The sequence below is a fragment of the Vigna angularis genome, chromosome 1, assembly GCF_016808095.1.
Source record: "Vigna angularis cultivar LongXiaoDou No.4 chromosome 1, ASM1680809v1, whole genome shotgun sequence".
In the NCBI taxonomy this organism is placed as follows: Eukaryota; Viridiplantae; Streptophyta; class Magnoliopsida; order Fabales; family Fabaceae; genus Vigna; species Vigna angularis.
The window spans coordinates 2,092,835-2,196,620 of NC_068970.1; the positions used below are offsets into that span (position 1 = coordinate 2,092,835).

The window sequence follows — 103,786 nt, forward strand, 5'->3', positions numbered from 1 at the left end:
GGTCTGAGAGTTTGCAATCAAAACCCTATCTTATCAGTTAGCATAGCACAGCATGCCCACGCTCACAAAATCAGAATATATTACTACTGCATGATCTTGTGTGGAGTCCGTGTTCTTAACAGCAAAAATGTCACTGTTACCAAATTTATTTTCATTATTCTGCAATACTTAAAGTCAATTATTCATCCCTAAACTGCAACCTTTTTCTTCCCAAGTGGCTCACTAAATCAATTTCTTGATGCGCATATAAAAACCAAATTGACTGCTCCAAAGGATAGCTATACTATGCTTTTTCTTTTTCTCTCAACATATACTTTACCAGTAATCTAAGGTTTAAAGGTTGAATAACATTTGTAATGGTAAATATGTTACTTTTTTTATCTAAGCAAAACAAAAATACATAAATATTGTATTAGGAATCCAATTATAAATTTAAATCTCACATTAAATTAAAATTAAACAAATTTACAAATTTATTACCTTGAGATTTTAGATTAATTATAGATTAAAAAGAAATCGTAAGATAATTTTGCATGTGTTAAAACATTGCAATTGCATTTGTTGTGGATTAAGATAGATGCTCTGCCGCAATCAAAGACAAATCGTAATGCTCGTGGGAATCATAGTCAGACAATCTTGTTAAAATCTCCGAATATTTTTTTCTTATAACTATGGAATAAATAAGTGTTATAAATTGCAAAAGTTCATCACCCATATGAGTATTTCTGTGTGTAAATATATATACTTTTGAATTATTTTATTCGGCATGCGAAAAAAAGAGAGAAACAAGAGAATTTTCCTTTTGGATTGTGCTTTCTGGAGGGATTTTCGATGCTTCGCGAGAGGCTAAGCTATTCAATTCTCTTTGTCTCGTATCTTATAAAGCAATAGCCAAGCCAAAAAGGTATATATATTATATCACTTAAACATGGCTCTTTCATTTTTTATTTATTTTTTGTAACATGGCTCTTGATTTGATCCTTCTCTTTTTCCTCTGTTCAGAATGTATATCTTATATACACGATTATATTAATAAAATAGCAATATGTACAGTTGTGTACTTCAACTCTCAAAATCACAATTTTGTGTCACTACATTTTCTCTATCAATCCTTTTCCAACTATAAAGTCAACATTCTTTCTTCTTTTTTCTGTTCGATATCTTTCGTCGTATATGTCCATCTCTATTTAATTATATATATATACGTATATTATTATATAATATTTCTTAAGTTATATAATGTTTTTTAAAGATAAAATAAATAGATAATAGTTTTTTGACTTTTTTTTTTAAAATAGAGATGGAAAACTATTCTTTTTTCGACTCATAGCAGTATAAAGTGTAGTTTGAAATAAAAGTTAAAATTGATGCGAAATTTAACTCTTACTTTTTAATGTTATAATATATATAAGTACATGAGCATATTCAGGTGACGTACGGTGAAATGAACGGGCAAGAAGAAATGGCCTTTGGGTTCTTAGTAGAGGCAATATGGAGAGACTAAAGTACCTTAAATCGTAGGGAGGAACCCTAAAGCGTGCCCCTAACATATATATATTATTTTGTTTTTTAGTGTTGGATGAAGTTGGTATCAAAAGAAAACGTGGCGCCATGTTAGATTAGAGAAGCAGAGAAGGGTATATGTAAAAGAGAGAAAAACCCTAACACCTTGCACCACACAAAGATTCCTTTAGTCACAACCAAGCATGTTGCATGCATGCATTATCTAGAAATTTCCCAGAATATTTTTCGTCCTTATTATGTACCACGTACAAACTTCAAAAATAGTTCTGTATCGAATTGCTGCAAAAAGAATTTCTTTTGTTTATTGCAACTTTCTTTCCCATACTGTAAGGTCGTTGTAAATCTACGTCACTGCCACCAATAATTCTGATTCACAATCATCTCAAATCTTTGTGGTTCTAGCATTACCATGCATGTATGCAACTACAAACCATTATTCAATTATTATTATTTCTTAATGTAATCTCAAATGCTAAAAGATGTATATATAAAGTAAGAGAAATTATATATACATGAAAAAAAGTATATGACTATCAGTTTTCTTGTTCTTGATTGCTGATATCATTCTACAAGTTAATTGAGCAAATGTTTGATGAAATATTTATCCTCCAAAACAGCTATATATGTTTGTACATTGATTTAGCATCTCTCAGTCAATGGAAATATTGTATGAATGTGTTTTGGCAAAATTAATATTTCCTTTTTAACTGTTGATATTTTATTTATCTATCATTTGTAAAGTTTAAGAGAGTGTTTGTTAATTTACCAAATATATCGTTGAAAAGTTCAAAAAGAGGTTAAAATGCTTCTTATATAGACTTTAAATGAATTGGATTTTGTACCTAACTACGTTAATATAATAATGTAAGTATATCATATTTTGTATCTAACTACGTCAACGTGTATAGTGAAGTTGTTAAGTGATATTAATTCTTTTTATGGGAAGAAAAAAAATCTTCCCATAATGTTTCATATGAAAAAAGAAATTGGGATAAAAGTTTTAAAAGATTAAAAACGTAGAAAAAGAAAGTTGACACGTTATTGCAAGGAATAAAGATACATTATTCTGAAATATTTTCTGCATTAACGAGAATGTCAAAAAAATGATAAAGATAGTGTTGAATAGAAATTATTAAATTTATTGAAAATTAACACTTTATCGGTTTATGTATTCAAACCTTGAAACGCATTTGCAAATACGCGAAGTGTTTTTTTTTTATAATTAATTTTAAATTATTTTTAAAATAATTATATCTCTATGTTTTATTTTGAAAATTTGCAATTACCACCCGTTTTTTAACATGATTTGATTGATAAACAATTTACAATAACGCATAATTAAACATATATAAGTAAAGTTATGTTCAAAGAGTTTACTCATCAAAATCTCATAAGGTATTGGTTTTCATAACATGGAACTGAAGGTGCTAGAAAGACCAAGAAATGTCATATATCTTCCATTTGGAAATTTTATGCTAAAATCATTAATTGTTTAAAAACTATATATATGTCTGCCAGTTTATTATGATGATTAATTGGTTCAAATGGTAAAGTATTTCTTTAAAAAAATAAAAATGTTCTATATAAGTTAATTTTAAAATTAATTGCTCTAGTTAAAAAATTTATGTCATTGCAAGTCCCTTCTTATTGAAGAACTAATTTCAATGATTGAAAATTATAGCTGACAAAACAAAATAAATCACTATGAAAATCCCTTCTTATTCATGCAAAATGTAATTTTGAAGCTATCTGATTAATATAAATAAATGACCCAGAACCTCAATCCTTGAATGATCTCTGTCTCCATAGCCTTCTAGTTGAATTATAAATATTCGATTCGATTTAAAAAAATATTATTATTTTATATCTAGTTCTCCGATAAAATTGAATATTATTTATAGTTTTACTTGCCCCATAAATTTTGCATATTAATCCCGAAAATATGAGAGGCTTGACAATCACAGTACAAATTGCTTTACGGCGAAACAGTTTTAATAATGGTTCATGGCAACAAAAAAACATGTGTAAAAATAATCGCAAAAATTATCATAAAAAGTATTTTGAAAACAAATAAAATGAAAAAAAAAACAAGAACAGCAAAAGGTCATAAATAATATTATGTCAGAAATATTTATTTTCCAATAACTCCAATACAGCTTGAATGATCTTTCCCTTTCTAGAATTGGATGCGAATCTAAATAGCACAAAAAGAGGTCCCAATTGGATAAATTCAACTTTTCTTCCAACGCAGCAGATGCCTCAAAGATAGATAAGGCAGAAACTTCACCATTAGCATCACAAACTTAAATAATAAGTACTTAAAAGAAAAAATAGATTTTTACCATGATTGGAAAATTAATTAATTAACAAATTCCATGCACAGAACATATATATACTATTCTTAATTCCAGAAACAGGAGTCGTACGTATATATGCAATCGTGAAAAAACAAAACACGAAAACTGTAGATTATGTCCCAAGAATCAAAAAACTGTGTGCATATGAAACATAGAAATAGAATTGTGAAAGAAGTGATATAAGCATAATTTTCTTTTGAAGGCATGCCAAGGACTCGTCCTTGTTTTTCCGTATGCATGCATGGATAGAGAGATTCGTCTGTAGTAAAAGGAAGAGTTGGATCAATCACTTTCAACAAATGATCAAAGAAAATTTCGAAACCGACCCAAATATCTGATCGATGATTCTCCACTTTTTCTCCATTGTCACCCTATCTTTTTCTTTGCTTAGCGATGCCAATCCACCACACCACCACCTAAAAGCCTTCAAACCACTATATAAGAATGCCACATTTGGCTCAATCTCACATCAAAAACCTCATCAATACCACATCCTTTGCTTTCTTTTCCCTTCAGATTTCAACCCATTTGGCATTGTCTTGTAATGGATAGGGTGAACAAGATGGTTTCAGAAAGACCAGTGGTTATCTTCAGCAAGAGCTCTTGCTGCATGAGCCACACCATCAAGACCCTCTTCTGTGACTTTGGAGTGAATCCATTGGTTCATGAGCTTGATGAGATACCAAGAGGCAGAGACATTGAGCAAGCTCTTTCAAGGCTAGGTTGCAGTCCCTCTCTGCCTGCTGTGTTCATTGGTGGTGAGCTTGTTGGTGGAGCCAATGAAGTCATGAGTCTTCACCTTGATCGCTCCTTGATTCCAATGCTCAAAAAAGCAGGAGCTCTTTGGGTTTGATCAACGATATTATGCATTTGATCTTCACCCTACTCATCACTCATCATCATGCACACTCTAATAAACATCTTTTCGCTATTATATATAACTATATATATGTATCTAATCATGCCATTACATAGGTAGGGGCAGGATATATATGTAATCAACAAGCTATATATCCATGCATGCATCTGCTATTATTAATTAGTATAGAGTTATCGCACCAGCTATGTAATAATAAGGCTAACTTAACTCATGCAGCTCTGGTTTAGCCTTTTTTTGATGGCTTAGATGTAATCTTATCTTTTTGATATATATTTATATATATTTATATATATTGTTCTTATAAATTACATGGAGTTGTGGACTATAACATATATATCAGTCTAACCTGAGAAAGATAATTAATTGCTCTTAGAATGTATTTTGAACCCTTTAAGGTAGCTATTTTTTCAGTGTTGAAGAAGGAAATATGACAGTATTTGTTTAAAGAACAATAATTGCATAAAAGATTAAACGAGAACAGAATCTTATACCAGTAAAAGGTGGAGTATTTATGACGTGTGATTCGGCTACAAGCTGCGTCTTCTTCCAGCACTTAATTACTTGAAAGAGTACGTGATGTTGAAGTTATTATTAAAAGATGAAATAACTTTTTATAGATACTTTTACCCATTGTTTTCTAAATTCTAAAGTTTGAAAAACTATAAACTTTCTATTGCTGCAAACAACTCGAAATTATTTATGCTTTGAAGTAACTTTGGAAGTGTAGCAATAAGTGATTATCTTAACAATAATTTTAAATTTATTTTTGTGTGTTTAAGCTATCGTGTAAAGTCTTTTAAATACATAGGGATGCAATGCAAAATATTGAGCTTTGGGTATTACTTCTTAATACATTATATGGTTTGGAGCATCCCAAATGTTTTAATTAAAATTTTTTGCTGATAAAAAAAATCTTAACAACAAAATATTCTGATATTTTAATTGTTTTCTTCAAATTCATTATATTTTTAAACTTCAGTTCCTTTTTCTATCTTAGTCTCTTTGATTCTCAGCTAGTAATTCAATTTGAAATTGTAGTGTTGTAGTTTCTCCCATAATTAACAACTTACTCTTGCTGAATATTGAAAACAAACAAAATTGCATTGCTTAAAGTAATGTATATATACAAATATAATTGAAATTGTACACAAATATAATCTACAAATATTTTTATCCAAAAGAACTATTCCCGTTGAAAATGGAAGAGGGTTGTTGACATTTGGGAGTAACCACAAACAAATTATTTTGATATGTATAGCCAAATTATAATTAGAGACATTAATTATTAGAAAAGAAAAACCATATGAAACAAAATTTGCAATGTGATGGGTTTTCTAGAAGGAATTAGCTGACAAGACACAACAACGAAGTCAAACTCATCAAAAAAAGTATATATTATTTTTAATTTAAAACATAAAATTAATGAATTTATAAGTTTTCTCTCATACTCAATTTTCTCATTTTTATTTAATATAAAATTTAACTTCATTTAAATTTCTAATATGATAAAAAAAATAGATTTTTTAAAGGAAAATATGTAAACAAATGATATTTTGTTATTTAATATAAGATTTAGATTCACTTAAATTTTTAATATAATGAAAAAAAATTAAGAAAATATTTAAATAATTGGTAATTAGTGAAATAAGAAAAATAAAACTGGAGAGTAGATATGATATTTTGGAAACTAAAAGAGTGAGTTCCAGTTTTTATAATGATGGATATGGAAAAGGAAAAACAAGAGAGAAGACAATGGATGTGGAAGAAAGAAAAAAAAATGTGTAGAAATTATTTGAAAGTTAGCATGTAATAGCATTATCCTAGCTAAAAAGAGACACAGCATGCATATGCACAAATTATAATACAAGTAAATTTGACCTCTCCCTTTTGCTAACATCATCAAATAGTTAGATCTTGAACAATGAGACAAAAACACAAAAGTGGAGCATAATTATATATGATGATGTTTTTTTTTCTGAGTAGGAGAAAAGTTAGCATGGCCTCATGGAGAATAATGCAGTTTGAGAGAGGACATGATGGAGACTGTTGGAGCACCTGCAACACTGTCTGTTTCCTCCATTTGTGTTCAGAAAAATAACATGAAAGAAATTGTAATACCCTGGTGAACATCAAGTATACAGGAAAAGGATAGAGATGTTATTAACTAGGTCATGTGGGTGATACTTTTAGTTATGTTATTTTATTTACAAAACTAGAATTAAACATGTATTTATTTACGGGTTAATGTTGGTTTGTGTGTTTATTAGAAGAGAATTACGTATCGAGAAAAAATAATAAATATTTTTAAATTTATAATTAAAGTTTGAATAGAATTAATTTTAAAAATAATTTATAGATTTAAAAAGTTAATATGCTTATAAAAATATAAATAGTAGACTTTGTAAAAATATAAAGGATAAAATATATGTAAAAATGGAATATACTTTCTAAAATTAGAAAAGATACGCAGAAATATCTATAGTTGACTAGTTAAAAATATAAAATATAAATTAGTGTATGAATAGACTGATGTAATGTGATCTGTTAGAGTTGTCTAATTAATGTATTAACAAACTCATTCAATATATCTTGTTAGACTCATCTAATCACCATCTAATATGTGTATGAACAGACTTTGTCTAATATTGTTAGACTAGTGTAATAATTAGTGTGTGGACAAACTCGTCTAATGTGTGTTACAAGATGAAGTAAATGAACATACTTTTCTAATATGTTTATTAATAGACTCGTCTAATTTATGTGTTGAAAGACTTGTCTAATGTAGATTGCTAGAGTAATTTAATAAATATATGAATGACTCGTCTAATGTATATTGTTAAACTGATTTAATCAATACATCGACAATCTCCTCTAATGTTTTTTGCTTTGCTTATCTAATCAATATATTCTTAAACTTGTCTACTTTTTGTTATACTCGTCTAATCAACGTATAAAATGACTTGTCTAATATTTTTTATTATACTTATCGAATTATTGTATAGATAATCTCATGTACTTTTTTTTGCTATATTCTTTTAATCAGTGTATGGAAAGACTCGTTTAATGTATATTATTAGGCTCGTGTAATCTACATCAATAAATTCACCTAATATATATTGTCAGACTTGTTTAATCAATATACAAACATGCTCATATAATGTTTATTTTTAATTAGTGAGTAACCAAACTTGTCTAATGTGTATTAATAAACACGTCTAATTTGTGTATAGACAAACTTGTCTAATGTATACTACTAGATTTGTCTAATAAGTGTATAAACATATACCGGTCTAGTGTTTGTTCCTGAAATTGTTTATTTAATATATTAACACAATCGTCCAATCAATGTATTTATAGACTCATTTAATTGTGTTAAGACTTGTTTAAGCAGTGAATGGACAAACACATTTAATGCGCATTAATAAAGTCCTGTTGCATATTGAGAAACAAACTTGTACAATGTATATTGTGTAACTCTGTGAATAGATTCATCTAATGTATTATTAAACTTGTCTAAATAATGCATTGACAAAATCATTTAATATTTTTTGTATACTAGTCTAATCAATGTATGGAATATCTCTTATAATATTTTCTGTTATACTCATATAATTAATGTATGGTTATACTCATTTATTATATATTTTTAGACTTGTCTAATGATTTTTGTTATACTTGTCTCATTATAAATGTATCTTTTTATTAAATAATATTAATTTAATTTTTATTTAATAAAAATATGAAGAATATTTAATAATAAAAATATTTAATATAATAATGATAAATTTAATTTTTTTAGTTTTTATTTTATAGATGGAAGTATTACATAACAATTTTTTATATGACAATGTAAAACTTTGTATTATTAATAAACATATATTATTTTTTAAATAATATTATTTTAAGACTTAGAACTAAAATATATATTTTTAAATTTAATTTTAATATATGACAAAGTAATTAAAAATCATAAACGGATAGAATTAAAAATTAAAAACTAATATGAAAAAAGAATTAATACTGTAAATATAACTTAATCATTAATAACGTGTTAAAAGATCAACTGATTAAAAATTAGGAGAGGATAAAATTAAGAATGAAAGAAATAGCATAGAAAAAAATTAATATTTTAAATATAAGCTATTCTTTAATAATAAGTAATACATTAGATAAAAGCTTTTAATTATGATTAAAATGTATATAAAATTAAAAATTAAAAAAAAGTAATTATTTATTTATTTTAAAAATTAACTAATTTTTAAAATAATTTTTAGGAATGGCTGTCATGATTTAAATTGATTAAGAAAAAAAATCATATGGAAGATCATTTTTTATATGGCAATACAAACAATTTGAATTATATTATTTTAAAAAATAAAAATAAAATATATTTTTCTAAATTTTATTTTATTAAATGACCAACCAAGTAAATAGAAATCATGAAAATAAAAATGAAAAAAAAATGTAGAAAATAATTAATACTGTAATACTATTTCTTAATATTTTAAAAATATTAAGAAATAGTATAGAACAAATGGTTAATATATTTAAAATATTAATTCATTTGTTTTATATTTAAAATAACAAAATAAAGATGATTGATTGCTTTTAAACTTGATGTGTCAATTAAAAGTAAATTTAATACTAGCACATTAATTTGAGCTTGGTCTCGTTTGTGAGTAATTAACATCAATCAACCCATTGATCATTAAACTTGGTCTTCATGCATCAAAGGTTAATTGGGTTTTTGATATATTTTGTTAATGTTGTAATTTGGATAAAGAGGTATGTTGTGTGATCCTTAAGATTTTCTGATCACGTGAAAAGTCTTACGAGGGTGAGGGTAAGGGTATAAGTGGTCCACATTAGATTAGCTTGGTCTAATTTAAAATGGTAAAATATATTTGATTTTAAAAGATAATATTTTTAAAATTAGAAGAAAAATAAAAAAGTAGTGGTAGGGTAGGACTTTCCAACCAAAATCCTTGTTATACGGAACCCAAACAATGACTTGACACTGACATCCACGCTGCTAACGTGCGCATCCTCTCTGTCTCTTCCCTCTGCATTATGTCTCTTTCTCTCTCATTGCACCTCTTTCTTCACCCTCATGCAATTAATTTCATATCTAGGAATCATTGTGCAGCAAATCTTTGGCCACCATTACTTTCTTTATTTCACAGACAGTAATTTCAAAACTACTACTATTAATGTATTCTATTGAACTTCACCCAAGGAATTATTTACCTCAAATATAGATAGAATTATTAAATTAAAATATTATATTTACATACACGATGCTTCTTGATATAACAATGGCAAAAAAACAGCACTTGTATGGTGTGATTCACTGGTTCGAATATATATACACATGAAATTTTAAAGTGGAATGAGCTACTTCGAACATTCACATCACTGGACATGAAACGGTTTCCTGGGTGTAGTAGATGCTCGGTTTTCCATTGTTTGCAATCTCTGTTTGAGATGAAAAACTTCATACTGTACAACACGGAACAAAGATAAACATTGTAGCAACACGAACCAGATACAGATGAATGGAAACATTAATTGGGACAAAAAAAGGCCTTATCTTAAACTAATCGATCCAAAGATGTACCTGTAGTTGAAATGCCCTTGCTCTTTCTCCTGCAATGACTCCTCTTGTAGAATGCAGCTCCTACAGCAAATTTTAATTGGTCTATAATAATAATAATAATAATAATAATAATAATAATAATAAACATATATGCAGAAGCTCCAATCAAATGTGTCATGTATGTACTACCTTCTGAGTATCATCTAATACAGCCTTAAGGAAGGCCACATCATGCTCAAGCCGTACATTGTCAGAATGCACAATGTTTGATAGGTTGTTGGCCTCTTCCTGGGCCAACTCTAGACTGGCCAGCTTCTCTCTCATCAATTCCATCTCTTTCTGTGCATCTGCCAATTTCCTCTCCATTTCCTGCTTACTTTTAAGAACAGACGTCAAGCTTTTCTCTGCAGCTTCTTTGCTTGCTAGGGAAGCTGCAAGTTGTCCTTCCAGAATTCCATTTTTTCTTATCAGGGAAGCCACTTTACTTTCATAGTAATGATAGACATTTGAAGTAGACATTGATGCTGATTTATTGTTTTCAGAAAATGACAAATTATCACTATCTGGCGGCATGTCATTTTCAAATACTAGGTTTTGTTGGTTTGAAATCCCGGATAACATGGCCTGTTCCTCTATAATGGTCTTGGTTCCACCAGTGTTCATCTGTTTGCCATGGTCATTTTCGTTTGTTCTGTGATCACCAGCCTGAAATGTGTCAAATAAAAACACCGTGTTCGATTTTTGTTTGTCAGAGATATTAGCACCAGGATAGGAATAGGAATTATTGCTAAAATTAGCATGAGTTTAGATGTTTTAACACTAGAATATCTGATTTTGACAATGGACTCTCAAATAAATAACATTTGATCTACATGCAGTGAAGGGTGAGGAGGGTTAAAGATGAAAAAATTGGGCAAAATACCAGTAGAGATATGGCCTTAGAGGAAACCTTACACCATAAACAGACCACTACCGACGTTCTGTGCAATTCATGAAAATATAAAATGGAACTGCAATGATAAAATGTTTATTACAATTTGCACATCACAAAGACAGTTCTGACATCTGAACGCTTAAATTACGATTTAACATCTGAGAGCATAGTTCATATGTTATGGCCAAAACCAAATTTCATGACATAATCCGAAAAGAACCCTATTACATAAATGTGTTTGGGTGTTACATACATTTTGACAATGGAGGGTTAACAAAATCATATAATCTGCATACCAAATACATGATATAAACAAATCTCATTTACATTAATATTATTTGTATGCATGTTGAAACAAGATGCATAAAGCTTTTTAGATGTTTCAGGTAAATGCCCAAGGTGGGTTCAACATTTTTTCGAGATGTCCACCAAGATTTTATATATTAGAACACAAGGCTAATGAAAGAAAAATGTTTTACCCGAGGGAAAGAACTTCCATCTGAGTTCTTGTCCATCTTGAGATCAGTATTGTATTCTTCATCGTGATCAAATTGTTTACGGAGGGAGGTGTTGGTGGGGGGGAAATTTGGGTCAACAACCAGGGATTCTGACAGAGATCTCCTGCCAGAACCATGTTCAATTGCAGAAGCTAGATTTTGTCTAGCAACTGAGTCAACTAAATGCTGGGAGCAATCTTTAAGTTGGGAGGCAAATCTAGCAGATGATGAATGCTTTTCAAGTAGTACAGACGCTGAACATTTACTGGGGGCTGATTGTCTCCCTACTGCTGAATCGTTCTTTTCCATTATCAACACTTCCACCTGTTATGTCAAGAAAAAAAACATGTTAAATTCAAATAAGAATGAACTCAAATATTAGCTTCATATTTCCTGTCAAACCTGATTTGATGGCTCTTTCTTGGAACCCCCAAATGCAACAAGAAAATCCTTTTCTTTGTGCTGCACAAGTACCATGCTGAAACCCTGGTAATTCAATAGAGATCTTGTTCAATTTATCAGGAAGAAAGGATGGTCGTGCATATAAAATATAAGACATCTAGAAATAATAATTATATTATTAAGGTAGTTCTTAATAAAGGAATGAAATGATTTAATTCAAAAAGTCATTGGCTGGAACAATCGATGAAAATATAATATTTGATAGATATTGAATTCACACTTAACCACCTCGCAACGTGGAGGTATAACTAACTGATTCTATGAAGAAAATGTTACCATATCAAAGCTAACCATGAAACGAGAAATATATTGACTCATTTGAATGCCCAAGAACCTTTGGCAATGAAATATAATCAGCATATCATAATAACTTAATTAGGTATTATTCATTTAATAAGCTTTTAATTAAATAATAAAAGAAATAAAAGTTGAAAAAAGTGAGGCCAGTATGTGACATCAGATGAATGAGAGCCATGCCTTGTTTGTAGAGATAGAAGATGGAGGCGAAGTGATTGCAACAGACCATTCATTTTTTACGATATCAAATATTACAGTCTCTCCATGTCCTGGAATAGGAAGAAAGGAATATTGAAGAAAAAAAAGAATAGAATAAGGCAAGTTTATAGATTGTGAAATAATGTACAGGACGCAGTAAAACGCATATAGAAGGCAATATTAAATATAATTAAAACTACTTTAACAATATTTGCTTGCTACATAATATATTGCATATAACTTCAGCTAGGTCGCTTGAGCCAAGGGTAAAAACTTGCAATGCTTCCTTTATAGTCAGAATTCACTACACAATAAGATGCTTTTCAGATACCCCTAATACATCAAAACTCATTGCCCCATGGATAAACAAAAACCGTTTATATAAAAATATTGTTTCCGGTTAAATAGCCCAACAAGCTTGAAGAATAAAGTGAAATGCTGACAAAGTTTAGACAATCAACAGAAATGACACCAGACAAGAAAGGCAAGAGTAACAATTATGACCCGGTAAGCAGAATGAAACACTTCAGGCCAGTGTATAAATTATTACTCTACAGTTATAAGATAGCAGAACTTCAAAACACACAAACAAATAGTAGGGTTTAATATCATGAACAAATGCTTCTTCCATTGCAAAACATACTTTTTTTCCTGCTTCCACCCCCTGTAATAAACCATTTAGTGCCACATAGGACACCACAGCAACCAGCTCTTGGTGATGGATGAAAACCTCGTATCTTTACTCGTGACCATGCCATCTGAAGAAATATATACTTTGATCAGGTTAAATGGTCGACGAAGAATTCATCCGCATGGTATTTCAGTATAGAATACAGACACATATATGGACCTACCGAACTTACTCACCGTTTCGAAGTCAAGTGAATATAAATCATTCAAGGTCCTGGACTTTGATGATCCTCCAAATATATAAAGAATTTTATCATCATAAAGAGCAGCTACATGGTTAAATCTGGGAGAAGGTGCTGTTCCCCTACAATTCATATAATTGCAAAGCAAAATAAATCAGAATATTGGGTGATTATTATGATTACATAATCACAACTAAGTCCAACTTTTTTCTTTCAAAAGTTCCTTTTTCTTTCAATCACTTACGTGTAGTGAAGTGGAAGCCATGTAAAGGACTTGAGATCGAACATGTGCAGATCATTCAGTTTCCTCCTTTTTGAATCCTCACCACCAAACAATATTAAAACAGTGCCCGCTCTAACAACACTGTGACCACTGCGAGCAACCTACCAAGAACAAACTCGAAGTGTCAGAGTCCATATATAGATTTTAATTCAAGGAAAATGATGATACATCAGTTCTAGTAAATGTGCAATTACAGGTTGTTACTGTAACTAAACAGCATTGAAATGCAATATGACATGAACATTACATGCTTGTTGAGTGTGAAAAATATCAATTTGATTGCAAAACAAAGCTTTTCCATCCACTGGGAAATCATAATTTATGATCTGGTTCAATTTTTTTTTTTACGTTCTAATGATCAAGATTTAATAATATGATGGAGCAATATATGTAACATAATATCACTGCTACTAGCATTTGGTTCAACATATCAATAAAGACAATGCCCAAGAGCAATTTATATCACTGCAGCATTTGCAGTTATGAAAGGGATATCCCTACTGGTATGTCTCCCTTCGCCTCCATCAGTGACCAGCACTCTGTCTCTGTATCAAATGCCCATACTATAAAAATACAAATAATTACAATCAGAATCATTTCACAACATTAAACAGCAAAGAACCGTTACAGGTAGATAACATGAAATTCAACCTGAAATTCTGTCACTCCCCGGGTCTGTTTTCCCTCCAATTAGAAGAGCCTTTTTCCCCCAGGATACCTTGTCAGTTTATCATCAAGTGTAAGAGACTCGAAAACAGACACAAATCATATCGATTATAACAGTAATTTATACAATTGATACAAAGCTCAAGTATAAGAGTACACTGAAGTAGTCAACTAGCTATGGTACTTCTCTTGTGCCCACATCAAGCTACAAGTTACTACCGTGAAACATATTCTTGATGGATTTTCCTTTAGTTTTTAAAATTGAAAATGCTGTCTTTTCCATTCTAAAATCTTCTCCCAAATTTCTCTTTCTATGAACATCGTAAGTTGGAGGGCCCAGACTTTCTACATAGTGTATAATTAATGATTCCTTCAATTGCTTCATCATACCAAGGGGTCATGCAACGAGATATGATTGATTATCATTATTAAGTAGAACATTCATTTGTTGCAGACAAAATTTGCTGACGAATAGTGTGTATATGGACACTCAGCGGGCCCCTTATTTGCTTTGTCAACTTGTTTGAGAAATTCAATTTTATGACCTTTACACACATTGAGAGACATGTTATCCCATGTATTGCACAATGAAGCAAGGTCGATAAGAATATGTTGCTAATAGGACATAAGTACCAAACTATGGCCCTTGCATGCTGGAATCTTCAGTGGCAGACTGCTTGGTGATAAGTAAAGCTTTGACGATGCCTTCGTCCATGAAAATCTATCAAAATTCAGCACCTGAAAATAAAAAAGTATAGCACCAGTTGAGATGGCCAACAAACAAGCTAGTAAGTAGTAAATAATGTTCATGTTTCTGCTCACAATCTCCCACTTATACCTGGACATCATCCAACAAGCCAGTCCCAGATTCACCGCCTACCACTACCATCTTATTCCCAATGACTGCTGCTGCATGCTGCACATATTTCACAATGAAAATGACGGTTCAGTCCTTTCCCCTTCACTGCCACTATATATGAGGATTCAGCTACTTAAAAATGATCAATTCACTTCAGTGAGTAAGTGAATAAAGTAAGTAATGTGAGTCTTTGATGTTTATCATCAAAGACTGATTTTAGGTGCACATTTAAAACAAATCATGAATGTATTACAATATCATTAGTTGATACTCACTTTACCATTGTTTAGTTTAGAGGAGCCAAATCCCTGTATACTACTACTAGTGGAATAATAAAACTTGCAGTCCAGAAAAGATGAGAAGTAAAAGAATGGTAAGATTACAGACATTGGATCTAGGAGTGGGCTTATCCCCAGCAATAGATAACACCATCCAGTTCTCTGAGCTACCTGATGCACAACTACTTATCTCAGCTGAAGGCAGGCAATCAACTTCATCAGAATGGCCACTGGACCCTGCATCTCCTTCTCCCTGGAACAACCTTTAAACTTAGGAAACATCCCACTGTCCAAACTCATATTTTGTGTGGAGATGAAAATATGTTGGAAACCCCACCCATATTGACTATGACTAAAATAGTGTATATAAGTGAAATTGAGTTAGCTGGAAAAAAAAATCTTACATTGGAGTTTCCATTTCTTTTGGGATGCCTGACAGGAGTTCTGGTTCCTTGGTTGGCCTCAGAAAGCTGCACCTTCAATCTGCCACAACACAAATGTCACACTATTACATCACCAAAAACACACTCTCAAAATGCAACTCAGGTTAGCAAATCAAGTGACTGAAGAAAGAAAGTGTTGATGTACCTGCCAAGTTTCATGCGACGACGAGAGAAGCCAAACATGATGATAAAAGGACGAGAGAAAAAGAAAGGAAAGAAGAAGAAAAGGTGAAGCAGAGAAGGATGAAGATTGAATAAGTGAGCAAGTAACCCTAAAAAGGCAGAAAAGGAAGACACATTGTTTGATATGAGTCTCTGAAAGAGTTTCTTTGCTTTGCTTTACCAGTGTTTGTGCCCAGAAAAAAGTGGGTAATAATAGTAATCAGATTGACAATAATGAGAGAGAAAGGGGAAAAAGAAAAGGGTAAGAAGATAGTGCAGTTTTTTATAATAGATTGTGCTGTGGTTGTGTTTGGAAGAAGAGAGAAGGAAAGAAGTTGGGTTGGGAGTGATGGAGTGCAGACAGAACATAGCATTGATGACAATGAAAGAGATAGAGACAGAGGATGCGCAAGTTAGCATGCTAAATAGTGCAGTGTCAGTGTGAGGTCCGCAAAAGAGGGATTTGGCTGGCTACTTTCCTGCTTTATTAATAATTAATTATGCATGCATATGCTTTACAACTTACCGTTCATGAGACAGCAAATTAAAACTATTTAATTGAAGAAAATGAATAAAAGTAAAAGAAAATTACATAAAAAAAATTAAAAGATGCATATGTATATATATATATATATGTAAGAAAATAAAAATATACTAAAAATTATTTTATTTCTACACCAATTTTATTCTTCCAAATAATTGGTATTCTTTTCATTCTTTATGTTCCTCCAATTCCCTGTATAACAATAATAATATGTAATTATTTTAACTTTCTAGGGTTTCTTTTATTTTTACTATAATAAAAATATTTTTATTTTAATATAAAAAATTTAAATTTCATTAATTTTGTTTATGTTTTTTTAATATCTGAAATAATTAAACCTGTGTTTAATTGTAAGATGTGTTTGTTAAAAAAATAAATATACAAATTATAAAAAAAATTGTGAATTTTATAGAATATGGGATATAAAAAGAATAGCAAGAATACAAGTATTTAGATGTATAGTTTAGTTAACAAAGGGAGTAAATAGAATTGATAGTTTACCAAGTTTTGAGTTAGTAGTATTTTTCTCTTTGTTGAATACCTAATTAATCTAGTATTTTTTTTATCTTACATTATTTAATTTATTTTTTATTTCTATCATCCTAAAATACTACCTGTAAAAATTGAAAGTATATTTAGCTTATAACTATAATCATAATTTTCAAAAAAAACTTCAAATTTATAATTGTACATTCTTTTATGGAAATTATTATATAACTATAAGATTATAAAACAAATTCGTATACATAAATATATATATATATATATATATATATATATATATATATATATAATTGTCATAATTTTAATATAAATGTTAGTCTTATTTTTAATTAACTTTTTTTATAATTTTATTTTTTTAATTTAATTTTACTTTTATTATCATAAAAAATTGAAAACACATCTTTCCACTATTTAATAAATTTAATAATTTTATGACAATTATCTTCAAAAACATAACAAGGATGATTTCTAATTTATTCATGATATAAACATTTTACATTCACAATAAGTAATATTATTATATTTTTTAATAATATTTCTAGGATTTGTATTTCTCTTGAAAAGTTGATGTTGTTAGGTTGATAAGTTAGTAATTTTATATGAGAAGCATAGACCATATCACAAGTTAGTGTTTGTGATTTTGGACCCACCACACATGCAGTAAAGACAAAATCCATTATTGTTTTCAATTGCATTTGTTTTTGAAGACTGAATCCCTAACCCTAACACCTGTTTCTAACACTGAAAATAACTGACACATGGGAAAATAAAGAAAACAACTACTCAGGCCATGATTGATCACAAAAGTAAAGAAGATGAAAATTGAAGAATAATAAATTAAGAAAAATATATAAAACAAAATAAAATGTTATGAAAGTTTTGTAATTTGATTGATTCAATAAAAGATAAAAAAGAAATAAAACATATGTAATTATATTTTGTAATTTAATTGAACATTATTAATGTTGGCAACTGTCAGTAAGGTTTGTGCTTGGACTGAGTGATTGATGTTTCTTCTTTAAAGCAAACCCAAGAAAGCTTAAATGGTAGTTACCAAATTGGTAACCTTGATGAAACAATGTTCAACTGTGAAGCAGGCAAAGCAAATTCATGCCCACATATTGATCAATGGTTTTACTTTTCTTCAACCCCTTTTAATTCATCACATGCTTCTTTGGGATGTCCCTAACTATAGAACTGTGGCACACTATGCCTACTCAATGCTTCACTATTTGCACAATCCAGATTCCTTCTCGTGGGGTTGTGTTATTCGGTTCTTCTCTCAAAAGGGTCTATTCACCGAAGCTGTTTCTCTATATGTTGAAATGTGCAGGATGAGATTGTATCCAACTTCACATGCTATCTCCTCCGCACTCAAGTCATGTGCTAGGATTCAGAACTTGTTGGGAGGTGTATCAATTCATGGGCAAGTTCATGTGTTTGGATTTCATACTTGTGTTTATGTACAAACAGCCCTTCTTGATTTGTACTCGAAAATGGGTGACATGGTGACTGCTACACACGTGTTTGATGAAATGGCTGAGCGAAATGTGGTTTCTTGGAATTCTTTGTTATCTGGCTATCTAAATGCAGGTAACTTGGATGAGGCCCAAGATTTTTTTTATCAGATTCCCAAGAAAGATGTTATATCTTGGAACTCTATGATATCTGGGTATGCTAAGGCAGGAAATATGGATCAGGCGTGTACTTTGTTTCAAATAATGCCAGAGAGAAACCTGGCCTCTTGGAATGCAATGATCACTGGTTTCATTGATTGTGGAAGCATAGTGTCAGCAAGAGAACTTTTTGATGCAATGCCCAGGCGAAACTGTGTATCTTGGATAACAATGATTGCTGGATATTCGAAGGGTGGGGATGTTGATTCTGCTCGTAACCTCTTTGACCAGATGGATCACAAAGATTTGCTCTCGTATAATGCTATGATATCTTGTTATGCTCAAAATAGCAAACCCAAGGAAGCCCTTGCACTATTTAATGATATGGTTAAACCCAACATCTACATACATCCAGATAAAATGACTTTTGCTAGTGTTATATCAGCTTGTTCTCAATTGGGGGATCTGGAACATTGGTCCTGGATTGAGTCACGTATGAATGACTTTGGAATTGTTTTGGATGATCATTTGGCTACTGCTTTAATTGATTTGTACGCAAAGTGTGGAAGCATTGGCATGGCATACGAGCTATTCCATGGCCTGAGAAAGAGGGATTTGGTTGCATACTCTGCAATGATATACGGATGTGGAATAAATGGAAAGGCCTCTGATGCAATCAAGTTATTTGAACAGATGCTTGCTGAATGTATTATTCCTAATCTAGTCACCTACACTGGACTCCTAACTGCCTATAATCATGCTGGATTGGTTGAAAAAGGTTACCAGTGCTTTAACTCCATGAAGAACTATGGACTCGTGCCTTCAATTGATCATTATGGAGTCATGGTTGATCTCTTAGGGAGGGCAGGATATTTGGATGAAGCATATAAGCTTATAATAAATATGCCAATGCAACCCAATGCTGGTGTTTGGGGAGCTTTGCTTCTTGCTTGCAGATTACACAATAATGTGGATCTTGGGGAAATAGCTGTTCAGCATTGCATTAAACTGGAGAGTGATACAACTGGTTATTGTTCTCTTCTTTCTAGCATATATGCTTCTGTTGGAAAATGGGATGATTCCAAGAAGATGAGAAAGGGTGTGGAAGCAAAGGAAATCATCAGGATACCTGGATGTAGTTGGACAAGCAACTTAACTGCTCCATGATTGGCAGTCTTTGAGGGATTGAATAGTAGCAATGAAGCAGTGACGGGAGGTGACGAGGAACGTGATTTGGTTACTGACTCAATGTCATAATTTTTCCATTATGTTTGAGGAATTTGAAGCTCATGGTCTATAGCCTTCCCTTAACCTTTTGCTCCCCTTCATTGGCAATCTAGAATGCGTTCGGCCTAGACTTATAAGTCAACATACAGGAAACTTGAATGACATACTGGTAAAACAATTGACATGCTTGCTTGTTTTTGTGCAATTGTCATCAATTATTGACTATCAATGTTGTGATTTGGCTAATATTCCCCACTGTCCTCTAGTTATCATTTTTTTGACAAAAACTGGTTCATTTTTATTTGTCATTTTTTAAATTTTAAGATAATAATTTTTTTCAATTATACCCTTAATTTAATTAATTTGGAGAGAGATAAATTACTTATGATTACAGAAAGACAAAATGTAATGACACATAAATGTACTTTAAAATAAGAAAACTGAAAGAGTATAATAGCTAACAAATTTAAATTGCGTTAAAAATAAAAAATTAAATGATTTCCTTGGTTTTGGTGAAAAAACCTTAAAACTATGAACATATACAACTTTTTTTTGTTAGTAAAGGGTTGAAACCGTAGGTGTTGTGCGCCGGGATGCAACAGCTGTGAACTTGATGGTTTGAGATACACGCTGTTATTTGATGCCTAACTGCCCATGGTTGGTGTTGAATTTTTAAGTTTTAGGGGAAAAATTTGCCTTCACCTCTCACGTGGGATAGAACAGGCTTGTGGTGTTTAGCTATAGGCTATTTTAGATTCTTTATTGTATATAGACGTTGTTGAACATTTTTGTTTGTTCTGGTTTTTAAATTTATAATCTCGGGTTTCTTCTTCAGAGATATTTTGGAATATAATTTATTTTAAATTATTTTAGAAACACCCTTTAGTTTAGATTTAATATATTGAATCGTATTGAATCTCTTTATAGGTCATTTTGTCTATAATTGCAGATTGTATAAGACAGTTTATGGATTTTTGGACTCTATATTTGGATTTCTTTGGCATTCATGTGAGACCCCTAATGTGATCCAAACATTGATAGACTCTCATCATCATCAGAAACATGAAGATGGATCAATCGGTTATAGAGTCCAGAGATTGGCAAGTATCAGTTTTTGAGGGTATCATGTTCTGTCTTACCCCTTTCTTAGTTATACTTGATTAAACAGTTGATATTTTCTTAATTATTAACCTTTCCCGTGTGTTAAACCCTCAGCCTCTTAAGTCTTTTATTGGAGATGATAAGTCATTAGACCTTTATGTTCTTATCATGTTAAATAGTCTCATATTGCTTAGAGTCAAGAATTAAGAGAGTTTAAATACTGAGGCACCTTAAGGACCAAACAGTATCCGTGGCTGATAACATCTCGGATGTATGGTGATTAACCACGAACTTGGGATCGAAACATTGACATTTACTGAAGCCGACAACGAAAACTTCCCTTAAGCCTTCATTGGTATGACCAGTTATTCTCCTTTACTGAAGCCGACAACGGAAACTTCCCTTAAGCCTTCATTGGTATGACCAGTTATTCTCCTTAGACATTGTCTACAGGCTTATGTTTCTATCATGCGATTTGAAATCGGAACAGATAAATTTCCCAAACTTATGCCACATTGCTTCTGAATATACAGAACAAATAGGTCCTAAAGGCCAACGGTTTTTTTCCTTAAGACTTTATGAAGTTTGAGAAACAACATGGCGGCTTCCTTTGTTCAGATGTATAGTTGTATTGCTGCACACAAATTATTCTTCTTCTTTGATCCTCCTAGACGAGGTTTACATGGGTGATATCTTTTAGTTTAGTTTAGATGTTGACTCTTAGTTGTATTTCCTCTATTTGAATTTCTGTATTGGTACAAAAGATATTCTTTTAAAGTTTTAGAATAATAAATAATAATATATTGAGGGAAATCCAATTGTGCATCATAACTCATACAGCAGCTTTCAGTATGTTCTTTAAATAACAGAAAAAACAGATACGGAATATATAAAATAATCCTCTTCATTTTTTCATGGTAGTTTGCAAATTGTTACAACTTTCAATCCTATCATTTTCAATATTCATCTTCTAATCAATTATTCAAATATGGGATGCTGTTAAGCAATTGTCATTGAAGTTAACTGTTGACGTCAGAAAAAATTTAGTGTTTTTCATATAGGAAAAGCTTGCATCAAGAAAGTGTTGTTTAGTAATGTCTCGAGAAACTCATTGAGATTCACCAAGTAGATTGTTTAAAACGTTCTCTTAATGTCTTTGGAACTAAACACCATGTTATCCTTTTCTCTACCTCTCTGCGTGTTGATATTATCATGGAACTTCCGGTGCTTTGTTTATAATAACTGTGAACTGTATTTTGTTCTAACTCTTCATAAGCTTGAATACTTATTTTTTATTATAATGGTGTGTATTTCAGGAAAGTGAAGTCAGACACAGAGCAAGCCGAAAGTTGCTGAACTGCATGTGGTGGGTGGGTTTTCTGTATGGTTTTAGGATTCAGAGTCATTTATCCAATGCTTCTGGTCCATTCTTATCCATAAGTCCATCTTTGCTTGTTTATATATACGATTTTAAATGCAATGAGTAGTGTTAAGCAAGCAGAACCTGCGAAATATGCAGATGGGATTCTGACTGATATTTTTATTGAGGTAAAAACGCTTTAACATCTATTGATAGGTTTTTTTCTTTTGAATGTTTAAGTCAGTATTCAGCAGAGGAACACCTAGTCTGCATGAAAGGAACGAGGAATAGAATGTGTACTTGATGCTGCTAAAAGTGGGAAAGAAAAGAACTTTGAGCGGTCGTTTCTTGCAATGTAAAAGTTGGCTTAGTATTTTGAACCTGGTAGTACTTCAATTTTATCTTGCTGAAGTCTGCTCTACTCTTGACAGAAGAAGACTTTAGCAAATCATGGCTAAACATTTGCATTATCTGCTTAAAGATAAAGAGGAAACAGCTTAATATTTCATCCTTTTGACAACCACACTATTCAATTGGTAAGCAGGACTTGTAGAAACTATCGTACCTTCATCTATTAATTGTATTCACTTGGGCACCTATTTTACTTTACTCGCTTCAATAACATGAAAGGATAGAAAGATCAGATACAGAGCAGCATACCGTGAATACATAGGAATATACCTTTTGTTCAAATTGATCATATATAAAATGCGATATTACCAATATGTTGATTACACACATTTAACACACTAATCAAAATTTAATTAAATTTTAAAAGTGTAATAATTTACATGTGGTAAAGATTTCCAAACCTAAGCGCTCATAAATGTTTCTTAAATTACAACATGTAAAATTTTCAAACAATTCATGAATTAGAACTTCAGTTTAATTATCTCCTTAATTGTAATTTAATATCTATTTGTGACGTAATGATCTAACAAAAATGTGGATAAAAACTCGATTAAATTGTTTATGAATTCAATTACAAACTTTTACAATGTTAAATAAAAAAATTTACCATTAAAAATTCTCAGTAAAGATTAATTTAATATAACCTGTTTACAACTTTTCAATGAAGATTAATTTAATCAAACAACCAGAAAAAAGCCTTGCATGCTCCAATTGAATGCGCAATTGAAGGAAAAGAAAATTTACCCAAATAATTTTGATTTATTGTAATCACAACGAATTTTTTGTCGTGGGGTGTGAAATGTAACATTTCAATTTACTTTAAGAATCCTCTTAATAGTATCAGACATCTTTTACATAGATAACAAAGCAATATCATTACTTTTTATATCAAATCATCACAAGAATTTGGCTAAAGTTTAGGACCGAACTTTGAACCCATGGCTATACTACATACACACTAATTTATGATGTTTTTACAGTTAAGATGTCCAGAAACACAACTAATTCAACATTTAATAATTCAAACATGAGCAGTGTTTTACATCTTGTGATTGTGAGGAATCCTAAGTTGAAATGTACCCGAGGCAGAAGTTTTATGTTAGCAAGTCCCTGATCAGAGTTATTCTTCTTCAGGTTCTTCTTCCTCCTGGAGAAGATTCTCTCTATTGTCATGAGCCCAGAAACCACGCACATCTATGAGCATGCTGGCTACAGTTCCACCCTGTTTGCAGGCCAGTAGGTCTGCCAATGTTATCTTGAGAGGATCAACTGGCTTAACCATATCCCAGATTTCATCCCTCACATCTTCAATACAAAGTTCATAGTTGCCACCCTCAATCCATTTATGGTGTACATCTCTGTTTTTTTCACAAAAAAAGGGCTAGTCGGTGAAAAGTTGAAATAACAATGTCAGATTATGAGTATTACATCTAATTGCCAGTTAAGGGAGGCCAACGATCTCCGTGGGTTCCATCTTACAATTAATAACTAATATGTGACTGTCTATTTGAGACTTACAGCACTTGCTCAAGCACTGCAAGCAGGAAAAAACAGCTCTTCTTTATAGGAAGATTGTATCAGGCAACATCTGACCATCTAGATGCTCCCCTTCTATTCTTCCAATAATAGCATTAAATAATCATTTCTGGTTTAAAAGTTTGTTAACTTATTGTGCAAGAAACTAATATTATCACCACAAATGGAAATAAAAAAGCCCAAGAAATATAGTAAAGAAAATGAATACTAGCAAAAAGACGAGGAAAATAGTTCATAAATACTAGTATACCAACGGAATGACAGTTTACCTGAAAAGGGAGTGAATGTCAGCTGTAGTGAGGTAACCCCTCCCTTGAAGATCAAGGCAACGAAACAAGTATGTCAAGCCTTCTGGAGTATCTTTGTTTTCTAAAGCCAGAACAAAGTCCAGGAAACTCTCAAAATCCATCTCTCGAGCATTCCCACCACCACTCTTTCCATGACGAATATGTTCATCATATACTGCAAGAAGTGCATTTGTTTTAGTTCATTTACAAATGAGTATCAAACTATGAATCACATAATCACGTTAAACATTGCTAAACTAAACCAAGATTATGTTCCAATTCAGCACTAAAAATTAGAAACACGCACAATAGGGAACATATAAGGCCATCAACCACAATTGTTATTATAAATAGGAAATTGGAGGAAACCAGCATTTTGGAGTTCAGAATATGTAAATAGTTGTCAGTACCAACGGTAAATATGTGCCAAAAATTACACCATATCTGACAAGGGTATTGCCATAGTAAAATTTACCTCTCTCGATAAAAATATCAGTCAGAGTCCCGTCTGCATACTCTCGCAGCTCTTGCTTGCTTAATGTACCATTTGTATCTTTATCAAGAGCAAGAAACATGTCTGCAGAAAAATTCAGAATGAACAAAATCACAAATCAACAGGAAATAATTTTAACCCTACTTATATTCATGATTTCTATTCATCATGAAAAATGAAATTCAGGCCATTCAATGAATGAGTTTAATAAGAAACTCGGTATAATTTGATAAGAATGTTGCATTCAAAATCGTATATAAACAAGCAAAGATGGATTGACAGACAAGAATGGAGCAGAAGAATTGGGTAAATGAGTCTGAATCCTAAAACTATACAAAAACACACCACATATGCGTTGAGCAGAAGTCAAAGAGAACCAGTTTTCGGCTTGCTCTGTGTCTGTGACTTCTTCTTCACTTTCCTGAAATACACAACATTATAACAAAAAGTAATTATTCAAGATTATGCAGAGTTAGAACAAAATACAGTTCACTGTTCCTATAAACAAAGTAAATTAATCATGTGAGGCAATGCTTTTAAACACCAGAAGTTCCCATGACAATATCAACCAGCAGAGAGGTAGAGACGTTTAGTTCCAAAGATATTAAGAGAACATTTTAAACAACCTACCTGGTGAAGCTCCATGAGTTCCTGGAGACAGTTACTAAGCAACACTTTCTTGATGCAAGCTTTTCCTGTACAAGAAAAAAAACTTCAATAATACTGGATAAAAGTAATCTGCATTAGCTGAAATTCAAACAAGCAAAAATGGTTGAGCAGAAGCACTTAAAAGATAAATATAATTAAGATATGACTAAATCAACATTTTATTGAGCGCTAACTAATTATTTACTGACCCTAACTACTTAACTTGTAAACCAAAACCACCAATTGGAACAATTTTTCATTTCTACATTATAACATGAACAAGGTACGTTAATGCATCCCACCCTGTGCTCAATGCCTTATTAGTAGTAAATTATTTGCAACATAGTATCTAACTGAACATTCATGAAAGAAACTGATCAAATTATATCCTTTAGGTGCTTGAATGAGCAGTAATTTTTAGTGGTATTCAAGAAACTAAGATGTAAAATTCAACGTTGTCTCCGGAATAACAAACAAATAAGAAACAGGCAACAGAGAAGATGACAGCACCAATATTAGTTATTAACTAGATTCCTCAATAAACCAGCCAACGCTAGTTCAACATGTTTTATGGTCCAAAAGTTTATAACATGGCAATCAACTTTAGTGGCAATTGAGTTGAGGTTAGAATATAAGCATCAACTGCTTTTATTTGATAAAACCCTGTATAGAGACTGGACATTCAGTGGGAACATATTTGGGAAGATTGTGTTTCATCAAGGTGTGTCATTTTGTCATCAGTAGTACCACACGTCAGATTCTGAAAATAGAAAAACTCGGATGGAGAATGGCAACATATGCTAGCTTGAGTGCTAAATATGACAAGCAAAGTGTTGATTAAATGCAGATTAGATGCTCTATGAATCTCAAACAATAGGTTTAAATATTGGGAGTTTCTCCGTGTAAATGAGTTTAATGATTTATTGATAGCTTTCTGGGGTCAACGGCTCACTTCAACTACAATTGCTAAACAGCATCTCCGTATCTGGATAATTGATTACAAAATGAATATTGAAAATGATAAGATTGAAAGTTGTAACAATTTGCAAACCAAAACGAAAACATTGACGAGATCTACTTTTTATATTCAGTACTCCAATTTCAGTCTTTTTCTTCTCTTATTTAAAGAGCATACTGAAAGCTGCTATGAGTTTTGCCCCTCCGGATTTGCCTCAATATATTTCTATTTATTATTCTATATTCTAAAAAGAATGTCTTTTGTATCAATACCGAAATTCAAACAGAGGGAATACAACTATGAAGCAACATCTAAACTTAAAAACAAAAAGATTTCAGCCATGCAAACCTCGTCTATGAGGATCACAAAAGAAGAAGAATTTGTGTGCGGCAATACGACAATACATCTGAACAAAGGCAGCTGGCATGTCACGTAACTGCGCCAAGTTGGGTATCAGACCTCGGATATAGGCCTCCATTTCCTGAAGAGCAAAGTAAATAATAACAATAATAATCATGAAGGTTAACATAATAAGAATGTAAGAAATTGTTCAAATACAATTTGCTTTCAAGCTTCATATACATAAAAGTAAAAAATGAATAAATGAAATAGTGAATTTATGGTTCAATTTAAAATGATCGAAAGCCTAACAGCAATAAGAATTCATACATGTGGCTGAAGAAAACCATCAGAATCCTCATCAAGCTCACTCATGTCAATTCTTGCCTGTGTAAGTGAAACCTGCATAACCATAACCAGTACTCAGTAGCTTTCACAAACATTAGATAAATTCATCATGTTCAGGTACATGCAAACAACACAAAAAGTTTTAATGAAGAAACAATAATATAGCGGCATTTATGCTGAAGTATGCAGAAGAATTAAACAGCAATGCCACTGAAATAGCACATTGGCAGGTGACATACCGTTCGCATCACATAAAGGTAAAAAGGTAGAATAGCAATTCTTCCCAGTTCATCTTTCTCAAACTTCATAAAGTTTGAAGGACTGAAAAATCTTCGGCATTTAGGACCTATTTGTTCTGTACATACAGAAGCAATGTGGCAAAAGTCTTCATAGTTCATCTATAAGAAACGAATTGAAGTCTGCATTAGGATTGCTATGAAAATAGCGTATAAAGCTAAAGAATATTCATATAAACAACGTTACAGTAACTTTGAGATTATCAAGGATAAAATCTTGGCTAAATTATAAATTAGGTGAATAAAAGCAACTTATATCACCCATTTAACAGGAAAAGAAATAATTTAGATAGACAAATAGGCATCTTTGGAAGTAGAGCAAATTTAACTCATCACTGAAACATATACGATTGTGCCAACAAAATTCCATTAAGGGTTTTGTGGTAGATTTAAAAGATTAATTATAAGGCGAATCTGGTTTAATATGCCGTAAAGTTGGGAAATATGGAGAAGCAAAACAAAAATGTGAAAATGTCAAACCTTTTCTGCACCAGTAGCATCATCAATCACACAATTCTCTCTTAAGCACACCCACATAGCATCCAAATCATCAGCATTCAGCAAAAGATCCGATTGTTTCTGTGCAACACACACTGGGAATGTCAAAAATTAAGAATAAACCAACTGTTTAAGCAAGTATGACCAAGAAAGTGGTAAGACAGAACACGATACCCTCAGAAACCGATACTTTGCCAATCTCTGGACTCTATGACTGATTGATCCATCTTCAGGTTTCTGAATGAAGATGAGAGCGTATCAATGTTTGGATCACATGAATGCCAAAGAAATCCAAATCTAAAGTTCAAAAATCCACAAACCATCCTATATAACCTGTAATGATAAACAAAATGACCCATAAAGGGATGTAACACAACACACAAGGGTGTGTTCTGTCTGTTCTAAACATCAGGGCACTAGTAAATGAAAGTTATCTTATCGATTTGAACTCGTTCCATAAACTAGTCAATCTACATGTTGTTATTTTTGTGACTATAACAAACATATTCATACGGAAATACTGTGAGAAAAAATGAAAAGGCAACCGTAAAGGTGCCCATCCTTAAAAAAACAAAACACAGCGATGTCTTCATGAATCCACCATCGGTAATAAAGTATAAGAATGTAATAAGTGTACTTAGTGCAGGCAATTCGTGCATAAAATATACAAGAAAAATGAATATGATGAAGCGATGCTTTATTTCACGTGCCTGCTTGTAGAAACTTGGAATTGTACCAGCTTCGGCGCTTTTCTTCTGCTTTTCTTTAAAAATGTCAAGCAGAATTCTCTTCGTTTCGAGTTCTGCGAAAGGGGGAATACATTGAGCAATCATTAGGGTTTGAAAAAAAAAACGGTACTCAATTAACGGATTCCTGATCCTGACGACGCCGACACAATTCATCAACAATAACGAAATGTAACCACGAAATGGGGCGAATACTGACCCATCAAGGCTTCGGATCCGAGACCGGCGCCGGATCCGATGAAACGGCGAAGATTGCGGACCCATAGCATGGAGGACGCCGGAGGAATTTTTCGATGAGGGGCGTCATGGGTTTCGCCGTCGCTGGAGCCGCTGTACATAGCTAAGTGAAGTCGTAACTCGTAAATAACTAATTCGTTAGAGAAAGGATCTGAACGAAACTCAGTGAAGTTTGTTCTCTTTCAGATTCAGCTTTTGAATTCACCATAACATAATCATCTCACTCACACACACACTTTTCCACTTCCTCTTCTTTTCATCCCTAACCAAACTAATTCTTCTACTTTTTACTTTCATTTTCAGATTAGGAGAAAATTAATCTACAATTAAAATTTTTTTAAAAAAAGATACAGTTACAAATTTAAATTTCAGTGTTACATTTTTTTTAAGTATTTTATATGGGCAAATTGCATGCAGGAATAATCATATGAAAATACAAAAATAGTTTTAACTAAAACAATCACATCACTGAATTCACAAAATTTCTCATCAACCTGGTAAACCAGTAATTCCATTTCATTTCTACCGACAAAAAGAAATATAAAAAACTTATCGATAAAAATAATAACAACATAGCGCGATGCTTAAATTATTTAATAAATTAGTTCAATAAGAAAATAATAAATAAAAAACTTAAATAAACTTGTTTAGAATAAATATGAAAAAAAAACTTACGTGATGAAAATAAGCAAATGAATCAAATTTAGTTAAGTGGAAGAATTCAATTTTTCTTAGATAAAAAAAATTTCGATAAATTTGGGTCTGAGAATGCTATGAAGAAGGAAAAAATATATATGTTCATGTTACATGTACCAATATCTCTCAAATTCTACATTTTATTTTTTAAGTGTATGTTTTTATAATTTTTTAATTTTATATATAGAGAGAGATGTTCTAAAATACAATACTACTAATGTATACTAAATAAAGATAAATAATAATACATTTTGAATTGACATAAGATATTTATTTTTCACATATTTAGAATTAAATAAATTTGGAAAACATAAAATAAATTTGGAAAAGTAATATGAATGATGTTTGCATTCTCACAAGTTACGGAAACAAAGGAGACAAGAATAGAATTAGCTTAAAAGATGATACCTTTGCATTTATTTATGATATGACGAATAGAAGAATAATTGTCATTGGTGAGAAATAAAGATGTATAAAATTGTCAATGTCATATTTATAATAAAGCACAGAGAATATTGAAATTTATAATTTTCCAGAATACTTTTTCAACTAATCAGAAATAAAATGCAATGGCCGACGTATTAAATACCGCTGATAGGATTCGTACAAAGATCTAATGAATGTGGTTGAACACATTTAGAGAAGATTGAAAGAAAGTGAAGGAATTTTAGTAAATATGGAGTGCATAAAGAAAGCATGGACGTGGAGGAGGAAATTACGAGATTGAAGTCACATCCACAGTTGTAACTTCAAAAATAGGGTACACAAATCTTGAAATTAGTTCAGAGAGAGGGTAATTCTGGAAATTTCACGGAGTCATAAAAAGTGAGGTATAATAATAAAGAAAAGGGGGTTTAAAGAACAATAATCTAGATTAAAATTTGATTAGACGAGATAGCAGCTCCCTACACCAGATTGCTTTCTGCACCACACATTATTATTTTTTTTGAAAAATTTCAAAACTAACCTTTATATTTTAAAAAATCCTACACATCCACTTTTTTTCTTCACTCACATCCGATGTGCCCACGTCCGTTTAAGACTTATGTTTTTTTTTAATTTTTAGTTAATTAATTTATTGTATTAATAATAATTATTTATATAAATAAAATTAAATTAACTTATGTAATATATTATAATAATTTATAAATTAATTAAAATATAATATTTAAATAAACTAAAAATTAAGAAAAAAACTTAAACGGCATCCCGCTGATTATAATTAATTAAAAACTTTTATAATTTAATTAAATTAATAATAATTATTTAATTAAATAAAATAAATTAATTTATTACGTAATTATATATAAATTAATTTTATTTAATAAAATAATTATCATTAATTTAATTTATGTATTATTATTTAATTAATTATTTAAATATTTTTTATATAATTACTTAAACGGATGTGTCACATCCGTTAAGGCTTTCTTTATTTTTTTTTTTAGTTTTTAGTTTATTAGTTTATTGTATTTTAAATTAATTTATGAAGTATTTAATTTTTTTATTTTTTATAATATATTATGTAAATAGAAATATTATTAAAATAAAAACAATAAACTAAAATATTAAAAAAGTTAAAATATGTAAACGGATGTCAACGTCCGTTCAGGAATGTCAACATTCGTTGAAGGTGAAACAGATGTTGACTAGGGATGGCAACAGGTCGTGTCGGGCACGGATAGTGCTTACCCACAACCCGACCCGACAAAAAAAAATTCACCCGCTACCCGCACGGATACCCGCTTAAAAAATATTCGCGAGTATTTTAAAACCTGCAGATACCCGTGGATATCTGCAGATACCCGTGGATATCTGCGGATACCCGCAAATATTTAAAAAATATATATTTTAATAAATTATTAAAATAATTTAAATAGAATTACAAAAAATATATAAAATGTAATATAAATTAAATTAAATATAAATTTAAATTCAATTTTAATTAAATTTAATCTTGTAAAATATAAATTAATGTTAATTTTAATTAAATTTAACTTAATAAAATATAAATTAAATTTTTATTTTTATTTTTTGCGAGTAGCGGGTATCCACGAGTACGGATAGTATAATACCCACACCCGACCCGTTTATAAGCGGGTATTAAAATATCCACTACCCGCGGGTTGCGGGTAGTAAATATTCGCAGGTATCAACTATCTGTCGCGGATTTTATCCGCGGATATCCGCGGGCGCAGATTTTTTTGTCATCCCTAATGTTGACATCCATTTTATAGCAAGCGTAAATTGGATATGGGTAGTGCAAGGAACATTTGGTGGTGGTGGTGGGAGCAATACTCCAATAAATTTGGTTAAAGTGTGTTTCCTCAATGGGCTCCCAATCAGCAAACAGTCCACTTGCTTTAGAGTTCGGCTATTGCTTTCTGCACCCCATAGACTAAAATACCTGTTTTTCTTTAAATCACACAGTTGCTATGACTACCATGGTCGTAATTACTTCCACCATCGCCACACTAAAGAGTAAGATGGAGAAAGAAGAGAGAGAAAAAAAACTTATTTCAAAATATACTTTAATGTGTTCTAAAACCTTGTTTTACAAAACTTATTTTGGAAAGCTCGTTTCAAAAGGTATTATATATAAGTTTAAAATTCTATTCTAAAAAACTTATTCTATGATATATTTCATGTAATATGAAAATTATATTTAAAAAATCTTATTCTAAAAAACTTATTTAAGAAAATTTTATGAAATAAGTAATCTAAAAGTCACTTTTTCAAAAATAGTTTTTTTTTAAGTTTAGGAATGCATGAAGAAATTATAGGCGTGGAGAAGAAAAAAAAAGACAAAAATATATATTTGGTTAATTTATTTTCGAATTTACATCTCACTTTAAATTAATTATCGAAAGGGTTAAGTATACTTCGTAGTTAAGACTTTGTTTTAAGGAAGTTGTGGAATATAAATGCGAAATATAATAAAGATTATTTTCTATAAATGCGAAATAAAAATATAAATTATCGAAATAAAGAAGTTGAAAAGCGGAGAAAAAAGCTATCATCTTCTGTTATATGTGAGGAAAATGCGAAAATTGAAAAAGAAAAATATCTCATGTTTTCTACACAGATATAATAAGAAATAAGTTCAAATTAATTACTATCATAACATTTTAATAATATATATATATATATATATATATATATATATATATATATATATATATATGTTAGTGTCATAAATTTTTTATTAATATTTATATTTTTGTTTACTACAATTAATAATTTAAATATTAAATAATAAATAAAATTAAATTGTTAACGATAAAAATATTAATCTCACTTTTCATCGTTTTAATGTTTTATATTTGATTTAAAATTTCATTTTTCCCTTATTTTTACTCTTTTTTCTCTTTCTGTATATTTACTCTTATTTTCTATATCACCTAATGAGGAAAAACACAAAAGAAAATTATTGGAGTTATATAAAGTAAAAAGAGGTGATGTAACTTGTGAGGGCCACACAAATAAATTTATACAACTGAAATAAGTATCATTAATAAAGACACTAATTGGTTTATGAAGGCATGTGACTTTGGTAGACCCTAATAAACAATGACAAACGCAGCTAACCAATCCCCCACAGATATTTTTAAAGAATTAAAAAGTATAAAACACGATGTTTAAAAAAACGTATTAAGAGACTCCTACGTACCATTATATAGTGGCAATATTTGTATTTATATTTTTTAATTAAAAGGTTTTCAATTTTTCATTCTAATTAGAAAAAAAAAACACTATAATAACACTTGTAATTTTTATCTTTTCATTAAGAAAATGATTAAATAGAGAGAAGAAAAAGGGGCTTCATCTTCATAGGTTTTCCCTTTCTCATTATATGCTTAAACTTTGTGCTATTCCGAAGGGCTAAGACCAATATCAAAATATTTAATACAACCAATCATACACTTTGTCCCTATTCTTCAACAGAAACAATAATATATGCACGTCCTTATACTTACTACAACGTTAAACAAGTTTAGGTATTACGAAACTGGTTTTGGTTAACATTAGCATCTCAAAAAAAACTCAATGTTTTAGCATTTTTAAATTTACACATAACTTTATTATTTTTTAAAAAATAAATATCATGTTAAGAATTGGATTTTAAGTCTAATTCAATTCATAAGACCAGTTTTTAAGATGAATTTTATTTCACTTATATATTATAAATTGATCTTATATATAGTGATATAGAATTTTCAATAATATTAATGTCCTTATAATTTATCACTTAAAAGTTATGTTCAGCTTAGCGAAGGGTGTAATGTAGAATTTGATTACTTTAAACCTAAGTTTTGATTTGAAAAGTATGATTGTTGTCTCCAATCACGTGAGAGGCTTGCATGTTATCATGTCACTTTGACTAAAGCAACAATAATGCATAATTGGATGGCAAGGTTGCGAAAGAAGAGGGTTTAAAATTCGAAAAAAACATTAGTTTGTGGAAGGACACGAGTGTGGTTGTTTTTGAGCAGAAAGAAGCCGAAGCATCAAAAGCTAACATGGGACAGCTTTGAACCAAAAGTGCTTCCAAGAACACTTGTCACTTAATTAAACATCATTACTTAGTTTCTTCTTCCGTCAAAATCCAAGTCCTAAAAAACATGTTTATCTTTTTCCCTAAATCCCGGACGACCTTTAACATTAGCAAAAAAGTGTGTGCCACTTTTGGAGAATGTGCACAATTCCATTCTGACCATAAAAAGTTACGTGCTAAAAACCATCTCAGACAAAATAAAAAACAAGGCATAATAAACAATCAGAGCTACCTTTCTTTGCGGTCTTGTTTGGTCATTATGGAAGAAAAACATCTATTTTAGGGATGTCTAAAGCACCTTGTCAATATGTACCCTTTGCCAACCCAACTTCAAAGTCACATCTTTTGAGACACCCATTGACTAACCTTTTTTCTTTCTTAATGGTAACTTCCAAAATCTTCCATTGCATTTCATTCTTCTTCCTCTCTTCAAATCAACTTCTTTCCTTAATTACCCACCACTGTAATAATCTATGTATACTTTTCCAATGAGGCTCTTTTTTCTTTCCTTTTTATCAGATATTATTCACTTGGCTTATAGCACTCTTCCTCGTGAAAAAAACTAAGACAAGAGAAAACTCCATGTCCATTTTCTGAATTTTCTATTGGTGTGTGTTCTTTTCTTTCATATTAGTAGTCATTAAGTGGTCTTGATGCACGAGAGCACTATGATACCATGCTAATATTTTGCTCTTTCTCTCTGGGGCCCAAATGGAGCTAACATACTATCTTTCTGCCTCTTGGAATCTTTAGTGGATGAGTCAAGCTTATTGGATTCAAACCCCAATCAATTAACAAACACAAACGACTAATCAATCTTAAACAAATGTTGTTGAGTCCGTGTGACATCTCTATCTTTTTATGAGCCTACATGGTTGCAAATTTTTTTGGCACTGTTAATCAGTATCCTACTGGTTAAGAAATTTTAAACGGGATTTTTCAGTTGAAGTTCATATTAGAAACTGCATTGAAAATCATTGCAGAGATATATTAGTGATGTTTTTTCAATGAAATGCTTTTGTTTTGGATTTCTTAACCAGTAAGATGATAGTCAAAAAAGAGAATTGGCACTAGGAAATAATGTGCTGAGAACAACAAAACGGCTTGACCCGTTTGTATGATTAGCATTGTGCTATTTCCAATGCTTATAGGCATGTGATTACAGACTTAGTTAAGGCAGTACTAAATTACATTTTCCTGGTAGGAACTGTGAACTAATAAAAATGTGCCCACTAGCTTTAGCTTTGTGGGGGCTGTTTAATCCAACCCAACTTGCTAATCTCCTTTAAACTTTTCATTACCCTTTTGACTACACCCTTTTAATATTGGCTTTTGGAGATCAGAGATAGTAAAGGTGATTAACAAAAAGGCATTTTTTTTGTTATCTTTTTCAATTTTATGCCATTAGTCATTTCCTCCACTAGCCTTAAAACTCTGCAGTGTAGATTCATAAGTTAAGTTCATCTCAGCATAAACACGACTACCACCAAAAATTGTTATGATCTGTGTAATACACAGTTGTAAGTATCCCTGAAAAAGGTCAAAATACAAGCATAATAATGCAGTTTCATAATAAACCGAAATCTTCTGGAATGTTGTTCAAGGATATGAAAACTGAACAGTGTAAGTTAAGTGAAGTTGTAATTAATTCCCCATCCAAAACCCTCGGATTTCCAAATTCTAGTTCAGTAATAAAAGAACTGATCTACAGTTTTATCTAAGAGGTTTAGCTTACCTGACTGAGTCACATAATCATAACAGGGCACTAAGCTAAGACCATGGTCAACAGCTATGATCAGTTTGGCCCAAATAAACTCTTGTACTGGAATTAGAAATTGTACAGTTGAACTGCCAAAAAGAAAATGGGAAAATCTACTATTTGGATGTGAAACATGATGTGCATATATAAATATAGAACAAACAAAGTTGAGAGTTTGTCTTGTGGGCCATTGAAAAGGGAACTTTTTAATTTTGTAATCGAGTGTGGGGTTGTTTCCATGACACAAGACAGGGAAGGCTCAGACAATATAAAATTGTTTGATAATTTTGTGTGTAGTTAGAGATGATTTTAACTGCTCCCTTTGAAAATCATGAAGCAAACAAGAACCTCCGATGTAATTGGTTGGTTATTTTGCATAAAACGCGGATTCACATGTGCATAATAATACATGCAGCTAGTGAATGTCATGCTAAGATTAGTACCTCCAAATTCAAATGTTTGAGACTCTCAAGGAGTATGTACGTAGACAAAACCACGCAGTTGTTTTTCCCTTTCTGGTTTTTGTCAGGGACTGATTCCACCATAATAAAATTTCAGATTTCATTTACACCAATCATTCAATCACCCAGGAAAGTTCTCTAAAAACAGCAGCTTATGTATTATCTCAAAAACGTAACCTTATAGGTCAATATCTATCAAGTCTAGAGCAAAAACTGAGAGAGAGGTTTTATGTTAGATCTCTCTGTACTGAAATTAAAAAGTAAAAATAGTAATTTACTGGGAAAGCTTTACTTTTTGATGCTTAAACATGCCTCTTTTTTCATTATCTTTTTCCCTGTGTTGGAAATAGCACAATAGAGCTTAGCAGGTCAATTCCAGGTAGTTAGTTGATTAGCTGGGCCTTTACACGTGAACTGATATGAATAGAGATTTAATTTTTGTCAATTCTTATCAAATCCCAATAGCTTGCATGGTCCTGATGTAATAATTACCTCACTAACTTTTACATTATTCAACTCCAATGTAAATTGTGTATTTTTTCAAACTCATTGTATGTGTCTGTGCTTGTTATTGCTAAGAAACAGAAAACACATTTTATGCTGTCGTTGGAACTAGAAAGAAAGTGACTGTTGCAAGGAAATAAGATCTCAAAAGTGCAGTGTGTAGAGCCCCATTTAAGGTACTTGACAAGTGAAGGGAATCTTTATTTTCACTGTTTAGTTGAGAGTCTTAACTAAATGGGATGGAGAAGTAGAGGTTTAATAGAAATAAGAAAAAGAAAGACTTTAAAAAGTAGGTGGAAAGGGGAGGATGGTCTCCAAAGAATGACATCTGCAAAATGTCCTTTTTTCTTCCTTCCATGATCAAGTCACAGTCTTTAAAAGACTTCACCATTCATCAGATCATATCATAACATAACATAACATAACATAACCTTCACTGCACTGCACTGCTCCTAAGTCCTAGTCCCCATTCTCTTCTGTCCTCTCTTCATTTGGCACACTATTTAACTCCCCCTAGCCCACTCACATTTCCTCACCTCATTTCACTCCAAATTTTCTTTGCCATTTCCCTACCCATGTCAACCTCTAGAACCTCAGATACACCCTTCAAAGGATATGATCCCAACCAAACTCAAATGTGTCTCTCTCTTCTCCAACGCAACACATCTCCTTCTGGTGAGAGAAGAGGCAGAAGGAAGCAAGCTGAGCCAGGAAGGTTCCTCGGGGTCAGGAGGCGTCCTTGGGGTCGATATGCTGCTGAAATCAGAGACCCCACAACCAAAGAAAGGCATTGGCTTGGCACTTTCGACACTGCTCAGGAAGCAGCTCTTGCTTATGACAGAGCTGCTCTCTCCATGAAAGGAAACCAGGCAAGAACCAACTTTGTTTACTCCGACAACATCAACTTCCACACTATACTTTCTCCTGCCGATGTTCAAGTCCAACTTCAACTTCAACCTCTCCTCCCACCTTCACAGTTCCTCTCTAACACCACTCACACCAAACAGCCAAACAACCAGAATAGCCTCCCCAAGGTTGTCCACACTTCAAACACTGGAAACCCCTCCCCATTGAACAATGACGCCTTTGTTGAAATTGAAACCACGTATGGGTCGGCTGATCAGGATGATAGTTTCTTCTTTTCCAGTGATTCCAACTCAGGCTACCTTGAATGCATAGTTCCTGATAACTGTTTCAGACCTGCTTCCTCCAGAACAAACAGTTCAAACTCCAGAAAGAGCAATGTGAGCGATCAAAAGGCTAACACAAACTCCAGTGAGAGTACTAATCATCATGAACAGTACTACTACTCTCAAGAAATGGCAGGAATGGCCTCTAACTTTTCAGAGTTTTGTTATCCAAGTGAAGTCATGAGTCAAGGATCATGGGATGATCAACAGTCATGGGATTGGAACTGCAGTGAACTTTCAGCCATATTTAAGAACCCATTAAGGGTGGAAAATGGGTGCATGGATGCATTGTACCCGATGAGTGATGATCAGAGTCCAAGTCCAAGCTATGGAGTAATGAATGAGTGTGCTTCTTCTACTACCTGTTCTCCATCACTTCCACCCTTTGGGGACGTAGACTTGGGATACCCACTCTTCTGAGTCTCAGACTGAGGTGCATTTATCAAGGAGTGTCTTAGTTAGCCTCTTCTGTACTTGCATTGCATGCACTTGTACGTTTTTCTTTTTAATTTTCCTTGTAACTTGGGTCTAGCAACCCTTTTTCCTTCTTCTAATGTAATTACTAAATTGCACACATGATGATGATGATGGGGTGAGTGATTGAGCTCTTTGGCTTTTGAGCTCCACTACCACCTCTCACTTTCAAATCAATGCAAACCCTTTTCCTCTTATAAATGGCAGATTTTTCTTTCAACATGTTAATGTAATAGCAATAGCAATAGCAAGCTTGTCATTCAAAATGAAAGGGGAGCAACGATTCAAAATAAAGTTTGAGAAAAAGAATGTAAAGAAGAAAAGTACAAGAAAAGTGATTATTTATATTGATGCATATTGATGGCATGATTTTATCCTTCTTTTGGGCTAGTTGCCTAAACTTTTGGGTACAATAAAGGTGGTGATGGCACAAGCATATCCATCAAACAGCATATATAGCTTCACAGAAAGACATATTGTGAAGCCAATAACCCGCGATTCTAATCTATTGCTTGCAGTACATTCCCTTTTTCTGACTATTGATTGATTAGATAATGAGTTGTTTTTCCTTCTTTTCCTCTTCCTTTTTCTCTTTTCTTTCATCACCTTCTAAAACAGGTTTAACTTTCAAACCATAAATCAAACTTCTCTGCTTTATTAACCAATATCATCGTTAGGTATGGGAACATGGCAAGCAGGACACCCAGGATCCCAAATAAATCTTATCACTTCCATTTTCTTTTTCGATCAAATTATAACAAAATACTTACCAAATAAATTGTAGACATTTTATTAGGATCAATTTCTCTAAAAAACTAAAAGTATAATGTTCTTCATAAGCAGAAATTTATTTATATATAAATCAAAAAACACAAATCTTAAAAAGTTGTGTAAAAGAAGTTTTACAAATTAAATTTATTTTTAATCCCGAAATTTATTTTGCATACATTTATCCAAAAGTAATGTGTTTGGGTTGAGTTTCACGTTTTCTACTTGAAATACCACAGCAAACATGTAATGTGTTTGGGTTTATATTAAAGAATTAACTCTCTTTTTTATAATGATAATACTATATTAAAACTTCATATCATGTGCTAACCTTTTGAACTCTTTTAATTTTATTTTAAGTTAAATAATTTAATGTATGCTTTTTGTGTCATACAAACACCTCTAAACATTATCTCTGCAAAGGGGCAACTTTCTTTAGATGTTTTTTAATAACCACATAAAAAGAACCTAAATCATTAGTTTTATTGATGATATGCAATTTTCATGTTTGTCAAATTTTAAAACATGATATTTTGATAATAATCATGTATATTTTTTAGAAAACATAGAAACATATAGTACTTAGTAACAGATATTTATTTATATTTTAAATAACACTACAGTATAGTATGATGACATTTTTTATTAACTTTTTAGCTTATAATTTTTTAAAAAAACTTATATACTTTATCAAAAATTTTAACTTGGATTGATATAAATTAGTTTTATGGAAAAAAAATTACAAAATTTGATGCTGAACTTGTAGATCATTGATATTAAGTGATTTATAACAATATATTAAAGAAGTTCCCATTTTTTATATAGAATTTATATTTATATTTTATTTTAAATTATATTTTACCATTATGGAAAAATGTTTAAATATTAAAAGTAATTGCAGGTTCATTTTAATTAAATAAATTATAAAACAATCATATCTTTCAATAACACACTATATTATAAACTATTGCATATTTTTGTGTGGAGATGACAAAGTAGATAAGGTTTCACGTTTGTATTTAAAAAATAATTATTTTTTTCATACATTATTTAAATATATCATAGTATTTAAAGTTAAATCATTAACTTTACGAAATAAGTTTCCACTATTATTTATAATGATGTAAATATATTAATTCTTTTTATTTGTCTTTCTAATATATAAATATACTAACACGTTGCACTAACAATAAAATTTAAAAAGAAAAGTAGCAAGTGGATTAATATGGTAAAGCAAATTATACTGACATGTGTTACGAGTTATAATATTTTGTGTAATGACACAATATTATAACACCCTCAATTGTCATATCGAGTTAGTTCGTTATAACTCACCTGTGATATCCTATAGGCTAGAACCTTCTGATATTCTCACGACATGATTTACCTATTTCTACTTGACACTTGGTAATCATTAGAATGTCAGGATGAACGCCGTGGATTTCGCTATCCATATTCATACTTTACCACCATCTTGATACCAAATCACTGAGAGATTCGTCCTTGGAATTCTCTTTCACATCCATATTACAATTATCATACAATACTTTCATTTTTACACCATTATAATAATGCTTACATAAGTCATCAAAGCAATTAGAACAATTAGTTAAAATAGCACACGGGAATAAATATAAATATAGGCCGAACAGAAATCACCAAACCTATATGAACAAGACCGGATTCCCTGTGAATGTTGGAGACCGATCGTTCAATACTAGGTACAGCTGAAGAGAGGGTCGAGCACCTATAGCTTAGGCCAAACGCTTAGAGTTGATACCGAATACTTATATAAGACTGATTACTCTTATGAGACCGAGCACTAGTACAAGACCTAGCACTAGTATATAAAACTTAATACTACTAAGAGACCACACACACCCACCAAGACCGATCTCTACTAAGAGGCCACACACCCCACTAAGACTGATCGCTACTAAGAAGTCACACACCCCACTAAGACCGATCGCTACTAAGAGGCCACACACCCCACTAAGATCGATCGCTACTAAGAGGCCACACACCCCACTAAGACCTAACACTCTGGACTTAGACAAAATACTCAGGTAGGACCGATCACTAAAGTAACCGAAAGGTCATTAAAAGGTAAGATCCATGAGAGGCCGAACACAGTTAAGAACGAATACTAATACAAATACTAGACCGAACACCTTTTAAATCAACTACCAGTACAAGACTGATCGATCATTAACTGAAGTCCCACCTAAACAGAACTTAGTTAAACACAAGAAGAAAGTCGGACGGTCAACGAAAGACCCTCAGCGAACTGCATAATTCTGCAGAATGACTGTAGAATTATGATCAACACCACTCTACCAATTTCCTTCATTCTTCCCAACTTCTAATCCTCCCAATTTATATTATACAGACCAAACTCACACCGAACATAATTTCTCCATCTTTACTACCACACTTCCTCCCAATATCACTCGGCCACTAACCAGAATTATGCAGAATCACAATCAACATGAATACAACACTTAATAGTCTTCAATAATAATACCAAACACACAATCATTCAGTTTCACACACATGCAAAGCCATCAAACATCAATTTCATACATTATCAACCAAGTAATTAGATTATAGCTTCCCTTACCTCAAAGCAACTTGACAGATTTTCAACTTCTTCACCGTTCTTTTAAACCACCAGTGATCCTAAGACAGCCTACAAACTTTGGATCGGTGAAAGGAAACCAACCACCGAACCAGAAACAAAATCAGAACCAAGATGAAGAGCCAATGACACATGCAAACCGAACAGTGTTTGCATGCACTAGAAATTGTAGAAATTTCAAGAATCAAAGAGAGACAACTTATCGGCTCTAAAACAAGAAACTGATCAGTGTAATGGAAGCTCTTGACACCAGGATTGTTTAAGCACAGTCTGATTGTTGAACAATTGGAGTGAGATGGAAGAAATCTAGAGAAAAGAGAAAGGAAGAGTAGAGAAAATGGTTCTAGAGAAATAGACAGTTTTAAGATAATGAACTGAGTGTTTAAAAATTCCTATTTATACTGTTGATATATTTTAACACCAAAAAACTCATTTCCTTTATTTTAATACTTCTCTATACTCAATTACCATATTTCCTAGGTTCTTACAAGTATATGAATGACATATTAATATATCGAATTATTATAATTGTTACATATTACCTTCACAATCTATTCTTCTTCATTGGATAATTTAAATTAATATTTACATTTTTATTGTTGCATTCATAGTAAATTATAACTTATGTTTGGATCTCTTATATTTACAACTTCTTTTACGTCTTGACAAGATTTCCTTCACATCTTAACAAAATATATATTTTTCTTGTTGTGTTAAACCTTCGTATCATAATTATCAATTCAAGTTTAAATATTATTTTATACATGTATTTAAGTAAGTGGCAACTACCTTTATAAATATATTACAACATATAAGCATACATCAAGCCTTTTGAAGAGGCGAATTGTTAAATCACAGTTGATAATACTTCTTAGTTGAACATGAAGATCCATGAGTAGGACTTGAGAACAAACTACAAAGAAAAATCAAACCCTTCGAAAATAAGAATTACGAGATCATGTCGATCATACCTCTTAATTCAACATGAATATGGAGATAACTGAACAAATTCCTCCCACATTGATTTGAACTTGTAAACTATCTGTTGACTATGTTAAACCTCTTCTTGAAGTTCAAAACACTTGTGGAAGCTTTGATACTATGACAAAAAACTTTAGAAATACAAGAAAAACAAACTTAAACAAAATACGGGTCAATGTACATTTATATTTATCATTACATCTATAAAAACAACACAAATTGAATCCATAAGAAAGAGAGAAGGATGGAATTTTTGTGTGCATAATATAATACCAAAAAGGCACCATTTAACATAATGAAAAATAGAATGGAAGCACAACTACACAAGGATGATTCGATACTGAGGAAAGAAAAAGGCTTCAATATTGAGCTTCAATTGAGCTATGACAATTTGGACCTCATATTAAAAATACTTATCCCACTCAGTATTTTTCATTTTTTTTTTCGAATACTTTTTTACTAATGAAAACATTATTTAATACATTTAATAAAAAAAATGAAAACATTTTTCTGTAAAGTTAAAAAGTTTATTTAATATATGTTTTCTCAATTTTAATGGACTCATGTTCGAAGAACCCAGAATACGTATAATATTTTGTTAATAAGAACCCTAAAGGGGACCATTAGAAATACTTTGAAGTCCTCCATCAAAACTACTCCCATCTGATTAATTTTTTTCATCTTGTCAGTTGTCCAGTATCGTTGATAAAAATCCTGCCATCCAATTACAGAGATACTGAGTACAAGTAGATACCTTCGTAATAGAATAAGGAAAAACCAAGTTTGATTAATTAAAAAAAATTGGAAAAACAACATAGTTTTCTAAAACAAATAATTGGACGACATTAATTCTAGTTCAAAGGCTGACCTAGCTTTTACCAACAGAACCACCAAAAAAAAAAACACCATTTAGACAGGATGATAAACTCTGAAGAGACCAGTTTCATATTTGATTAATTGAGGTTTTTTTCAATGTTACGGCGGTTCGGTTGGTCAGGGAAGGTGCAGTACACCTGTCCTTCAACTTTGAAGCGGCCAAGAAATAAGAACACGTGTACCTTATTTCGGACTCTGAACTGCGTTGCATGTTCTGTCGCGTGCTCGTTAGCTCGACTAAAGTGTATTCTATTGATAACTACAATCATCTTACAATAAACATATCCGAATCTAATGGGGGAGGGGTGATCAAAAGAAAATCCGCCAGAAAGATACCTGATCCCCCAGGAAAGCTCGACCAGGTAAAATGACAGTGAAAAAAAGATTATTGGACTTTGAAATGTGTTAATTTAAATGTCTTTCTTCATATATGTATTCTGTAATAAACTTAAGTACCAAGTCAAGCATTTTACTTGTCACAACATCACCGTGTATCTAAATTCATAAAAGATAGCAATGTGAAGCCTCATTGTAGTCTCCTGATTACTACTCTTCACGTCAAACCTTGGATAACTTGGGAACGGTGGCAAACAGGACCTTCCAGGAAAGGATTTGGATATATTCCCAAATGCAAAAGGGGTTCATGTGAAGAGGGATTACACATGGTCAATGAAACTCCGAGCAGAATTTTTCTCATCAAAAAAGATTGAAGCATAAATAAGCACCAGAAACTACTAAAATTGGAGATGTGAATGGACATGTGCATGATGGAGTTGCAGATACTTTTGAAGTTATCCAAAAGCAAGGTGCGTGTATGGGTTGCTAAAACTCTCAAGGTTGGCCATGGTTTATTCAAGATAAAAAGGATGGCCACAGAAAGATTATATGGACACAGACAATTGGTGGGAAAGTGTGTGCTAGACCTGAATGCGGAACTGGATTAATTGAAAAATAAAACCTATTTGAGAACCTCCTTGAGTGATGATCGCCGGTTGAAAAATTGAGATAAAAAGGAGTGATAATGAGGAATTCATTCACATTGCTTAGCTTGAGGTGTGAGAGACAGTGCTACTTGTGGTAGCACTGGTAGTTGCTGAAGAACTGGAACTCTGAGCAGATGGTTGGGTGCTTGAATGAGAAATGGGTCCAACGCTTGACAAGGTCAAACCAACTGATCCGGTTGATGTGCTCATTGAAGACATTCTGGACGAAACAGACTCCTTACTGACTCCTGCACCAAGTTCAGGCCGCAACTCTGAGGATGAAGATGACGGAGCAAGAGTACCGATTGAGGAACCCACAGGATAGGGTGCAACTGGCATGTCAGCCAGGGAAGAGGCAGATGGACTGTAGCTAAGTGATCCCATAGGATGATCGAATTTGCATGCAGAACCAAATTTGCAAACTCCACGCTGTGTATAATGAGTGCAAGGCGGTGCCCCCTGATTATCAAACACAAAGTCGAACAATTAACAATTAAGAATTCAGGAAAGCAGTCAGACAATTTAAAATTAAAACAGAATAGGCAGATTTATCATTGCATCAACAGTCCTTTAAACAAATAAATTCATAATGAGTACACACAAATACTTGTATATTCTTCAACCGCTCCAGAAAACAAAATAAAATGCTACAGCACTTCAGACTGAAAAATAATAGCCAAAAAGATCATTAACGTCTAGCCTACGAAGACCGGAATATGTTCTCGTAAAATAACACGAGGAAGCATGCCATCAAACATCAACATCTGTTTTGTGCATGGAAAATAGAGATCGCCCCTAATCCAAAATCACAAGAATGAAATATGAAATTACCAATAGAAATAAGGTTGGAACACCTCAAGCTAGCATGAGAACATAGCTCTAAGGAGGAGAACCACAGATAACAGAGCACATAACCAGAAATTTGTGGCATCGACAAAGGTTAAAGGAAAATACAAACAACGTCAACCAATTCCACACAAAGCCAAAGCCCACACAATACTCTTATGGTTCTTGAATCACAACTTAATATTAGAAAGACATTTCATAATATAGATAAATTTCAAGCATACAAACAAAGAAAATAACACGGAATACTCCAATAGACCGAAAAATAGCTTCAGAGAATGTATATAATAAACATCCAATAAGAATCAAAATAAGTAAGAAATAGCACGTGACATATAAATCACACAATGAAAACATTGATGTCATGGCGGTGTATAAGGTCTAATAAATTATTCTGCATTTAGAAACACCATGTCGAACATGTAACTGAAAAGAACTTGATTCTATATTTAAACTAAGTAAAAAAAAAAGGTGTAAAATGATAATGTTCATTGAGTTCTAATACATTATAAGTTCCAAAAACTTTTTTAGTTTTTAATTGAGTCCCTCCTAATTATAAAATTTTGTACTTGGTGTCCCTGAAACCTGTATAAGTTGTAACAGCAAAATGGCTTGCACATGACCGAAAAGATCCACAAACAGAGTCTAAATGCTGGCAACTAGCGGAAAACCAATAATCTATTCTGAAATTTTAAGTACAAGGACTATATTTAAAATTCAATAAAACTATAAACAAAATAATCGAACCTATTAATAAGAAATAATTTTGGCATATATATTAATATGAGACTAGGGATTATCTGGTTATTGATCCTTGCTGCCCTGCCCACTCTCTTTTGATGAAATAAAATTTTAGCGCTAGGTGTCAGTAGGCTTTTGGTTCGTCCATTCTTCAAGGACAAGTAACTCATCAAGAGAGACTAATCAGAGAAGTATTACATTATCTCAATTATAAGTGTTATGTTTTAGTACATACAATTTTAAAGAGGAGAACAAAAGTTTCAATCATTCAAGAGTTTGTATAAGAAAATATTCCTTGGCCAGTCAAAGATCATATCCCTAGAACGAGAATTGAAAAAGGAGTTAACATACAGATATAAGTGTATTACGGCGATACACTACAATTTAACAAAACCTAAACCTAAAGAAGGATCCAGAAGCACACTTGTAATGGATGTTGTACAGAGTAGTCCAACATGAATGCATAATGTATAGTCCAACATGAATGCGATTCTAAATATCAGCAGAATGTGTAGTCCAACATGAATGCATAATATGCATAATACATTAAAATAGAAAGGTGTCCTAAAAAAGAGCTAGCATAAAATAAGAACGAAAAAACGGTTCCTACTGTGATCCTTTTTTTATGACAACCCAGTATAAAGCACCAAAGAACAAAGAACTTGAAATTACCGGACGCAAAGGAAGACCCACAGGACTAAGGATTACATTTGCTTTAGGTGCTCCCTTGTCTGGTGGATGATGATATCTGCAAGATGGACCAAATTTGCACTCCCCTGTTTTCATGTAATAATGACATTCTGGTTGATCAGGTCTTTCTGGAAATGGATGCTCCTTCTGAATAGCACCTGAAGGACCAACTGAGGAACCAGAAGGCTGATAAGGTCCAGTGAAAGTAGCTGCCGACGAAGGTAGTGGGGTTATCCCATAAAGCTGTGTTGAACCAACATTAGACGCAGAGCTAGATGGCATTACAGGGGTTGTTGCAGGAGCCTGCACCAAGTGCTTAAGAGATTTAGTAAATGTGCACAAAACTTGAGTAAGCAGCGCATAGTGGACCTACCTGATAAGGACCCCAGCCTGAAAAAGGGACCATGGCAGGAGACACCACCATAGGCCCATACGGACCCTGAACTACTGAGCCAGGCAGCATAGGAGGCCTTGCAACAAGTACACCATATTGTTGTTGCGAAGGACCAGATTGGGGCTGTACAGTTGGATATACCGGTGAAGGTACCGGAACAGGCAGATGTGAAACTGCGGGAACCGGTGATGGTGCAATAACTTGGACACCTGCAGGCTGGGGATGGTGGAATTTACAAGTTGCACCAAATTTGCACTGTCCAGTTTTCACATAATAGGAACACTCTTTCTCTCCCTGTTATTAATCATGAAAAATAGTTTGAATCAAACTTCCATCCTCATTAAGAAAATATGATCCCAACATTCACAAAGAACACATAATATTACGCAATAAACATAGACCGATACAGACCACTCGCAACGGATATCCATAATAATTTAGTGGCACAGGGGTAGCATTGCCTGCCGCCTGCCTAGGATGGTGGTACTTGCAGGATGCACCAAACTTGCATGATCCCGTCCTCATATAGTACTGCAGTTCAACCACGAGCATATGCAATACAACCAACACATAAGGAAGGCCACCAGCATTGAAGACAACCAGAACAAAAATAGAAGTCAATCTCAATTTTCACCCAAACCTCGACATTTATTATAAGAAACACCAGAACACGTCATTTTGTAAAACATAAAGTAATTGCATTTACAGTATCACCAATCAAATGTAACCATTTAATACAGGTGCAGCAAAGAATCTATGAATGAAAGCCATATTAAAAAACCTGGCACACAGGCTGCCCCACGCGCTCCGGAAACTCCCCTCCAGTCCTCGCCGCAGCTCCAATGACCTAAGTAACAAAACATGCAGAAGTATTTTCAACTTAAGAAACATCATTCGATCACAGTGTCCAATGCAGACATCTAAATCTCGCCCAACCGAGTTCGATTAACCCACAACACAAGTAAAATTCAACAAACCGAACTGCACAAAGCCAAGATCAAAGGCGAAATTGGAGACACGCACTTACACAGGAGTAAGCAACGAACCAGAAACCCTGAGAAACTAGAAAGAAAAAGAAGAAGCAGATTTATTTATTACCGCAGCACGGTCACGGGGATGGTTGAAACGACACCGTGTGCCGTAACCGCAAAATCCCGTCCTCAGATAATAGATACAATCAGCCTCATCGGGTCGCAGAGGGTACGATTCGGCAGCTGCCAATCCGTGTTGCCACGAGGACTCTGCATTATTAGCGAAATCAAGATCAAACCTACTTCCATTATTACCACACTCTGCATTATTCAGCGCAAATCGAGAATCGTGAAAGGAATAACAGATAATGTAGATAGAGTCACCTTCGATGCCGGCGTCGGCGCCGGCCACGGTCCATTCCGGCGACGGATCAGACTGCGACCCTTCGCTGGCCCGGCCGTACCGCTCCATTGTACGGACCAAAGAGAAGAAAAAAGGGTCTCAACCTGAAGGCAGGAATGAGAGGTTCCGATCAAAAGAGTGAGAAACTGGTTTGGATTTTCTCTCTCTTTCTCTCTCAGTCACTCACTCATACACTGCCTCTATGTTTCTTCCACAGTATTAGTTGCTCTCTTTCTCTCTCTATTTTCTCTCTCTTTCAGTTTCTAAGCTTCTTTTCTTATTTATTTTGATTTTTTTCCCTTTGGGAGACTCTTCTCATTGGTAAGAGAAAGGGTGGGTTGGCTTATTATCTGTGTACCCGCCAAACATGCCATAAAATTACCCAAATATAAAAACTGTAACATTATTAACTATTAACATTTGAAAATTACTTTTTTAGTAACCAATATTCTAATATTATTATTCTTTGAGAAAATAGAAAATAGTCCCACCACCCACAATATAAACAAAATTATTATCATAAATTAATACAAAATCTATTAAACAATGTTGTAAATTATACAATATTAGATTAAACAAGAGTAAATGAAGGATTTTTTAAACGTGCTTATGTTAGTGCAGATTGCATAAGTGGTGGTAAGAAAAGTGATAGAATATAGTGAAGACATTGTGTGGTGGAGACTATGCATTTGTCCTATTTATATTAAACAGAAAAAATAAAAAATAAATTTAGTGAGATAATTAATTAGTTAATCTTGTTCATGGTTGTGGGCAGGCGTTGTCGCTGAGGAAAAAAAGAAACATGAGTAGATGTCATTGGCTCCACGTGGCCGAAACATGTTAGATCTTCCTTAAAAGTGGTAATAAAAAGGTTAAAGGAACACACCACTATGCTATGATGTTACTGTGGGATTTCGGGATCTATTCCCATACATATTATGAAGTTCCAACTAACTGGTTTCTTCTTTACTTTCTTCAGACTCGGAGTTATTGAATTTCAAAATGTTTTGTCGGACAGTGTATGATAACAAAAACTTCCAACACTCGCGTGAAGATTGGTTCGTTTCAACTTTGGCCGAATCGAACGAAAACAAATTATTCATGCATTTTCATTCGCTTCCACTTAGATCTTGTCGCTGCTTAATTGTGTAATGAAAATTCGCTTTATCGTCAAAGGTGATTGGTTAGCACCGAGTAGGTTTTGCAGCATTCCTACACTCTCGCAGAAACACTTCAAAATTACTTCTTACTCCCTCAAAGTGTACTTTGAAAGAAAACCTAATGTCAATGTTTTTTTTTTCTTACAACATATATAATTTTTTTATTCTTTGTATTGTATAAACTTGCTGGCATTTAACTTTGTACATAACTAAAACCATTATTCTTAATTAAACTTCAAACTTCTGTCTCCAGGGATATACAATTGTTATAAAAATAATAATTTAGAGAATGTGCATTAGGATGCTCATGTTTGTGCAAAGTTTACCCTAAACTTAACTATTGGTTTTTTTCTTAAATTTGATTTTGCCTCTGAAGTTAAATTTAAAGTGAGTTGAAATAAATTAATTTCTAAATATGGACTTTTATAATGAATGTAGTTATAGGACTCTTTCATGTTTGTAAAAAAGTTTGAGGACTCTTCTGAAAAAACAGAATGTATTTTAAGCACAAAAAATTAAATATAAATTTCTTTATTTTCCCCTTTCAATTAAATAATACGTTAAAAATACTATAAAACAAATACTATATATTCTACATATATCACAAATTTTTTACAAGTTTTCTAGATTTTTTATAAAGATTTCTATCTTGAATATTTTTTAAAATGTGTTTCAATTATTTGAAATTAAGTTTTTCGGACTTGTTTTATTATAAAGAAGATTATATCCATTTTGTTAACTAAAGGTTCATTCTTTTCTTTTTCATATTTTTATTATAAAATATGTCATCTCTTATGTATAAAATAATTGTTCTTATCATAATTATTCTTAACTTAATTGAGACACGTCTTTTATATTTATTTGACAATTATCTAATTATTATTTGATATATTTACATGATTATAATTTCAATCTTGATGTTTTAAAATAAAAATATATATAATTTTTATATTGATTACTTAATAATATTATGTTTTATTTATTATGATTTTTATTTAAAAAAATTGGTTTGTAAGGTGACGTTTGCATTCACTAGACATTAATAGGTTATCCGATAATGGTCCAATAGCGGGTGAAACAACATGTCCAACAAATAACAAATATCGATAGGATAGACTCTAATCATAGTTTTGATACTATGTTAAGAAATGGACTTTCAACATAATTCAATCTCATAAAACCGGCTAATAAAGTGAGGTTTACATCCACTTATATATTATAAATTGACATTATCTATAGTCGATGTGAGACTTCTAATAAAACGATAAAGGGATAATAGGAACATAGATACAATATGATAACAACGAGAAATGAAATTTCAAATTAATGAGTTTGAAATTATATATAAAATAAATAAATTTGACTTACTTAATAATTTGATCACAATATTTAACTCTATGATTCACATTGCTCTTTATATTTTTTTACTCAAGTGAGTCACAATACTTATTGAATAGAATTAATTTAATATCTTTTTTAAATTAACACTAACACCATTCAAAAATATAACCTATTAAAACTTATGTAATTTTTTTTCCTTAAAACTTGTTGATATTTTTTTCTCATCGTTCATTTATCTCTCTCCACCTCCACCACCTTTTAAGCCTTAGAGAAAAACCCTAACTCAACTCCACCTCCCACCACCTTCTAAGCCTTAGAGAGAAACTCTAACTCATATTTATTTTTCACCCTTGTGCAATCCAAAACTCTAACGTTTCCAAAATGCACTTACTTTAGACATAGCTTGTTTTTTAATGTTTATTTTAATTTCATTATTTAAGGAGTACCAAAATATTTAAAGAGGGAAAATAACTCAGACACATACATAATCACCGTCATTAAGTGTATGTAATATGTTTTTAATGACAATATTTTGGTTTAAATGATTAATGTGTAGTATAATAAGAATAAAAAATGATAAATAATATTCTTAAGATATATAATTTTTATTTGTATCTGTGTTGTTACTTGTCATCTGATTTTTATTAGTCAAATTTTATATTCTAGTGTTTAATGTCCAAAAAAAAATTCCATCGCACTTAACAAAAAAATAGACAGACAATATTATAATATTGTTTATAACTTTTCATAATTTAAAGACATCCTTGTTACTAAAATAGTCTATTCAGGAGGTAAAAAATGAAATTAAAAATCTCAGACCTTAGAAAATTGTATAAAAGTGAAGTTTTATACATAATTTTTCATTAACATTTATTTTGTTTTTTCCCTTTTCAAGTCAAGCATTCACTTCACTACCTATACACTATGATTGACTGTAAGTACTGTGCCATGTATTTAGGTATTTGTTTCACAATTTTTTTAATTTTCAGCTCTAAATTTGTCAACTTGAGTGTAACAACTTTTTATTATGGTTAAGGTAAGAGATTCAGTTTACATGACAGTTAAAGTTTGTATTTTATTATATTCTTTAATTCATAAAATTTTCTTTTTGTATTTAATTACTTTTGTGTTACTATGCAACAGATTTTCACTGCGTGACTTATATCATCCCATATCTTTTACCTTAAAAAAATCAATTATGTTCCCAAACATCATGGTTTAAAGTTTTTCTATCATAATGTTGGACCTTTCTATAGACAGAATGCCTTAAGACAACTTAACTGTTTTGATGCATTCTTTGTCTAGGAACCCAACTTAATTATCATAATACAAAGTGTTAATGGTCAATTATATAACTTTTTTAAATTTTTTCCTTATTTTCACAAACCCATATGAGGAGAACATGAACATTATTGATGACATTTAATTATTACAGTTATGGTTAATTTCATTGCAAATAAACAATGTGTGCACCTAATTTTCAGTTAGTAATGAATTTTGTATGTTATAATTTAAGGGTAATCGGATGATCGAAAGGTGTTATCATCCAGTTATATATATATATATATATATATATATATATATATATATATATATATATTACTTTTTTTAATATAATAAAATAATTAAAAAATTGTTCAAAAATATAATTAAACTTATAAAACATATTTATAAAATAAATGTTTTTTGAGTTTATTAATATTTAGTTTTATAGTAAACAATTAATTAAATTTAAATACTTAAAAAGATGATACAATACAATGAGCTATATTGATAAGAGTAAATTATTAGTGAATTGAGTAGTTATAAATAATTGATAGATTTATTTAATGTTTTTAAATTACTCTCTATTATATTTATGGAACTCTTGTCATTATCTAAGAGTTCTAAAATAATAAAATTCATTTATATTTAAGTATATAAAACTTTATTTTCTTTTCGTTTATCTTTTAAGTTAAGTGGGAATATTTTTTTTTCCTTTTTATGATTACTTTTTGAAATAAAATCATTAAAAGATAAAATTCCAAAGAGGAAAAATAAATTATAGAATATTAATATCCATATCTATTTAATAACAAATTTTCATATATAATAAATTTGTCAATTTGTATGCATTATTTTAAAAGTTGGATACATACAAAGTTTCTGTTCCGTATAGCATACCTGCGCCATGAAGACAAATTAGTCACAGGAATCTCTTTACAGGTAGGCTGTAAGATATTGGACTCACAAAAAAATCAACTTTTTTCTAAAAAGGGTAAAATTGTAATTTTATTTTGATAGATCCAATATTTTGAAAATATATGTTCTTTTGGTAAAGAAAAAAAAAACTATTGTATTCAGAATTTTTTTTATTACATAATAAATACACTCAAACTTCTCGTATTGTTTTTGCACAATACAATTTGGTTCATAGATTAAGTCATAAAAATTAAACTGCATGTTGGACATAAGACATAAAACATATTGTTGCTTCAATCTTTCTAACAACAAATGAGCATATAATGTACATGTTTAGAGCCAATGAACGAGATATTCTAACTTTTAGTATTAACCTAAATCATATAAAAGATATCTGAGGTAAAAATATTTAAGGATACCGAGGAGATCCTGTTAGGATTGTTGCAAAGTGAACTATTTACTTTTGACAAAAAAAGTTAAAAGGGATAAATTGGTTTCTTAATAGAAATTTATGTTTTAAAAAAAATCTTTTAAAATCAGAATTACAAAAAAAAAATATTTATAATAAAAATAATTAAATTAAAAAGGTAGAGAAAAAGAAAGTTATATAAATTATTTGATACTGATTAAGATTATAAATGAATAAGATTATAGATGATAAATAAACTCATGGTCTAAACTAGATATAGATATGGATAATAATATTTAATGTTTTCAATTGGGCATGGAGATAAGGATTTGTATTTACATATTTGCTTCATCTCCGTCCTAATTCTCATCTCCGTTTATGTTACTAAAATACTAATATTTCATCATGTGAATATATATATATATATATATATATTACTTTTAGTTTTATAACCTTTTTTGTTTTAGTTACACAATTTTTTTAATTGTTGAGCTTACCATCAAATTAATGCATATATTTTCGAGATATTTTCCGTTCTCTTATAACTTTTATACTTTTGTTCAAACTATGTAGGTAAATTAAATATTATTTATGTCTGCTATTTTAATATTTTTATCCGTATTTAATATTATTATTTATTGTTTATTTTCTGCATGAAAATATTTAACTCTAAGTGAACAATAGTATAAACTCTTCATAGATAATATAAAATTTTTATCTCTTACATTCTTTTATTTTTAATTTTTGTTTTGCTAAAATAATTTTCATTGTTTTTCAATAATTTTACTAGTTACAAAATTTTGGAATGTATATCTAAATATTTGATATTGAAGAAACAATAATATCTTTTTTGATGTTAAATATTTAATAATATTATACTTTTTTTGTGAGAATGTTTTATAATTTTATGAAAATTAATTAATTAATATTAAGAAAATATGAGTATGGGCACAAGTACACGGGTATATTCATTATCTAGTGGGGATGGGGATTGTTCAATATAGTAAAACTAGATATAAGTTTAATCTATTTTGTGTTGAATATATGCATAGAGTACTCTATTTATGATAGAAGAAATATGTGTTAAGTCCAAAATATAAATAAGGAATAATAACAAAAAAACTAAAGATAAAAGATAAATATAAGACAAAGATAATATATCTAACATTCCCTCAAACTAGTGCATACAAATTGTATGTATAAAGCTTGTTACTAATATAATCAATAAAGACATGGTGAAAATATATGTTTCTTCACTTGAGTGACACCAAATTGTTAATGATTTGTAAATACGACATAGAAGACGAAATACCAAATCAGACGACTCCCCTTGAGCAACAAATCTGCGAAGTTGCTCCACATAAATATTTTCTTACAAATCGCTATTGAAAAATGCATTGTTGACATCTAGTGGATAAAGAAGTCTTCGTTGAAGAGTCATCACAACTATAAATAAACTAACAAAAGTCATGTTTTTCATTGGAAAAAGATATATGGATGGGTCAAACGCATCAATGATAAAAGATAGGTCAGAAAAGACAGTGAAAGAAACCATGAATGAACATAGAACAACTCTAAAAATCTAAGATTCTCCAATCAAAGGACTTGAAAGAGAAAATAACGACTTTGATGCTCTAAATCATTGCATGAGAGGAGACGAGACGTGTCACCACGTACAACAACAAAAATGAGCAAATCCACAACTTTAAAAGACGTTAATAACAAGTAAAATCTCAGATGAATGAGTCATTGAAGACACGATGGCCGCCTAGCTGAGATAATCAAAACCGTGTGGTTGCCGATCGAAAGTGCAACTCCGACAACGACGATAGACGATGCCAGTGTTGACATCAATAAATGGTGCCACCATCAGCGACGAGTGCAGTGGTAGAAGCAATAATTTTTTTTAAAAAAAGAACTTGATTCTGATACCATATCCAATATAGTAAAACTATATATGAGATTAATATCTCATGTGTTTAATATACAAATACATTATTCTATTTATAATAAAAGAAATATGAACTAAGTTCAAAATACAAATAAAAATAATAAAAAACTAACTAAAGATATGAGACAAAGATTTCATACCTATTGGATTTAAAGATAAAGATAAGAAAATAAAATAATTGAATATTATATATAAAAATCTATTAATAATCGTAACTCTTACACTTTGTTCACTTAAATAGATTTGGAGGAGAGTGATTGAATGAATTTGAGAGGATTTAAAACTAACTTTTATTTGAGTGGATTTAGAAGTAAGTGAGTGTGAAAATATTAAATTAATTATAGTTATTTTCTTAAAAAATATAATGGAACCTGAAAGAAAAAAAGTCCAAACTTCTTATAATTCTAATAATGAAAATAACTATAATATAATTAATTTAATATTTTCATTTCATACATTAAAGTCATTAAATTTTTTGAAATATTTATTTATTCATATATCTTAAATTGGTTATAACCCGGACTAAATTTAAAAAAAAAAAGATGAGAAGTGGAAAACTTGAAATAATAGTGAAAACTAGACAAAATATTCTCTTTTTCTAAAAGTAGAAAAAAATCAAAGACCTTTCAAAATAAGAAAAAAAAAAGTTTAAAAGTATAATTAGATTATATTTGATGGTGGTCCAAGAAACGCGTTTGGGGGTGGAAAAATCTACAATAAGGTGATAAGAGTTGGTGACAATGAATTAAGGGCCAAGATGTGATTTGATCGACAAATCAGACGGGTAAAGGTGCGAAGGATTATTTAGAGAGTCGTACAGGTGACACATAATACAATATTTGACCAACGTGCAATTACTCATGTTTTTTTGGTCGCAATTTCCAAATCCAACCATTTTATTTCACTTTCACTTTCATACCCACCAAAATGTCGGTCAGATTTTTCTTCATATATTTTTTTTTCTTAAACATACTTTTTATTTTTTACACTTTTTTAGACTTCAAAAATTAAACCAAACCTGTATATCATGTCATTTTTGTTCTTGATAAAGAAAATTAAGAAATGTTAACATAAAAATGATAGATATTTTGAAAACTCTGAAATTCGTTGAAATCTGATTAAAAACCCAACATGTTTTAAAATATTATTTATTAACTTAAATTTTAAATGTTTATAGGCTGTAGATTCAAGATAGAGAGAAAAAACATTTTTAGTTCTGCAGAATATTTTTAACCATGCCAATTTTCAAAATCAACATAATTTAATTTAAATTCTGAAGAGTAAAAAACACTTTATAATTTAGGACTTCAAAAATCACTTTTAAAATTATAAGGTTAAATAAAAAAAATATTAGAGGTTAAAATATTTATTTTTAAAATTACTCTGCTATAGTAGAATTTAGTTCACTTTTCAGAGACTACACAAATATTTTAGTGAACAAAGATTAGTTTTTTTACACTGTCCTTTTATCTGTGTGTTAGAGATAAAAGCTGATATCTTAGTTTTTGTAACAAAAAAAATCTTTTAAAACAAGAAAAAAATTAATTTTGAAGATAAAATGTGTTTAACCATAAAATCGATTTATTTACGAAACCAGAAGTATAAATACAAATAAATATACTAAGAGTATCACTACATTAACCAATCTAATTATTTAATTCTACACAATGTAACAATAATTTATTTTCTTTCTTTTAACTTCATATATTTCATTATCTTATATTACCTGAAATATCTATCTATAATTCTTGTAAAGAATATTTATTTTAAAACTTCAATTCTTAATTCTTTTTAAATTTTTAATATGTATTTCTTAACATATTTTTCAGCTTCATCCTTGTGCACCTTGCCTATTATATAAACAATAAGGAAAAATGGGGTCTATTGAGTTTTAGGGGTACAGATAGTAATATATGGGGAGCATAAAGCAAAGAAATCCTTTCTTGTGATTTTATTGAAGTTTTATTTGGTCGTAATCTTATTGGGCTTGAAGTCCAAATCATAGGGCTGGATCCACACACAACACTGTAAATAAAGCCTGTTATCTATTTTCTTTAGTTCAGTGCACCCTGGTTATTACTAGAAAGAGAGTAAAAAAATGTAGTTAAATAAAACATGGAATAGACAGCTAATTTCATGGTAGTTACTAATTTAAAAATAAATTAATTTTATGTAATTAAAAGTGTAACTAAAAATGGGATATTCTTTTAAATTAGTTGATGATGTTTTTTAACACAAATATGTGTTGATAAATATTCTATTAATTATAAATTTAATTCAAATAAAACCTATAAATTATAGGATGTACCAAGTTGTATTATGCTATTACATTTTCAATCATATTAAAATGTTTAATTTTAACTTTTTATATTATAATTATGTTTACATACGTTGTTTTAACTATAATATGTTTAAGTGAGACTAAATAATGTTAATTAAATTAATTAATTAAAATCAATTTTTAAATTCTTGATAAATACTATAATTAGATAATCTCATTAAATAATCTAGACAAACAAATATAATTAGATAATCTAATTGACTATATTGGTAATCTCATCGTATCCATAAGTTTAGTTTGATTAAATATGTATTTAATATATACTTTTTAAATGTTTTAACTTGTTTTGAACAACCTTATTGGTCGTTTATAGCTAATGTAGTTGATAGTTTAATGGACTTATGAACGATATTATCATTGGATATTTTTTGATGATTATGATAAACTATGACCATAAGCTTAAGAAATATAGTCTTTGAAAGATTAAAACACTAAGACGATTCATGACAAATTCATTAGAGTAGATGTCCACTTTGTGAAACTACTGACATGTCTATACAATAAAACACGTTTGATACATTAAACACAATCTCATATGAAATATGGATCAGTGATTCATTTAACCATTGGTTTGTTTGATCATTAACTTGTCTCATATGTATACAACAAGTATGTATAATGTGTGTGGATCTCAACTTCGAGGAAAATTGTACCAATTGTCTAATATGCCAATCACCCATACATGTGTTGCATGAATGATTGGATTTGGATTGTATATATGTGATTAGATCATGTGATGTTTTGAAAATTAATAAGATCATTTGCCCGTATTGAACATTTCTAACATAATATGTCACCTTAAAGTAATTTTTGTCTTAGATTTTTTTTACCACAATATATTATTTTGCGTCATCTATCATACTCAATTTTGTGCAACAAAATTAGTTAAAAACTTGATTAACTTTATTTCAAACAAAAACTAATTAAATCAATAGCAAATTTTAACCGTATATTTTTTTAAGAAAAGTTTGGTTTTACTCAGCACCCTTAAAATATCACTTAAACTTAATTTATGATAAAAGAGTTGAGTTCAAGTAAAATTCAACTATTCTAATAAGAAAAAAAAGTAAACAATATATAATATTTATTTTATCATTATATATTTAGAAATTATGAAGGTGTTTAAAATTACTTCAATTTCAATTTCGCCACCGTTCCCCACTCTAACTCCTTCGTTGTCTCCTACCTCGTCTCCACCTGCGGCTTCTCCCCGGAATCCGCCCTCTCCGCCTCCCGCTACCTCCGTTTCCAGAATTCTCAAGGGCCCGACTCCGTCATAGCCTTCCTCTCCGCGCATGGCTTCTCCGTCTCTCAAATCCACACCATCGTCAAACGGCAAAGTCGCATTCTCCTCTGCAACCCCGACAAAGTCCTCCTCCCCAAGTTCCTGTTCCTCCGCTCCAAAGGTGCCTCCTCTGCCGACATAATCCACATGATCACCACTGGACCCCGATTCCTCTTAGCAAACCTCAACAGCCACATTGTCCCCACCTATCAGTTGGTCAGAAGTTTCGTCGACTCTGACAAGCAAGTCATCACCTGTCTCAGGCGAAACATTTCCTTCATTGCCAACAGTCGCGTTATATCTCCCAACGTCCAACTTCTCCTCGATAATGGCGTCAAACGCTCCAGCATCGCTATGATGTTCACCAGCTGGCCCTCTATCTTCTGCTCCTATAACCTGTCCCACACTATTTGTGAATTGGAAGAAATGGGGTTTGACACTTCCAAAACCTCCTTCCCGTGGCCATGATGGCCAAAATGACTGTGAATAAAGCCAAGTGGGTTGACAAGGTTGAGGTTTTTAAGAAGTGGGGGCGGTCGGAGGAGCATATGCTTGTGGCGTTTAAGAAGCATCCTCATTGCATGATGAACTCCCGTGAGAAGATTGATGCCGTATTTAGCTTCTGGGTTGAGGTGTTAGGGTATAGCTCTTTGGAGATTGTCAAGTATCCTGTTATTTTTCAGATGAGTCTTCCTAAGAGGATTGTTCCGAGGTCTTTGGTTCTGAGGTTTCTTGACAAGGAAGGATTGAGGAAAAAGGGTGCAAGCTATGGCTCGCCTCTCCTCCGGACGGAGAATGTGTTCCTGAAGAAGTTTGTCTATGGTTTTGAAAAGCATTCTTCTCAGTTGTTGAAGATATATGAGAAAAGTATGAACCAAGGGAATACTACAGAGTAGAAGAATGTTTACTTGTACCATTTGTTACATGTGATTAATGCATTTTATTTAGTGGCTTATTTCTATGATCACATTGTGAATGAATAATAAGTGATTATTTTTTTAAGTTTTATAGATTGTAAAGTTTTCTGATTAAATAATGTGAGTTTTTATTGTTATTCTTTAATATTTGTTTTCGTTCATTCTTATTCCATGTATTCTTATTCCATGTGAAGGGAATTCTCCGTTATTACAAAGTTTAATCATTTTGATAATTTTTATTTATGGTGAGTTTTTTTAAATAGGCCCTTTTTTATTGAATTTATGTTGAATCTTGTAATGTGCAACGGAAGCCAGGAAAAACTTGCTAGTTTGAAGAAAAATATGGTTTTTCGGTGGTGGTTGTGTATGGAGGTTAGTGGTGACGTTTTCCAGTGGCTGCTTTGGACGGTTAGGGTTTCTAATTTTGGGAATTCTACATCATTACAAAGGTTTAATTATTTTGATAATTTTTATTTATGTTGGATTTTCTCAAATAAGTCTCTTTATGTTGAATCTGATAACGTGCAATGGAAGCAAGGAAAAACTTGCGATTTCTGGTTGGTTCGAGGAAGAAGATGGTTTTGCGATGCTGGTGGTTGTGTGGTAGCGCATGGAGGCTAGATGTAACGTTTTTAGGTGGCTGTCATGGACTGTTAGGGTTTCTAATTTGGGGAAAAGTTAAAGATGATGACATGATAAAATGTGATGACAACTAAAACTTAATGTGATGACCTTGCATCTGCCATGTCAATTAATGAATCTAGTTCACAATTTAACAGAGAGAACCAATTGCATTGATTTTTCATATTTAGGGACTTAATTGAGACACACAAAAAAAAGAAAGTGACCTATTTGAGAAGACTCAATATATATACGGACTATCAGAATGAAACCTTCTTATAAATTATAAACAACTATAAATTACCAACAATTGGTATTAAAACCCTTTTCTTATGGGACCTTTAAAATCGATTCTGAAACAAACTTTTCTCAAACAACTTTTCCAATTTTCAATAGGAAATGTATCGTAAGGCCGGACGGCCCTGGAGTGGCTGGACGACCCAGAGACGTAAGATACCAGGATAAAAGAAATACCTCGACAGATAAGCCCGGACAGACATGAGCATTACCGGACAATCTAACTTGATAATCAATCCTCTCAGAGCAAATATCAAGGTAAGTATTGATTATGAGTAATGGGCTTAGGTTGGGCTGAAATTAAGGTTTCACTAATCTCAAGCCCATCTAAAATACTATAAATAAAGGTCATAGGTAAAAGGTATGTGATCGTATTTACTGTGCATTTAAGACTATTGCTCTGATCTCGTATGCATGTACCCGTGGTCGGTTAGAGTGAAAACAAAGACAAACTCGAACTGCTTTGGAGAGGAAATAAGGTGTTTGAAGTTACTTGACCCTACACCTGAAACAAGAAAAATTATGATCTTTGGACTGTTAAAATGGAGGTTTACCTAGAAGCTTTAGATCTTTGGGAAGCCACAAAAGAAAATTATGAAATCCTTTCATTGCCAGACAATCTCATCGTGACTCAGATGAAAAACCATAAGGAGAAGAAAACCTGAAAAGCAAAAGCAAAGTCATGTTTTATGTTTTATGCTGACATCTTTGTAGTCATCTAAAGATAGAATATATTGGAGACGAAAAGATTCGAAGCATTCAAGTGTTTAATTTAATAAGAGAATTTGAACTTCAAAGGATTAAAAAGTCTAAAGAAAAATTGTTGAATATTGTCAAAAAAATAAAATTAATCGAAAATAATTTTGTAGATTTTAGAATTGTTAAATTTTTTTTAATAATGATATAAACATTGCTTATTTGGATAACACATATAATATTCATAAAATAAATTTTGTGCAACAAAATTTGTTAAAAACTTGATTAACCATATTTCAAACAAAATTAATTAAATCAATAGCAATTTTTAAGCGTTTTTTTTAAGAAAATTTGGTTTTACACAGCAACACCCTTAAAATATCACCTAAAGTTAATTTATGATCAAAGAAGTTGAGTTCAAGTAAAATTCAACTATTCTAATAAGAAAATATAATCACCAGTGATATATAATACCTATTTTATCATTATATATTTATCATCTCATAAATGAAATAATAATATGAATTTATATATACGACAACTTATAAAAGATCTTAAAAGATAAATCTATTTAACCTTTTGTATTTAATTTATAGAAAATATTGTTTTATGTATTTTTCTTCTTCTTACAGTATAGTTAAAGAAATTGTTGAAACATTCGGAGCTTAGAATACTTAAAAAAAAAAAAAAAAACCCACATTCCGCCCTTCCCATTCTCCAAATGAAGAAGTTCTCAACCCTAAGAATCCTTCACCATCATCATTCTCTTCTCAATCTCAATCTCAATCTCAATCCACCCTTCTCCGTCTGCTTCAATTTCAATTTTGCCACTGTTCCCCAATCTCACTCCTTCGTTGTCTCCTACCTCGTCTCCACCTGCGGCTTCTCCCCGGAATCCGCCCTCTCCGCCTCCCGCTACCTCCGTTTCAAGAGTTCTCAGAAGCCCGACTCCGTCCTAGCTTTTCTCTCCGAGCATGGCTTCTCCGTCTCTCAAATCCACGCCGTCGTCAAACGGGAAAGTCGCATCCTCCAGTGCAACCCCGACAAAGTCCTCCTCCCCAAGTTCCAGTTCCTCCGCTCCAAAGGCGCCTCCTCTGCCGACATAATCCACATGATCACCGCCGGACCCCGATTCCTCTTAGCCAACCTCAACAGCCACATTGTTCCCGCCTATCACTTGGTCAGAAGTTTCGTCGACTCTGACAAGCAAGTCATCACCTGTCTCAGGCGAAACATCTCCTTCATTGCCGACAGTCGCGTATCTCCCAACGTCCAACTTCTCCTCGACAATGGCGTCAAACGCTCCAGCATCGGTATGATGCTCTCCATGTGGCCCTCTATCCTCTGCTCCCATAACCTGTCCCACACTATTTGTGAATTGAAAGAAATGGGGTTTGACACTTCCAAAACCACCTTCGCCGTGGCCATGATGGCCAAAATGACTGTGAATAAAGCCAAGTGGGTTGACAAGGTTGAGGTTTGTAAGAAGTGGGGGTGGTCGGAGGAGCATGTGCTTGTGGCGTTTAAGAAGCATCCTCATTTCATGTTGAGCTCCCGTGAGAAGATTGATGCCGTATTTAGCTTCTGGGTTGAGGTGTCAGGGTATAGCTCTTTGGAGCTTGTCAAGTATCCTGTTATTATTCAGCTGAGTCTCCCTAAGAGGATTGTTCCCAGGTCTTTGGTTCTGAGATTTCTTGAAAAGGAAGGATTGAGGAAAAAGGGTGCAAGCTATGGCACGCCTCTACTCCCGACGGAGAATGCGTTTCTGAAGAAGTTTGTCTATGGTTTTGAAAAGCATTCTTCTAAGTTGTTGAAGATATATGAGAAAAGTATGAACGAAGGGAATAATAGAGAGGAGTAGAAGGATGTTTACTTGTAGCATTTGTTAGAAAAATGCTTCACAACTGAAACATAGTTCTGTATTTCCCATAATCCTCTATTTCATGAGAATACTAAGCATGTCAACGTCAAGTTCTCAAGTTATTTTTCTTAAGAAGAGTGCATAAAAATGAATTTGTAACTTTGATTTAATGTAAGTCTGAAAATCAACTTGTAGATTTATTTACAAAACTATTTTCAATCAATATTTTCTTTCATTTCTTTCATTGTTTTTCTAGTTTTAAGGAATTAGTTAGGGAAAAAATTGATGTTTGCTCCTCCTCCACTAAATAAAATACATGAATTACACATAACAAACCTAACTAATTCCTTAATACTAAAAAAACAATGAAAGAAAATGTTAGACCAGGAACAGTTGTTTGAAGGGGATTGACATGACTGCCAATTTAAGCCTCAACTGAGGAAGATTTGTGGAATTGGTTGGCTTGTTTGTATCCATCTTTTTGAGACGAACAATACAGCTTCTTAAAAACCAGTAAACAGATTTCATGTGAACATTTCACACGGGAAAAATAGAGGCTAATAATGGTTGACTTGAAAGATGATTTAGTAACTTAAACGACATTCGGAAGTTCTGATGTTTGTTTCTGCATATAAATTGCTACTCTTGGGCAAATTCTCATCTGTCAAGCAGATTGCTTTGTGTGAATTATTTGAGTACTGCTTCTTATTTCAGTCTCCTATAATCTATTCACCCTCCCTGGAATGAGTGTTAAAGATATTAGCTTGTGTTTTGGGTGTTTTTTGTCTTAGTATGAAATGAGCTGACTCATACAGGTTTTTTCTGCGTAAACTGAGGTAAAACACCAACTCTTCAAGAAACATATATGATAAACTAGTTTATAATTGAGGGCATTTTTATAGTTTATGGATGATACCCTAGTCATAAATTTAACACGTATAAGTTTCTCAATTCGAACGTGCATGACAATAAATTTAACATTCTCCTACATCACATTCTTATGTTAAAGTGAAAATAATATATAATTAATTATATTGAAGAAAAAATATATATGAGATCTTAAAATGTAATACATTGAGACCAACAAAAAGTAAACTAAAATTTCATGTTATGATAATGAAATGAAGATTTCTAATAAGTTAGTTATTCGTTGAAAAAATTAAAGGATAAATTAAGTTTACTATGGAATTAAGTTCAACGGAAGACTAAGGATTATGAATTCAGACAGCACAATACAGATGTTCCTTGAAGGTTAATTACTTATTAACATATTTTTATTTTAAGACGCATATCACAATTACTACAAACCAAACACATGATTAATTAATTACTAATAGAGTTAAAACAAAATTAATAAAATTAAACTTTTTGTGCTAAAATTGTATTTTTTATTATTGTACTAAAAACAAAACAGGTTAATAATTGTTATATATTTTTTTATTGGTACAAATAATTTTACTATCTAATATATATGATTTTTTATTTTTTTTAGAAATGTAATATTTCTTTTTCTCAATTCAACTTACTGTTTAATTTAATTCATTTTTTTAGTTATTATTTTGTGTGATTTTTACATAACATCACTACTGCTTCAATTTCTCATGTTTGCTTTTTTAATTTTAACCACATTCAAAAGTTAAAAGTAACTAAAAAGATATTAAAATTAATACAATAATTAAAAAAAATATTCAAAATTTTCAATAAAATTAAAAACGGGTAATAATAATAAAAAATACAATAAAATTAAATAAACTACATGCTATAAACTTTGAAAAAAAAGTAAGAATTTAAGAGATAGCTAAATGACCTCATTAAACACACTATTAATATCTCTTGGAAGTATTGAAAACTGTGATTTTTAAATACAAAGCAACGGTGAGACATATAATATATATTTTGAAAAGAAAAACAGTTTAATTTTCAATTAATGGTTTTTTGGGTTGACTATTTGAATAATAGTTAAAGTTGATGTTCTTGTTTGGGTTCATGGGCGTTTCTCATTTTAAATTTTATTTGGGGAATAAATTGGAGGACGTTGTTTGAAAGAGGTGAGAAACGAAACAAAATAAGAAGAGGAGAAAAAATAAAATAAAATAATGGTACTATTATTTTAAAGTTTCGCGGTTATACCCCCGAATTCATGTTTTGTTTACGCCAACAACGACGCCATCAGAACTGGAGAGTTGTTTGTTCATCATCCTCTTCTCTTAGCATTTGTGCATCGACTGTTTCAGTGCTACTAGATCCCTCTCTCGCAGCTTCCATTTGCAATTCAGGTTCTCTTTGATCGGTGAGCTTCTCCTTCTTCCTTTTCTCTCTAATCCTATTCACTTCCTTTTAATTTCGAACATGCTTTTACTCACTCTCTCTTTGCGAGGGCTTTTCTTGCTCCTCAGATTCCCAATTCCAATCGCGGCTCGCTAGATCAGAGGGGGAATTTCGGGAAATATTCCAATTCCGCGTTTGGTTTCGGCTTTCTGAACTCAAATGCGGGGTTCGGTGGCTCTTAGGGATGAATTAACTGAATCACCTCGTTTCTAGCTGTGAGTTTTAATTTCTTCTTCTTCCTCGGACCTGCCTCTGCTTCTTTTTCCTTTTTCTGTTTCTTTCCTTTCTCAGCTGATGAACTGCAGTGTGGAGCAGTGATTTTGCTTTTTTCTGTTTCTTGTTTTAGCTGAGACTTCCTTTTCGATGTTCTTGTCGCTGAAGTAAAATTCAAGCTTCGATGTGTCTTTTATGTTGTTATTGCTTTGTGTCTGCATGCTGTGTGTTTCCGGATTTGAACCTGCGAACCAATTCATCCAAGTGTTTTGAAAACGAGGGATGGCTGAGATTGGAGAGTTTGTGTGGGATGCATTCCTTTCTAGATGTTTCAGCATTCTGCTGACTATTTTGGCAAATGGTTGCAGTGATGCTGTTAATTACTCCGAGTTTTGGATCTTTTTTTCTTTTTGGAGGTGAGGATTTGGACTTAGAAAATCTGTCAGCAAAAAGGTCTGGTGCAATAGGGGCTAAGGTTTGTTGTCCTTTGTTGGTCATCATGGTGCATGCACCCTCCACAGAGGGCAAGAGCAGTGGCACCTCCTTATAGCTGTTGACTAGCTTGTCTGGTTTTTAGTAAAGGGATAGGATTATCTTGTTATTTTATCATTTTTTTCCTCATTAATATGTCCTTTCCAATACTTTCATCATTCAATCTTTGTACTATTTCCAGTCTTAGAGAATTTCCATTTTCATTTTGCTCTCTATGTGCTGACCAAGGTAACTTGTTTTGCTAACAATCTATCGTTGATTTGTTCGGTGCCAAGTTTTATTGTCTGAACTGTTTTCTTTTTGTCTACTTGAGTATTAAGACTCTAATTTCTGTTCAGCGTATTCAATTTGTTGTTTTGCCATAATACACTCTGCCACCACCTAACCTATATATGGTACAGACAAATGTTTTGTAGTTGAAGTGATACTTAGGTTGGCATTAAGTTTGGATCGTGTTGTTTTAACATACGGGGCCTTATATTGTAGCTGTAAAACCTGTGCAATATATCTTCACTTAAAACAGATTATATGTTTTCTTTTGCGAATACCTACCCACTACTAGCTCATTGTGAAACATTCTATTTTCTTCATTATAAGTCCTCAGGGTATTTTCTTAGGATTATCAGGGTGCATCTTCTGGATTTTGAACCCGTTATTCTTCATCAACATTATCTGTATAAGGAAAGGAGGTGACATTTCAGTCTGAACAGCTTTGGATTCTGAAGTATGGAATCTTCTTTTCTGTGAACTCCCTTCTCTTCCCCCTCCCTCTCTCTCTCTCTCCTCTTACTCTCATGATACGATGCAATTAATTTATCTGTGCCTAAATTGTTCCAGTGTATTTACTTAGTTAGCTGTATTTGTTTTTTTACTCCTCTGTTTTCCTGGTAATTTTCAGACAATCAAAGAAATCAGTTATGGCTCCATCTAGGAAATCTAGAAGTGTAAATAAGAGGTTTTCAAGTGTTCGTGAGACTGCATCTAGTAAAGACAAAATTACAGAGAATGCTAGCAAAAGTAGGCTGAAGGCAAGTCCTGGTATTCAGAAGGTAATTTGTTTCTTTACTTCTTTGAAAAGAAATCCTTTTTCATACGTAATACATTTACTGAGTTAAAACAGAGGAAGAAATTTCCCCTTTGCTCTTTATCGTTTTTCCTCTCAGTGCTCTTATCAAGAAGTCATTATAATATATTAAAATATCTTTTTTACATTTTATCAACGTAAAGTTGGGTAGTAAGTGTTTTAAGAGTTTGGTTAAAATGGTCGGGTGTTATGAATTTTATTTCTTTAAGATGAAATTATTTAACAAATTTCAATCTTCCGCAGAAGAGAAGATTGGCTGACATGTTAGGACCACAATGGAATAAAGAGGAGCTTGGGCATTTTTATGAAGCTTACCGGAAATTTGGTAAAGATTGGAAGAAGGTTAGTTATTGTTTCATAAGTTGCTTCTTATTGAATAAAGGTTGAATATCAAGTCTCACAGTCAGGTATTTTTCTAATAAATGGGCTATACACATGTAGTAAATACTGTTTAAAATTCCACTGGAAATTGAAGGATCAAGGTTGTGTCTTAGTTTGTTAATCTACCTTGTTCTATGCACTGCAATTTTCCAGTGCAATGTTATCACTAAACATGTCCTTTTCAGTGACATTTTACCTGTTTACAGGTTGCTCTTGCTGTACGTAATAGATCTGTGGAAATGGTAGAGGCACTGTATACTATGAACAGGGTAAATGCAGTACAAGCATCAACATCCTTATTAATTTACTGATATTTCTAAAATGCATGCACCATGTATTCCCTATTTACATAAAGATTTTAGATTCTAAAACACACACTAAACATTTCATGTATAGAGAGATATGCACTTAGGGTGTACTTTTTAATTTCTTTTAATATTTCCTGTATTTTTCAATACCCTTGATAAAGTTTTTCTTCTTCTATGTATCTGGAAAACAAGATTTTCTTGCCTCCATAATTTCTGGTTTGAGTAAGTGAATGTTTACTTTTTTTTTTCCTTAAAAATCTAAATGAAGATAAAGAAAAGAGACATAAAAGAAAGAAGCTAGATGTCTTCCTTAAAAATTGTCAAATCTCCTAACGAATGTCTGTTTTAAATATTCAAGCAATCTGTAAAAGACTAATTTCTTCCTGATTTGTCTCCTACGGGCCAGTTTGTGGTTAATTATTGCACTGAATATGCATATCCCCAGCTTGTTATTTCTGGGTTTCCGTGCAGTAACAACTGCCCCCCCCCTCCTTTTCTCTCGTGTCATGTCATGGGTTAAGAGATAAATCTCAATATCAATATTGCACATTTTAGTCAGTGTGATATATTGTTTGTAAGACATGCTAAGCTTTGGTTTGGGTTTATTTTAGGCATATTTATCTCTCCCAGAGGGTACTGCTTCAGTTGTTGGCCTTATAGCAATGATGACAGATCATTATAGTGTACTGGTAAGAATTAATTTAAAATTTTGACTAAATTTTACTGATATTTTACATTGGTTTTCGTGATTTTGTAACTTTCTTGTGGTAGCTGTAATTTAAAATTTCCATCTCATTACAAATCTTTTTCATAACTTGTGTGACAAGAAGAAACTGTATTATTTCAAGTGTAGTCTTTGTTCAAATTGTTTTAAGCTCTGTTTATTTTTCAATGAGAGTTTTTCATTCACTTCTCCGATGATAGGTACATTATGATTGGAATTTTAGTAATCTTCAGTGTCACTTGACTTGGTTATAATTGAAATCTAAGGTCTCTCTTTTCTGTCAATATAAGTACATGCACGTACTTGTCAATAAGTATACAGAAAGGATAAATGGATAATTTAGGCTGCCTTGCATAGTGTTCTGACCAATTGACTAAGTTTTTTTTATTTGATAATGCCTTTTGATTTTAAAAAGATTCTTCTTATTGTCAATTGTTATAGAGGTAGTGCAGAACAGATATCTAGCTATATACATATGGATTCTTAATAGACAAAGTGGGGAGATTTCCTAGGCAAAGAGTACATGGGTGCTACTTCCTAAATTTTAAAATCCTATGAAAACTAAAATGCATTGGAATGAAACACATGAATTCGTTTAAGATATGATATATGAACTGACTGTTATTCTACCAAAAGTGTTAGCTAGCTTTCGTCTATTTAAAACTGGGTTTAGGATGTAATAGTTATTTTATCGATTTGGAATCCAACTCCCCCCTCATACAAATAAGTCAATAAGAGAAAGACAAATTTCCTTCAATTGATATGTGGCGGCATTGGTTAGGTTATGTTATAAATTTTGAATAAATTGCAATAGACAACACGACCAGTTTTTGACAACTGTTCTTAAGCAATTAAAATATGAATAATTTAATTGTCAGGGAGGAAGTGACAGTGGTAAAGAAAGCAACGATGATGCAGAAATATCTAAAAAGTCTCAAAAGCGTATGCGGGGAAAGCATCTAAGTGACAATAAAGCATTAGATGGGCATTTTTCAGATCATTCTCAGTCACACTCCGTTGCATCAGGTGATGGTTGCCTGTCATTGTTGAAGAAGAGACATTCTGGTGGGTTAATATGCCAAAGTACATTTGAACATTACCTTGGCATCACATTTCTTTTGTACCTCTTCATTTTCTTTTTGGGTTTTCAACCATTATTTGTTACAATAAGATTGACCAAAGTTTGGATGAATTTTCCTCTTGTTCTCGATGTTTGGCTGCTTGCCTCTGAAGATGTTATATTTTGTTTTGTATATAATGACCTTTAGAAGGGATATTTTTGTCTTGCTTAACAAAACCTATTAATTGTTTGTGATTTTTTTTTTTCAGGAATTAGGCCACATGCTGTTAGAAAAAGGACTCCCCGTGTCCCTATTTCATATTCTATGGGTAAAGATATTGGGGAGAGGTTTTTTGCATCTGCAAAGCAGGGTTCCAAACAAATGGTTGATACTAATGACGTTACTCATAAGATTGCATTGGCATTGACTGAGGCTTCCCAAAGAGGTGGCTCTTCGAAAAATTCTGGATCACCAGATAAGAAATTTTTGTCTTCCCCAGGTCTGAAAAGTGGGAAGAAGGTAATAAGTTATTTCTATAAAACCGTCAGTTGTCTTTTTCTGTTATTTTGTTGTAATGAACAGTAATTATAGGCAGTTACTATTTTCAGCATTCAAAATCAGAAAAAGCTGGAGCCAAGTTTTGCAGTTCCGAGTTGGATGATGGTAGTTCTGAGTTGAGTTTGGGAAGCACTGAAGGTAATAATGAAGAATACTCTAGAAAAACAATTCATCGGAGTGGTAGAGAAATTACTGGAAGAGGAAGGAATGAAGAAAAGAAAATAAAACAATATGGAAACAATTTAGAGCCTGAGGGGAGTTTAAACAAGCATTTGAATGACATAAAGGAAGCCTCCAGTGGGACAGATGATAGTAAAAATTTTATCAAATCCAACTTCACTGATTTTGTAGATACCAAAAATGCGAGGTCCTCTTACAAGGGTTCCAGGACGAAAAGTAAAAAGCTAGTCTTAGAGAAAGGTATTTGGTAGTTGTTTTAATTCCCATTCCTCTTTAAGTTGGATGTCTTTGTTATAAATGATATATTTATCGGACTAGGTGTTTCTAAATGAATCTATGGCTTAGCTTAATTTTATACTAAACAAGTGTGGTATAAAAGGATTGAAAACGGAGCACCTTGATTGGTATTAGGTGTTTTTGTCATTAGGCAGGGCATACTGTATTTCGGACTGAAAGAAGGTATTCATTCTCCAGAATATGATGCTGTTCTTTCTTAATAAATGAAAAGCACACATGTCCCATATAAAGCAATGTTCAAATTATCACATGGCTCTTTGGCTTTTTTGTTATATCTTCTTTTAATTTTTAACTTTATGTTTTCATCTTTCAAATCCTTTTATCACTTTTGTTGGAAGCTGAATTCTTTTGTCCATGAAATATTAACATGCACAAGAAGTCTTTACAGGCCTAAAATTTTATTGGAAGGTTGAAACATTAAGTGATATGCATTACTAAGGCCTTTTTGTCGGGCTAAAAGTTTCAAAATTTTGGTGCAAGAGTTGCTGTACTTGCCTACTTGGTGATGTTTGAGCAGGAAAAGAAACTTGAGAATCTATTTTGTTTTGCTTTTCAATATTGAGTAGGATCTGAGATAGATTAATTGGATTAGATGTTTACATGATGAAACCTCTAGCTTTTTATTCTCTTAAACATTAAAACGTTATATTGTTAAAACTCGAAACTATTTTTTATGATAGTAGTTATAGAGTTTGCTTGAACTTTGGAATTCATATTGGTTTGCGCTTTACTTCTTTCCCCTGACGACCGCTTTCCTTGGGTTCAAATATTTTCCTGTTATTCTTTCAACTTATAAGTTTTTGTTAATGTTATCATTCACCACTCCCTTTCCCGTTGCTTCTTTCTTTGTAGATGAAGGTTCTGCTTTTGATGCTTTAAAAACTTTGGCTGATTTGTCTTTGATGCTGCCAGTAACAAACCCTGACACTGGTAAGGCACTTAAGTTTAAATATTAATGTTATTATTTAAATGTTTTCTTCTCCCATCTCCCGTAGACCAATCTGAATAAATAATAAGTTTGCTAGTACCGCCGTGTGTGGTTATATGCACCTATCCCCACCCATTCCTTAACCTCATTAGTTGGCATAACCATTCATTTACTCAATGATTTTACAATGGAACTATAATCCGTCATGTAATTTTCTGTTATGAGGGTGGAAGATTTTGTGCATTGTAAGGTTAAAGCAGTCTTTACATTTACAATTTGAATCTTCTATTTAAGAGACATTCTAACTGAAAGTATGTGACTATAAATTCTAGATGTGCATAATAATATGAATGCTTGAAAAACAATTGCTACTAACAAAGGACAGTCATTACTAGTTAAAATTAGAAGGACATACAGAGATACAAGATAAATGATTGTAGCCAAGTAAAATTCCCTTGCCCCAAAACTACAAGCCAAAAACTGAAAGAAAACCACATCCGTGGCTCAATTTTGGTATTAATTGGATCCATAATCCTATCTGTAATGAATGTGCTTTTAAGTATGTCTTTTTCCTAGTGCATACTTTTATGTTATTAGTCTCTTTGTGGCCTATCCTTTTTTATTTCATCATGGTTGCTTCCTTCTGGGATGCACTATTCTATGCATAAGCGTTGAACTGAATGCTTAATTAGTGAACACGCTGAGCTTTTATTGTATTCACTTTAGGGAAATGAAGAAGGTGGATAATAGGTAAAGGTGGGAGGTACATGCAAAGACACTTCATCACCATATTAGTATGTGTTTCAGAAGAAGAAAAATGTTTGGTAAGAGAGTCTATCTGGTGGAGGTGTCCCTTTTATAGGGCTAGATGCAGATGAGTCACCTCCCGGACATCTGAGCATAGCCATGAGGTAATTCTAATGTGAAGTGGCTTCCTTAACTATTGGAAGCCTTAGCTTAAGAGGTGTAAGAAGCCATATAGGGCATCATAGAGTGCATGCTGGATGGTATTTGGGCACTAGATTGTTCCTTGGCCCATCAAAGGATTTAGGCAATCAAGACTGGGCCAAAATTTGTTGCACGTTCCTAGTTGTATGAGAAACCATTATGACAACATAACATTCAAGTGCAGATTTTTCACGAGGTAATAAGGCATTGAGTGTGGTTGGGTTCTAGAGCTATCATCTCATCAATCATATAACCTGTTGCTAACTTGGAAAGGGCCTCCTACTAAGTAGTAACAAAAGTATAATATGAAGAGGAAAAATTGTGATACAATAATAGCAATAAAAGTCCTATTCCCATAATTGAGATCTTCTATATGTTGGGAAGTCCCACATCACTTGTCTTAAACCTTTGAATGTGACTTATACATTTGTTGGACAACTTCGCTTAATGCTAATTTTTTTCAACATGGTATCAAAGCCTTTGGTAAACAACTTGGCTTAATGCTAATTGGTTTTAAAATGAAATCTGACACTATATGGATTACACAATGACATTTGACCAGGTTAAAAGACAAAAGTTATTATTTACCACTGCCCCCTCTTGACAACATCTGCCAATGTCTTTCTTCCCTCTTCCTTTCCATAGAGTAAAAGCCATACAATCTAGTCTTCTCATTCATGTTTCCAATGGTCTTCTTTATGTGTTCAAATTACCTTAATTGGCTATCTGTTATGTTTTTTATCAATTTGTGTTACACCAATATATCCTTGTATACAGTTATTTTGTATCTTTCCTTTTCATGTGGCCACATATTCGTCTTACCACTCTTGTTTATGCTACTTCGGTCTTTTCTTTTGCCCCTTTAAAGTCCAACATTCACTACCATAGATATACAACAATATAATGAAGTTTCACTTTTAGCTTGGTAGGTCATTTTGCAATCGCAGAAACACTCGATGACTTTCTCCATGTAGCCATCCTGTTTGTATCCTGTATGACATTCTCAAATATTTCCCCGTAATAGAATGACATCTCTCAGTTTTACTCATAGAACATATTCCTTTTGTCTTTTGCTACGTAAGTGAAAACCCTTTGTTTCCAACAAAGCCTGTCTCTAAAGCTCAAATTTAAAGTTAACTGTTACCCTTGATTTTTCAATTAAAGCTGTCATCTGCAAAAAAAAATACAGTATGGAATTATCTCTTGTATGCCCCTAGTACGCAAATAGACTATATTCTTTTATGGAGAAGAAAAAGATGTGGAGATTATGGGTTGTATGAGAATTGCATACAGAATATGTGATTTTATGGAGAACAATTAGTCTATTGTCAAATACCCAGGCAGATTTGGAGCAGAAGATATTATGGCAAGAGATGATTCATCTAAACTTTCTATGGAATGCTCCTCTATTGACATGGAATGCACATGACTGTTAAATTATGAGTAGAATAGTCTCTAGGGGTTGCTTCAATGTAGGTGACAAAGAGGCCTTTCTAGAACTCAAGGAGAAAGAACTGAAGAATTAAGACAATGAATAACCAAAACTTGAGAAATAGAATCTGGTTCTATAGGAGAGGTAAATGTCTAAGAATGTGACATTAGACATGTGGAAGCATGTGGCTACTGAAAATCTGAAATAATGTCCCTGTGGAGTTCCAACCGATTAGCAAAATAGCCAGATCACTGCCGTCCAACATTAACTTTCAGTGGTACTGTGTCAATCACAGACGTGAGTGCACCCATTGGCTGCGAAACGAAGTGTTTCATGTTGTTACTGAAGGTTATTATAGTCATCCACCTTAATGTTCAGGGTCTGGTCCATGAGGACATGGGGACAAATCCAATTTCTTTTTCTTCTTTCCCTATTTTATTGTATTTTTCTGGGCTCATTAATGCTGAAAAGAAATTATGTTAGAAATGTGGGGGAATAAAACAGTTAGGATATTGATTAATTTGTTATCATGTTAACGTGTTAAATAAGTAGGAGGATGTAAGGAGAAAGGATTATGCTAATTTTTATCATTTGTAAATTGAGCATTAGCTCTTTGTGAAGGGGGAGACTCTTAGATGAGAGGTTGCTCTCCTACTCTGTTCTTTTCTTACTATACAATGAAGTCTCTGTTTTCTTTTGTATTTCTTATTCTTGGTTCACGTAACTTATTTCCGTGTTCAACTTACACTTTTGGGCTTGGTCCACTAGATAAGAAATTGAGCCCCCTATATGTAATTCCAACTCAGCTTTTTTGGCCTCTTTTCCCAACTTATTGACCTATTTGAGTTGTTTTTCTTTTGTTGCTGTTCTTGATTTTTTCTTGGTCCATCCACCAATTTTATCTCTTCCCTGCCACCATGATTTCTTTCTCTGGCCTCTTGATTTGATCCCCAGAACTTCATCTTTACATCTGATATCCTTTTCCTTCAAACATTGGAAACAGAAACTTGGTGGGTTCTGCCATTCATGCGTTGGCCAAACTTGAGACTTGAATTGCTTGAGGAAGATAATCCCTCAACAATGTATATTGATAATACTGAATTTTAATCAAATTAATGGGATGGGAATACTGTCCCGATTTATGGACACAAATTAGATCTGTACAAAAAGGTAATATGAGAAACTAAAACATTCATATCTCAACACCCCTCAATCAGGAGCATATAAATTATTTGCTTCAAGCTTGGTACATATAGCAAATTGTTTGTACTTCGAGACACTTGATGTATATATCATTCAGTTGATTGTTAGAGTTTATAAATGAAGCAGTGACTTCCCTGGAAGTGATCTTCTCATGGATAGTAACAATCTATATTTGTGTTTAGTCCTGTTGAAATGTAATAAGTTTATTTTATTCATGTGTGTAAACCCAACTTTAGGGTTAGGGTTGTATTCTGCCCTCCTTGGTACTCTATAAATAGAGTAGCAAAGCTATACATATCAAGACACATTAATCCACTATTTTTTTAGTTATTTTTAAGCTCTTCAAGTAGTCCATCATGAAGACTAGATTAGATGCTATAAGTCGAGCTATTTAGCTGTCAAAAATGAGTTTCATTGGCTCAATTTGCAAAAGCTTGAGCTCGATAAGGACTTTTTAAACCAGATAATTCATGTGTGGTAATGGCCATAGCTTGATATCTAGCCTTCACACTAGATCTAATCACAATGTTTTGCTTCTTGCTTTTACAAGAACTAAGATTTCCTCCAATTAGAATACTATATCGAGTTTTTTCTGCGGTTACTGGGAGATCTACCCTATTGCTCATCTGTGTAAGCAAGATGTGTTATTTTTTTGACCAACTAACCTACTATCTAATTATCACTGACAAACCAAAGGATGTGTCATCATAAGACTTCGGTTGACCAGCAGTCCTTGACAGCAGCTGCATGGTGGAATTCCTTGCATTTAGATACACATATGCCAACTTAAGAATCAGAATAATGTGTGAAATATTGCTTAATATGTTCATTTTATTGTCATAATCTGGATAATGTCAGGGAGACAAACGGACTAATTACAATACAGATTACACAAAATCTCAACAAGAATACTCATTATGCAACTCTTTCTTCAGTAGTTTATGAACTGAGCTCAGCTTTTTAGTCTGCAGAATAATAGACTTCGTAGCCTGGTATTACTCTTTTAGTGGTATACTAATTTAAAATAATTTTTTAGATGCTTCTCTCTGTTGATATTCCTTTCCTTTTGCACTGTTTTGCCTTGTAATTTTCTCCCTGTATTCTGTATCTTCCTGCAATGTACTTAACAAACTTCATAGAATGGCAATATCTGTTTCAATTTGTCTTCATCGAGTTCCTTCCACCCCTGCTAAAGAAAATATCTATTTATTGTATGGAAAATCCTTTTTTTGTCTATACTTTATGATTGTTTAAATATTTTCTGTACTGTTTTCTGTGTGTCAGAGTCATCTGCACAGTTCAAGGAAGGGAATCGTGATGTTGTCGATGAATCTAAAATGGAAGCACATAAAGTATTTATTAAGATTGAAAGCAGTGCTTCAAGTAAGTTTCCCAAGGTTTTTTCTGATAATGGAGTTGTTGTACCTGAAGCAGAGGGAACACTCCAGCTTAATGCAGGATTCAGAAAAAGGAAACAAAAATCTTTTAACTTGAAAGTAAGAATTGTTTATTTTCCAGTATCAATTTTGTGGTTCCTTATTTAATATTTTCTGTGATATGGACTCGTTCCATGCAAGTATGATGTATTTTGTTTGTTGCAGAATGATGAAACTCAAACTGGTTCTCATTTAAGTGGTTCCCAGAAAACCAAGGTATGCAATTATTGATTATTAAAGCTATAATGATATATAATTTGGTTCCCAGACCTTATTTTGTTCCTTTTTAAATTGGGATTAAAAAAATAGGATAAAGTATCTCATTCTAGCACAAAAGCTGAGTTTCGAACCCTTGGTCAAGGTATATGTGAAGAACTAAAGATGGAAGTAATTTTGTATGACCATAAAATCAAGGCAAACATTCTTATGCAATGATACTATGAGAATAAGTCGGTTATGACCATTGCCTATAATCTAGTGTAGCAAGGCAGGACCAAACATATCTAAATAGATATACACTTCATAGAAAATAATCTAAACATGGACGTTGTGTTTGCTCATGTCACTACAAGACTTCAGATGGTAGACATTTTCACTAAGGGGTTTCCTCATGGTAGATTCTAGGATCTTGTAAACAAGATAAGATTGATTGATATTCATTTACCAATTTGATGGATAATGTTATAAAGAGTGGTTTATGTCTTAATCTTTCTATTTATTTCAACATATTTTGTTTCCTTGTTTTAGAGAGATTCATTGTTACACATGGAAGAACTAAGAATGTAATTGGCGTGGTTATTATCAATGAATTTATTCCTTGTTTTCCTCTGTAGTTCAAGTACTAAAGCTTTTAGGAGTTCTGTGTTGGGTTACATGTTGGATATAAAACCAGCCTTTGCCTAAAATTTTGAGTTGTAAGATGATGGCTCATCAATGGTTATATTACATTTGTATCTATCATATTTCATGTTGCATTATCTAATTACTTTCCCTTTCTATTTTGACTTTTCATATATTTCTAGTTTTCTTTCCTGTATTTCATTACCCATAGATCTTTGATGCCGCCTTGCTTTGCAAAAACGTATCTCCAGTTTTATTTGCACCTGATGTTGTTTTGTATATTACTATACTTTAATGTTCCTACTTACAGTGTGCACCTTTTCTCTCTTCGTTTTAGCCTACTGATGAGGTGAAGAAATCCTTGGTTAAAGGTAAGCGGTCATCTATTTCTACACCACATCCAAGACAACTAAAAGCGGCGAAATCCCCCGGAAATCTGTCTTCAGGTTCTAATGACAAAAGGGAAAGGAATGATTCATCTTTTTCCCCCATAAAGGTTTCATCTACTAATCAAGTCATTCCATTAGACAGAGGAAGGCCAAGAAGAAAAATGGAGAAACCAAAACCAATGACACAAGATTTGGTGGTGTCCAGAAATACTTTTAGCAGTCAACATAATAAACCCATTGCTTCACTCCCAGATGGTTCTTTTAGTCAAAAGGTTAATAATCTGTCATTTGTACTGTGGCATCAATTGATTTCTTTGTCTATATTAGGAAAGTAATTTTACTTTTGTTATCATAGGGAAAGCTTATCAATTGTCTGTCATCATATCAAATGAGGCGATGGTGCACTTTTGAGTGGTTTTATAGTGCTATCGATTACCCATGGTTTTCAAAGAGAGAGTTTGTGGAGTACTTAGACCATGTTGGATTGGGTCATGTTCCTAGATTGACTCGTATTGAGTGGGGCGTCATCAGAAGGTATTTAATTTGAAATGTTTAAATGTTACTTCATTCTACACTATCATTGCATTCATGATTAAGTGAGTGTTTGGAAAAACTTCTACAAGTTTGTGGCGGTTGAAGAAAATTTCATATTAGCTTTTTTTAGCTTGTTTCATTGAACTGTTTGGTGAAGCTTATCAAAATAAGCACCTTTTAGATCATTTCAACAAAATTCATGGTTAAATTTATGATGCAAGTTCTGATATTATTGGATAAGCATTTTAGTCGTTACCCAAGTGCATCCAAGACTATTAGATATATAAAATCATTCATATACCTCCACTTGATGGCTTAAGTTTCTGAGTTTAGTTTTTTAGTGACATGGTATTAGAGGTTTTATGATGAAGCGGTCATGAGTTTTTAATCTTTGCACCCAACATTCTTATAATTCTTGTGATTTTGGGTTGAGTTGGTATTGGATAAATGACTTCATATGCATGCTACTCTTTATGCAGTTCTCTTGGCAGACCAAGAAGATTTTCAGAGCAATTTTTGACAGAAGAGAAGCATAAACTTCATGAATACCGGGAATCTGTTAGATCACATTATGCTGAAATTCTTGCTGGTACCAAGGAAGGACTTCCTACTGATTTGGCCCAACCTTTAATTGTTGGGCAGCGTGTTATTGCTATTCATCCGAAGACAAGAGAGATTCATGATGGAAGTGTACTAACTGTTGATCATTGTAGGTATAGGGTTCAGTTTGACCAACCGGAACTCGGGGTTGAATTTGTCATGGTATGCTTTCTTCTCTTTTAACAAATGATAATGGGAGGAAGAAGGAAATGTAGTGGCTGCCTAAACTGTTGTTTTATTATTGTACTTGAAAAGAATATATACGAGGAAAAGAGCTTGAAAGACCTTAATTTAGATATCTCTGCTGATTATATATAACGATCAATGGCTTACAATAAAATCTTAAGAAAAGAGAGAAATTTCCCATGGGATTCTAGGTTACATGTAGATAAAACAAAAAATAGCTTTTGCTGAGAAGATAAAGTAAACTATTCTAACACTCTCTCTCAAGCTAGAACATACAAATTGTACTTTCTAATCTTGGAAATATAAGTTGAATGTAAGCTCCCCTCAAGGATTTTCTCAAAACATCTGGAAGCTGATCATTGGAGCCAACAAACTTGGTGCAAATTTCCTTGGACAAAACTCTTTTCGAAAAGGATGACAGTCAATTCCTTGGACAATACATCCTCAGTTCTTGAATTTCACAAAACCTCTGTTAGAGAAATTTTTTATCCACAAATGTTTCTTGAAGTTCACAAATGAGTGATGTCATTGCCCTATATTTAGCTTCAACATTTGGTTGAACAATTACATTATGTTTCTTGCTTTTTCAAGAAATAACATTCATTCCAATGAAAATACAATATCAAGTAAAACACTTGTATGTAGGAGACCATGCCCAATCAACAATACAATATCCAGATATTTGGTTACTTCCTTTGACTTCATAAAGTAAACCTTGTCCTAGAGCCTTTTCAAGTATCTGAGTATGCGAAGCACAACATTCTAATGATCAGTGCGAGGAGTTTGCGTAAATTAACTAACCGTTTAAACTACAAAATATATGATAGGCTTAGTAACGGTAAGGTAATAAGTTTTCCCTCAAGTCTTTGGATCTGATAATGGCTCAGTTTATTCTACCATTATGTTTGGTTTTGACTCATAGGACGATCCAGAGGTCTACAATCAATCATTCATGTTTCTTTCAAGATTTCTAACATTTTTTTTTAGAAATAAAAATATCTTCTTTTGATTGAGTCACTTCAATGCCTAGGAAGTATAAGGCACAGAAGATCTTTAGTTTGAACGTGTTTGCACAAATATTGCTTTAACTAATCAATTTTTGGTTGCATCATTCCTTGGGATAATTATATAATCATCATACTCAATTAGATAAACACATTTTCTAGGAGATGTATGGCAATAAAAGATTGAATAATCAATTTCATTTTACTTTAGCCTAAAGATTTGAATAATATGACTAGACTGCCCAAACCAATCATGTGGAAATTGCTTGAGACCATGGAGAGACGATCTCAATTTACAAACCAAACCAAACTTCCCTTGAGCAAAAAAAGTAGGAGATTACTCCATGTAAGTGTTCTCCTCGAGATCACCATGAAGAACATCATTCTTAATATTTAATTGATGAAGAGGTCATCGCGTGAAGAGACGAACCAGATCTAGTGATCGTCGGACGGAGCAGTGACGACGAACGACGGCGAATAGCGGCGGACAAATGTGAGATGGCAGAGAACCAAGTTGAAGAGCTTTAAACTGCAGTTGACAGCTGCAGGTAGTGACAAGACAACCGCGGACAACGGCAAAGGGCACCGGACAGATGCAAACGACAATGACAATGCTGGTAGACAACCCAGGACAAAAACTAGAGCAGGATGAACCTGCTCTGATACCAACTTGAGATTAAAAACTGATAAAAATATATTCTTGAGGGCTTAACAGATCCCTTTCATTATCTTCTATATATATTGAAAAAGCAAGAGTACATGGAACACCAAGAGTCTGCACTAGACCTCTAGATACAGAACTAGGTACTACTCATTACTGGTCTAGCAGACTAGCCTTAATGATGATATGTAACAGTAATTATTCTAACATAATCCAAATTATATATCTAACTATCATTGTAATCCAAACCATATATTTAAGTATGACTGTTAGGTTTCTAGATAGAGGAAACCAAGAAAACAACTGCAAACTCCTAAACTCACTGAATAGATCTCGTATTATTGATTCTAGGCAACAAGTATCGCATGAATGCTTCCAAGGGACAATGTTCCCCTTCCCACAGGAATCCAATTATCCTATCAACAATTCTGAAACATTAAAAACTATCCCCTTGCATACAAAGGCCCCACTCTATATAGAAAGTCTCACTCAACCTAACAACCCAACTAACATACTTTTTAATATGTTTCCTCCTATCATACACATAACATATCCTACCAATATCCCTTTTGGAGGCAAGAATATCCTAGGAAGTCATATTTGATGGCTTTTCGGAAAATTCCTTGGATGATAGTTGGGAACTTAACACTTATGATTTTCTTATTGCTCTAAGAAAAGGAACATGGTCTTGTACTATGTATCCCTTTTCTCAATTTGTGTCCATTGAATGCCTTTCTATTTAACGCCTGAGTTTTTTCTCTGCTTTCAATGCAGTTCAAGTCCCTACACCATCTGAAGAAGTGCTGAAGGATGAGAACTAAGTTTTGAAGTCATGAATGAAAAATGAGTGTCTTAGAAAAAATCTAGAGATGAGTAAACAAATGTGTAGGTAGTCAGCAATAATTATGGAATTACTTTTCTTGACAATACATTGGTATTTAAAGGAAATAAATCTCTGGACATAAAGACTCTAAATCTGGAGCAAATCTACCCAATAAACTCTTAATCCCAATCCCTTAATTTCAATAATTGGAGATTGTTGACAAGGCACAAGATGAAAAGGTTGTGGGATGCAAGTAGATTTATAATGTAAAGTATTTGTTGTGCACCACATGCCACAAAAGCCCAAAAGCAATGAGAAAAAAGAGTGCAACTTTGGTTGGGAATCACACCTGTTGAGAACAAACAAACAGAACTGTGAATTAACGTTTTGTCTTATTATGTTATGCAATAACGAGGAGGTAGAAGTTCTTATATCAGGCAATTACAAATTAGTTAGAAGCACGATAACTTTTGTCTTATTGTACAAAATAGTTTAACAAAAGGTATAATCATTCATACATCAGCTGACAAGATAACTACCACTAGACAATCTAACCAAATACACGATGCTAATAAGCCACATGTTCTATCAGATGATCTAAGCTATTACAGTTCTTATGGAACAAAACCACAGTTTTGGGAGTGATGAAAGTAGTTTCACGGTGAATAAGGGTTAATACGGTAGACTTGAGGTGAAGCTCATTTACTTAGCCCACTCTAGACCTACATAGCATATGTTATGAGTGTGGTCAGCTATAAACAAAATCCTTCAATATTTGAAGACAAGCTTGATATGGGTTTATTGTTTAAGAATAATGCAAAGTGAAATATGGAGGTGTATACTGAAGCATATTGTGTAGGGTTTGTTACTAATAAGAGTCCAATTCAAGATATTGCATGTTCTTGGATGGAAACTTGATGACTTGGAGAAGTAAAAAACAAAATGTATTTACAAGGTCTAATGCAATGACTAAATTCTGAGCTATGATGCGAGGGGTGTGTGAACTGTTATGATTGAAAATGATCTTAAAGTGAAATGTGAAGAACCTATGATTCTCTAGTTTGATGATAAATCACATGTTAACATTGTTCACAATTGAGTTCAACATGATAGAACCAAACACTTCATTAACAAAATCTAGATAATGACCTTATCACTGCTTCCTACATCACATCCTGACTTACATTTGTTTAAAAAAGGTCTTCCCATAGAACAATTTCATGATCTTACATGCAGGCTGAGAATGACATATATTCATTCATCAATTTTAGGGAGGAGTCTTGGCTTATTAAGAAATATTATGTTGAGTCACTAGTAGTTATTAATGATCTTTATCTTTTATCTTCAGTTACTTTGTTATTAATCTTTATTTGTATTTTGGACTTAATCCATATTTTCCTTATTATGAATGTAGTACCTTATGTGTATTTACTACATAAAGGAGATTAATCCCATATAGTTTTTACAATATTCATTATGATATCTAGAACCAAAGGTTCTTTTGGAAAAAAATTCCGTCACCTTCACCACGAAAATTGTTGTCGTCGTTGGAGTTGTTGCAATCTCCTCCCGTCAACATCGTCGGAGCTCCAATTTCCACTGACAACCATACAATTTTGATCGTCTTTGCTAGGTGACCACTGTGCCATCAACGATGCCTTCGTCGGGGCTCCCACGCGCCCTCATATGCCCCTCGAAGTTCCAAATTTGCGCCCTTTCTCTGTCACGTGACGACATGTCCCAACTCTTCTCCGACAGCGATTTAGAGTGTCGAGGTCACCATTTTGTCCTCTTTCAGGATCTATGATTGGTGCCTTGATTAGGCCACAAGATTGACAGGTGTTATGCATTACATGGATGTCTTCCTCGAATCTGCTATTGTTGTTCAGATTTATCCCCCCTCACAATCACATCTTGTGGATCCTTCTTCATCTAATATCACCGACAAATCTATTATTATCAATAACTTTTTCAAATGATACGAGGATCAACAACTTTCTAGTTCACTTTTGTTGGTCTGACTCAATCTTCTTTGGTCTTTGGGTTCTCGACTCAGGAGCCACATATCACATTATTGGTGACAAATCTTTGTTTTCATCTTTATTCTCTCCAGATAATTTACCTTCTGTTCAATGACTTATGCATCTAGGGTTTTAGCTCATGGTATTGAGACTGTTACCCTTTTTCCTTTTTTATCAATTGATAATGTTCTTTATGTCCTTGGATCTCTTTTTAACTTATTATCCATTAGTAGTCTAACATATTTTCTTGATTGTGTTAAACATTCTGTTTGTTTACAGGACTGAAGTTCAAGATAGGTGATTTGATCGGATGTGAGTCTCATGGTCTTTATCATCTCTACTCGTCTACACATGTTGGCGTAGTTATAGAGTCTTCATCTCTTCTTTCTGCTCAGTTTGGTTATCTCAGTCTTGTCAAATTGTTGTAGCTTGTTCCCGGCTTATCCAAGTTATCCAGTTTGGCGTGAGTCGTGTCAATTAGGCTAAGCATAGTTGTAGTTCCTTTCCTCATAGAGTCTCCCAACGTGCTTCGTCTATTTTTTCCTTACTTCAATCTGACATTTGGGGACCTAGTCGTCTTAACTCTAACTTAGGTTTTTAATAATTTGTTACTTTTATCATGATTATTCCAGATGTACTTGGTTGTTTTCAATAAAAAATTGTTTTGAATTATTTCATATATTGCAATCTTTTTTTAAAGAAATTAAAACTTGGTTTGGTGTCTCTATTCAAACTTTGCGAAATGATAATGGTCGCAAATATCTTTCCTATTCTCTTAAACAATTTATGGTTTCTCATGGCATTCTCTATCAAACTTCATGTGCTTATACACCTCAGCAAAATGGAGGTGGTTGAGCGCAAAAATAGATATCTTACTGCAATAACTCGCACTCTTTTAATTCATGATAAGGTTCCTCAATATTTTTAGGATGATGCTATTCTTACTTCATGTTTTCTCATTAATCGCATGCCCTATTCAGTTTTAGATGATAAAATACCTCATTTTATTTTATTTTCTCATGAACCTCTTCATCCCTTACCTCTAAAAGTTTTTGGGTCTACATGTTTTGTTCATAATTTGTCTTGGTCTTGATAAGTTATATCCTCGATCATACAAATTTGTGTTTTTAGGATTTACTTGATCACAAAAAGGATACAAATGTTTTTCTCTTTCTCTTCACCACTATTTTGTTTCTACTAATGTCATCTTCAATGAATCTTCTTTTTATTTTAATGGTCATTCTTCTTTTGATATGACTTCATCTAATACAGTCAATATTCCTTTTATTTGTGGTCCTCCAATTGTGCCTTGTCCACCACCACCATCATATTCTCTTCCACCACCACTTCAGGTTTATAGTTACAAATATTGTTCTCAACAACCACTAGGTGACTCAATCCAAGTGCAAACTACTTTGTCTTCTCTTGGCTTTGACATATGAGTCTGATCTTCTAGTTGTCCTTCGAAAAGGTATCTGTTCTACCCGTAATCCCTCTCCAAATTATATTGTTTTGAGTTATTATAGATTATCTTCACCTATTTATATATGTCTTTCGTCTATTTCTTCTGTGACCATTCCAAAATCTGTCAGTGATGCCTTAGCCCATCTTGGTTGACGTCAGGCCATGCTAGATGAACTAAGTGCTTTTCAGAATAGGGAAATCTATAATTAGTTCCAGGTGGGTTTTTGCTATCACAGTTTGTCCTAATGATACTATTGATCGCCTCAAAGCCCGTCTTATGGCCAAAGGCTAAACACAAATTTTTTGGGTTGGATTATGGTGATACCTTTTCTCTAGTGGTAAAGATGGCTTCTGTTTGTTTGTTTATAGCCATGATTGCTCTTCAACAATGACCTATTTACCACCTGGATGTCAAAAATGCATTGTTTAATGGAGATTTGCAAGAAGAAATTTATATGGAGCAACTTTCAGGATTTGTTGCTCAAGGGGAGTCTTATGGGTTGCTATGTCGTCTTTGCAAATCCTTATATGACACAAAACCAGTCTCCTAGGGCCTTCTTTGGAAAATTTAGAAACCTTCAAAAATTTGTTATGACTCGGTGTGAGACAGATCATTCAATCTTTTATCGCCACTCGAGTATTGAATTTGTCTACTTGATAGTATATGTTGATAACATCGTTCTTACAGGTAGTGACCACTATGACATCTCCCGGATAAAACAACATCTTTGTCACCATTTTCAAACCAAAGATCTTTGCAAACTCAGTTATTTCTTTGGTATTGAGGTAGCACAATCCAACAATGGTATTGTTATATCTCAAAGGAAGTATGCATTGAATATTTTTGAAGAAACTAGGTTGATGAATTCAAAAATGATTGATAAACCCCTAGATCCTGTTGGAAGTCACACATCGATTAGAAATAAGGCAAATTTACAGTATTTAAGTGTGTACAAACCTCATCTTATAAGTCAATTTTATAGGGTTGAGTTATTCTTAAAGTCTACTTCTTAACATGATATCAGAGTCATTGTTAGAGCCTATCTTAACGAAATTTGTTGTTTGTTGGGCACGCTATCGGGTTGCTATCAGATCATCCATTAATGTTAAGTCCCACGATCGAGATGTATATAACTCGACGTGAGGAATGTATATTGGAAGTCCCACATTGACTAGAGATAATGTCAATTTATGGTTTTGTAGGGTTGAGTTAGGCTTAAAGTCCACTTAAAAAATCCCAATACTAAACATCTATCAAATCAGGGAGAACTTATGTTAGATCCCGAGCAGTATAAAAGACTAGTTGAAAAATTAAATTATTTGCATTTACTCATCCTGACATTTCCTTTGCAATCAGTATGGTAAACCAATTTCTTAATTCTCCATGTCAAGATCATTGGAATATAGTCATTTGTATATTAAAATAAATTAAAGGAGCTCCTGGAAAAGGGTTGTTATATGGTTTCAATAACCATACAAGAGTTGTTTGTTATTCAGATACTGATTGGATAGGATCTCCTTTTGATAGAAGGTTTACGTCCAAATATTGTATCTCCATTGATGGGTGTTATAATTTCGGGTAGAATGATGTATCTTATTACGATACAATCTATATATACAAGGCTAGAAAGCTATTTTAGGAAGTATAATAATAGCTTCGAGACAACCATATCCCTATGATTCAGGGATATCCCCATCATATATTGTAATTATAATTTGCTAAATAAGGAAACAATAAAACATAAAGACAGAAATAATTCAGCTAATAAAACATATTCTAACAATGGGAACTTGATCTCTTGGAAAATCAGAAAACAAAGTCTTGTGACAAAATTTAGTGCAAAAGCAAAATATAAAGCTATGACCTCAGTCACTAGTGAGCTTGTTTGGTTTAAACAATTTCTTAGAAAATTACAATTTTGAAATATCACTTAAATGACACTTATATGTGAGAAATAATAATCTTGTCTTTCATGAGAGTACTAAACACATTGAGAATGATTGTCATTTCATTTGAGAGAATATTGTATCTGGGTACATCAAGATTGAGTTCATTAACTAAAGTGATCAATTAGCAAATATACGATTATATTTGTAACAAACTTGATATATACTATTTATATACACTTGCTTCAGGAGAAGTGTTAGATATATTAAATTATTAGATATCTTACACACACACACACACACACGTGTGTTTGTACTGGCGAAAACCAATTAAACTAGATTTTTTTTTCTCATATACCTAAACTTTTCAAGTTTTATCTTTTTATTTGTCATGGCTCTTAGGATCTTGCAATCCTCAATGAAATCCTATTATCTGGTGTTGGTATCCCTGAAAATTTGAGTAGGATCCTGATTTTAATAACCTTAGAAGGAATTGTTACTCTACTAGCGAATCAGTACAGAGTTCATTGTTGTATTTAGTTTTTAAATATCTGCATTGCTCTTCTCACCTCACTTTTCATCTTGTAACCCCATTCATGTCCCAAGTAGTATGATCACTTCACAATTTTCTTTGTCAATAGCATAATTTGACACATTTTTGTATCTCAGGATGTTGACTGCATGCCTTTGTATCCACTTGAAAATATGCCTACATCTCTGATACAACACAATACCTCTTCCGCCCAAATAAACGAGAACTTTGTTGAGCTCAAGCCTAATGGAAAACTGAAACAGAGAAAGGTTGCTGGGCACACAATATTGTCCCCCGGCGAGAACTCAGATACCAGTAAAAGCCTTCATATATCCCCCACTCTGCATGGACCTGGTGCTTTATCAAAACAGGTACAAATTTGTTGAGTTGGATTTTAATTCTGTATTGTGATGATAATTTGATTGCTTTAATTTCTTCACGATGTAAATTTCACATTAGTTCAGTCATCAGTGGCCGAGCTAGACCATTAGGAATTTAGAAATATCATCGTATAAAGGAGGGTCATTTCAGAAAAATAAAATAAATAATACAATAATTTTGTTAAAAGATCGTGTATGGTACAAGAATTAAGGGAATATACAAATTGAAGAAGGCAACTGACTTGCTGTCGATGAACAAGGCTCTGTCCTTGAGCTTGATATTTATCAAAAAACACTTGCCAACGGATCATTTTCTTCTCTTGTTCTCAATGATCTTTCAAAAGATATTCTCTAATATTTTGAGGACTTAATTTTTGCTGTATAATATTCTGGTTCAGTTGTTCTGATTTCTTAACTCTGCTGGACTTGAAGCTCTTTCAACTTTTTTTTGCATCAATCAGTGAAACAAGTAAACGATTGTGGTAAAAAGAATAGGAATATTGCTTTATCATAATTTGGGCGTATATTCTCACAGTGCATGTATCAGTATTCTGAGCTGAAGGAAGAATTGGTGCAAGTGAAGCTTTTTGGAGGAATCTAAGAAACATTATTGAGTGCAATAGTGATTCTGGAAATGTTTTGTTTCTGTAAATGGCAACACATAGTTGTAATGTATCTATCTTGAATTGACACTCTCAAAGTCTCTACCTCCTTGCTTAAAGTTAGGAACCCAGAAACAGATTCCGGGTTCTCAGAGAGACTGGTGAGAAAAACCAAAAAGGGAAACTCAAAGTATAGTTTTCTAATGTTTTTATTGAATTACGGAGACCTAATAGAGAATCCTTTATCTAGGAGTTGTTTGTTATTCAAATGTTGATTGGGTAGGATCTCTTTCTAATAGAAGACCTATTTCAAGATATTGTGTCTTAATTGGTGATAATAACTTGATCACTTGGAAGAGTAAGAAACAAAGTGTTGTGACAAGATCTAGTGTAAAAGCATAATATAGAGTTATGGCTTCAGCCACTTGTGAATTTATTTGGCTTAAGTAACTACTTAGAGAGTTATAATTTGGATATGTCACTCAAATAACACTTATATGTGATTATAAGACTACTTTTCGTATTAGTTCTAATCCTATCTTTCATGAGATAACCAAATACATTGCGATTGACCGTCATTTCAATTGAGAGAAGATTGTATCTAGAGACATTAAGATTGAGTTCGTTAACTCAAGTGATCAGTTAGCATATATTTTTACTAAGTCCTTACAAGGACCGAGAATTGATTATATGTATAACAAATTTGGTACATGTGATTTATATGCACTAGTTTGTAGAAGAGGGTTATATATCTTGTCTTTTATCTTCTGTTTTTATGTTATTATCTTTGCCTGTTATTATTTGTATTTTGGGCTTAGCCCATATTCTTTTTATTATAAACACAGTACCCAAAGTCTTTTTTCTACACAGGGGAGATTAATCTAATACCTAGTTTTCACTATATTCACTAATCCCTATGCAGTTTTCTAATCTTATATTTTTTCCCTTTAATTCGTAGGTATTTTCTTCAAGCTCCAAACCACAACCAAAAGTTGTGTGCAGCGAGATTGGTAATGTGCAACTACCATCAAGTTCTCAACCTTCCCTTCTTGAACATGTACATTCAAAAGAAGCTGACACATTGGCTATTTCAGATTTGAATCGTGCTCTAGACAAAAAGGTGTTTCCCAATTCCATCTGCCTTTACCATTGTCCTGTCATGATAAAAGAAAATATCTTTCTTTCAAATATTCCTTTCTAAAATGAGTTTTGATCTGTTGATTTTGAACTTTTAGGAACGTATATTATCTGAACTGAAGCACATGAATGATGGGATATCAGAGAGCCAGAAATATGGAGACAACTCAGTAAAGGATTCAGAACTTTTTAAGAGGAATTACGCTTCTGTACTAAAGCAATTAACTGAAGCAAATGAACAGGCACGAATCTTCAATTGTTTTTCATCCTTACAACTTCTGATTCCAGTAATTTACAATTGTCTGAATGTATTGCACTTTTGCAGGTTTCCTCTGCCTTGTTTTGCTTGAGGCAACGCAACACATATCAAGCAAGCTCCTCCGTTTTTTCATTAAAGCCCATGGCTAATTTTGATGATCCTAGTGGTCAGGCGAGCTCTTCCAATTGTTCAGCTTGCCACAACCAAGAATCAATATCTCAGAGTCATATTGCTGAAATTGTTGAAAGTTCTAGAAGAAAAGCACGGACAATGATTGTTCAAGCTTCTCAGGTATAGAAAGGCAGCTAATTGCATCTAATTAAATTAGTAAATGCAACATTCGGATTAAATTATGTTACAAACTAAAAGAACACAGCACTCAACAAAGTTATATATGGAGTGCTATTTAATGTTCATGCCAAACAGTTTGATCTTCCAGTTTTCTCATTTTTATATTAACATGAATTGCATACACTGCACAGTACAGTCACAGCTGTGCCACTATCTATAAAAAAGGTCATTACATCTCCCTTTAGGCAATATGCAGTAAAGTTTCTGAAAAAACATTCAAGAAAATGTTCCTGCTGACTGATCTATTTAAGCTTCAGTTTTATGATAAGATACTTTGTTGACTTCTTCCTTGATACACCTTATAAATAAATAAACTAATAACATGACATTTTCACAGGATATCATTTTCAGTTTTCTTGCTGACTATATTCTAGTGATGTACTTACAAATTTTCATAAAAACCATTGCAGGCAATGTCAAATTTAAGAACGACAGAAAGAATTGAGGATGCAATAAATTTCATCAATAACCAGCTTTCTGTGGACGAACCTACTGCTTCAGTCACAACTTTTCCGCATGCAGATTCTCTTTCTCTGGCTTCTCATGATCAATTGGCTGCCAGCGTATTAAATCCCTTGACAAGTTGTCATGTACAAGATGCTGAACTCAACGGTTCATCTGACCAAAATGAAATGAAAATTCCCTCAGAACTAATATCTCATTGCCTAGCTACGTTGTTCATGATTCAGGTAAATCACATTCCACTGAATTTGATTTTTACTTGAATGATTTTCATGGTCAATCTCCCCTCACTATATTCTGTTGCTTAGTCATTTGAACTTGTGGTAGTTCAACAAAACCTGACCTTATGCCAAACACTAACTATTTTATGGACAATTTCTATGGTGCTTTTATCATTTAAAAAAAATATATTTTAAATAGTATCATGGTATTTTACATGGTGCTGTGTATTTATTTTATTATGGGAGATGAACAATTTATTTTAAGGCAGACTTCTCCATAAGACAGCCATTTGACTTGATATGGCTGTTATTGTAGATAACTGTTTCTATCAAAGTATCAACACTATCAACTTAATTTGTTGCCTTCAATTATTTAGGATGACTAATATTTACTCACTTTTTTGTAAAATTATTTTCCTGTACCATCTTGGTTTAAAGAATATAAACCTAGGCTGAATACATAGTGGCAGAATAAACACCAAGGTGGAAATAGCAGCATTCTGACAATGCCATATTTACTTCTCAGATCTCTCTACAAATATGTTGTCACGAACTAATTATTATAAAAGCTTAAGTTGTTTGGTAAAGATGCGATAATGGTTTATCTAACCTCCTCTAGCACAAGCGGCCTATGGGTGCAGTTGCAAATAAGGCAAACACACCCAAGTTGTGTTGAAAAACCATTATTTAGAATTGGAGCAGTATCAAAGTCTAGACCACTTGGTCATAGAGCTTCCATACTATGTCATGGACCAATTAACCTAAAAACTTAAGCTATTAGGTTAAAAAACATAAATGGTGTATTGATTGTATAAGTGTCATATTTACATTCATTCTGTATAGCATGCAACAGTTTAGGAAATCAGGAAAGGCATGAAACTTGGTTATAGCAGGTCTAGAACATTAAAGGTGATACCTATATTTGTGGTGCACTTTTAAATGCTAAATTGAATTTAATTCCACTTGTTATCTAGGTCTCAGGAAACAAAGAAATAGGTAGAAGTTATCATTTATATTACAACATTTGAGTTTCTTTAATATCTAGTATTTTCTCTTGAACTTCAACTTCTCTTCAATTTAAAATTCAGTGTGTTTAGACCATATCGGAGCTATTCAATTTATAGGGGAGAAAACAATAGTCAATTACCCTATTTTAGACTGATAATATAAATATAGAATCAATTTAATTCATCATATTATCAACAGTTACTATGTCTATAGGATTCTAACTTATTTACGAGATTAACAGTTTCCCTCAAGTTTTTTTTTTTTAATAAGCAAATAAGTTGAAGCATATAGGTCATATCCACCAAGTTTCTTTTTGTTGGTTACCATAGTAACAAGATAAGAACACAAAACTAAAATAAAAGATGAAAAGAGGAGCAAACAAACAATAGACAAAAAAAAACTCATCAGAAAGTTACCAACAGTGAATGATGGAACATAACAGAAAAAGAACAAAAAACAGAAAATATCCATGATTTCTGAGAACTTTACAATGAGTTAGGTTTTCCTTCCCATTAGTTCTAAAATACCATATTAAAAAGTAGATTTTAATTTAATTTAATCTAACAAAATTTACTTGTAAGATTAGATTTGCTCTCATTTATATAAGGTTTATTCTTATTTATATATATATTTTTTAGTTATATGTTTAAACGACGTTGAAACTACACATTACTTCATGCAAAATATTGGACATCTACGTTAAATTAGACATTTGAAAGTGATCTAACAGTGAGTAGTACAATAAGCCTACCAAACGTTACTGAGTCTTTATTCTCTACATATCTCTGAGATGTGAAATCTTTAATATACTCTCTTACATTGTGGATAGGTAGTTACACAACAGGTGGCACAATAAGTTCAGTAAATTCCATTAGAATATGCTGATACCGTGTTTAGAGGAGAGAAATTCATAAGGGATATAATGAATTGTGTTTAGACCGCAATGGAGCCATTCATTTTATAGGGAAGAAAACATAAATACTAAATATTCATGTATCCTATTGTAGGCTATTAATATGAATATAGAATCAATCTAATTTATCTTAGTATCAACAGCGTTACTATATCTTTAAGATTCTAACACTAAAAACTTTTTACCAACTACGTCTGTTCACAAATTGTTTTCTATTCAATAAAAAGACAATAATACACATAATCAGGGTCTCGTATTCATTACGCAATTAAATAGGGACGCCATTCTCTAAGGTTGCTTTATGTAAATGCTCATGATACAAAAGATAAAGTGTAGAGTAATAGAATTGGTACTACATGTTAATGAAATATTCAAAACACGTGATTAAATCAGTTGTCCAATTGAAGACCTTTTACCTGTACACCCTAACCTATTTTTGAAAAAACAAAATGCAGAAGTGTACTGAACGACAGTTTCCCCCAGCCGATGTCGCTCAGGTACTAGATTCTGCTGTCACCAGTTTGCAGCCATTATGTTCAAAGAATCTTCCAATATATGGTGAGATACAGAAATGCATGGGCATTATAAGAAATCAGATATTGGCACTCATACCTACATAGCTCGGACGCGTTCCTTTGTTGTTTGTAAATGTGCAATATGGTTTAACTCTTGCTGACGTGATCTCTATGGAGGCTCGTGTGACATACATACCTACACTTGAGACCCTGATATTTCGTTTTAACATTTGAAGCAGGGAAACTATTTATGTACTGTTAATACTATTGTAGCCGGAAGAAAAGAGAAGATTAATCATCTTATTCTCTTTTCAGATGTACATATTTTTGAAGATCAAATTATAGTGAGGGAGTAGCATGTAGCATGTATTATTCAGAACCAGTATTGTGTATGTCAATCATGTAAACGCTAAGAGCTGTGTGCATGCTATTGCCAAAATGTGAACAACTTAGTGTATATTCCTACACTGTAATTGTAATCTTAATATTCTTTTTTTTTTCACTATCTTGATGCTTTTAACATCTAGAATCCACATTGATAACAGTTCAAACGTTACTGCATAATATGGTTTGGAACGTTGTAGGTGCAGCTACAATAAATCTATCTCGGTATGGGTAGGCGTCATTTTTAACATTTTGTCCTGCCTTTATTATGCTGGGATTGAAGTCTTGTCCGATTTTTTGTAATTGCGACTGATTATTTGACTTTCCGTTTAACATTCAAGTTTTGACAACATACGCATTACCTTCGCTCTTCTGTGAGTTTCGATATTATACCGGATTTCCTTTGAAATGAAATTTAGTTCAAATCGAATTCAAGTCTTTCCCTATACAAGTTCAACATGTGTTACCAACTCACCCATAATTGTATTTAACCGAGCAAAACTGTATTCTGCAATATCGAACCTATCCTGTTAAGGCTATTTTGATTAGTTTTGTATTTTACTCTAATGGATTAATAAAAGACTAAAAAGTTTTATATTCCATACTATCCTGTAAAGGATATTTTGATTAGTTTTTTGTATTTTACTCTAATGGATTGATAAAAGACTAAGGTTTTATATTCCATAATTTTTTTGGCAGCCTTTATGGTCGCCCAAACTCCATTCATTGTTTTACGGTGTGCATCATGTACTGTGACTTGCTTTTTACTTTGGAAATATTTTTCTGTTCGGGTTCTGATTATCGAGAATAGCCACCGAATAAATTTCATTTTTTTAAATTTAGTCCCAACAAAGATATTGATGCATTGTTTTCGCTTATGTCCACGGGGTTGGGGGATGAGGAAAAAACATAATATATTTGCCTATCACCACTCCACAAAAAGGATAGTTAACAAATGCTATTCCTCGAACTAAAGCTAGCCAACAAAAAATAGTATTTCGAATATTGGTCCTCCCATAATTTTTCCCCCGAAATTTGTGACTTCACAATATATGAAACGATTACACACATTGTGCACTCCCCTTTGCCTGTATCCATATGAGGAGGACAACATATTTGAACATAATATGAGTAGGGAAAGATGAATAAATTTGGGGCAATCAGGCTAAAATTTACAGGCCTCTTTCTCTAGCCTAAAATCTTAAAACAAGGCAATGAAGCAAGAGGCCAAACCAATTGTATTTCAATGAAATAAAGATGAAATCACCGTGTAAAAGCTCTGGAATCTCTTCTTAGTGGCTGTGGCTGTGGCTGGGCCGATGATGGTTGCCTGACTATATGCATAAGTGTCATGACCACCACACTATCTGTCAAACTTGTTTGGTCACCAACAATCCAAACTAACCAAGGAAGAACTTGAATATGTCACTCAGTGATATGATGCCTTCTACCCGCTTGCTGCCAGCTTCCACAATGACTAGCCGCCTCACACCTGCATTGAAGTCTAGTTAAACTAAAAATCAAAACAAAAAGCTCCTTTCATCTGATAAAGGCCAAAGAAACGTGCCTGGTTGTGACAAACGTTCCATCACTTTATGCAGAGAATCAGTTCGCAAACACATCTGACATCTTTGACTTCTTGGTTCGAAAGAACTGTAAAAATCTTGCCCTAGTTGCAATGCCTGGAAAAATAGACCAACTCAGGTACTATCTTGATAAACAGTTAAAGATGCAAGCTTTCTCCCTTGTTCTTCAACTGATTTAACAATTAACATAGACCAAAATTATAAAAGGAAATACTGGAACAAAAGGTTAACAACTTCAATTTTTCCTCCCTAAAATGTGGCCGTGTAAAAGAATCCAAACAAGGGGAAGAAACCGAGTGACTTTCAGGAGATAGACATACAAATAAATAGCAAAATCCTTATAACTGGCATTAGCAACGAATTAAGAGGTTTCATTACAAATTAGATAGAAGAGTCCATTTTTCCCATTTAAAATAAATACAGCGGCAATCCTATTTCACGGTACTATAGCTCACCTAATTCAAATCAGCCATTAAGGGCAATATTGATTATCCCTATAAAAATCAGCATTTTTCTTGAGTGCTAAAAATATTCTCCACTAGGTGTGGGCAAATGGTGAAGGTGGGTTTACATCAGCACAATGAGGAACCGAGTATTGAAAATTAGAAATTGGAAATAAATGAAAGATTTCATTGAATTGAACTGCACACTCAAACACAAGTTATATCATCCAACTTCTCCCAAAATTGAGCTAAGTTGACTTTAGCTCATGGGAGAAGCTCCAATTTATTTTAATTTCTTATTTTCTTCTTTATAAGTGTTTATAGAGAAGTCCTAAAAAACAAGCCCCTTCATCATTTTTCTTCTTATCCATATATCACAAATTTTTAGGAAGCCCGTTATATCAGCTCATTTTGACCACCAAAATGCTACAAGCAGACTAGTACAATTTGACCTGGATTATTATTGCCGGTGTCTGTAATTAATCTGCCTAATTCTTCATGACAGGTTCCAACAAATGGGATATATTACCAACATTTAAAGGATAAGTTCACTTTTGGAGTTCACACAAGACTTAGAAAAATAAACATCGGGGAAAGTACCTCTTTATTGGTAAAGTGAATGCCTATTTACATTATGTACACATTAATTCATTGATGCATATTAACTTTCAACACCAGACAGAAGGATATCTAACCTCTGCATCAACAGCACTACTATACTACCATTTTGAATAAAAGCAACATAGTTCCATGTCAGACTTTACATTACCAATTAGCATCACATCAAGCTCTATATACACAACTTCAAAAGGAGGGAAAAACACAATTAAAGTATCTTAGTTCTAGATACTCTTTGTAGTGCTGCCTAAATTTAGGGAGGAAAATCTCTGATTTAACGAAATTCTTAACATCACCCTCATGCAATTAGTGTCATAAATTGGCAAAACTACCTAACCAGAAAAGATGAACTTTTCATATTTCTATTTTTTTTTTATTTTCATGAATTGTCAACAGAAGTATTAAGGAAAAAAGCTTACCTGATGAACCGTCATTTCATCAAGATTAATATGTGTATAAGTTCTGTCCTTTGCCAAAGCTGTTATATCACTGTAAAAACAAGGAGGGGAAGAAAAGTGAAAACTGGACAAGTGCCTCTAAACATCGAACTGGTGGTAGGACAATTTAATGATTGGACCATAGATTGATTCCAAGTATCTCGAACAAGGCATCAGTGAGTGTACTGACAAGTATAAAAATAACTAACCTTCGACAATATATATCCAGTAATGAGTCACTGTCATCAACTATTGGAATTGAACTTACTTGCGCTACAAAAAAAAGAGCAAGATGTTACATTAGCATAAGCAAACACCTCTATAAAAAGTCATTTCTTTAAATCAGAAGATGGATCATCCTTACTTTTTATTTATTCTAAACATTCATCTTGTATTTATTGTTTAATTACACACGAAAACAACCCTTCTTCTCAAAATGGAGAGAGTACCCTCTACCATCAACTCAATGCCTCAAAAATATAATAGGATACCAGTTTCTTTTGTACAATATGTTCAAAGTTAGACAAAGAAATCACACCTTGAACTAATAAGTTTAGGGCTGAAGTAAGTGAAGCATTTGGTCTCAACATTGCTAGAGGCTGGCAATTTGGCTCCCCAATTTTGGGCACCCACGTACCCACAGGGATTGCACAGATTGGAAGTTGAAGTATGGGCAATGAACTAGAACAATTCCTAAAATACCTGCAAATGCCTGAGAAACCAATTTGGTAAGAATCAACCAAATCTGAACAAACATACATATAAAGAAAGTTCAGGAAAAAACTTACATTTAAGGATTCCTGAAAGTGAAGCAAGATGTAGCAGCTGGGGAAATGAGCCATCTTCAGAAGATGAATGAATAATAGGAACTGTTGAAATTCCATTTTGCAGGATCTTCAGAGCAATCTCTTTCAGATTATCATATGGCCCTGCCTGCATAAATAAAACAATCAATGTATAATGGTCAGAATGAAAACAAGCATCATCATATAAAAAGTAGAATTACACAATAAAGGTATCCATATATCAATGCCACGAAAAGCCAACATAAAACACTTACACGGATAAAACCTTGTGTAAATGCTGTCCATTTTCCTTCTTTCCAAGCCGATATGGTATGTGTTTCAAGCTCCTCTTCTGTCAGATTGGACCCATGATTTCCAAGCTGAGAAAAGGACCAAGTTTTAAAAAGCATTACCAAATATTGAAGATAAATGGAGTGCAATTCCCTAAATTTCTATTTTTAGAGAAAAATAAGATAAGAAATATTTTCTGTTATGAAATTTCTCCCTTCGTTATCTAAAGTGTGAATGATTTGCAGAAGATTTAAATTACTTACATCATGTGTTACTACTCAGTCAAAATTATTTTTATACTAATATAATTTTTATAATTTAAAATTATAATTTAATTCAACACAGTCTTAAAGAAATTGGATTTAAAATTCAGTACATGTCAAAATTATATATTTATAGAGATAATTAATTAACTAAACTATTATAATTTGTTAATTAGATATTTTTATAATTTGAAATAGTATACAAGAATTCAAAAAATACATTAAAGTTTATTTCAAAAAATTATATACAATTCTGTCAAAAGGGTATGTTGTCATTTAAATATGATTTAGATTATGTCATTTTGGTCAGACGCAGAGAATCAAACACAACATAGAATGATACTATTCTTATCCTTTTTCATCTGGTTTTGTTTTCCATTGCGTATTAAACAAAAGATTACAATTATCTAGTTCATATCCTATCCTGCTCTAATCACGCTCCCTTGTCCTATTCAAGCTCCCCTGTCCTATTCCTATCCTTTTTCATCCCATAATGTCCACCAAATGGACCGTGTTAAAAGGTTTCTTCCAGGAATTTGAAAAAAAAAAGGTTAGAAATTCTTAGAAGACAGACCAAATTCAAATTTTGATGTTGCTTCTTAAAAACTAGAAGATAAATGTTAAAGTAACTCCGTATCGTATTGTTTACGCAAATAACATGCATTATCTATTCATTACTTATTCATTGTCAATTGCTCAACTATTATTCAGATTCTTCTGTTTATTTTTTTCGCAATTGGGTCTGGCCATTTATTTGATGGAGCTTGCCATGGGGCAAGGCTGGAGATACAGTTCTTGCAAGAAGATGGTTGGACTTAGCACACAAGTTTACAATTGTACTAAATTAAAGAAATGTGAAGCAATGGGTCCACCTTTCATGAACAAAATTAACTATAATTCTATAACCAAGTAATAAATATTTCTCTTTGGTTTTCTAATTCATTTCTTTTATGTTCTTGATAACAGGTTCTGTAATTTGTCATACATCTTGTATATATTGATATTAGCCTTTCCAAGTTATTTTAAGTGTAATACAAACCATGACGACAAGAGTTTTTCAACCAAAAACATGCCAACAAGATGGGCTAATACAGTCTTGTACTTGACATACCTCTCTTAAAATTAAAATAAAATCCAAGGCACTAAGAACTCCAACAAACTGCCCCTTGCAGATGTCCCAAAGAGGAGCCATGGGAATTCCCTGTAAAATTACTCGATTCATATAAGTAGTATGCACAAACTACTAATCAGCAACAGAAAAAACATACAGTAATACTACAGATGAATATGCTAGAGCATAAAATGAAAGATGCAAAACACTCAAACATTGTCAAAGCAAGAGATTTCGAAACAACCTCTCAAATTCAACAAAAGGATTCAAAAGTATACAAGTTATTTCCAGCCTATTTACCCAGGAAAGAAAGGAAGTAACATGCAGTATCCAGTATTCAAAAAGATTATTATTAGCATAATCACTCAACATATTTGAAAAGTCAATATAAGAATTATAGTCCAAGCAAAAAGATACCTGCTCATGCAGTATGTGGAATGCCTGTTTCACAGGCAGATCGACATCCAAGGTAACAACCTGTGGCCAGATGTCACTAAATTAGTAAATTAAGTAATTCTAGATGGAAAGTCGCCAAAAATAACGGGTTGATGGTAAAAGTTCCAAACCTTGCCTGACTCAGGAAGTAATTCATATGCTGTGCACGAAGATAGGAATGAAGAAATACGCTGACAAGAGGTCTGTACATCAGCATCTGATATCCTTGGTAACAACACATTACTTAATGTACCATCTGTCAATCGGACCTGAACAATGAATTTTCATAAGCAAGGAAACGAAAATCTTAATCTATAATCTATAATAATAAAGGTGATATGATGTTTTGGTAAAGACTTTCTTAGACTAAATTACCCTTCATCTGCTGGCTCCATAAACTACTACTCCCCCCCCCCCCCCCTCCACATATTCTATTCAATCTCTTTACTCTCTCTCTTTTCCGTTCATCCCACTCCCCAAAGCACTGACTATCCCAAACCTTCTAAGATGTGAGCAAACATTTACACACAAAAAAATATCAATTTATGTCAGACCTAGATAAATGAGTATTACAGAATTAAAAGACATTAAAATAATGGGATCTAGGAGTTTCAAAAGGATTAAATACAATCTTCAGATAGATATCAGTATGAAATCTATTCTATGAAATTTCAGTACCAAGTACAACTCCACCAGCCAGTATGAGAAAGAGAATATATGCTCGTAACAACATTAACAACTGTCAAAGTATGAGTAATGTTTACCATGCGTCGAAAAGCCTCGTTATCCACATCCATGTTAGATCCAGAAACTATGTCTGGAGTTAAAAGAGGTACAAAACTAGGATCAGTAGCCAATAAAACAGTATTAACTATCCCATATTCTCCAGATAAACAGGGTTGATGCTCATCATGCCGCCATTCCCCATCAACATAAAACTTGTACTGCATTCAAAAAACTATGTAATAAGTATCTAGCCACCAAGAATAAAGGTCAAACATTTTAAACCCATTGACACCTTCATAAACAAACTTCAGTCAGAAAAAGGGGCGGTATCTCAAAAACATTTATTGAGAAAATCAAACATCGCAAAACAAAATCTCAAAAAAAACTGAGATTGTTAATAGATCTTGCCTTCAAAACATCTAGAAATAACTGCACCGTATAACTGTTCTCTTATGCTGTCTATAAGGTATTGACATTAACACAGCTCAGTGCGAAATGAACATTTTGCCACCAAAACATAAATTATAAACAATAGACCACAAAAATTATGAAGTGCACAAAACTTGTTAGTCAGACACTATAATATGACCTGATGATAACCAGGGGCCAAGCTATGAATGACTTGAAAAACAGTTGGGCAGCCTTCCACTGGCGACATTTGTAGAAGTTCAGACCACCTGGAAAGTGACACGAATCCCACGAAAACCAACACAATAAAATCAGAAGAAAGTGGAGCCCTTTTCACCAAATGGATGATGGTTGCAGAAGGATTAAGGTGTGTTAATCTACAAAAGACTCACCGTGTGAAAGAACCGCTTAGATACACACTTATTCCCCCATATGGCCACACAAACCGCATGGGAATTAGCACAGCCCCTGCCACACCACCAGCATCCCTTGCAGAATCCACGCTTGGACTGAACATTTTACCTCCAAATTCAGAGTGCTACACTGATAATACCCTCCAAGAACAACACTTCATTGCATCATGCCACCTTGTTCAATTCGTATAGTGAATGCAGCACCAATTCAATGCACTAAGAAGCCAGAAAGAAATAAAAAAGAGAGAAAGAAAAGGAAGAATTCGTCCCAAATCAAAATCCTGTCGGGAAAATAAAAAGTCAAAATTTTGATGCTTTGTTTCACGAAAAAATGTAAAACAGCCAGTGCCCATAGCTCACTGCAACAGAACCAAATAGAGATTTGAAGAAGGTACGAAAATCGACACCCCAATTTGCATGCAACAAACTCATTGACTAACAGACACAAAACCCTAACCCTAAATCGAAAGAAACGTACCAAATCGAGCCTCGAACGTCCACGAATTTAAGAATTTCTGGAGGAAAAAAAGACTTAGAGGAAAAAAAAAGAAAAAAAAAATATAGAAACCCTATTGAAACATAAGAGGAAACAGGCTGAGAAAATCGAAGATGGGTGAGCTAGGAAAGAATCCAACCGTGAAAAAAAAAATACCAAAAAAGACGAAACCTTGAAATAGATGCTGAAAATTTATCACTGAGGCCAAAAACAAAAATTGATGTTAATTTAATCTGAACATAAAGAAAGGAACAGGGTCAATGAATTATGATTAATGAATCTGCTGCTGACTAATCATTGTTAGAGAGAAAAAATAATTTGTTTTTATAATAATAATAATAACAATAGATAATAATAATAAATAATAGGAAAATGTCAACATGCATGATTTTAAACATCTAGAGAAATAGTTTTTAGTTAAAAGATGACATGTTAATTAATGTTTTAAGAGCTTAATCATAGTCAATAAATCACTTAATTTTCAAAAAATAATTAATGAGATGCAATACTTTTATTACATCAGTACATCTAAATTAAATTATTGGATACGCGTATATAATAAATTTATTAATTTTATAATA

The 103,786-nt window shown here is 32.5% G+C and overlaps 10 protein-coding genes and 1 non-coding gene across 24 annotated transcripts; 6 read left to right on the top strand and 5 right to left on the bottom strand.

Annotated features, from left to right (window-relative positions):
• The first annotated feature begins 4,332 nt into the window (after nt 1-4,332).
• LOC108338226 (monothiol glutaredoxin-S2) lies at nt 4,333-5,051 on the top strand. The gene has a single exon (XM_017574989.2). It carries the CDS (start codon nt 4,426-4,428, stop codon nt 4,732-4,734), a length of 309 nt encoding a protein of 102 aa, XP_017430478.1. The 5' UTR covers nt 4,333-4,425; the 3' UTR covers nt 4,735-5,051.
• A 4,949-nt stretch (nt 5,052-10,000) lies between these two features.
• On the bottom strand, nt 10,001-16,809 carry LOC108323799 (acyl-CoA-binding domain-containing protein 4). The gene is made up of 16 exons (XM_017556550.2): nt 16,292-16,809; nt 16,108-16,186; nt 15,813-15,956; nt 15,405-15,482; nt 15,200-15,304; nt 14,552-14,618; nt 14,402-14,463; nt 13,862-14,001; nt 13,613-13,739; nt 13,389-13,503; nt 12,728-12,816; nt 12,191-12,274; nt 11,771-12,112; nt 10,547-11,062; nt 10,379-10,438; nt 10,001-10,260 (listed from the first exon to the last, which is right to left on the bottom strand). Exons 1-16 carry the CDS (start codon nt 16,327-16,329, stop codon nt 10,174-10,176), a joined length of 2,133 nt encoding a protein of 710 aa, XP_017412039.1. The 5' UTR covers nt 16,330-16,809; the 3' UTR covers nt 10,001-10,173.
• A 1,115-nt stretch (nt 16,810-17,924) lies between these two features.
• On the top strand, nt 17,925-23,305 carry LOC108324944 (pentatricopeptide repeat-containing protein At4g22760). 4 transcript variants are annotated; one of them, XR_008246503.1, is made up of 3 exons: nt 17,925-20,368; nt 21,149-21,319; nt 22,617-23,305. XR_008246503.1 is itself a non-coding variant. In XM_052871714.1 (1 exon), exon 1 carries the CDS (start codon nt 18,400-18,402, stop codon nt 20,137-20,139), a length of 1,740 nt encoding a protein of 579 aa, XP_052727674.1. In that variant the 5' UTR covers nt 17,925-18,399; the 3' UTR covers nt 20,140-20,445. The 4 variants fall into 4 exon arrangements, 1 of the variants encoding a protein (XP_052727674.1); XR_008246505.1 differs by lacking the exon at nt 21,149-21,319 and having other exon boundaries at nt 22,617-22,666; nt 22,905-23,303; XR_008246504.1 differs by lacking the exon at nt 21,149-21,319 and having other exon boundaries at nt 22,617-23,304.
• A 682-nt stretch (nt 23,306-23,987) lies between these two features.
• Nucleotides 23,988-29,738, bottom strand: LOC108325632 (probable serine/threonine-protein phosphatase 2A regulatory subunit B'' subunit TON2). The gene is made up of 12 exons (XM_017558758.2): nt 29,420-29,738; nt 29,185-29,276; nt 28,649-28,711; nt 28,457-28,555; nt 27,920-28,078; nt 27,663-27,734; nt 27,342-27,474; nt 26,018-26,082; nt 25,733-25,808; nt 25,370-25,471; nt 24,877-25,069; nt 23,988-24,429 (listed from the first exon to the last, which is right to left on the bottom strand). The coding sequence occupies exons 1-12, from the start codon at nt 29,556-29,558 to the stop codon at nt 24,192-24,194; spliced, it is 1,431 nt and encodes a 476-aa protein (XP_017414247.1). The 5' UTR covers nt 29,559-29,738; the 3' UTR covers nt 23,988-24,191.
• Nucleotides 24,563-24,680, bottom strand: LOC128195093 (small nucleolar RNA snoR104). The gene has a single exon (XR_008246666.1). It is a non-coding gene; the product is annotated as a small nucleolar RNA snoR104 (small nucleolar RNA).
• An 8,123-nt stretch (nt 29,739-37,861) lies between the features above and the next one.
• LOC108341222 (ethylene-responsive transcription factor ERF086) lies at nt 37,862-39,266 on the top strand. Its single transcript, XM_017578910.2, has one exon. It carries the CDS (start codon nt 38,008-38,010, stop codon nt 39,040-39,042), a length of 1,035 nt encoding a protein of 344 aa, XP_017434399.1. The 5' UTR covers nt 37,862-38,007; the 3' UTR covers nt 39,043-39,266.
• A 5,498-nt stretch (nt 39,267-44,764) lies between these two features.
• Nucleotides 44,765-49,681, bottom strand: LOC108319163 (zinc finger CCCH domain-containing protein 34). The gene is made up of 7 exons (XM_017550205.2): nt 49,369-49,681; nt 49,112-49,254; nt 48,795-48,860; nt 48,425-48,544; nt 47,993-48,307; nt 47,602-47,922; nt 44,765-45,801 (listed from the first exon to the last, which is right to left on the bottom strand). Exons 1-7 carry the CDS (start codon nt 49,454-49,456, stop codon nt 45,403-45,405), a joined length of 1,452 nt encoding a protein of 483 aa, XP_017405694.2. The 5' UTR covers nt 49,457-49,681; the 3' UTR covers nt 44,765-45,402.
• A 10,233-nt stretch (nt 49,682-59,914) lies between these two features.
• Nucleotides 59,915-60,523, top strand: LOC128193671 (uncharacterized; the record flags this gene model as incomplete). The annotated part of the gene is made up of 1 exon (XM_052867734.1): nt 59,915-60,523. A coding segment is annotated over one exon (609 nt), but the record flags the coding sequence as incomplete, so codon positions are not given.
• Nucleotides 60,524-63,241: 2,718 nt separating this feature from the next.
• On the top strand, nt 63,242-64,569 carry LOC108336262 (uncharacterized). Its single transcript, XM_017572651.2, has one exon. The coding sequence runs from the start codon at nt 63,308-63,310 to the stop codon at nt 64,445-64,447; it is 1,140 nt and encodes a 379-aa protein (XP_017428140.1). The 5' UTR covers nt 63,242-63,307; the 3' UTR covers nt 64,448-64,569.
• Nucleotides 64,570-66,553: 1,984 nt separating this feature from the next.
• Nucleotides 66,554-95,314, top strand: LOC108344517 (protein ALWAYS EARLY 3). 9 transcript variants are annotated; one of them, XM_052871716.1, is made up of 23 exons: nt 66,554-66,737; nt 66,844-66,990; nt 68,078-68,204; nt 68,379-68,529; nt 68,808-68,906; nt 69,152-69,214; nt 69,865-69,942; nt 70,856-71,042; nt 71,307-71,557; nt 71,647-71,734; nt 71,948-72,016; nt 72,926-73,003; nt 77,869-78,080; nt 78,186-78,236; nt 79,198-79,521; nt 79,605-79,783; nt 80,263-80,545; nt 89,099-89,332; nt 90,902-91,063; nt 91,179-91,322; nt 91,406-91,630; nt 92,101-92,379; nt 94,750-95,314. In XM_052871716.1, exons 4-23 carry the CDS (start codon nt 68,398-68,400, stop codon nt 94,912-94,914), a joined length of 3,303 nt encoding a protein of 1,100 aa, XP_052727676.1. In that variant the 5' UTR covers nt 66,554-66,737; nt 66,844-66,990; nt 68,078-68,204; nt 68,379-68,397; the 3' UTR covers nt 94,915-95,314. The 9 variants fall into 9 exon arrangements, with proteins under 9 accessions (XP_052727676.1, XP_017438439.1, XP_052727677.1 ...); XM_017582950.2 differs by having other exon boundaries at nt 71,647-72,016; XM_052871717.1 differs by lacking the exon at nt 71,948-72,016.
• An 850-nt stretch (nt 95,315-96,164) lies between these two features.
• On the bottom strand, nt 96,165-103,416 carry LOC108319948 (sucrose nonfermenting 4-like protein). 3 transcript variants are annotated; one of them, XM_017551291.2, is made up of 14 exons: nt 103,188-103,416; nt 102,689-102,883; nt 102,478-102,565; nt 101,927-102,106; nt 101,294-101,431; nt 101,145-101,204; nt 100,728-100,817; nt 99,338-99,442; nt 99,066-99,210; nt 98,816-98,989; nt 98,487-98,550; nt 98,260-98,329; nt 96,761-96,875; nt 96,165-96,685 (listed from the first exon to the last, which is right to left on the bottom strand). In XM_017551291.2, the coding sequence occupies exons 2-14, from the start codon at nt 102,811-102,813 to the stop codon at nt 96,594-96,596; spliced, it is 1,446 nt and encodes a 481-aa protein (XP_017406780.1). In that variant the 5' UTR covers nt 102,814-102,883; nt 103,188-103,416; the 3' UTR covers nt 96,165-96,593. The 3 variants fall into 3 exon arrangements, with proteins under 3 accessions (XP_017406780.1, XP_017406770.1, XP_017406764.1); XM_017551281.2 differs by having other exon boundaries at nt 102,689-102,925; XM_017551275.2 differs by having other exon boundaries at nt 102,689-102,990.
• Nucleotides 103,417-103,786: the final 370 nt, after the last annotated feature.

Bases quoted from the DNA above. Each gene is read 5' to 3' on its own strand.
- LOC108336262 (XM_017572651.2), top strand. From the start codon at position 63,308: ATGAAGAAGTTCTCAACCCTAAGAATCCTTCACCATCATCATTCTCTT.
- LOC108324944 (XM_052871714.1), top strand. From the start codon at position 18,400: ATGGTAGTTACCAAATTGGTAACCTTGATGAAACAATGTTCAACTGTG.
- LOC108319163 (XM_017550205.2), bottom strand. From the start codon at position 49,456: ATGGAGCGGTACGGCCGGGCCAGCGAAGGGTCGCAGTCTGATCCGTCG. The intron at 49,255-49,368 runs GTGACTCTATCT...CTAATAATGCAG, and splicing joins CGCCGACGCCGGCATCGAAG to AGTCCTCGTGGCAACACGGA. The intron at 45,802-47,601 runs GTAATTTCAAGT...TTTGATAATCAG, and splicing joins TGGGTCTTCCTTTGCGTCCG to GGGGCACCGCCTTGCACTCA.
- LOC108319948 (XM_017551291.2), bottom strand. From the start codon at position 102,813: ATGTTCAGTCCAAGCGTGGATTCTGCAAGGGATGCTGGTGGTGTGGCA. The intron at 101,205-101,293 runs GTTTGGAACTTT...ATCTGGCCACAG, and splicing joins TACTTCCTGAGTCAGGCAAG to GTTGTTACCTTGGATGTCGA. The intron at 98,330-98,486 runs GTTAGTTATTTT...TTGTTTTTACAG, and splicing joins CTGGATATATATTGTCGAAG to TGATATAACAGCTTTGGCAA.
- LOC108338226 (XM_017574989.2), top strand. From the start codon at position 4,426: ATGGATAGGGTGAACAAGATGGTTTCAGAAAGACCAGTGGTTATCTTC.
- LOC108325632 (XM_017558758.2), bottom strand. From the start codon at position 29,558: ATGTACAGCGGCTCCAGCGACGGCGAAACCCATGACGCCCCTCATCGA. The intron at 28,556-28,648 runs GTATCGTGTTCT...TGTGTTGCACAG, and splicing joins CAAAGTATCGGTTTCTGAGG to AAACAATCGGATCTTTTGCT. The intron at 27,475-27,662 runs GTATGAATTCTT...TTTGCTCTTCAG, and splicing joins ATGGTTTTCTTCAGCCACAT to GAAATGGAGGCCTATATCCG.
- LOC108323799 (XM_017556550.2), bottom strand. From the start codon at position 16,329: ATGTTTGGCTTCTCTCGTCGTCGCATGAAACTTGGCAG. The intron at 14,619-15,199 runs GTACTTATGTCC...TAAACTGACAAG, and splicing joins CATGCAAGGGCCATAGTTTG to GTATCCTGGGGGAAAAAGGC. The intron at 10,439-10,546 runs GTAGTACATACA...AATTTGCTGTAG, and splicing joins TATTAGATGATACTCAGAAG to GAGCTGCATTCTACAAGAGG.
- LOC108344517 (XM_017582950.2), top strand. From the start codon at position 68,398: ATGGCTCCATCTAGGAAATCTAGAAGTGTAAATAAGAGGTTTTCAAGT. The intron at 68,530-68,807 runs GTAATTTGTTTC...AATCTTCCGCAG, and splicing joins CAAGTCCTGGTATTCAGAAG to AAGAGAAGATTGGCTGACAT. The intron at 79,784-80,262 runs GTATTTAATTTG...CTCTTTATGCAG, and splicing joins GAGTGGGGCGTCATCAGAAG to TTCTCTTGGCAGACCAAGAA.
- LOC108341222 (XM_017578910.2), top strand. From the start codon at position 38,008: ATGTCAACCTCTAGAACCTCAGATACACCCTTCAAAGGATATGATCCC.